Source organism: Zootoca vivipara, chromosome 1 (assembly GCF_963506605.1).
Source record: "Zootoca vivipara chromosome 1, rZooViv1.1, whole genome shotgun sequence".
Classification (NCBI taxonomy): Eukaryota; Metazoa; Chordata; class Lepidosauria; order Squamata; family Lacertidae; genus Zootoca; species Zootoca vivipara.
In genome coordinates, this window is record NC_083276.1 from 94,018,061 (window position 1) to 94,162,239 (window position 144,179).

Sequence of the window (144,179 nt, forward strand, 5' to 3'; positions counted from 1 at the left end):
CAAAATAGCTGATGCTGCTGTTTCCCAAGATGACAGTACCTGAGGTTACAACCCTCAAAGGGAAATCCATGTGTGAACAAGTCTTACATTTGTTATGTGTGTTGTTTTGCTTGCCTGTTTTCCTTTGAAATGTCAGGTATCAACTGTTGCCAGGTGCAAGAGATGTTTGGTGGATCTGGCAGAACAGTTCCTGCTACCTGCTTGGCTTACTAACAAGTAATTATTATTACCAAAGAGAACACAAGTCAGCATCATTGCAGAAGAGTGGGAGTTATTTTTATCATGCCTCTTCCATACACCAACAAGGAAACTGCTATCATGCTGCTGATTTTCCAATCAGAATTACAGGTGCTGCTGATAGCGAGAGCTGAGCCATGAAGCTGCAAGAACATGGCTCGATTCTCAGATACCGCGCTGAGTTCTGCTTCTGGTGTCGTTAGAAATAATCTTACAAAATGAGCAAATGTGAATATGGAGCATAACTATGGGAAGCAGAAATGATATTCAGCTGCTTTCAGATAAGGTTTTCAAAGCTGTTGGCACCCTAGTAGAAATTTCTGTACTGATAAAACTAAGCAACATTCTGATTGTGTTTGATTCCTTTCCCCACTTTCCTTTTGCATAGGAAAAATATTGGGTCTAAACCCTTGCAACAGTCCCATCCTATCAGTACAATCTTTTATATATTTACTCCAGAAAAAAAAAATCCCAATGTTGTCAATGGGTCCAGAGAAGAGTGTGTAGGATTGCAACTCAGCTACATTAGTAAAAATAAAATGTTATAAATGCGTTATAACACTGTGACGCCAGATGGCGTTGTAGAACTGAAATCAGAAATCTGTAAAAAAATTCCATTGTGAGCTTCAAAGCAGGTTTTTCCCCAAAGCATTTTCAGAGCGTTTTTTTTTACAGCTGTGTAGATGCAGCCTAATAATCTGATACTAATTCGGAGAATAAAACATCTTTATTTATTTCCTTCCTTCCTTTCTTTCCCAGTTTTATAATGTATGTAAGAACTTGCACTCAATATGACAATGCAGGTTTACTAACACCTGAAGCTTATTACCTCTCTTGTTGAAATCGTCACCAGCATGATTAGAATGTGGGGTACATATTGTCACCCCACTTCTTTCAATGTGGATGAAATGAAGGGGGGTCTCTCATTTTGACTCAAGAAAATCACAATTTTATAGTTCAAATTAGGAAAAAATACAGTAAATGGACAAAAGTACGATTCACAAAATGTTTAGGGGTATGCGTACTCCTGCCTACCCCCCAGAAAAAAAGCACTGGTTTTATGTGTTCTCCCTGCTGTGCCTCCACCCATTAAATTACCATTAAAATGCTAATTAGTGGGCTAATTGTTTATTATTTGAGAATCATCAATGTTGTTTGTTATTTATATTGTGTGTTGTTTTTTTATGTTAGGTTAGACAATATAGTGTGTGTGTGTGTGTGTTCCTCTAAGTGGCTTGGAGACCTTTGGGTGACAAGCGACTAACAAATTTAATAAACAAATTTAATAAACACCCATTAAATTACCATTAAAATGCTAATTAGTGGGCTAATTGTTTATTATTTGATAATCATCAATGTTGTTTGTTATTTATATTGTGTGTTGTTGTTGCTTTTATATTAGGTTAGACAATATAGTGTGTGTGTGTTCCTCTAAGTGGCTTGGAGACCTTTGGGTGACAAGCTACTAACAAATTTAATAAACAAATCCCTTCCAACGTTATCCAATGGACACATCTCAGCTTCACCGTGGTTTAACGTTTTCAAATGCAGTGCACGGAAGCATTATATGCCGCAATGCTTCTTGCTGAAATCAGGGGCATCTTCTCGCTGTGCAGTGACACCCGCAGAGCGCCATGCAAACGATCACTTCCCTAGAATGCTGAGCGGAGCTGCTCGGAGACCAGCCCCGCTCGGATGAACCGCGACGCCGCCAGCTTCGCGTCTTCCGTTCCAGGCAAGTCACATGAGTGGTCTGCGCTCACTCTCCCCCCCTATTCCCCCCTCCGTTTTTTTTAGAAAATGGAACGGTCCGCGTTATGCTGCCGTAGTACGAATGAGGGGCGGAGCTGGGCTGCTGGCGGAACAAACCAATGAGCGGGAAAGGGGAGAGGGCAACTTTGCGGAAGGAGAAACGCGTTTTGTAGCCTTTGCGCGCGGGGGGATATTAGCGAGCTGGGAGCCGAGAACCTGGCATGGACGCCGTCAGAGGGCAGGAGCACCAGCCTCCTCAGGAGGTAAGGCTGAACCCAGGGCGCCTGAAGCGGCGGGGCTCCGTTTTCCTAGCCTTTCCCTTGCAGGGGGCGGGGCGCTTCCCTGCCCCGCTTTTGTCTCAGCGGGGCGGAGAGCGGTCTATGGGCTGCTGTTCCCCATAGCGCTCTTTGGGGTGGGGGCTTTCCGGGCAGCGCTTGCTTTGCAATGCAAGCCCGCAAGTTCTGTTGTCTTGCAGGAAACGCGCCCCGAACAAGGTGCGCTTCTGGGGAAGGAAGCGTGTATATAGGATAAGCGCAGCCAGGGGCGCAGGCTTCTCCAGGAAACGTTAGTCCTGGGGCCGGCGGTGTTTGTGTGTATGAAGGGGAGGAGAACTCAGCGTGGTGATAAATTGCCGGGCCAATGTCACACTCTGCACATGCTCAAGGCGCTCATCGTTGCTATTGCCTCAGATGTCTTCCTGGGCGGGTGGTTAGTTCAGTAAGCCCACAATTTACGCGAGGGATCACGCCTAAGGTCAAAATCGCATATGGGTTCAGTGGAGGGTGGGATTACCAAAGTAAATTCCCCCCGAACGTCCCACCCACTTTGTGCCCTTTTTATTCATTTGTATATTTTTTACCACATGCATAAAGTGGAATGCCATGGTTCCCAACATGGGGCACACACCGCACAAAAATTCGATTTTTAAGGGGGGGCAATTCGATAATGAGTTACTAACAGCGATTTTTTTGCATTTCTTATGGTTCTAGGGGCCTCATAAAAAGGTAAAGGGACCCCTGACTATTAGGTCCAGTCATGACCAACTCTCGGGTTGTGGCGCTCATCTCGCTTTACTGGCCGAGCGAGCCGGCGTACAGCTTCCAGGTCATGTGGCCAGCATGACAAAGCCACTTCTGGCGAACCAGAGCAGCACATGGAAACGCCGTTTACCTTCCCGCTGTAGCGGTTCCTATTTATCTACCTGCACTTTGACGTGCTTTCGAACTGCTAGGTTGGCAGGAGCTGGGACAGAGCAATGGGAGCTCACCCCGTTGCGGGGATTCGAACCGCTGACCTTCTGATCGGCAAGCCCTAGGCTCAGTGGTTTAACCCACAGTGCCACCCACTTCCCTCATATGAGGGGCCTCATATACAGTATATAAATACATATTGTGACATACGCATTTTAAAAATTAAAATCAGAATGTACACGGCGGTCAGCTGGTGACAGTGGAGAGGTTATCTAAACAGAAAAGTTTATCTAAACAGAAAATAAACTGGGCGCATTCAGGGGGAGTAGCTCAGGATTTTAGAGATGCTTAGGTGGGGCATGGCCAAAAAAAGGTTGGGAACCAGTGGCGGAATGCAAGCAAGTTAAATGCATGTAAGTTGCGGGCTTACTGTATTGACAGGCAGTAAATGTTTGTCACATTTTCTATAGAGCAGTTATATGTCATACTATGAACGGACAGTCTACAATGTCGCACCACATCTAGGAGGCAAAAGTTGTTACTATAACAAATTTATCCGTACCCTGATGGGATTTGAGGCAGCTTACATATAAAATGAGAACTGATAAAAACATAGCAAAACATTAATTAAAAACAGTAAATCATTGTTAGAAGTAAAGTTCTGCTTTTTGTCTAGCAGAGCAATCCTATGCATGGTTTCTGAGAAATAAGGCCCACTGTGTTAGTTGCTTGTCACCCTTTTGAAGAACACCTCACAGGTTCTGGGTGATGTGGGGAGTGGCAGCAGAGAGAGAGACATTTTCTCTAGCAGTTTACTCCCATAATGTGCTTTAGTACCAACATACACATAATGTGGAGCTGTATACACATTTTTTTTAGCTCTGTATTGTATTAAAGGGGAGTCACTGTGGAGCTCTACAGATTTTCTTCCTCTTCTAAGACTACAGTTCCCATCATCCTTGACCATTGACTGTCCTGGCTGGGACTGATGGGACTCGTCATTTAGCAACATCTGGAGGGCCATCTGTTATGATATATAACTGGTAAGGTAAAGTTACAGGTAGGTAGCCGTGTTGGTCTGAGTCGAAGCAAAATAAAAAAATTCCTTCAGTAGCACCTTAAAGACCAACTAAGTTTATATTTTGGTATGAGCTTTCGTGTGCATGCACACTTCTTCAGATACACCAAGGTAAGGTAAAGGTAAAGGGACCCCTGACCATTAGGTCCAGTCGTGACCGACTCTGGGGTTGCGCGCTCATCTCGCATTATTGGCCGAGGGAGCCGGCGTATAGCTTCCAGGTCATGTGGCCAGCATGACAAAGCCACTTCTGGCAAACCAGAGCAGCACATGGAAACGCATATAACTGGTACTGGGGGGAATAGCATGGTTTTGTGACGTTTGCAAGCATCCAGCTTGTACACAAGTATAAACCAGCGTGCATGAACATGTAACATCAGCACCGGTCTGAAGTGGATATGATGTTTACTACATGCATTTTTTCTCTACTACTACTAATATTTATATGCCACCAATCTGACTTGGTTGCCCCAGCCACTCTGAGCGCATACCAACAGAAAATTAAAAACACAATAAAACTTCCATAAATTGCACAAAATTTTGTGTTTTAAGATGGTATTTCCTTCTGTCTCCAAATGACATGGCTGTTTTATCAGCCAAATACATCTGATCTTCATTAGTGCAAGAGCTTCTGTCAGAAGTGCCTCAAAACACAAGATAATAACAACTTTGGTGCAAACTTTACATTTCTCAGAGCTGGTGAGCTAGCAGAAGCTAGTGCAAGGACTCCTCTGTTAGTTCAGTGGAACTTTCCCTCAAGTGCCAAGATTCAGGACTCTGAAAAAATACCAAATAGGTCAAGAGGTATACAGTAGAACAGGGGTCCCCAAACTAAGGCCCGGGGGCTGGATGCGGCCCAATCGCCTTCTAAACCTCGCCCGCGGACAGTCCGGGAATCAGCATGTTTTTACAAGAGTAGAATGTGACCTTTTATTTAAAATGCATCTCTGGGTTATTTGTTGGGCATAGGAATTCATTCATTTTTTTTTTTAAAAAAATACAGTCCGGCCCCCCACAAGGTCTGAGAGACAGTGGACCGGCCCCCTGCTGAAATAGTTTGCTGACCCCTGCAGTAAAACATTGTAAACATCAGTAATGCCACACTGCATTGGGCTAAGCTGTAGAAGTTTTAGAATGCTTTATTAAAGAATCTGGGAACTTGTTTGTATTGTCTTTAGAAGTGACAAATGCGCCTGTTTTCCTTGAGTTGAGGAACACTGGTTACTTCATTATTCTTGTGTCTGACAGAATCAGAAATCTCGGCATATGCTAATGGAGCAAAAACCTGTGCAATAGTTGAACAGTTCTCATATGCCGGACTTCCACCATCTTGTTTTTGCAGGATTCTTTTGGGCTATGTGCATTAATATCTTTATAACCAGTTCCATGGGACGGAACCTGCTATAAAAGTATTAAAACTGTTTTACAATTTAATCAACAGTGTGTCTACTAAAAGGAAATATTTTGCAAGAAATTTGTAGTGTGTAAATTTAGAAGAACATTGTTTGTTTGTTTTTGAACATAGAATCAGTTTATTATCTCTTCTAGGTTGAAACCCGTGAAGATGAAGAGCAAAGTATTAAGCTGAGTGAAATCTTAGAGCTGCTGGTGGCAGCTGGATACTTCAGGGCAAGAATTAAAGGGCTGTCCCCCTTTGACAAGGTGAGAGTGTAACAAATTATGCACAAGGCATGCTTTAATTGGTATAAAAAAAATTATCAGCAAGGGCTAATTTGTACAGATGAGTACAAATGTTATCCAGATGGCTGTGAATTAAGAGTGCAATTTTAAAGGGTTAAAAAAATGAATCTCTTTTTATATGTGTCTCAATGCAATTTGTAAAGATACCATAAAAACAGCTATAATAGGTAGTTCAAAAACTGATGGAATGTGCAATCAGCATAAGCATTGTTGCTTGCCAGAGGAAACAAACCTCCCTCTCCTCCAGACGTTTACTGTTTTGGGGACCAGCCCAAGCTGATTTTGTGGGGTTCTGTGGGTGATGGAGGGGAATGCCCAGTGTGAGTGGAAGCCTTTATAAACTGCCCAAGAGCACTGCCAGGAACTGGTATTCAGAAGCAATACTACCTCCAACTGACTGTGGAGGCAGAGCAAAGCCATCGTGAAAATGTAACATTGGGGGGCTGTCTTTAGTGTTTCGTTTTTAAATAAATGCACAAGATGCTTCTGTGTAACTTCTGTGTTCTTCTACCAAACATCTGCGAGGGATAAAACAAGTGTCCTTGCCTGTTCTAGGTGGTAGGCGGCATGACGTGGTGCATCACTACATGCAGTTTCGACATTGATGTGGACTTGCTGTTTCAGGAAAACTCTACCATTGGCCAAAAAATGTAAGTGGGAGATTGCTAGAAATGGGTCCTTCTCTCCAGTTGTGCTATGTGTTCAGTACCAATCATATTTGTAATTGAAGGTCACCTGAGCCTTAAGAATGTTCTCTTCAAATTATTATTATTATTATTAATTGAATTTCTATATCGCCCTTCATCACAGGGTGGTTTACAATATAAAAACACAAAACTTGCATACCATTATAACTAACAATAAACTGCAATTTAAAAGGCCATTGTTTGTTTAATTAGCCAAAGGCCTGGTGCCTAAAGATATTCAATGAAGGAGCCAGCCAAAGGTCGCTGGGGAGAGCATTCCACAAATGGAGCCACTGCAGAAAAGGCCCGTTCTCATGTTACCACTCTCCTGACATCTCACGGAGGCACTCAGAAGATGCTTGCAGGGTCTGGTTTGGTTCATATGGGAAGAGGCGGTCCTTCAAATCTGTTGTGCTCTCTATTTTTTGGTTTTAACTCCCCTGATGTGCCCTGCCACTAATAAAATCTCTTCTCATCCTAAGCCTGAAAGCAGCCATGAAAGTAAAGTGAAATGTTTCAGTACAGCAGGAACATGTAGAAGCCCACACTTACCGTAGTTTCTGCTGCCTCCTCCTCCTTTTTGCACTATTTAAATGTTAGGACTTTTAAATAGTAAAAATTACAGTCGTACCTTGGAAGTAGAATGGAATCCGTTCCGGAAGTCCATTTGACTTCCAAAATGTTCGGAAACCAAAGCGCGGCTTCTGATTGGCTGCAGGAAGCTCCTGCGGCCAATCAAAAGCCGCGGAAGCCCCGCCGGATGTTCGGCTTCCAAAAATAGTTCGCCAACCGGAACAGTCACTTCCCGGTTTGCGGCGTTTGGGAGCCAAAACATTCGGGAACTAAGCTGTTCCAAAACCAAGGTACTGCTGTAGAGTGTTTCTATTAACACATGAATGTCTTAAGCTGTTGTTAATTTACCATGCGCTACCTTGGAAAGCTTGGAACTGATTAGATTTGTGTCCCATTGGTGCACTGGATCGAATTCACACTTGCTTAGCTTCATTCTAGAATAAGGTAATCACAGACCATTCCCTGGACTGAAACTGAAAACATTTTATGAAGTAAAGATTGATTGTTTGATAAGAAGCTTTTAACAACAGGTTTAAAAAAGAAACAAAAATCTTATATTTTATTTCAGCCACTAGAGGGCAGTTTCAGGCTAGTTAAGGCTTTGCTTCCACCCAGTTTCTCCTTAAGCTCTGTCATCCTTCACCTTCTTTCCAGTGCCCTGACTGAGAAAATTGTATCCGTCTTGCCGAGAATGAAATGCCCTCATCGCTTGGAGCCTCATCAAATACAGGGATTGGATTTCATCCACATATTTCCTGTTGTGCAGGTAGGTGCTCCTTGAAATATTGCTCCCACTCACACCTCCATATAGTAGGCCTGCTGATGAAAAACCATATTGTAACCCTCTTTCTCTCTCCCCCAAAACTGTTCATAGCCACTGGGGCATGGTTTTGATCAGGAAACAACCAAGTAGAATGTGTGTTCCTAATAATAAACAAATGGTTCCATTAATGTGGGTAGGAGACCCTTTAGATGCTGTGGGGCTCAAAACTCCCTTCAACCCTAGCTACCCTAGCTAGTGTAACCATTGGTCAGGAATGATGAGAGTTGTAAACCCATTTCCAAATTTAATTCAATTATTAGCAAGAATCTGAGTGTTCAAATGATTTCCTATTGCCTATGTAAATGGGAATACAGTTTCTTTATAATTTTATATGTGCTTACTTTTCTCTGTCCTGGAACGTCATTTGCAAACCAAGCCAGGAGGGTGTTTCTCTGGCAAGTGAACAGTGATGAGTTCCGGCTGCCTAAATAGAAAGCATGGGTTCCCGTTCCCCCCCCCCCCCACCAAAGCAGAGTAAAGCATTGAGAGCTGCAGGTGTAAGAGCAAGTCAGCAACTATTTTTGCCTGGTTGTCAGTTTGACAAAGTGGGGAGAAGTAGGTTGACGGCCAGAATCTCCCACCAGTGAGACCAGCACCTGCTACTCTTCCATGGCCCTTGTTTGTTTCTGCATTTTTCAACTAAGTGCAGCGACGACCTGGAGCTGAACTTAGCCCAAGATTGCTACTAGTTGCCGACTCCTGATCTACAATGATAACATGAGTTAAGATTTTCCTTTAGGTCACACGTCCCAAGCCTTGTGCCTGTGCACCAGTAGTGTGTTAATGCCCATTGGCATGCTAAGTCTTTGGGCAACCTGATATGCAAGTGATACATCTGATCTGGGCCTGCAGATTGTCATTCGTGACTACTCAGGTTTTGCTGCTATGCACCTTTGCGACATGGTCGTAGAAAAACAGGAATTGGGAGTTTCATACAGCCCAGTCCAGGTGTCTCCAGATGTTGCTGGACTACAACTCACATCATCCTAGAGTATTGACCATAATGGCTGGCAATGTTGGGAGTTGGAGTCCAACAGCATCAGAAGGACGGCATGTTGCCCACTCCTGCCTTTAGTCCCTATGAGGCAGAGTTGGCCTCATGAAGAAAAGATTAACTCACACTGTTCAGAGGAAAAGCACAGCAAAGGCTGCGTAAAACATGCCAGAAATATTTACAAGTGAGGAAAAACAAAGGCCTAACCTGTCTTCCATCGTATTTGTGTCCTTTCAACATTTTTAGCCTCCTAATAACCCTGTGAGGTAGGCTGAGTTGAACATCAGCCACAACAGCTGATCAGAAATTTAAATCCTGGGTTGGTATTCAACTGTTTTACTTGAAATAGACCTGTTGAAATTAATGGACCCAACATAACTATGTCCTTTAATTTCAGTGGTTTTATTCTGTGTAATGATTAGCTGAATACCACCCTGGTCTCTCTAGTCCCAGTCAGACACTCTAATCTTTTATGTCACGCTGAGACTCAGTGGGTTTTCTGTTTCTTGGTTCAGATGATGAACATGCACTGATGGCCATGTTCAGTGTCTAAATGTTTCAATATATGAAAGGTAAGTAGCTGTAATAAGTGTAACCCTTTGTTTTTAGAGTGTTGATTTCCCTTCTTTTTAATTCTCTTTTTGATATCAAAGTCTGTCAAGGCTTTAATGCCGATGTTTCCCCTTTTTCTTTTCTCCCAGTGGCTCGTGAAACGTGCAATAGAAACCCGTGAAGAAATGGGAGATTACATCCGCTCATATTCTATATCTCAGTTTCAGAAGACACACAGTCTGCCAGAGGTAAATGTTTGGCTGCGTCTTTTGTAATTCAGAGCTAGAAGTGATTCTTTTAACCGTCTCTAAAATGGATAGGATTGATGCGAACCTGCACCAGCTGATTTGGCTCATAGGTTTTAGGACATAAGCGGATAGATCACACGTTATGAGCTGGCATTGGAGCAGATAATATGAGTAGAGTAATTCAGTCCAACTCCTTAAGTATTAAATGCCCAGTTGCGCATCAAAAAAGGTAGATGAATTTGCAGTGCATCCAAGTGCATTCATCGGATGCTTTCGGAAGCTGTTCTTGAAGGCACTTTAAAGCTGTGCTCCTATTCAGTACTGAGTGACACAAGTCACTTTTTTCTTTTAAGGTCGTTTTCACAAAATTGTATTTGAATATGTTTGTGCAGTGGCAACACAAACCTACACTGTGCAAGCACCAAAATATTTCCCATTCTTAAAAATACATTGCCCACCTATTCTTAGTGCAGAATGAGTCATTCCTTGAGAAGGAAAGTCCAGGTGTGTTGTTTCTTTGTGATTAAAATGCAGTTGATAATGCTTTACCTTAACATGACAGCTGCCCACTGGAATAAAATAGTTCAGTTTTTTTTAAGGCTGTGTTTTGGGGGTTTTCACTCACAATTCAAAGTGTTGGTGCTGACCTTTAAATCCCTAAACATATTCGGCCCAGAATACCTGAAGGAGCATCTCCACCCCCAAGGTCCTCCTCCAAGGGTCTTCTGCTGGTTCCCTCACTGCAAGAAGTGAAGTTACAGGGAACCAGGCAGAGGGCCTTCACAGTAGTGGCACCCTCCCTGTGGAAAGTCCTCCCTTCAGATGTCAAGGAGATAAAGAATTACACAACTTTTAGAAGACATCTGAAGGCAGCCTTGTATTGGGAGGTTTTTAATGCTTGATGTTTTGTTATGTTTTTAGATATGCTGTAAGCCAACCAGATGGACAGGGTATAAATAAAATAATATTGATGATGATGATAATGTAAATATGTAAACAAATTAATACCCAGCTACCTGAAGGTGTGTGCCTCCTGATATATCCCCCCCTGTTATTTTAAGTTGGCCGGGTAAGCTCTTCCTGTTGTATGGTCATCAAACAAAGCCTTGAGTTCCCAGACTTGGAATAGGGCTTTGTCAGTGGTAGCCTCCTAGCTGTGTAACATGTGATTAGGCTGGAACCCACATTAGTCAGTTTTCTTCACCAGCTTAAAACATGTATATATATATTTTTTTAAAATCTATTGGGCCTTCTGAAGTGTGTACATGGCCCTGTACATCTGCTGAAGGATTGGTTGTAATTTTTGGTACGTTTTAACACCACAGCTTTGGACAAGTTGACACAACAACTGGCCAATCTTTGTTGACACTGTTGAGGTTAAATCTGTTGGTATGTTGGTATTTAAAGCTATCTAAATTGCTTTGCAGGATGATGACTTCATGCAAAGAAAAGAAAAGTCTGTCAAAGCAGTTAGTGAAATCTCTGTAAGTGTGACATTCAGCAGTGTGGGTTTTCAGAAAACTTACAAATAAATAATAATTGGATTTAGCGTTGTTTTGATTATGTATATCTTTTGGCTTTAATTTGCTCCCCCTTCCCTTTTAAAGATGCATAGACCATGTGTGTATGATATATCTGCATACCTGCTTCCTGGGGATAGTAACTTTTCTTCAAGTGAATTGCAGCTTCAAAAGTGCTCAGTTTTATCCATTGTGGTATCCATTCATTACATTCCTGATTAGTTTTTATAAAAAGAATGCATTTTTAGAAATTGATTCCCCACCCTGGGGTTCATGGCGGTGGGGAGGGGGCTAGAAAATGTTTCATCCCACATTATTGGTAACACACTAAATGAGTTTGTTGTGGAATGCCAACAACAATTACAGCACTTCTGCATATACAGCAGTCAAATGACTCTTTCTGCTAGGTTAGTACAAGTGGCAGCTAGATTCTGTATTTGAGTCAGGTGCAAGTTGAGTCAGAAACATAATATTTTAAACCTGCATTCCTGGACACATTAACTAGAGGATAAGCCCCATTGAATATATGCATATTTTTGTATAACTACGTGTGTTTATTTATGTAAAAAAACTGCCGGAATAATCAGGAACGCCATTAAACATTGCAACTCTACCGCATAAGAAAATGTGTACAGTGTTGTGCAATAAATCCTTTCCTTTCCTACCTGCAGTTTACTGTGACAGGATTTTATTTCTCTGTTCCTATAGGTTGCATTGCTCCATTATAATACCATATTAATTTTAGTTTGAGTTGGCATGTGGCTCTTGGAGGCTCGATAGATTGATATCCCATTGTGCTCATCTTTTGAATACCAGCTCTGTGTATTCCTTCCCTTGTCTTTCTTTGTCCGGTGCAATGTCACTTTTAAAACACCACACAAAACGGAACGTTGCGCTGCTGTGAATTCGGAAACGCGGGAGTTTGAATGGATTCCGTTGCATCTCAACTGATGTGCTATAGTTGAAAAAGATTTCCCACTTGCAAAACTGCCAACATTGATCAAAACATTTTTAAAAGAAAAAAGGAAGGAGGGTAAAAAGCTCTTGACATATCTTCCTCTGGCAGAGTCAACAGAGTAGAGAAGCCAAGTGGTGGAAACAATGATCTCGTTTGTCACTGTATCTCAGGGAGAGTAAACTGCCTTTGTCATTGTGTCTGGAAGAAAGTGTGGAATGTCATCTGAAGGCACTGCTTTTTCCGCGAGTTCTTCTTAACAAAGAGTGTCTGGCATTGTTGCTTCTTTCTTTTTAACTGTAGCCGTGAACTACTTGGCTGTATTGAAGCTTTTTAAAAAGGGAAAAAAGATTTCCTTGAACTTAGTTCAGCAACTTTTTTTTCTTGCACATTCTTACCACCGCCCCAACTATGTTAAATCGATTTTCCTTTCCTATGTGACTGGCTAAAGTAGCCATAATGAAGAAAGTAGTAATTAAGCGTAATTATTCAATAAGAGGCTAGAAGTGGAATGCATGAACACTAACTGCGGTAACTCGGAATTAATCATCTCTTTAATTATGCATGGCATTTTCCCTTTAAAATGTTTTGCAGATACGTCTGAGATAAATGTGTATGTTCTGGAGTAGCCATGTTCTTTAACAAAAAAAAGCAAGGAAAGTACAAAAGGGGTGGGGAGGGGTGAGACTAGATCAATGAGCAGCCAGTGAAGGATATTAGATTATGTTTGACTGTGCTGTGTTGTATTATGGAGCCACAAAAGCCCTGAGCAGGTCCAGGTAGGAGGTTTCTATGGAGAAAGAATCTTGACATTGGATTGCTTACTGACCCTTTGTAGTTCGACACATGTTTATGCTCATTTTGTTGTCTTTCAGGAAGTTTACAAGCCACAAAGGAAATACCAGCGACGAGCAGGAGCAGAAAAGTTAGTCGACGAGGAGTCTAAAGTTCATGCTACGCTTCTGGAATATGGCAGGTATATTCATTTTGTTAAAGAGCTAAGCAGCTCTTAATCTGTGTTTCAGGGAACCCAGGACTTCTTGGGGGCATCTGAAGGATTCCAATAATGCCAGACAAAAGATCCGAAAGACAGTATGCTGTGGCTCTCTCTTCCCTGTAGGCAGATGCAGAAGAACCTTAGATGTCTTCTAGGGGCCAACTAAGAAGGGATGTTAATAGTGTAGCTTTGCTGTTGCTGCTATTTCTTTTCTTTCTTTTTTTTACAAATTATTAGGCCAGGGGACCCATTCTGGAACTGTGCAGTGAGGGGTAGGGGAGCTTTTAACCTATCTGCAGTTTGCACCACCAGCAAAGGCCCCATTTGTTTAGATGGAGCCTTCATTGGTCATAGAGTTGCAGGGGCCCTGATCCAGATTGGGAAGCAAATGACTAAAGCGCTCTATGCTATAATAATAATAATAATAATAATAATAATAATAATAATAATAATAATAATAATAATGATAATAATAATTTATACCCCACCCACCCATCTGGCTGAGTTTCCCCAGCCACTCTGGGCGGCTCCCAATCAAGTGTTAAAAACAATACAGCATTAAATATTAAAAACTTCCCTAAACAGGGCTGCCTTCAGATGCCTTTTAAAAATAGGATAGCTGCTTATTTCCTTCTAGGTTCAAGATGGGGGTGGGGGTGCTAATCACGTATGCCATCTTGAGCTTAGAAGACAGGCAGGATGGTAATGTAATTAATAATGCAGTCTGCTCAAGTTCTTGGGGGGAAATGTTGCTCCACAACACATTTAAGTGTCAAAAGACTCTGGGTTAGTGACAGCAGATTTCCATAGCTGCTACTCCTGGAATAATCTAAGTGTGTACAGAGCACAAAAGTAATGTGTTGCTTGCCACAAATAACTGGTGAAATGGTTATAATATAAAATGTATTGACATTTTGATTCACTAGCTTTTCCACTGCAGTTCTTTAGTCACACAGGTGGTTTGCACACTACAATAAGCCAAAGTGTGCTTGAAACTTTGGACTAAGTGTGTCTTCTCCTCCCTATGGCAAGCCAGATCACTTTTTCCAGTTCTTCATCTTTTTGTTTTCCTATCCCTCTTCTTTAGTATCACTGGTTATTTCTTGTGAGTATTTTTCCTCCTGTGTATGTGTGGTGTGGCTCTTCCCCCCCCCCCCCCGGCCGCCCTTTCAGTTGGCTCTTTGCACTTGACTTTGCATCTTTCACGTTAACATATCTTCCACATTTGGTATTTAACAGCATTGTTAAATTAATGTTCGCGGGGACTGTCTTCTCAGCGCAAAAGCAAAAGTCACAGTTTTCTCTAGGGGCTAAGGGGTGAGAGAGAAGAGTGCATAGAAAAAAAATCCCAACTTCCACTCTTTTCACATACTCCCCGGGAAAATATGTTCCCAGCTGTTGCCTCCCTGATCTGCTGCTCCTTTGGCACCGATATGTAAATATTTTAAAGAACTCCTTTATCACGTGAACCCAGCTGATCTCAGATGGCAGTTATTAAACACAGCAGTATCGTGGAGCCTAGAGTGGTTTTACGTGGCTTTGTTAGTTACAACAAATATAGCAGCCATTGGTAGACAGTCTACAGAACATAAGGCTAATCCCCTTCAAAGCCACGAAAGTTGATAGCCACCGTTTATAACTGTGCACTGTGAAGAACATTCTGTAGTCTGTCCATCACTTAGCGTCAATGGACAACCTTGGGGTCTAATGTTATATGAGAGAGAGGGGAGCACCCACTCAATCACCCTGCCCACTTTTGCCACATTGTGCATGGTGTTCGAACCCTCATATCAGTTCCTGCCCTGCCCCTTACTTAGCTTTTTTCTTGATCTAAAAAGCTCCAAATGTTGTGAACTTTTCTCATGGGAGAGAAAATTGCTCCAGCCTGCCCCTTTTCCTGCAACTTTCCTTTTTGCTGGGAATGGCTGTTCAGGTTTACAGACTGGGTCCCCTGCACCAGATTCAACCTGGAAATGACCAGGACTGAACCTGGGACCTTATGGCATGCCTTCTTCAGTATTCTCTGCTTTATAGGTTGTGTAGCAGCATATTAAAACCTGGTTGCCTGAGTGTAGTGGAACTACTCCCTAGTGGGAAAGTGAAATACAGCTGCAGCAGAAGGAGATGTTTAAACTAGAACTTCGGTGGAAAGGGCATATACGGAGAAAGCAAATAAAGCTAGGGAGGGCTGGCAGATTAATGCCTTGGGGGGCAAAAGTGAAATGTTCTTGGAATTAAAACGGGCTTTCATTAGCAATTCAGCAACAAGCCTCTGAGCACCACTGTCATCAATGATAAGGCAACCCCCTCCTCCCCCCCCTTTCAGCCCCCTTGGAACCTGCTGTACTGCAGAGGTTTAGAATGCACTGGGAAGACTTTGATGATGAATTGTACTGTTGCAACAGGAAAAATGGTTTACTTGTTAATGGCAGACAAATTACAAAATGTACGCTCAAAATAAAATGGTGAATATAACTAACCCCAAACTGCTGCTGTGGCTGCTGTTGTGTTTCTAAAAAGCACTGAAAGCTGGTCTTGGCATGTTTGCAAAAGCACAGCTTATGAAATGAAAGTGAATCCAGCTGCAAATTCTGATTTGTTTCCCCCTCCCCTTTTACTTTTTCTAGGAGGTATGGGTTCAGCAAACAAGGGAAAATTGAGAAGGTAAGCTTGTTTCTTCATCTGGAATCCAGCTGAAAAAATATGTGTGTTGGACAAAATACCAGACACCAAAGCACGTTTATATATACATATAAAAGTGTGATGCAGCAATTGATTATTATTTTTCATAATACTGAAGACCACTTGTTTGCTTGTTCTTTCTAAGACACCCAATCTTACTGTGTTGTGGTCACTGCATAGGAATTGAAAGAAAGTTATTTTGCATCCTGCTGCTGCTGTATTCAACGCATTGTGAGGAGTGGGGAAACATTTCTATAATTTTTCATACTCCTTTTCACTGTGGGTTAAATTCAGAGCCAGTTTGACTTTTGTCACTGCCTGTTCCAGACAAAGAGACTTGGCATTCTTTATTTTTGTTTGTTTTTCTTTTTCAGTGTTTGTAATTAGCCCTGCATGCAAGGAGGATTCCAGGGTGGCACACAGTAAACATTAAAACCATTGCTAACAATAAAACTAAAATAAAATTAACTCTGCATAATGCAGTTTAGCACTTCACAGGCAACAGAAAACAAACAAACAAACCCCCTCCATTATTTTTATTTTCTTGGGAACTGCTAGCAAGCATGATGTAGCCAGTGGTGCCCTGCAAAGCAGTTTCAGATTGGCAGACTTTCAGCACACGCTGTTGGAAAGAAATGTTTCCTAGCATTTCAAGCTACACTCTGGTTGGTGGGGGATGTGAGTTAAATTAGTATTAGAGAATGAAGAGCACTTCACCCAAGAAAGTTGCCAATGAAGTTAATTAAGCCGATGGAGCTTATTTTCCACTTGCAGAAATGTACTTGCATTGCAATGTTGTAGAAGGCCCCAAAGTTCTATGCAGCAAGAGTGCCATTCCTAAAGCTGCATCTCCCTCCCTTTGTTGACTTCTACAAAATATGGCCACAACGCTTCATCACCTTGCATGCTTTTAGCCTAAGGTTGTCAAATGCTTTTGTTAAAAGTTAGCCACTGTGAGGGAGAGAAGGAGTATAGGTGGTCCCGTTCAGGATACCGTTTACACTGTGTGCTTCTTCTGGGTTTCATCTGATGCTATGCAAGAGGAGTTCTGCTCATGCGGCAAAACTTCATCCTCTCAGCTCCTGCACATGCCCAAAATCTGCTCTCAAGGTCCTCCAGCCCCCTGGAGCAGATTTTGAGGGGGCTGGAGGGGTTGCAGGGGAGAGGAGGTGGGAAGTTAAATTGCACAAGCAGAAGTCTACTGCATGAACAGAGCACCTGTGTTGGATACGTGCCTGTGTGTGAATTATTACTGTAGTGTGTTTTTAATGTGTCCGCGAAAGGCTCTCTGGAGTCTTTCCTTAATATATTCTGAAAGCATTTCCTCTTTTTTTCCTCCCCGCCTTGTGATTTTGTAGATGCACCTTTTCTTCTTAATGTTAGACAACATCCTTTTCTTCAACAGGTTGAAGACAAGAAAATGGTGCTGCCTGCTGGGCTTCTATCATCTGGGAAGGCTGATGCCTACACTGAAGATGACCTCCAAGCTGCAGAAGAGGTGGAATTCACTGATAATTTGTGACAAGGCTCAGTTCAGGGTTATTACTTCCTACTACACGAAATAAAACACAAAGCTGGTAGAATAGAGGTTTCCCCCACTTCCCTTTTTGTATCTGTAGATTTTGCATTCTCAGAACCAATATGCACTCTTATTTGAAATTGAGTTTGGTGCAGATGCATACCAATGCTACAAAATGCATGTGGTAGAGCTTTAGTGGTGCACTTGCCTTTCAGTGGATAGCTTTATTTTATGTATTGCATTTGTGTCCTGCTGTCCTGTAAATGTCTTATGGTGCCTTAAAATGGGATTATGGCGCCTTAAAAAGGGCCTTCTCAGTGGTGGCGTCCACCCTGTGGAACACCCTCCCATCAGATGTCAAAGAAAAAAACAGCTACCAGATTTTTAGAAGACATCTGAAGGCAGTCCTGTTTAGGGAGGCTTTTAATGTTTAATAGATTATTTTATTTCATTTTTCTGTTGTAAGCTGCTCAGAGTGGCTGGGGAAACCCAGCCAGATGGGTGGGGTATAAATAATAAATTATTATTATTATTGTCACAGTGGCCCCTGTCCCTCACAATTATTATTATTATTATTATTATTATTATTATTATTATTATTATTAACCCTGCATCGAATACGGAAACTCAGCCATTCAAATGTGTGAGTGCTATTGACAGCTGGTGCACCACATATATATAAACTTGGGTATATGCACCTGTTTTCAAATAAAGTAAAGTGTGACTGTTCCAAGAAGAATGATGCTGTGAGGGCCTAAAGAAAATGTTGCTTTCTTTTGCTTTGTGTTTGCCCAAAGAAGAGGAGCAGAGACTTCAGATTATTACACAGCATTTTGTGTTATGTTTGTTTGTGAATAAACGAGTGAACAAAAAGAGGGGGAGTGTATATACATTGCTGTTTTCTTCAGTAGAGGCAATGTACTAAGGAGCCATGTTTGCAGCAGCTCCCAGGCTGCCATCACAGTGTTGAGAAGGAGCTTTGTATGAAAAGGGGAGGGAAAGCGTGTGCATTTGTTTGGTTTTGCTAACCTCCAAGCCTTGTCACATTTTTTCTATTAAAAAAATTAAAGCATGTGCTACATGTTTAGAAACAACTGTTCTGATCTCAGCACTTTTATTTTTTATCAGCTTCGTATTAAAACATTGATGACTGAGATGGCTGCAATGGGAACAGAAGAGGTAAGCAGTTCTGTTTGTTAGTCATAGTTTTTTGGGGGGAAAACTTATTTCAACCACTACTCTGGTATTATTAACAGGGTTGTTGTTGTTTAGTCGTGTCCGACTCTTCGTGACCCCATGGACGAGAGCACGCCAGGCACTCCTGTCTTCCACTGCCTCCCGCAGTTTGCTCAAACTCATGTTGGTAGCTTCGAGAACACTGTCCAACCATCTCATCCTCGGTCGTCCCCTTCTCCTTGTGCTCTCAATCTTTCCCAGCATCAGGGTCTTTTCCAGGGAGTCTTCTCTTCTCATGAGGTGGCCAAAGTATTGGAGCCTCAGCTTCAGGATCTGTCCTTCCAGTGAGCACTCGGGGCTGATTTCCTTCACAATGGATAGGTTTGATCTTCTTGCAGTCCATGGGACTCTCAAGTGTCTCCTCCAGCACCCTAATCCAAAAGCATCAATTTTTCAGCGATCAGCCTTCTTTATGGTCCAGCTCTCACTTCCATAAAGGTATTCCATAAACAGGGTAGCACAGGCCAAAAAAAAATTCTTTCCAGATATCATTCCTACTTGATTTCTGATATCTGAAAGTTCCCTTCTTCATGGGGCTATGGATTGAAACTGGAGCAAACTGCAATTCAGTAGAGAAAGAAAGGAAAGGATGCATATTTCTCATTGCCTAGTTGTACTCTGTACCTATCAAGCAAATTCTGCAGTATATACAACTAAAGTTATTCACATCCCTGTTCTTTCCTCCTGCACCTGCAGATTGACTTGAAAGCTATCACGACCCATGAAATAGGGTTAAATGGAGTCAGGCTGCCAGAGGCATTACATTGCAGTGTAAATTGACACAAGGAAAAGACTACTAAGCTTGAAAGGTGGTATTTTTCAAAAGGTGTTTAGCCTTTGTTGGTTGTGTCCTTGCCTACAAAGTAAGGGACAAGGCCTTTGACAGCTCACTGCCTTTTCACTCCTCGCTTTGTGAAAAGAAGAAGCCAACCAGGAAACTTCCCTGTTCCCTATTTTGTCCAAACCACGAAACTATGGTTTAACAGTTTCTGAACAAACCAGGCTGTTAAGACATAACTTAATATCTTTGCTGAAGACTTTCTGATTCATTTGCTCACCAGCAGTAAGAGAAAAGTACTTCTTGCACATCTTTTCTGTCTCCCAAAACTGCCAAACCTTTGAATAGCCTTCTCATTTGGCTAGGTTCTAATGGACTCCGCTATCATCCTGTACACAATTTTTTTCCTGCTCCCCTACCCCACAGCACACATACCTCAGCAAAGCAAAGGTCTTTGTTCACTCATAGTAATGCTTATCACTTCTGTGCACGCATGCAAACTTTCTGCTGCTGCTACCCACATTCAGTGACCAGCAGATGTCTCTCAAATTCTCTTCCCAGCTGGCTCATGTGCATGGTGCCTCATCTACATACACAGCCCTTTCTTCCATTCTTGGGATATGAGTCCAAAATGCTCCTTATCTCTCGAATATACTTTAAGCGAGGAACCTTCATAGCAAAGCAGCAGCAGCAATTCCTGTGCTCTGACTTGATGTAACTGAGCCATTGCCATGGAAGCCTTGCTAAGGTAGCAAATGTTGTCCTGTTCCCATTCCTGTAGACGGGTTTTATGATGAGGAAAAAAGGCTTGCTAGCTGATGCCCACTCTTCCAAGTATCTCCCCACTGCCCCGGCCAGCTCTGCTTGCTTATTCTCCATCCAAGCCTTGCTGCTTTCATGGAGGACAGAGGTACTTCTTCATGGAAACAGACATTGCATTTACATCAATTCAAACTCCCCTGTTTTTTTCAAAAAGCTGTCTCATGTGTGCCTTCATAAGACTTGTGTTCTACTTTCAGGGCAGACTGACCGCAAGCACTGTAGGGCAGATAGTTGGACTTCAGTCTGATGAGATCAAGCAGATAGTATCTGAATATGCTGAAAAGGTAGGTGATTTTTTAAAATAACTGTTTTAAGAAAACCATACTTGAGCAATTGCCTATTAAGTCCTCAAATTTCGAAGCTTCAGCTCCTGTTTTTTTTTAAAAAAATAAATCTTTAGAACAATAACTACAATAACGATGCTAGTTGGTATGCCAATGCTTCTTTGTGAAGGCATACAAATCTGTGCGCTCGTCAATAAAAATCAGTTAGATTCCTGTGTCTCTGTGTCTTATAAACAAGTAGCTAAAAGTCGCATATGACTTTGTAGAGGAATAGTTTCTCCCACGTCTTGTGTGCCATGAAACAGTTTGTGAAGTTTTACAGCTGTGATATATGGAGCTTTTCAATGTCGTACTATTCAGTCAGACCAGATGGAGCAATTCTCCCTCTCCTTCCCCTCGCCAGGGAGCTGTTTTGGGGGTCCTCCTGACACATGCACACCCAGGCCAGTTGTGAGGGAGCAAAGAAGGATAAACCCCATTGCTCAACTGGAGGACCTTGCCTGGGCTTCCACTGATGGGGTGCATTATTTGAATTTCACCCATAGCTGGAGTCAAGCTGTGTTTTGTTTGCAAGAAGACAAACCCTCCCATCCTTATTTCTTCCTCGTTATCTATTTCCTCAACCCATTCCTCTTACCTTTCTGCTAGTTATAGTTTTTTTTTGAAAATCTGGCTTGGGCTTTTATAATAGATTTCGTGTCAGTGCACAATGAAGATTGCTTAAAGCAATGGTGTGTGTTTGTGTGCCCTTGAGTTTAGTGGTTACTATAGAGCAGTCATTTAATTACGTCTTAAATTCAGGAAGGTCAGTATTTCCTGGTTGTACTTGAATCTAAAGATGTGAGTGATGCATTTGGGAGGAAAAGGAGAACGATGCACATAGTCTTGCATGAATTGAGAGGGAATTTTGCAGTTGCAGTGTTTATGCTTAGAATCTGGAATCTGAGCCTGAATCAAGAGGCTCATAGGGGAAAGAATATACGGTAGTTTTTAACATTGGCAGCAGTTTTAAAATGTTCAAAGTGCTTTAGCTTTCTCATCTTGGTTATTTCCCCTGATTTAAATATACCGACTGCTTGGGGATTCCTTATGGGATTCTTATATAACTAATAAGTTAACAGTGTTGACTTTAACAGTGTTATGGGAATGGAAAGAGTTTCATGCATGGGCGTGTTGTTGAACAGTTGTGAGAGCAAATAAGGGCAGGGGGTCAAGTGCCTTGCACATAAAGTACCTTACAAATTGCAGAATCACCTGCTCCTGCAAAAATTAAATACTGTAGTCTTTTTTCCATTTTGGAAATAAATGTCCACCCTGAGATATTCAGATGAAGGGTGGTATATAAGTTTTAAAAATAAAATGCTTGAAAAGCTTATTTTTCTGAAATAGAGATAACTTTGTTTCTATTTTCTGGCACCTCATTGATCTGTTACTTTTTCTCTTCAGTTGACAAATGAATGGCAAGTTTAAAAGAACTTAGGTGGGTGTTTGTAGCAACTGCTGAATCTTTTGATTAACAAATTTAAAAACAAAAGCTACAATTTTGCCAAGTGAATTCCTGGGTTTTGCCATCCATCTGTGAATGCAATTTTGTAGTATGCAAGAGAATTTTCAACTAAATGTTTATGATCTGAAGATAACAGAATGTGTCGGCTCTCACTTAAAACAGCTACACGTCTAGTGTGGTTTTGAAAACAAATTACTTTAGTAGAAACCTTTGGACTTCAATTTCAAGCAAGAGCCAAGAAGCTTCAGTTGTGTTATAACATATGTCTTCCATAGCACTACTTGCTATACCTCATGTTTCAGTTCGTAAATAGCACAAATAGATGATATTGTTCAAAACTTTGTTTTAACAGGTCAGATGTTATATCCTTCTTTCAACAGAATGTTTTTTATGAGTACAAAGGAAAAATAAATCACGGAGCAGTGGCTTGCAGCAAAAACTGCAAAAAAGTTGTTATTTTTAAATGGATAACTGTTGTATTTTACTGACTGGACTTAACCATCCAGGGGTCCTTTACCTCTGGACTCCTGCGGGTGAAGGAGCATTACAGAAATAGTAATAATCAAAATAATCAAATGATCTTGATTGCTGCCTTCCACGTTTGTTGTATTTTTCTGTGAACACAGAATGAGTTAGCAGCTAAATACAGTAATTAAATTCTAGTCAGTTTGTGTGTGAGGGGAGAATTAGTCTTGCAGCATAGTCTATCTGTGTTTACTTTGAAGTCAGTCTAGTGGCAATCAGTGGCAGGGGAGATTCCTAGTGCCGGGCGAACACTGATACAAAGAGGGTGAGAGACAAAGAAGTAGGAAACTTGGCATGGTGCTCGGCGTCAGTAAAGTTAGCCCCATTGATTTCAATGGGACTTAAGTACACTAAGCATTGCAGTCCAGTCCTGGGAGGTTGGTGCTGAAATTCAAAGTAATGCTGTGAATTCTCACCCCATCCCCATATAATGATGTGCTGTTGAATTTTAACAGTATTCTCCATCTGCCCTTTGCTCCCAGCACCGTATCTCTTTCTAGGATGGAGGAAATGTGTTGCGGGTCAAAGTAGAACATGCCCAGTTCCGCTCACATTTCTGCCTTCAGAAGAGCTCTGCCAACTTCCACACTTGCTTACTCCCTGTAATGCAGGACATGCAAGCATCCAGACCTCGGCCTACTTGTATGAGGCTGTCCAGTGGTTTATGGAGCAGTCTTAATGCACAAGTAATAGGCAAGTAATGATTCCTGTGCATCTGGCAAAGTGCTGAGGGGGTGTTCCATTCATTGTGTCCTCTCCCCACCCCATCTTTTTCTAGCAATCAGGACTTTCTGCAGAGGAGCGTCCAGAGAGACTTGGAGCTGCCCAGCAGCACAGAAGGAAAGTGGCGTCTTTAAACAAACAGATATTACAGAAAACCAAGCAGCTGGATGAAGTATGTGGGTGTTGTGATTGTTGTTGTTGTTGTTGTTGTTGTTGTTCCCTTATTTTGAGGGTTTATAAACCACTTTGCCACTCTGCACTTATGGAGATTATAACTTCAACATCCATTTAGGAGAAGTATAATATGAGTAACCTGGGTCTTAATAAGCATTGGTTCAGTGGATTTATGCACCCTTTTTTGCACATAAGTTGTAGGGTTTGTAGGACGCGGGTGGCGCTGTGGTCTAAACTGTGGCACTGTGATTCGAATCCCTGCAACAGGGTGAGCTCCTGTCGCTCGGTCCCAGCTCCTGCCAACCTAGCAGTTCGAAAGCACGTCAAAGTGCAAGTAGATAAATAGGTACCGCTCCGGCGGAAAGGTAAACGGCGTTTCTGTGCGCTGCTCTGGTTCGCCAGAAGCAGCTTAGTCATGCTGGCCACATAACCTGGAAGCTCCTTCAGTCAGTAAAGCGAGATGAGCGCCGCAACCTCAGAGTCATCCGCGACTGGACTTAATGGTCAGGAGTCCCTTTACCTTTGTAGGGTTTGTACATAAGTTTGCACACTTTCCTTGATTGCCTCTACGGAAGCAACAGGTGCTTACTGGCTGCCAGCAATTCCAAATAAAGCTGTGAGCTGTGTTTATGTACAGGCAAAGGCAGCATTTAAATTCTCCACTGTCTGAATATCAAATGTTGAGGTCAGACAGGCCCCCTCCCTGTTGAACTCCCTGTGCTTACTAGGGATTCTTTATTCCAGCAGGTTTTTTAATTGAATTGAGATATTATAGTTTTAACTCATTTTAGACTTACTGCATTGTACTGGATCTCCTGCACACTGCTCAGAGACAACTGTAATTAAGTGTACTATAAATTGCTGAAAGAAAGAAAGAAAAAACAGTTGGCATTTAAAGTTGCACAGAATTGCATAGTTAACAGAATCTATCAAAGGAGTTGTGGTTCTTTTTTTCCCAAATGCTGGAAGGTCCTCAAATCATATAATCAAAAGAGTTGGAAGGGATCTTAGAGGATCCTCGGGATCCTAGAGGATCCTCAGGATCCTCTAGTCCAACCCCCTGCAATGCAGGAATATGCAGCTGTCCCATATGGGGATTGAACCTGAGACTTTGGTGGCACCATGCTTTTACCAACTGAGCTCTCCAGTCCTTAGCTCCTGTAAACATTACATTGGTGCTGACTTGGCTGCTGCTAAAATTATTGTTTTGCCTGTCAAAATCTTTGCGGATTCGCTGATTTAATTGCCTTCTGTTCCGTTCTATCTGCCATTCCTTCCCACCCCCGTTTGTACTTTAAGGAAGCCAAATGGAATACAATTTCCTAGAATCAACCTGTTTTTTCTAATATACGTGTTCTCCTGAGTTATATTTCCAGATGCTTTTCCAGTATTTGTACATCATGTCAGTGAATTTTATTTAAAGTTGAACTGCAGTGTCAGCTACGATCCAGTAAAGGCTCCCACCAGAGAGAGGGGGGGAGGTGATTTTCACTTGATTTCCACCAACTGTCCCAAGTGCCATACTGTTGGCGAGAGTCTCCTGAAGCCCAGAACAGTTTTTGGAGGGCACGGGCCTGTTGCAGGAAGTGAAAGCCAGAAAAAAGGCCTATCTCATGCACAAATTTCCTCCAGTGGAGCATTCTGTAAATATAGCCCCCCCCCACACAGTATAATTCATCTGCTGTTGTTCTTCTAAATCTAGATGTTTTGATCCAAAGAAAAGGGTATCCTGGAACTGCTACATTCCATTCTTGTTCAGCTGACAACTGTTAGCTGTCCAGAGAACTTTATTGATATATACATAAATACATGGGTGTAAACTTTATCTCTTACACATTACTTGCTTCTAAAACCTTCCAGACTCCCAAAGTGGAAATTTACTTTTTTAGACCTCAGGAGAATCAGTGCCTTGGTTTTTTTCTTTCTGTCCTTGGATAAGCAGCTGAAGGAAGCTATAGGAGACACTCTTCAATATTATACTGCAAGAGGAAATGGTTAGAATTATTGCCCTGTTCACGCTTAATGCTGAAACAGGAAACATTTCACCCATCTTGGAAGCACTGGCCCCTGACACCTTGTGGACACCAGCCCTGCCTTATTTATTCCAAATTTTCCTATGTTGAGTGGGGGAAGTCTGAAGGGAGCTTCTACCCATGTTTGCTTGAAACCTCCATGTGATCAGAAATTCTTGCAAAGCACTGCACTGTAGAGAAGAAAGAAGGACAGGAATAAATTTGCCAGTCCAGGGACAAGCAAATAACCTCAAAGGTGCCCAAAATTAAGATTGATTCAGCCCCAACATGTTTAGGTTTAAAGAAGTTGCCTGGGGCATTGTAAAACAAATGTTACCCACCTGCTGCATTGCTAATTGATTCCTCGGGACATAAAACATGAATCTGGGAAGTGGGCATGAAATGTTTTTGGTAAAGAGGTTGTAAAGTATTGTCCTTTTTTATTATGAATAGCTACAGTTCACCACACAGTGCATATGGTTTGCATAGACCTATTTCTCAGATGGGGTGTTTCATAAGCAAAAGCCTCGTTTCTGAGGTTTTTGACTGCTACTTTTATAAATCCAGCCTGAGCAATGCTTCTGTAGATATTAGAGGAACCATTAAGTATAATTCCAGCATGTTTCTTGATGTGCATGTGTGTGTATACGCATGCCATTGTTAGGAAATGTTGCTGCCTTTGATTAAAATACCAGATTGGTGATGACTTAACTTGACTTCCCCCTCTGTGTTCTTCTTTTGAAAACAGTTGCATGCAAAATGTGCTGACCTGCAAGCAGGATGTAGTGAGGCTAAGAAGAAATTAAATGAGGTAAGCTCGTTCTTCCCCTTGCCCTTCGACTTAGATTGGTCTCTGTCAACTCTGTGTTGGCCAGATAAGAAAGAGGACAAGGTCTCTGCACCTTTAATTGTTGTGTAGAAGAGGATTTTGGGATGTAACGCAAGCTACGCCTGCTGAAATTCATTCTTCTGCTCCTTTAATAGTTGCATAGGAGCCCTGTAACCTTCTCCATCTGACCACCTGGACTAAAGTGAACTGGAATAATTGTAACAATGTGCACCCTCACCTATGCAAATAAGAGTAAGAGGCAGCCCGGAACACCACAGTTTCCATTGTTGCTTGTTCGGGAAGGTTCTGCTACATTAGTAAAAAGCTGCCTTCTGCCGGTTATCCAAATCTGTCCCAGACAAGCACAATGCTATATTGACTTTCATCTTGTAATGATACTGCAGCAGTGGTCAAATAGGAAAGACGAAAGAAACGTGTGCACAAGTTGTACCAGTGTTTTATCCCTTGCACACACAAAAAGGGGGGAGAACGCCTTAACAAATGCTGTATAAGTTGGTATGAGAGAGGACCATGCACTATCCTGGGAGGCAACTCTGTGCAATCCAGTACAGTACTCACCTCTGTAGGCAGCTGGAGGAGGCAGTGCTGGTACAGCAGAAATGTACAGAGTCTAGGCTCACATCTCAACACTAATGCCAAGGGTGACATCCAATTGTGACAGTCAAGGCCCCTGTGCTAGTTCCTGTGAGCTACTCCTGGTGCCTTTTTGAGAAAAGCTGATCATGCTATATGAGAAAAAACTAGTAGAGCTTGCCAGAGTTTTAAATAGACCCCTATCAATCTTAGAGGGCTTTGCTTTTGGGGTTAAATTGGTTTTTATTACATTTTCACACCATGTGTTATTAATTCCAATCCTTTAGGTTAAGAATCACAGTGAAAAATTGGACAAGGAGCTGGCAGCCTTAGAAACAGTGGAATCCCAAGCAGATTCAAAGTATGTGACTAGTTCCTCTCCATTCTTCCCTATCCCCTTTGCAATGAATTGTGTTAATTCAGCAGTAGTGGGGTTTTTGTATCTACTCCAGCCTGTAGTTTATATTCTGTGTGTGTGTGTGTGTGTGTGTGTGTGTGTGTGTGTGCACATGCACACATTCTAGTCCAAATGTTTCCTTTCATGGCAGAATGTTATTTATGCTGGAAACTCTGTCAGCCTTCCACAGTTTGGTGACCCTGTATGGTTTTGGCTACAACTCTAATCTGCCCAAGGCAACAAGACTGATAGCCAGTGCTGATTGAAGTCTCATGTTAATTTTTGAAATAATAATAATAATAATAATAATAATAATAATAATAATAATAATTTATTATTTATACCCCGCCCATCTGGCCGGGTTCCCCCAGCCACTCTGGGCGGCTTCCAACAAAACAGAAATTCTAAAATACAGAAATCCATCAAACATTAAAATACAGAAATCCATCAAACATTAAAATACAGAAATCCATCAAACATTAAAAGCTTCCCTAAATAGGGCTGCCTTGAGATGCCTTCTAAAGGTCTGGTAATTGTTGTTCTCTTTGACCTCTAGTGGGAGGGCATTCCACATGGTACAGTCACTGCAAAATGAAGGTTAAACATCATTTTCAAATTAAGACTTGCATTGATTTTCAAGGATTAGGGGCTGGGAATAACACCTGGCATTTCTTGAGTGTTCAAAAACACCTAGCATCAAAAAGGTTATTTTAAGGATTACTGTTTGCCTCCTTAGACTTAAAATAACCCTATTAAGGAAAGTCAGTGTATTTTCTTCGTATTTTCTTACAGATGGGAGACTTAGCAGCACACTCCTGTGCAGGTCTACTTAGAAGTAAGCCTCATTAGGTTCAATAGACCTTACTCCCAGCAAAGTACTGGAAGAGAGAGGAGCAAGCAGCAATGCTTGCACCGACAGAACAATCTCCTTAGTGCAACACTGAAATCCACCTGTGTGTTTTATGGCTTTAACGTACTGGCTTTTATGTAGATTCTGTAATGACCTGGAATTTTTCATTATGAAGAGCAGTATAAAAATGTTTCTGCCTTTTAAATCAGTGGATCTAAAGTAATGTTTAAGTTTGATTGAATCCTGTCCATTGCATCCTTCCATGAAAAAGGTATATATTCAAACTGGAAGACCCTAAGATTTGCCTGTCTCTTTTTTCCCTTCAAAATTAACCCATGAGAAACGGGTGCACTCTATCGGATAATGGAGGCATCCAAACTGTGAGCAGCAATACAGGATAACGTTTCTTCTGTGAGATTCTACCTTTCTATTTTATTGAGTTCTGTTGCTGCCCTAAATTGCTTGTTTAAGATATTTTGTTTTCCCCCCACTCCCCAGTGTTTCATTTTTCTTAGAATAAATGTCTCTGAATGCTCAAGAATAAATAATGTGTTGTTGTTTTAACTTAGTGTATTGCAGAAGCTTCGGGCACTGGTGGCAATGAATGAGAACCTGAAAAGCCAAGAACAAGAATTTAGAGCACATTGCAGAGTAAGTTTTTTAAATGCTTCATTCCAAATCAGTGCCTGCACACAATTCCTTTTAAGGATCCAGATTGAGGATCCATATTCCAGATGTACTCCTGTGCTTCTTTGTATATGCAGCAGAATACATGTATGGGACCATGTTTACTAATTCCTGTTGCTGGGAGTGACGCTGTGGCTTGGGTGCCTCCAGGCTCCCTGCTGCCTGAAACGGCAGTGTGGGGCTGGCATCCACCACCTCTCCCTCAGGCTCAGCTGCCCTACAGCTGAGGCCCCAGCTCACCCTGCCCCCATATGATGCCCCAGACGTCTAGCTATGCCGCTGTTGGGCACCTTGTAGTAAAGCAGAATATAATCTTTTTCTTTCTTTTTTTTAAAAAAGCCATTTGCCTTGGTCATATGGCTGGTTCCCATTCCACAGTGCCCAGGTGGACGTGTGCAGTGGGAACCTATGAACAGTGCAGTGTCTTAACACTGGCATCTGTTAAGATTGCCGTGTGGAGCCCCCACCACTTAGGTGCCAAGGTAATATATGAACCGGACTTAAACCATAATCAGTGGTTGTTGCAAGGTACCTTGAAAAAGTGGTCAATATCAGGAGTTATAAAATGTGCAAATTGTATGAGAAAGGAGGCATACCCTCTGTGGCGTTTCACCTCTAGGGGTATAGAAAGAGTTAAGTTGCCAGGGAGGTAAACGGCCAATGGGAGCTCTCCAGGCAGAAGCAGGGGTATATAAGGAGAAGCAGGCAGACAGGAGGGGGAGATCAAGGAGATCAAGGAGTTGAGTTGAGGTGAGGTGAGGTGAGGTGGATTTGATTAGAGAGGTAGAGATGATTTTGAAATAGAGGGTTAGAGAAGCTAGAGAGGTGAGCGGTGGGGCAGAATCTATAAGAGTTAAGAAGAGAATTTCAGTCAGGGAGACCGGGGGAGAACTAAGACTAACGGTTAAGCTTAAAGTAAACATAACTGAGAAACCATTGATATGCTTGTAAGATCTGCACAATAAATAAACTTAATTGTTTTGTTCACTGTTCAACTGACTGAGTTCAAATCAATTGGGTACCAGTACACAGATATACTGGTTGGTGGCAGGAAAGGGAAGAAATAGGCGAGGGAGGTATTGGGTCAATAGACCGTCAAACGTCCAGGGACCCTCTACTGGTGTAACTCGCCACACCATCCAACTCCCAGCAAGAAAAATCCAGGATCAGCAGCGGTGCGGCACCAGAAGTTGCTTCTACCGCATGTCTGGACATGCGTAGAAGCGACTTCCGGTGCCGCTCTGCCCGATTCCCGGTGCCCAGACATGGGCAGAGCGGCACCGGAGGTCACTTCTACACATGTCCAGACATGCGCTGAAGGAGCCTCCCTGGCAGGTAGGAAATCAAGGAAGATTTACGGGATTTTTCTCTATTCGGGATAACAGCGGGAAACGGGTTTAAATATGGGGGTTTCCCATGAAAAATGGGAGACTGGGCAGCTATGGAAAGCAGGAAAGAAATGGAAAGGGGCAAGAATACAAATTGCATTTTAAACCCCTGTAACTTAATATTTTGGGATGGCTATTTTCATTATGGGATGCAGTGTGCTCTGTATTGCTTCTGCAAAAGCCCTTTCAAAATGGTTAGGGACAGTAGGGCTTGTGCAAGACGCTGTAGTCATGGTATTGTATTTTGTATTTTGATTTTTGTATTTTGATTTTTTTTAAAAAAAACTCTAACTTATTCCCTTGCCCTTCTGACTGGGTTCATTTGCATATGAGTCAGACTGTGTGTTTTCCCTCTTTTCCCCCACCCCCCTTGACAATAGTGTGCGCTACTTTACATAATGAAGAACATTCGCCTCCTCTGGAGCCCTAAGCACAGAATGTCTATACATTTTTGGGCTCCTTCTGATGCATATTTTACGAAAAGAAAAAAAACAGTCTCTGGCTTCTGTTTCCATAAAGAGCACCCGTTGATTGCTAATGAAAAGAAACAATTATTATTTTCTTCCTGTTCTAGGAAGAGATGGCACGCCTCCAGCAAAACATTGAAAGTTTGAAAACAGAAGCAGCTGAAAATGGAGAAGAGAAGGTAAACAAAAAATATTTAAGCATTCTTACTGAGCAGTCCTTTGAAATCTTCTTCCCGTATATATATTTTTAAAGAATTTTTAAATGCTTGCGGTCCCTTTGCTCCATTTAGAAGTGTTTGCCCTCATTTGGAATGCTGCCATTTACCTTCCCACCAGAGTGGTACCTATTTATCTACTTGCACTTTGGCATGCTTTCGAACTGCTAGGTTGGCAGGAGCTGGGACCGAGCAATGGGAGCTCACCCCATTGCGGGGATTTGAACCACCGACCTTCTGATCGGCAAGCCCTAGGCTCTGTGGTTTAGACCACAGCGCCACCTGAAGATAGAGGTCCCTAAAAATTGAGGGGAAGATAGAGGTCCCTAAAAATTGGGCAAAATGTCAGTATAGAATGTGGTTTGGCTCCATTTTCAGGAATCCCTCTTCTCCTTTCGCCTCTCCATGCTGCAAACCACTCTGTTCAGCACATTCCCTGGTTGTCAGAAGACATTTGGGACCAGGGGAAGGACATTTCAGGGAACTGTGAGAGGACGGGGCCACAAAAGTCAGATTTTACCCACCCCTTTCTACATGCGTTTCACTGGATCCAATCTATTATTATTATTTCAATGTATCCCAGAAATAGTTGGACAGTTCCCTTCCCTGATCATATACATTGACAAATGTAGGCACATAACTCACCCTGGTAAGAACTGTAATAGGTTGTTCTCCTGTTGTATTCTGAGTACAACTACCCATTCACTAGGATTGATTTGAGGAAAAACTGTAGAAAATGGGGAAACTGCAAAAAGCTAAATGTTTTTAACTTTAGTGCGGAACCAGTATAAGCCCTGGGGCCGGTATGAATAAGTGACCCTTTGTCATAATAGTATCGACTTAATTTGGTCAGCATGAAATCAGTTTTGGTTTATGTCTCAAATGTTAGGAACCTGCTAAAATTATAGACCAGCAGTACAAAACAGAGAGAGAGAAGCTGCAGAAGATCAGACTGCTTCTGGTGAGTTCTCCAAACCACAAGTCTCGCTGGGTTGGCAGATGTATTTGCTAAATGTGTTCCTGTCCTGTGCAATGTAAATTTCTGGTTCACGTTAGACTCCCGGATCCTTCTGTAATGGATGTTTTAAAAGTTGGAAATACCAGTTTGGGGGTAATTATTTGGAAAATACCACCTTTTACAGTGGAGCCGAGAAGGCAGGGGGTCCTCATGGCATCAATTGATTGCGTTATCAGGTTGTTTCTAAATGTCAGTTTGTTTTTTAGAAACCTAGTCACAGGGTTCTTTTGGTTTTTGTTTTGTATATTGTTTTCAACTCCCCTCAGGCCCGACGAAACAGAGAAATAGCCATTTTACAACGCAAGATTGATGAGGTTCCCAGCAGAGCTGAGTTAACACAGTACCAGAAAAGATTTATTGAACTTTACGGGCAGGGTACGTATATCAGGCAGAAATGCATTCCTCACAGCTAAGCACTATAAACCTATGGAGCATGGCAACCACTTATTGTTTAATGTTGTTGTATCACTGGCTGTTTGACATTCACATCATATGCCTTTGCAGACAAGCAGGGGTTTTCCAAAACATGGATTTTAAAATTCCCTCAGGGCCAAAGATTTGGTGCTTTGGGGGTAGGTTCTTGAATGTTCGTAGCTGGTTCTGCCACTTAGTTCCACAGTCTATATATTAAGGTACTGTTCCTTATGTCACTAGGCAGGGGGGGAAACAACAGCCACAACCAACCCACTACATGCAGTGGGTACATCAGGGCTGCCCTCCCCACTAATATGTGTGATGTGCAGCATTCATATTTGTTTCCAATCCCTACTGTTCTTCCATTTCAGAAACAATGTGGGAGGGGCTGTGCACACACACAAATAGGTGCACGCTCGTACATACGCATGCAGTGCAAAGTGAGGAAGCTTTCAGGCCCATGACCCCAGTGCACTTGTAACGTGGTTGCTGCAAAGTAGTCTTCATCTGCCTGTGTTGTGTTAGTGGCTGACTACTTCAGTGGAAACCCCTTCAGCAGCAACAGCTCCTCTGCTCACGGAGCACTGGCTAGGGGTTTAAGTAAGCCTAAGGAAGAAGAGGAGGAGGAGGAGTTTGGACGATATCCCACTTTATCACTACCCTAAGGAGTCTCAAAGTGGCTAACATTCTCCTTTCCCTTCCTCCCCACAACAAATACTCTGTGAGGTGACAGGTAGGTAGCCGTGTTGGTCTGAGTCGAAGCAAAATAAAAAAATTCCTTCAGTAGCACCTTAAAGACCAACTAAGTTTATATTTTGGTATGAGCTTTCGTGTGCATGCACACTTCTTCAGATATCTGTGAGGTGAGTGAGGCTGGGAGACTTCAGAGAAGTGTGACTAGCCCAAGGTCACCCAGCAGCTGCATGTGGAGGAGCGGGGAAGCGAACCCAGTTCCCCAGATTACGACTCCACCAACGAAAGCTTGCTTGTTTCCCAAATGCTCGTCCTTTGGTGAAATTCTTTGTTCCAGGAGAAATGGGGTGGGGTGTCCAAAAAATGGGGGGGGGGGAAATGTGACAGAAGAAGAAAATCAGAGGTACTGCCTTCCATAGGAACCTGTCATTTATAGTACCCAGAGGTAAACTCATCCTATTGTCCTTGGCCCTCATTTTCTGTCTGCCCCAGTTGTTCACTTAGTTTTTCCCACAAACCTCCCTTAATGGAACTCTCTACTCTGGATCCTCTATGTATGCCTGTCTGTCTGCCATTTCCAGAGATTGTGGGGAAGCTGTTCCTTTACACTAGATGAAATTGGCAGGGCAGGACATGAAGTGTCTACCTGCTGCACCTTTGGGGGGTAGGTTAAGGATAGTGGGGTGCACTGGTAAGCAAGCCCACATAGCCATTTGACACTTTGACTCAGACTGTAGATAATTCAAGGACTTGAATTTCTTACTGCCAGAGGTAGGCAACTTCTCGCCATATGGAACATGTTGTAATTGTTGTATCCCACCCACCTCCCCAAAAAACCATGGTAAGGAGAGGTTTTTAATTGTCTCTGTAAAAACAAATGTCTAGTTCTTATTGTTACAGTGATGTCAAATTTGTGCTCATCAAAATTAGCAATATGATATTTTATATTTCCGTGGCTACTTCTACTTCTGAAATTTTCCCGGAATAGGGTACTCATCTGCAATGTCATTTCTCATTGGCTTTTCTCCAAAACATCTGTGCATGCGCACTGAAGCTCTATCAGCAGCCAAAGCAAAATAATATATGGGTTTTACCACTCTGCCTCTTCAGGCTATTCAGTACCATTAATGGCTATAAAGAGTGTTCTGTGTCAGAAAGTACATTACCTCTCCTTAGACCGGAACCATCGTTGTATCACTGTCCCAGCCACACTTAATGTAGTGAATTGATGATTTAGGAGAATTCTACCTTTTGCCTGCCTGATCTATGCTAAATGAGCATTGCAAATCATTTAGAATAACCCTTTTTGCTTTACAAGCTGAAATACTGTCACTCCCAATAAATTTATGTGAGCTACAATTCACAGAATGTTGGTTTTATGTTAAGATATATTGCCAGCCTTTTATAGGTTGGCTGAGTACTTAGGAGTGTGTTCTTTCCCTCCTTGGATTTCTATGACAATGTTGGAAAGTTAAAAAGAATGTTTGCAAAATTGTATTTCCAGGTTTTGGCTGGGATCCAAATAGGCTCATGGAGGAGTCCTAAAGGGCTTCCTTACCCTTGGAGGATGTTTGAGACAGTTCCCCCCCCCCATGAAATGCCAGCTCAAAGGTTCCCCAGGGTTTTGGGGGTGGTTGTTCAGGAAGGGGAGTATGATGTGTAGGGAGGGGTGTGAGAAAGATACCGTGCATAAATGGAAGTCTTCTTATCCTTCCGTTAGCTTTCAGGCCTTTTCATTTCTTCCTACAGAGCTAATAGGAGCCATGGAGAGATTCAGCCTTACATATGACACCAGGTTCACCTTTTAACCTTTAACGTTGTACACCTTTAATGTTGTGCTCCATTAAGATGTACACCTTTTCTAAACTTATTTAAGTTAAAAATCATCATGAAAGCCAGCTTTCTCAGTCACCCAATTTTCAGTGCAGATGACACTGGGACTTCTTCTCCAGAAGCTTGTGTTTAGGAGTGCAGCCTAAGGTTGCAACTTTATACTCACTTTACCAGAGTAAGTCTTACTGGACTCTGTTGTCCTTACTTAAGGCATGTCTGGGATTACTTACACTATAAGAATCTTCCCTTTGTTTGCAGTTTCGGCAACACACAAAGAAACGAAGCAGTTCTTTACCCTCTACAACACACTGGATGATAAGAAGGTGTATTTGGAAAAAGAGGTAAGCTGCTGATCAGATGTTCTAACTGACCACAAAGCCCCACCTGCAATATAAGCCATTATTTTTGCAATAAAGGGAACTATGGTGAATATATTTGGGTTCCTGTTGAGGTTTTTTGTCTGTTCTGTAAAAGGGTTCTCCTTATTTTCCTTATTTAAGGCAGGAGTGGATAGGGAACCCTTGATGCTCCTTGTTGTTGCTGGACTACATGTCCCATCACCCCTGACCATTAGCCATGATGGCTGGGGCTGATGGGAATTGGAGTCCAACAACATCTGGAGGACAGCAGGTTCTTCCCCCACTCCTGCCTTATTGACATCACTTCACAGGATTATTATTTTTTAAGAACTGCACAATGCTTTTGTGTGCCGTATAGCGTTAATTAGTTATAACGTAACTCAGCGTGGGTAGAATGTCTCCTCCGTCTCCTCCACACAAGAGTTCTTGCCAAAAAGTCAAATGGCAAGGTGTAATTATATTACTCTCACCCTGGACTGATGAGAGCGAACCAGACATAAATTCAGGGATGCTTCTTAATGAGAGGCATTATTTCTATAACCGATGTGCAGTTAAAATATTCATTATCTTTTCCTTTCCTTGACATGATTATGACGGCGCTGAGAATATAGTTATTTTAAAACTCGTCTTTTAAAATGCTAAGTGTTAAATTGATAAATACTGCCTGGCTGTGTCTCAAGAGCTCAGTGGTATCGAGCATGTGCTCTGCATGCAGAAGATCACAGAATGCAGAAGCTCAGTCCCTCCTAACATCACCAGGAAGGGCTGAGAGAAAACCCTGCCTACAGTCCTAGAGAGCCCCCTGCCAGTTGGTGACCATACTGAGCTACATAGACCAATTGTCTGACGGTAATAGTCTGACTCTAAGGCAGCTTCCTCTGTCCCCAATGGTGAGTTGAGATGTCATGGAATTGCGGGCCAACTAGATTCTGCTAAATTTGCTTATTGACAGCTGATTACACAAAAAGTTGTGGTCTTCAAAGGCGAAAGCGAACATGGAGAAAAACAAGTGAATGGAAGAATGTGTGTGCTTTTGTGTGAATGCATAGACAAGGAAGCCATGTTCCTGTAACCCACTTACTTTTTCTTTTTGTTAAGTGGTGTACATAAATCTTGTCAAATAATAATAAAGAAACCCAGGTTGACTCCTGAATGGGATTCTCCTAGCCAAGGAGGATTTTCCCATCTCCTGCTTCAGCCCTCCAAGAAGGCCAGCAGATCCTAATTAATGGTATGGGATGTGCTGAGGAGAATTCAGTTGGGATGGAGGTCACAGAGATTGATTATAGGGGGCTGGTCTAAAGTGCATGGATTAAATCAAACAATGGATTCTAATGTGGGCCTCCTCAGGTAATCATGTCAGAATGCAACTGCTTCAAGGCTTTTGCTAAAAAGAGGTCAATACATTATGAACCTTCCTTCAAACTGACTTGAGACAATTGGTCCATCTTTCCTGATTTTGATTCTTCTGACAGGCAACAGTTCTCCAGGGTTTTGCTTTGAATAAAGTGAAGCATGTGATTGATTGCCCTGTTGAATTTGGCAATGTGTTGTCTCGTGTCATGTGTTCTTTATAAAGGGGCAGGGTGGAGGGGAAACCCATGGTTTCTTTAAAGACCTGCTGTGGTTTGCATTGTTATGCTGCGTAAATAGGAAACTGATTGTGTTCTTTCCCACAGCTAATGCAGGGCAAGAAAAAGGCTAGTGGAGCAAAAAAAATGTGCAAAAGCACTCTGAGGCAAGGGCACTTTTTGTCTACAGCTTAGTCCAGGGTTGTCACCCTTTTTTGAATAGCAGATGCCTTGGGGGGTGGGGGGTGGTGGCAAAACACAAAATCAAGAGTACGGTCATTGCTGCCCAGAATTCACTGGGGTTTTGTAACTCAGTGGTTGTATATCCCTTTGTACATGGTACTTCAATTTCTTATGAGATGGTTTTGTATATTTCCTACAAAATGTTTTGATAAATAAGATAGCAGCAGTCCAATATTTATCTGAACACATGTGCTAGCTCATAGGAGCACAAAATGTTGAATATATGCTCCTGAAAAGATAAAAGTGAATAGGTACACAATTTCTTAGGATATGTATAATTTGCTTAAAATCTTACAGTGTCATCCATTTTGGGGGTGTCATGCTTAGAACTGATTCAGTTAATGCCTGCCTGTTCTCTTTCAGTCTGCAGTCATCTAAATGACCTACCAACACATGTGTGTAATGCTCTGAATACTCTCACACTGTTGTATTTCAAGTACTGTTCTTAGGGTAACATATTACTGGTTCATTACTGGTTCATTACTTCATGTCTGAAAGTATGTATGAATACAATAAGAAATTCGTGGTAACCCAGTGAGTCCTCAGATACAATGTTTCACGCACACTAAACTGCAAATCAAGTAATTTGGTACAGCAAAGTCTGTATGATCATGAATTAGCCAAGCCGTATCATTTTCTGAACCGGCCCTGTTGATTAAAAATAGGGTTGCCAGACTCAATAGAGGACAGGACTTCTGTGCCTTTAATTGCCCTGCTCTCTTTTGAGTCTGGAAACCTTAAAGAAAAACCAGCAGACCCTTTGTTTAATTTCCAAGCAAAGGGTCTGCTGGTTTCTCTTTAAGGTTTCCATACTCAAAAGAGAGCAGGGCAATTAAAGGCACAGAAGTCCTGTCCTCTATTGAGTCTGGCAACCCTACTTAAAAGGCATTTGCTTTTTTACATGGAAAACTTTGCAATAAAAATGCATCCTTGTGTTTGTCTTTCCCAGGTTAACTTGTTGAATTCAATTCATGACAACTTCCAGCAGTAAGTAGTCCTTTCTTTTCTGTGGATACAGTCCTCACTAACACAGCTTGGCCATTTCACCTCCTTTACGATGACCAGCCCTTGATTTAAAGAAACAGTCACGTGTCTTTAAAATCTTTCCAAAAGTTTCAATGATCTATACCAGGCATCTCCAAACTGCGGCCCTCCAGATGTTTTGGCCTACAACTCCCATGATCCCTAGCTAACAGGGCCAGTGGTCGGGGAAGATGGGAATTGTAGTCCAAATCATCTGGAGGGCTGAAGTTTGGGGGTGCCTGGTCTATACTCTTAAGAAAAAAAATTAAAGTCACGTATCCCAATCAAGATATTATGCATGTCACATTATGCTCCTAAATGGTTCAGGTAATACTTGTTTCAGTGCCTTTTCTCTGAAACTATGACAGTATGCTGCTTCTTGTTTTTCAAGGGGAAATATAGAAAACAGTCCTACATTATTATTTCTTTTGTCAGACAAAGGCACACTTTAATAGGCTAGCCCTAAGAATTCTGTCGAACTCAGTGGGACTTGAATAAGCATCACTGGGATCCAAAGAGGCCAAGTTTGTCTTTTCTGTCAACTGCAAGCAAAGTTTGACTTCCATGATTTACCATTTAGGCTGCAGACATATTGTGTGGGCTCTCACTCTTTCCACAAGTGACCTTGGCACCCATTCTCCTTTGTCTAATGTGCTCATGCCATGTGTACCCCATTCTCATTTCAGAGCCATGGCTTCTTCTGGTGCTCGAGACCAGTTTCTGCGGCAAATGGAACAAATCGTAGAAGGAATTAAACAGAATCGAATGAAGGTGGGTTTATTACTTTCACATAAGTTTGGGTGGTGTTTCTTTTTAGACCTCAATATAACCTTTAGGATATGTGCAATGAAATGCAAACCTACAGAACATCTGGAATATGCTTTCATTCCTGCTCTGCTACATTATGCTCATTATTACCCTGTGAGCATACTGCAACATTCTAGCAATTGAAATAGAACCAGAGGTTGAAGATGCACCTCTATACCAAGCACAATGGAAATGATTTGGATTCATAGACTTGGCCCTGAAAGCAAATGCCTTGGAACATAATCAAGTGTGTGTTGTGTTCCTCCATCATGTAGCCTTATCTGGTGGTGGTTGTTTTTTAAGAGAGGAGGGGGGGAAAGCTGGAGGATTTCATTTTTGGTCTTGTGCGTTGCAAGGTACCATAATACTTTCCTCTTGTTACCAACAGATGGAAAAGAAGAAGCAAGAAAACAAAATGAGAAGGGACCAGCTAAATGATGAATATCTGGAGTTACTGGAGAAACAAAGACTCTACTTCAAAACGGTCAAAGAATTTAAAGAGGTAAATCGGACAGTGGTGGTTGGAGAGAGAGAGAGAGAGAACACACACACACAGAGCTACTTTGTCTCAAAAGCTCTGAACATGATGTGGTGCCTTAATAACACATACTTTGATTTAGCACTACTTTGTGATGCCAGAGTGTCCCGTTCCCCGCCGCCACCCCCAAATAATCATCTAGCGCTGTAAGTTTGGGGGCAGAATTTAGATTAGCTGTTCACAACCTGGTACCCTGCAGGTGTTTGGTGCTACAACTGTTAGCCATAGAGCTGAAGAGTTAGTCCTAAACACATAGGGCATGAGGTTCAGAAAGGCTGGTGTGAATGATTCTAGGTAATATAATTGGTAGCAGAAGGCTAAGAACAATCAGATGCATTAGTCTGGTTTTTTCAGATACTCTAGATGGACCAATCCCATCTAGCACCTTTTCACTTTTAACAGTAAATTCCACCTGCCTTGCCTTCCATATTATGTACAGCATGTGTTAAAAGCCAGACGGCTGATTTGGGCTGTCATCCTATATGCTTAGTTGGAAATAAGAACCATTGAATTTAATTACCCTTGCTCCTTTGTAGCCATGCAGGTTTGCACTGTTAGTATCGTCATTTAACTGACATGTCTTGTTTAATATTTCAAATCCTCCATCTGTTTGTTTATCAACAGGAATGCCGCAAAAATGAAATGCTTTTATCCAAGTTGAAAGACAAGTGTTCTTGAAGAACTTCAGGCAGCAATTCATTTATATGATTGAATTCATTCTCATTCTGATCCAGCCCAATGACTAGATGTATTCCTTTGAGATTTAATGCAGTATAACAGTTACCTTATTTGGTTACTTCATATGTGTTTGCATATATAAAAAGACATAAAGTGACACTGTTTTGTAAATGATTTACCTTTGCACTAGTTAATATTTCACGTGCACTAGAAAACATATGTGTTAAACAATAAATATGTATAATTCAAAAGCTCCAAATTTGTTTGGCTGACTAACTTGCCTTCTAAGCATTTTTCTTCTTCTGTTCATGATTTTAAAAAAGCACTTCTTTACTAACAGGGATGAGTGTAGATATTGATGTTTTGCCGATTTCTCTGACAAGCTACAACATTGGCATGTGAAATTCTGCACAGAGCATAGAAACCTTCAGCACAAATGACAGAATTTGATAGCTGTTTTAGAATTTTCTAAATCCTGAGTTCACTCTAGAAACATGTGTGCTAGCTGAAGACAGAAAGGGGTCCCAGGCTGCAGAGGTAAATGGGCTGAAAAAAGTGCAAATGCCTTGACTGAATCCAAGCGCCCGTACTTCAAAAGTTGGCAGTAGGGCTCCTTTTGCAATGGGGTGGTTGTGTATTTGGGGTTCCAAACAATACAAGCAGGAGAATCAGGCGTTCCCTCTGAACAAGCAGGTGGCACTTCTAGTCACACAATAGATCTCTGTGTTTCCTTGTATTCTTCATGCGATAGGGACACACCTGCCTGCAGTCCCCTATATTGCGTAATATGCCTTTTTGAAGGGTTGTCTGACCAACAAGTAGCTTAATATTGTGGGTATTGAGGATCTGCAGCAGGTAATGGTGGGGGGACTTGATATAGCCATAGTTTTCAAAGCAAGCTGATGCAGATGTTTCCTCCTGTACCAGTAAATTGATTTAAAACAAAACAAAAACCTTGCAGTCTCTGCTCCTGGACAATAGTTTAAAGCTTGAAAATTCAGTCTGCATTGATGTCACCAAAGTATATATTGCATGCTGTTGTTTTTTTAAAAATATATATTTGACAATTAAGTTATTTTATACAGACCAAGCTACCAGACTCATTTCAATGAGCCTGATGCCAACTTTGCATTGCTCTTAAAACTGAGGTAATAGCTGAACACGCAGCTGAGTAAAAGAGCTTTACAATATTTATCCCAGCTCATTGTAAAACATACGTGTGATGCTGCAAGAAAAGATTGCACTTATTTTTCATTAAATACACATTAGCATTTTTCTGGAAGAAAAGAACACCAAGAGTTTGCCAAAGTATGGTGGTAACCGCTAAATGACTCGGAAGGAAACCAGTTGATGCAATATGTTTTGCGCTCTTTGCAGAGTGATACGCTGTCCTCCCCATGTATCATTCAATGTTCAGAGTCATGATTTCCCCCATAAAATGTATTTAGCACTATGGTAACAGGGCTAAGACATAAAACACATGCTGGCGACATGTAGGCAAATCCAGTCCAGTTAATAGGGTCATTTGCAGCTACTAAAGGAAAGTTTCCACATATCTATATTTCCCCAAAAAAACAACTGATTTGAATGGAAGGCTCTGGACTTGCTAGCTGGGAAATGCTCCCCTGCTGTAGTCCTCAGAAAATTGCCTCCATCCTCTACTTAACAGAACACTTCTTTGTGCCATTTCACATGATTTTGCCCAGTTTTGCTGTGATTAAAGTTTTAAAAGTTCAGCCACCCAAGTTCAATGATTCTTGTATCTTAGCAGTCACTGATCTTTATTCTGATTAATATCTGAAGAATAACTAAAGCAAACAAATATGGTTAGGGATTTTATTTATTGCTGGCCCTTTACTTACCTCCAGGCTCTGTGTATTGTAGTGCCTTGTAACTCTTGGAATTCTTGTTTTTGGTGCCTTACTACACCCACCATAAATGTTTCATAGTAAAAGTTATTGGTGACACTAAAACTGGCCTCTGACAAAGGAGCAGAACAACTTTTAAAATACGGTCTAGCCTTTGCAAGGCACAGGCTTAATTGTGATCGAAGTGGGGTTCTGAAAATTATATGCTGCCTTTCATATAGGTAGCTGCAGCCAACTGGGCAGGAGGACTTTTGCAGTGGTTAGAGATTTCTTCTCTAGAAAACTGGGCTGCTTAATTCCTGTTCTTACTGCTTAATTTCCACAGTCAAGTGAAATATGCAAATGGAATTACCTAGCAAACAAAATTTGCATAAATGATCTTAGTACAATCTTAGTCTGGCAGCCATGCCCCCCCCAACCATTGCTCTTTTTACCTCTGCCTCACAAAAAGGTTCTTGAATGCATTGTTGTAGTTTTTGTTAAAAGCTGTATAAATCAGAGGATTGAAGAAGGAGTTGGAGTAACCAAGCCAGAGGAAGATGCTTTTCCAGACTGGTGCTATGGTGCAGGAGCAAAGGGGGCTTATTAGTTCTGTGACAAAGAAGGGAATCCAGCAAAGTACAAACACACCAATTAAAATGCCAACCATCATAGCCGCTCGCTTCTCTTTCTGTTCTCGCCATGTTTCTCCATCTGTCTGGAAAGTGACAGTCGCATGACGAGCTGTAAACACCATCTGCGGCTGATGAGAAGCTTCTTTCACCTTGACATAAAAGCAAACAGGAATTATTACCAAGACAGTATTGTTTAAGTAAAGGATTTATGCACACACAAACACACACACCCCTTCACTGCTTTTCAAATGACAGCTGTGTCCAAGCCCAAACTCTAGACTTCAACCTCTATATATGTATATTTATTTATATATACATGTATAGTTGCAGGGTTTTTGCTGGGGTGGAGGGAGGCAAGAAAAATGCAGATCAGGACAGAACTATGCTGCCCCGTTTTTCACTCCAGCAACATACAGCACAAACTACTGCTGCACTACCTCAAGTAAGTCGGACTCCAAAGGGTGGTGAGGTCTTGTGCATGGATTTCTGGCTTTCAAGCCATTCTGCCCTAAACCTATTCCCCTTGCTCTCAAGCAGTGCAAGGTAACACCTGACGCAGCACAATTAAAGCAAAAATGGCAATGTCCCCAGGTGAACATTGCACATAAATGGGCTTTTTTTTTATCCTAGTCAAACTATTTGGCACTTTTGTTATAGTGATCCAACATTTGGCTAGATGTGCGAGCCAAAGGAAAACTGGCTCTCCCTCCTCTAGCCTATAGAAATGTATCCCCCTGTCCAAAGCACACACACACACACACACCCCACAGGGTACTACAGCAGCATCAATAACTAATGGAATAAATCAGCAATGAATAAAATGGGTTCTATTCAGTTCTTCCACTGCTAGATGTCTTTCAACTGACCTTCATCACATGAGAGCCCAGGGTGGTTTGATCTAGCAGAGGCTAACGCCAACAGGAGAAACAGAAAGACTGTTTTTTTCATCAATTAACCCTTCCCTGTAGACCCTCTCCTCCCCCAAAAAAGAATACACCAGTCTGCCTCAAAACGTTGCACCCTCTGACATGAATCATACACACAACACTGGAATGACCCCATCTGTTTGCTCTCTGAATGGCTAATATTGCTGGGAAATATTGCTGGAAAACTAAAACAACCACCAGCAGCAGCAGCACTGCAGGACTTGCCTGGTACTGGTTGATGATGACTAGCAAACAGTATTGAGGAGAAGCTCTGAACCCAGGTCCAATTAAGGGCTTCCGGGTGACATCCAATGATTTCCACCTGGTTGTGCAACAGAAATCCACTCATGCAGTGGGGGCTTCTGGTCTCTCTCCCATTTCAGCTCCGCCAAATCAGCTTGAGATGCTTCCATGTAGGGGAAGCATCGGGGCAGTAGAGAGAAGCCTTTGCTGGATCTTACCCTTTGTATGAGGCTTTACTGACAAACAGCAGAGACCCAAAATGAGCTACAGCTCTTTTTGGGACTGCTCTGGCCTAAAGAATGCTCTGTCTGTCTGTCTGTCCTCAGCTTTATTCAGTAATCCAACTACAAAGGAATGGGCTAAACATAACCGTTATCACTGAAGTGAGAAATTAATAGGCATTTAATGTTGCTTTTCCTAACTCAGGGTTCCATCTGTAAGGGCCCGACTGTGTTTTGAACCTCTTTAGAATGAGAGGAGGGTAGCAGCCCCCAGAAAGGCTAAGTGTCAGCAAAAAGTCACCTACCAGTCATCAGGGTGGACAGTGCAGTCTTCGCCTACAGGTGAGAGGCATGACTCTGGAATGTAACAATACAGGAGAGAGTGCAGAGAGGCCTCTTTGAAACCTGCAAGTACATCGCCTATGCTAGGACATAGAAGGGCATTTATTTGCCTGTTCCTCCTCCTCCTCTGCATTGATATTCTCAACCAATAAATCAATGACTGCAGATCTTTCCCCTGGATCTATATTAGTAGCCTAAGCAAATGCTCCTCTGTTGAACTTGTACCGGGGCGGGGGGGGAGGGGGAGGGATGAAATTGCTATAGTAACAAAAATAGGTAAGTGGGGCTGGGAGTATACCTGCCAGTTTCACTTCAGACTTTACTGCCTCCAGGACATGCAGTAAATATAGTCTGCCTCACTGATTTGTTCTCCTTCCTGCTGCTTCAGGTGTTTCCTGTCATCCTGGACCCTTTTCTGCAGCCTCCTCTCCTTTGTATTTGCTTCTACCTGCATCAAAAGTCCTGGCAACCAGAACTGAGAACTGTGGTCTACTTTGATCCTAACATAAAAGGCTTGGCCCTGCAGGTGATTAATTGCCAGGAATGTTAGCAAACCTTATCCTGCTAGTAAGCTTACCTGTAGTGACCCCATTGATGGCATTAAAACAAACTTCTGTTTCAGTGTATCTGAAGAAGTGTATGAAAGCTCATACCAATGACAAACGTAGTTGGTCTCTAAGGTGCTACTGGAAGGATTTTTATTTTTATTTTGTTTCGATTACATTAAAACAAAATATACTATCCATTTTATGTCCTAATTCTGTTGCATGTGCAAGTCCCACTTAATTTAAGGGGGCCTTCTCTCCCCCCCAATTCCTCCATGCAGATATAGGTTTGAAGCCACAGTTACTAACAAACAAAAAACAGAATCGATTTTATGTGTGCAAAGATTAGGGACCCCTCCAGACAACCTGTTTATTGAGCCAAAATAAAAAAATCCTTCAGTAGCACCTTAAAGACCAACTAAGTTTTTTATTTTGGTATGAGCTTTCGTGTGCATGCACACTTGAGCATTCATCATGATTTGCTTGCACAATTCAGGAGATTAGATTATATCCTGTCTTTATTGAGCATTCATTCTGATTTGTTTGCTGCAATGTGCCTTTGTCCTGCATTCCTGATTTGCTGGCAGGTTTTTTATAAATCACCCCATTAATCAAGTGTTCATCTAACACTTTTCATTGTGTTTCCCTGTTACTTTCCTAACAGTAGAAAGTATGGGGATTATTATTTTTTAAGTGGATTTGTTGCACTAGGGCAATAGAATCCCTTAATCCGTTTAAAACGTGCAAGCCTAAAGTTCCTATGTGTGCTTGAGCCACTCCTGTGAAATAGTGATAGCTTGCAGGTACCCCAAGTCTTGTTAACTCTGCACAACACCTCTTCCTTCCCAAAAAGATAACATTGGCTCAATGTTCCTTATGCCTTGTCCATTCCTTCTTTGTTCTATTTCAATATTGAAACAAGGACACAGTAAATAAATAACTCCAACAAACATATTTGCAAAAAATATGCAGAATGTTGATAACCTATTTCTATCTGGAATGTGACTAATCAATCTCCTTCATAGATCGTATCAGAATACCAGGAAAATGAAGCACCCAACATTGCAGTCCTTGCCCAGGCAAATTTGATTACATTGGAAGAGAATGCAGTGACTCTGCTCACTTGAAGCATCAGTAGCACTAGTAGCTGGCATTGTTAGTTATAATTAAAACTGCTCCACTGTAAAGCCAAGCATGAAAAAAGGGTTTCAAGACAATGGTGTGCACACAATGAAATAAAAAGACAGGCTTAAAATAAAGAAATTCATTTTGGGTTGGGACTGTATATAAGGACCTTTTGCTTATCAAGAAAGGAAACAGGACTGGGGGTAGTGGAGCGCTTTCCTAATCAAGGATGCTAAGAGACTTGTGCTGTAATCCTATCCACATTTACATAGAAGAAAGGACCATTTAATTCAGCTGGGGTTACTTCGACATAAATGTGAGGAGGAACCTGCTGTTGCTTGCAACAACTAGATCTGTATGTGCACCCCCAAAATGTAACCGTTATATTCAGGTGCCAATTCACACATTCAGATAAATTGAAAGTTGCAAAACACACAACAATTTTACCATGATAATACACTAATCTAATAAAGGCAGCAGTATTATCTTTGCTGCACCTTCCCCTCCCACGTGGTGACATGATGAAGATCTAAGGGCCTTTGGGGTTTACGATCAACAATTCCCTGCACAATTTATTGATAACAATAAATTATTTTTCAAGTATTAAGTACTTGCCTTAAGAAATGAATATTTTTGTCCCACACATCAAGTTGCAGCTTACCAAGACATTGATAACGTGGTGCAATGTTATACATGTTTACGCAGAAGTAAGTCCCACTACTTTTCAATGGGGCTTAATCCCAAGGACTGCACCCTCAAATGTTCAGTATGTGTGTGTGCACACACATTCTCGTGTGTCTGTGACACCGTATTATACAAATTTCTTTTTTAATATCACAAAAAAATTATATTTATCGAAGTTCTTTCTCTGCCTACGAAAAAAAGCAAACGGTTGCAAACTTGAAAATTATGGAGCCAATAATATAGGAAATGCAATTTTTTTAAAAAAAAAAAAGTCAAAAGGTTAAGCTTTTGTGGACTACAGCCACGTTATCACATGAATGCAGTATTATTCTGGGGTACCCATGTGGTGGTGAGACTGTAATGCAGAAAAGTGCAATGAGAGTTTTGTAATTAACAATGGGAGTTTCCCAAAACTGTTCTTGATAACAACTGCATTGTTATACCAGTAAGCCAATTAATTTTTTATTTTTTAAAAAATCAGAATCTGATAAAAATCCTCTCGGTTTTACAGTCATCATCCCCCAGAAAGAAACAATTCCATCATCTTGTCCCCACAAACTACCATGTGTACATACCGGTATATAGCTGAAACTCAAGATAACACTTCATGCATCTTATGAAGTGGACTATAGTTACCAAAAGCTTCATGCAATGATACATTTGTTAGTCTTTAATTGTTCTATTTGCTGCAAGGAACTAACAGAGCTAACCCCCCCCCCCCCCGGAAATTGCTGCCATGGATTTTGGACACACTTGAATGAATTAAAGCTGGAATCTGTCACAATCATTCACATCAAGCCGTGCAAGGAAGCTATAGGGAAATCAACTAGGATCATTTATGAACTGAAACGACAGGCACTGAAGATCAAGCCCAGACAATGTAAACTTTTGTTGCTGACTTCAATGGTATGGAGACTGTAACCAGTATGAGAAATGGTAGTACATAGTAATATGGATAGCTCAGTCAGCAGAACATGAGATTCTTAATCCCAGAGCCATGGGTTCAAGCCTCACATCAGGTGAAAGATTTCTGCATTGCAGGGGGTGGTTGGACTGCATCCTTCATGCACCCTTGCAACTCTACGATTCTATCAACAGCAATTCCTTATGATAGCTAAATAGAATCTCCTTATTCAGAGACAGTGTGCCTTTGAATACCAGGCGCTTAGGGCATGCAGCGAAAGAGCCATGCAGCAAGTAGGCATTCCAGAAGCACTGGACATGCAAAGTTCATTCCTGTATATTCTACCTCCCCCACAATTCATCTTCACTTTCTGCACGACTGGCTACGAGTTAAGAAATGCACGCAGGTGGATAAGGTTATGTAGCTGCTGATGCATAGATGGACAGACAAATGATGACTCTAAAAAAAGACTTCATTTCCAAACTCTTTACCACAAACAAGCATGCATGACAGAATAATTCAATACATAGTTAAACCATTCTGTAACCAAAACAGTGCAGAGAGCTGGGAAGATGTGTGCATGCCAGCGATATTGATATGGTACCTCGGTTTAAGAACAGCCCTGTTTACGAACTATTCGGTTTACGAAATCCACAAAACCGGAAGTAGTCTCCTGGTTTGCAAACTTTACCTCGGTCTAAGAATGGAAGCTGAACAGTGGAAGGGCAATGGCGGCGGGAGACCTCATTAGGGAAAGCACGCCTTGGTTTAAGAATGATTTCGGTTTAAGAACAGACTTCCGGAACGGAATAAGTTCATAAACCGAGGTACCACTGTAATTCCCTTCCTACCAAATAATGAGTCCCAAGATGGTTTATAAAAAAAGGAACCCCTAAAAAAATAAAATAAATAAAAGACAGACACTATTAAAGACTCTTGAGTGTAACCCTAAACTCATAAATTTATTCCTACTGCCTTCAGTGGCACTGTGAGTGTGTTTAGGATTGCAGATGAAGACTACAGAAGACTCAATTTAATTGAACATGGTGTGGGTTTCCTTCTGTGTAAACATGTACATGATTGGGCTGCATTGGATAAATTAGCTCTTTTCCACTTTGGTTGTGCCAAAGGATAAAACAGTGGAAACCATTTATTATTTGGCTCATCTTAAAAGTACTGTAAAACCTTAGAAGCATTGCACACCAAATACTTGTATTTACAAAATGGTTTCTTTCTTCACACAATGAGCATCAGCTTTTGAGGCTGCACCAAAACAAAAAAGCAATGCATAAGACAAAAATAGATTTCAAACCAGCTGTGTAATTTTGCACTTCCCCATTCATCCTGCTACACTGGCTGTCTAATGCCTGCATTTGTCTACTTTCCATCTTAGATGTGCCACTCCACTCTTATCCTCCAGGTATTCCTAGCTGAACCTTTCTGTCCTGATGTTCACTTTTGCTGTTTCTAATACACCCAGAAGTCCCTACAGCTGTTCTAGAAACTCTTCCCAAGGTTAGAGCTAACCCCCAGAGCATAAATAACACTGAGTAACTTTCTCCAGACCCCCCCCCACACACCTGGGATTAGAGGTAGACTTCCCGCAGCAAAGAGCAGAACTTCCAAGCAGGCTTGGAAAACCTACACTTCACACTTAAGAAGCAAAGCAAAAGCTCTGCATAAATGCACTTCATCCCCTTTTCACTGTGGCCCCCTGAATTTCCAGCTTGCATCTTTCTGCTTGCAAGTTTCAAAACTTGATAAAGAAAGAAAGCAGCTTTCATTCAAGGCTGCATAAAAATTTTAGGCTGCTTGAAGCAATGTTTCCAAAGGGCGAATGAATGCCTCTCCTTCACAGCCTCAGTTGAAGATCTGAAATTCCGGAGCTATAAAACCAATGTTTGAACTGCACTGGTTCGAAATAACCCTGGCTTGCAGCAACTGCTGTCTACACCTGCTCAAGCGCCAAGTTCAACAATTGTTTGGATGCCTGCTGCATAGCTGCCAAGTTATCCCTTTTTTTAAAGGGATATTCCCTTATGCTGAATAGGCTTCCTCGTGAGAAAAGGGAAAACTTGGCAGCTATGGCCTGCTGGTGAAAGGCAGATTTAGATTCCGGTTTGTTAAACTTCTCCAACCCACCGTTCGCCCTATTGCTATACCACCCCAAGAACCGGGCCTTCTGTGTATGCTGCGCGCGACCCCCTGCTCCCCCACAGAACTTTAGAGTTGGAGGGTCATCTAGCCCACCCCCTGACAGATCCGAGGGTGGCGTTGCGGGGGAGCCAGATTCCAACGAAGCATCGCATATCACGTTCCCCCACCCGCTGTCCGCGCGAACTCCTCCCAAAAGTTGGGAGGGACCCCCAGGGATCATCTAGTCCAACCCCTGACAGATCAGAGTGGCGTTGCCGGGGAGCCGGATTCCAATGCAGCCTCACATATCACGTCGCACCCCGCACCCCCGTCCTCCCTGCGCACCAATCCCATCCCCCGCGGTGCTTTACCTGGCCCGTTTCTGGGAGGGGCCCGACGGCGTTCCTGCCTCCGACGCGGAACTTGGCCGCCTTGTAGATCTTCCAGTAGACGAAGAGCACGACGCCCAGGGGCAGGTAGAAAGCGCCCCCAGTGGAGAAGACGGCGTAGGCGGGCTCGGGGCTGACCTGGCAGCGCTGCTGCTCGGCGCTGTACGAGCTGCCTCCCCAGCCGAGCAGCAGCGGCAGCAGCGCGATGAGCGCGCCCAGCGCCCACGCCACGCCGATGAGGGCGCCCGAGGCTAGTCGGCGCGCGCGGGGGGTGTAGCGCAGGTGCCTGGAGACGGACCAGTAGCGGTCGAGGGCGATGGCGGCCACGCTCCAGATGCTGGCCGTGCAGCAGAGCACGTCGCAGCAGACCCACGCGTGGCACAGTGCCCGGCCCAGGCGCCAGCGCCGCCCGCCCGACAGCTCCTTGGCTAGGCTGAGGGGCATCACCAGCGCCGCTACCAGCGCGTCGGCCGCCGCCGTGGACGCCACCAGGTTGTGCGGCGCGCGGTGGAAAGCCCTCACGCGCACGATGGTGGCCAGCACCAGCAGGTTCCACACGAGCGTGGCCAGAGTCAGCAACGCCAGCAGGCTCAGCACCAGCAGGCGGAAGAGGGACAAGGGCTCGCCGTCGCCGCCTGCGCTGGGAGACGACGACGAGGTGCGGTTGGCTCCTCCGGCGCCTGAGGAGCCGTTCAGCGGCATGGTCGGCTTGGCGGGAAGAGGAGCCGCTCGCCGCCGCCGCCGGGGCGCGCATAGAGCTCGCGGCGCGCCAAACTGAGGGACAAGGGGAGCGGGCGGAGGAGGAGGAGGCGGGTACAATCAACGCACCTCGCCGCTCCTCCGAAGTGCTTGGGAAACTCACGCCGGCGGGCAGGTGGCCGGCAGCCTAGTCGCGCAAAGCGCAGCAGCTGCTCGCTCCGCCCCCTTCGGAAAGGCCGCTCCCGCAGCCATCGCCACGTGCTGCTGCTGCTGCTGCTGCTCCGCGCGCCTCGCTTTCCCTACCCTGGGCGTGCGTAGGAGCGGGCGAAAAGAGCAGCCTCCAGGCTGTACACTGCCTCTACGAGAGCTCTCCAAGGCCCCTGATAAAAGGTGGTTTTCCCAGCTGCTGGGGGTCGAACCTGCGACGCAAAGCACAGCCCTACACATCCGCCTCCACTATCTTACAGCAGTAACGTAAAGCACCTGACCTGGCCCCAGTGCCTAATCAGTGTGATAGGCAGGAAGAAATTCAACTGGTGCAGCCTTTTAGTGCTGCTAAAAATAATACTGTAAGTATTTATTATTTATACCCCACCAGGGCCAGATTTAGGTTTGATGAGGCCCTAAGCCACTGAAGGTAATGGGGCCCTTTATATGCCCAGCTGTCCTTTGTCAACAAGAATATGTCGCTGTTTTTTGTATTGAATATATAGTGGGACCTCGACTTAAGAGCTACTCAACATCCGACGTTTTCGAGTTACGAGCGGAAAAAGTGGCTGTGCACTTACGATTTTTTCGACATCCAAACGGAAAACCCATTCGCGGCTAGATGTGGTTTCCTCGACTTACGCATTTTTCCGTTTCCAATGCATTCCTATGGGAAACCGCTTTTCCTATGGGAAACTCGACTTACGAAGTTTTCGACCTATGAGTGTGCATTCAGAATGGATTAAATTCGTAAGTCGAGGTCCCACTGAATGCTATATGGTCATTTATGGACCTAATAGGTATCTAAAGCCATTTGCACGTGCAGAATGTAGGCACCCTATATACAGTATAGAAATGAGCAAATCAGTGATATTTTAGGGAGCAGGCTAGCAGGCAGGGCCCATTAGTTACATCATAGGAGCCTACACAACACAAAACACTGTTGCTGTGTGTAGGTTTTATTTTGTTTGTTTTTTATCTTATATTTTGGAAATGTACATCCAGGTGTTTTTTTTTCCTTTCCATTTTTTGGGGCCCCCCAAAAGAGTGGGGCCCTAAGCTATAGCTTGTTTAGCTTATATGTAAATCCGGCACTGTACCCCACCCATCTGGCTGGGTTTCCCCAGCCACTCTGGGCGGCTCCCAACAGAATATTAAAAACACGATAAAACATCAAACATTAAAATTTCCCTAAACAGGGCTGCCTTCAGATGCAAGAGAGACATCCAAAACCAAGAGAATGGTTTCCCTATTAGTTTAATCCTTCCTTTCTTCCATGGGCGTAGCCAAGTGGGGGGACGGACGGACGGACAACCAAATTTACTTGATTATATATCAAGTAAACCCATAAAAATACATAAATACATAAATCCCGCCTATACCTATGCTTCCTTCCTATCTAGATGGGCAAGGTATAAATAAAATTATAATTATAATCATTTATTTTCCAATGACATTTGAAAGGTCACAGGGTTTGTTTTTGTTTTTTTAAAAAACTGTCCTGTACTTCTGCATACCTCATGTTCACCTGAGAATGCTGATCCCTCCATCTTGTTTTTCAGTAGCCCTGTTTTGACACCAACTTGGTTGGCATTCAACTACCGGAGATGGTTATTAGAAAGACCGATAACAACAACACAGGCAAGAACAGTTTTAATAGGGCTGACTTTTAAGACAGGAACAACAGCACTAGTTGTAGTGAGTGGGATTAAGTAATTGCCTCTGTGGAAGAGTCACCTCTCCCTGTCTCCCGACTGGTTTTCTGCGTGAGAGGCCATCTCACAGGACACTGTTATTTTCTTCTTGATAAGAACTGTTTAAAGTCCTTTGAGAAAGTTGCCTTTATTGTCATAGATAATCATGCTGCAGTTGCTATGGCAACCGGCTTCAGCACCTCAGGAGCAAGGCTGTAATTTTGAGAGAGAGAAGACAGATCTAGATGAGGTCCAGATTTTCATAAATTATAAGTAATGGAAAAGCAAATTGGCTCACTTACTGGAAATGGAAGGAGGGGGAAATACAGAGAGGTGGGTCTTACTTCTTACACAAAGCAATTAAGAAAAAGAAGGGAGGAAATAAGTTGTTCACATTGTATTTGCAATTACTATTATGCAAAATGTTGCCTCTTATTAGGCACAGGAGAATTACAGTTTGAATTCGCTTTTTCTCTGCCGTGGCTGAAGCAATAATCTGCGGAACAGCCTCACTTCAATTTCCGGTCTGTCCAAAGGAGCCTGGTGCCTTGGCAGCTGATACAATCGACTTTTTCATTACTGTTTATCATTTCTTTTGTTGAAAGGCGGGAGTGTTAAAAATGATCAGTGAAGGCAAAAGAGCAGGAGCATGCCTTCTGCAGAACCCATGTTTCTCTAGATAATGGGGAGAGGCATGACAGAGATAGTATCAGTTCATGAGAAAAATATATATGAAAAATGGGTACCTTTTTTTTTTTTTAAAAAAAATCCTTTTGAGAGTTGGTACGTGTGAAAATGTAGTGCTAGGGCAAAGAAGGTAACATAGATACAAAATGCATTTAAGATGTTGGAAAGGCTGCGAACCGACTCATGAGATGTTCCCCCGTTTATTGAGATGCTGAGAAAGGTACTGAAGTAATATTAAAATAAGGAATCATTGGTTTGAGGTATTATTTGCCACATAGCTTGAAAACTTATGAGATTTCTCTTCTTTCCTCACTGAAATGAGTTGCCACTTTTCAGAACCCAACCTGCAAAGCTTTGTGGGGAAAATACTTCAAATCATAAAAATCATACAGTTCATCAACCAGGTCAATATTTTTCACTGGGGTTTTATCTTTGCCTTCTTAATCTCCTATTTCTGCCCTCTGAAGGTCATGACACTGACCTTCATGCACTAGAACAAGATCAGCAAATCTGTTGAAGATAACGCTTCACAGCAGCATTTTAATATTCTTTTCTCTATTTCATTTTTGCTATATAGGTATGTGGTTTCCCCCCCCCCCCCTAAATTACCACTTTGGAAACATTTGTTGGGAAGCAGTTTATAAACCCTCTAACAAATAACAAACAAGGGGCGAGGGGAGATAAGAGATGAGGTTACTGGTTTGTGGGTCTCATTTGTTCTTTTTTTTTATTATGCATTCTGTTTTCGTTTTTGTATCTAGTATTTCTATGTTGTGAACCAGCTCAAGATCTACAGATGAAGGGCGACGCATAAAATGAACGAACCAATGAACATTTCCTCCTTGTCACTTGCTTATTTTCCAGTTCAGCTATGGAAGAATGGGGAATGAATTAAATCTGTGATGGGGAGCCTGTGGCCCTTCAGGTGCTGTTGGATTACAACTCCCATCATGCATCAGCGTCAGCCATGTTGGCTGGGGCTGAGACCTGGAGTGACCCATAAAGCTCACCGGGTGACCTTGGACCTACCTCATGGAATTTTTGTGAGGATTAAATGAAGAGGGGCCGAACCATGTACAATACACCAGGCTTCCTCAACCTCGGCCCTCCGGATGCTTTTGGAACTACAACTCCCATGATCCCTAGCTAGCAGGACCAGTGGTCAGGGATGATGGGAATTGCAGTCTCAAAACATCTGGAGGGCCAAGGTTGAGGAAGCCTGATGTACACCATCCTGAGCTCCTGGGTGGGAAATGTTTATAAATGTAATATATTTTGTTTTTATTCATGTCCTGCCTTTCTTCCCCCATGGTGCCCAAAATGGCACACATGTGGTTCCTTGCAATAACTAGCTCAGTTTCAGCAAGGTGGTAGCTTCAAGAGCCTACACACTATGCCTTTAAAATATGTTTGAAACACTACCACCCACTCAAGAGTTCTGGGTACTTCAGTTTGTTAAAGGTTGCTGGGCACTGTAACTCTGAGGGGTAAATTACAGTGCCCAGAATTCTGTGGGGGTGGAATGTGCTTTAAAGGTATAGTGTACAGTACATACAACCAGAAAACTTACCCTTTTATAGGTAGTGTAAAACTTTTCAGCATGGTGAGAGAATGGGAATATAAATTTGAGGGAGGGCGGAATAGCTTTCTTCGTGAGCTAAGGCTTTCTCTTGGTGCCCATTCACTTAAGTGGAATTTGGTAGAGTTTAAGGATACAATTAGGGACCCAGGTGGCGCTGTGGTTAAACCACTGAGCCTAGGGCTTGCTGATCAGAAGGTTGGCGGTTCGAATCCCTGTGAGCTCCCGTTGCTTGGTCCCAGCTCCTGCCAACCTAGCAGTTCGAAAGCACGTTAAAATGCAAGTAGATAAATAGGAACCGTTTCAGCGGGAAGGTAAACGGCGTTTCCATGTGCTGCTCTGGTTTGCCAGAAGCGGCTTTGTCATGCTGGCCACATGACCTGGAAGCTATACGCCGGCTCCCTCGGCCAATAATGCGAGATGAGCGTGCAACCCTAGAGTCGGTCACGACTGGACCTAATGGTCAGGGGTCCCTTTACCTTTAAGGATACAATTAAGCAGCCCATTTACTGCTGTTGAGGCCAGAAACAAGGGTTTGTTAAAAAATTCCCCCAGGGAATTTTCTTTAAAAAGCCATCAGTGCACAACATGCTATTCTCATCAAACTGATGACTCTGCAGAGCTCTGTTTGCTTCTAATCACAGAAAGTTTTGCTAATGCTATCGTTCTGGACAGAGAGCACATTCAAGCTGATCAGCCATGTAATATCTCAGGAGTGTATGTACACAATTCCTCAGCATTATAGATGGATTTGGGGGGATGCAAGAGGAGACTGTGATGAGCACTATTTAAATGTTGTTAGCCCCTTAAGCAAGGGACATGAGTGGCGCTGTGGTCTAAACCAGAGCCTAGGGCTTGCTGATCAGAAGGTCGGCGGTTCAAATCCCCACGACGGGGTGAGCTCCTGTTGCTCGGTCCCAGCTCCTGCCAACCTAGCAGTTCGAAAGCATGTCAAAGTGCAAGTAGATAAACAGGTACCGCTCCCTTGGGGTCGCTTCCAACTTCACAATTCTATGATTCAATAGAATTTCCCAACTCTACAATTCTAATAACATGCCTCTTTTTCCACATGAAAGTGTAAGTAGAATAGAAGGACGAATTTCACATTACAAAATATGCTGAAAACTGCACTAACCCAACAAGATCTTTTCAAATTCTTTTTTGGATGCATCCATAAGGAGTACATTTCAACAGGGTTTTTTTTTTTTGGGGGGGGGGTTAAAATGTTTCAGATGGTGCAAGCCATCTACATAATCAAACCTCCCAATATGGCAACTTAGCTCATTTGGAAAAGTGAACTATCAATCTGTGTGTCATGCTAATCTGCAATGGCCTTAAAGCCCCCCCTCCCCCCAGTTATTATTGTGAAACCATAAAGAGGCATAGAGTATCCAACTTGATAAACTCTGGCTGCATGGTCAATAAATCTGCCATCTGTATTATCTCGAATGATTTTGAAAGTAATTGCTATTCTATATCTGCACAAAGCAGCACAGGACTGTAGCATTCCTATAAGATGAGCCTGCATCATGCCTGGCTTATTCATCCCTATTATGGGAAGCTTCAGCAAAGCAACTGTGTTTTCTTTTATGGGTCTATAGTGGGGTTGTTTTTAAAATCTCCCCACAGCCATTTTGATAACCTCCCTTACGAAGTCCAATTTCCTCGTCAAGGTTCTCCGAGTGGGAGGCAATTCCTCAAGAAATACAGTATTAGTGCTCAAGCCATCAGTCACCTTTATGAGACAAGCCTTGAGTGCAAGATGGCCGAGGTCTATTAAATACCCATAAGATTGATTATGGGGAAAGTGCACAGGAAACCTTACATTTCCAGTCCATTTTATAGTATTTTACAGCTTCCTGTGATACTACTCATATGAGCTCAACAGACTAAGCTGTTATCCTATTTGCAAGCTACTGTATATATACATTAAGTGGGATTCAAAGAGCTGCTTAAGGCTTACATTTGCCCAGTGGACCCTTTCCTTTTCAGCCCATTTGTTTGAGTAACTGCAAAACTGCTCTGCTAGTTTGCCTGGAGATACTCCCAAGTTTTCTTACCTGGAACAAGCTCTCTGAGCAGCCATACATCATCTGTTGCTATTCCAGCCATCTCCCACACAGGTAGCTATGGTTGTATTGGACCTCTAACAACTGAGCATCCCTCAGAAGACTCAGCGGTCTTCTGAGTTTTGACAAAATTCAAAAATAGCATCATAAGCCAACTGGCTCCAGGAGGGCAGGTATCAACTATGCCGTGTGACTGGAACGAGGTTCGCTTACTCAGCAAGACTCTCCCCCCACCCCAACTTAAAACTGGGTTGGGGGAGCCACCAGAATAGGTTTCAGGGCACAGGAGGGAAGAGAAGGTGGAAGTCTTGTTGCATGACCAAACCTTGTTCCTCCACTTAGTGCTTTGTTGAATTCCATCCCAAGGGTGGAATTCAACATAGCTCTACAGCAAATGTCCTCTCAGTCCAAGGATTTCTCCTTGCACAATGGAATGTTCGCCCCAACTCCAGATCAGGGGTTCTCACAACCCTCTGGAGCATTGGGGTGAGCCTTCAAAACTGACATTGCAGTTGTGAGTCTCTGGTTAGGACAACTCCCACTTGCTTGTTCCAACACAACATATATTACTATATAAGCAACTCAACAGTAGGAAGCCTGGCTTCCAATGTTACTGCAAACACAACCACGTGGATTCACAAGTACCTTGCTGCTTCTAATGTTGTTCTCCTGCTACCATATGAAAAAGGCAGTTCATGCAGTTAAAATGCACAAGTTGGATGCCCTAATGGAACACGGCTGCAGGGCCTGAAGTCTATTCCAAAAGGGACAAAAAGGAAAGAATCCGCTTTGGTGGCAGAACCATTAGCCTGAGAAGTGTGCTATGTGCCCAGAACTCTAAAGGCATTTTATTCATGTGACATGATGATATATAATTTTGTTTGACCTTTTGAGTTCTAACCATTTAAACTCAATTCAAAAATTCATACTGAGCACAACACCCCTAAACTTCTTCAAAGCTTTCAATTCAAGGTAAGGTATCCCTTTATATACGTCTTGGATAAAGGTTCTCTCTTCTTCAAACATCCTTTATACTTCCAAAAGTTACAAAAAAGCTTTTGAAGCTTTGGAGGAAAAAGGAATTGCCACTTGGGACTGGGTTGGGGGGGGGGAGGAATAATCACCTACAATTTCTAAATATGGCCCCAATGGGCTGTCAAACCTCTAAAAAGCTTCTGAACAGCCATGTAGCATAGCAAGGAGACAACCTACGTTTACTTTGTAAGAAAACACAAGGAAGAGTCTCTGAGTACAAAAACTTAAGAGTACATAAAAAAGAATTGTATTAATCACCTTTTGCAAAATCAGTGTACATACAGCCTAAAAATTCCGAGAGATGCCAAATCACTTGGGAGTCCATGGAAGAAAATGGAGCACTTTTAAAAGTGCCACATGGTATCACTGTGGATAGAGACTTGCGCTCCAGTCCATTGTAGCCATAGCGTTAGCTCCAGGAGGACCCCCAAAGGGTCAGCCAAGCCGTATATCAAGAATACTAATATCCTGTACTGCAGAGGGGAATAGGGGACACAGGAAGAGGCATTCTATTTTCCTGGGTAAGAGAACTGCAGCCAATTCAGGTGAGCATAGGCTGGAAGAAGTGGGAAAAGCTAAATAGGAATCTTCCATGCATAGGTACAATGATCAGAGCCCTAAGAGTGTGTGCTTTAAAGTCTACACCAAATTCTATACTGAATGCACCTTGCTTTGCAGAGAACAGAGTAATTAAGTTAAGGATCACTTTCAAAAGCCATTTCTGTGAACATGGAACGAGCATCTCAGCGGGAAAATTGCCTGCTATCTGATTGTTTCTTGTTAATGTGCTTGAAGATTTTGGATTTCTGGACGTTCTTTGATTTCTGATAGCCAAACCCTCCACCGCCACCTCTCTTTTGCAATCTCTTCCCGTGGCTGCTGTTTACATCTGAGAAAATGGTGTCAAGGAACGCAAGTTCATAAATATGTAATTAGCTTAAGCTATTAAAATTCTAAGGATGGCACCAAGGTCTTTTTTTGGGGAGAGGGGGGTGGAATCATAGCATTAGCAGTACATTTTCAAAACTAGATTGCAAGTGTGGCAAGGGAGAAGAAAACACCTGTAGAAATTTACCTAGTGATTGCCATCACTCAGTTTTCCAATTAGGTTTTTCTACGGAGAGCAAAGCTAGCCTTCTATTAGATACCATTATTATGTCAAGCTTGTGACTGAAGCAGTCGTGTTCCAAAGGATAGAATAACTAGTCCATTTAAACACAAAGCCAATGGGCATTTTAGGATGCAAAGAAGATGGAATGAAACAACAAAAGCAGACCATAATCATTTGCCCTGGCAGGCCCTTCTTAAGAGTAGTGCCATCGCTACACACTGAAAGTGAAAGCAGGTGCCTCAAGCTCATGCCCTCCACCTTCTTTTACACATGAAAAAGTCATGTTTAAAATCTACACCTGCACTTCTGAATTTCCAAAACTGCCATTGAACCTGATCTACTACCAGCCCACAAACTGGTTTACTGAAAAAGCAAACAGTTGACTCCAACACTTCTGAATCTTAGAAAGGGGAAGAAATTAATACTTTGCAACAAAAGGATACTAAGGTCCACAAATGGCGGGACTTTGAAGCCAAAAGAGAGCGCAACCTTGAGCAGATCCAAGTTATTGACGTTGTAGATCTGTTTCAGAGAATGGGAATCATAAGCCCTTATATAGGCTTTGTAAGCTTCTTGGGCAGATTTGTGAAGAAAGTAGTTCTTCTCGATCAATTTTTCCAGCTGAAAATTACAAAGGCAGAAGGAACATTCAATTATACAGTCACCTAATAAATGAGGAAATGGAACATTTTGCAGGTAACTGACACTGACATTTATCATTTGGAAGAATAGGGCAATACATTTGGATTAGCACACACATTTATCAAAGTGTAATTTTCAAAGTTAACAATGCAAGCTCATTATCAAGAAATACTGTTCTGTTTTGTTTTACAAAAATATGTGGCTATAGAATTTGAAAATTAGGTATAAATTTCCTTTGTAGAACTAAGTGTGAAAACTCCACATTCTACAGTGGGACTTTTTACCAGGTCTCTGAAAAAAATAATAATATCCTGGTCTTCATCTTACCTACTGCCTAAAATATACACAGCATGTTGCCACTTCCAAGTTTTTATAAAATACACAATGCCATAGAGGAAGGGCTTCTAAAATCGTGCCCCGACGTCAACCTCTCTGATGTCAACATCTTGCAGTCAGCTCAGTTTACACTCACATGCTGTCATTTTATCCTTCGGAGTGAAATTCTTGTGGGAGGAAGTCCAAAATGACATCAGGGTCTGTTCCAGCTATGGCCCATTCCTCCACCTGCCCTGAGTCCCTCAGGTCATATACTGTCAACTGCCTTGTGGGAACTGTTATTATTTTACTCTCTTTCTATTACAAACCCTTCCATGAGGACGTATAAATATTCTGAAAGGCTACAAATAAACACTAATAAGAAAGACCATAAGGGTACTGCTCAGGTGCCTCAACATACGTAAGACACACACAGTTTTATAAGTAGGTTGCTACGGTTACTCTAAATGTAGCAGGATTAAAATTAATCCAAATATGGTTTCACTCGCACCTCACAATACCTTCAAAAATTGGTGCATTATTATTATTTATTCATTAGATTGCCATTTGTATTTATTTATTTTTAGTTACCTAGATATATGGGGTACAATTCCCCCCCAAAGAAATAGGTGAAGCAAGCTCAAGAATGCAAGCGGCAGAAACTCTTTTGTTTTTATTTTACCTGAGATTGGATGTCAGAAATTTTGGACCAAGAAAATTCAAATTCATTTAATGGTACCTAAAAGAATAATTAAGAAAATTGTTACGTTATATGCGGAAGATACTGAAATGGGCAGGTGGTGCTCAAACATCAGTTCTTAACAGAGAGAACTGTCACTAAAAACAAACATTCAGCTGTCTAGAACATATGGAGGCTCACCCCAAATCCCATTCTTCTCCACTTGCTAAATTAGTGTAAATAAAGCAGGTTTTTTCTTTTTTCTTTTTGGTGATGACCGAAATCCAGAGAGTGATTTCAACAGAAGAATGTTTCAAAGAGGAATGGAAGCTCATACACAGCATGAGCAGCTGTTTTGTAATCGCATTCTGAAACACCCTCATAACCAAAGACATTTCACATTTCTATACCCAACAGGGGACAATTATTCTGATGCATTCCTGTGCAAATGCACCGTGGAAGTTTCCGTATTTGCATAATTCCTGCAAAAGATGTGTTCGTGAGTCATTTTATGGCGGGAAAACAAGCTTATATGAACCCCCCCCCCCCGCCGGCTACCACCAATATATGCAGCAGCACTGCACAGCCATCTTCACGGTGGTATTGCCACCATCAAAGCCCTCACCATTCTATACAAAACAAACAATTCTACTGACAACTTATGACCATCCTTGGCATCATGGGTATTAGAAGCTGATTCTGTTTGCTCTGATACTGGTAGATATGTGATGGGACCAAGAGCCAGGGTATCAAAGCAGTCCATCCATAGCGTGTGTTAAATTTTCTCTACTCCCTTAAACTCCACATGCATAATATGATGGAAAGCTTCTAAATTATGCAGTTTCATTACAGCAGCCACTCTGCAATTCTACTAAGGTTATTTAGTTAAACACTCTTTAGGCAATTAAGGCAGGTAGAAATTATTTGATTAATCATTAAAGCTCAGCTGCAGTGCTCCACACCGACTTACCCTGGCTTGCTTTAGGTAACGCAAGAAACCCAGTTCTTCTGGACGTAAAATCAGCAGAGCATGTCCTCTTCCGTTTATACCCCGGGCAGTCCTACCAACACGGTGAATGTATTCCTTTTTAGAAAGAAACAAAGCGAGAGTTACTAACATTCTTTACAATAAACAGAGGCACAGCAAAGGGCGCTCATACATAAACAGATCTGCAACTAAACTTACTTAAAAGCCCCCTATTCCCCAAATGAAATTATTACTTACTTCCGTTATGGATTTAGCTTTGACAAAATAAATTAGTAAAAAAGAAAAGAAAAGCATGGACACTTTGGAAAAGTATACACAATGGGAAAAATAAAGAAGCATTTTTTTTGGGGGGGGGAAGAGTTTGGCAGCTTGACTCTCCACAGCCACAGCCAAGACTGCAAGTCAGCATTTTCTGGCAGCTGCTAAGCTTCCAACACTGGCCAGGAGCTTGATTCTTTGCTGCTCCTCATTACTGTCACCATTTGCATGCTCAGGCAGCCAGCAGCGCATTAACCAGCTCTTTCTTTCTGGGCTCCCAATGGCTCACCTAAATGCCACTCTCACTTCCTCTTAAGCATCGCTGGAGTCAGCTATGATTCTAATACTCTCGCCTTATTCAGGCATTCCATGCCCACCATTATAGAACTGTCTGTGTGAGGACAGGAACATGCTAGCTAGATCTGCCCCCACCCTGGCCATGCCCATGTTACTGGCCTCCACATACTGGAGGGCAAACACCTGCCGCATGGATCTTGCGCCAATCCTGAAAGCTACATGCATGTTTCAGTAAACTGATCATGAAGCAACAAGCCATTTAACTGGAAGGCAGCATGAAAGTCTGGCCCCACTCTTCCTTGGATGGTGCTGTTTCTGCGCTGATACAAGCCACCCTGCATGCCAATAACTATTGGTACTAGGCGTTGTGACTTTTGCTACTTAAACAGGTCTTTGGTTCAGCATAGGGATTTGACGATGGAGGGAAGGAAAAGAAAAGATTTTCCAGTTCCTTTATCCTCCCCCCCCCCCCGTTTCCTTAGAAGAGTAATCTTGTGCAAAAAAAATTCCCCCAAAAGGGGAAAAAAAGACAAAACATTCTGAAGGGTCTCAGGAAACAGTCTGAACATACAGGCTACAGCAACCCTGCAGAACCAAAACGAAACTGGGTATAATCACTGTATGGGACAGAAACGTATGCATGCCACCTTGCGCTCCTTGGAGGAAATGTAATGGATAAAATTTAAATGTTAAACTGTGAAGTCAAGCTTAGCAGGGATTTTACTGATGTATTTATGGATGCTTTATTTTTATTCTTATATGGCGTATGCCACCTTGCTATATTATAAGTGCGTGCTATAAATATGCATAAATAAATATATTAGGATTTGCGCTCTCATTTAGTTTCAGGAACACTGGGGAATTTCTTAGGCGGGTTAAATCCACAGCGCCTCTGAAAACACACATCTTTCATGAAATCGTACTACCTTTGGATCATCTGGTGGGTCATACTGAACTATCCAGTCAACCTCCGGAATGTCCAGTCCTCGAGCAGCTACATCTGTGCACAAGAGTATTCCAGAATCTGCATTGCAGAACTGGAAAAAGGTGGTTGTGCGCTTCGTTTGCTTCTGCTTGCCCTAGAAGAAAGTGAGATGTTCAAGATGAGGTTCATAAGCAACTATGGGATTCTTCGAAGAGAGCCTGAAAGCCAACACATCCCTATAATGTACATGCATTGCACTGCACGAATAGTAGCCTGGCTACAAATATATCAGAATTATGTCAAAAATTACACTGCCAAACAAACCCCAAATCCGTTACAAAGCCATAACTAGGTGTGAACAAGTGTCAGAACCACCACTGTGTTGGACGTAATCTGCGATATATTATGCATGGCCGAATAAATAGTGCTTGTTAAATCTTACAAGAATCCTGTAAAGAAAGATCTGCATTACTATCCCCATTTTGCAGCAAGCATGCTAAGGCTCTGCAGTTTGCATAAAACCACTTCAGCAAATCCATGCCTAAGGCAAGACTTAGATCAGAGAACTGCTGGCTGTCAGTTTATACTTTCAGCCACCACATAAAGTCAGAAGAAATGTCCAGCATGGAAAAAGGCAGCAATCACTGCTTTTTATGAGAAAATGCAAAAAGAGCAGCCTACAGCAAGATTGTGAGAGAGACCTGAGTGCAACAGTACTTTCCTCACTTGCTATTCCCAGGAACTGGCATTCAGAGACACACTCCAACATGGGAGGCAGAGCATAGCCATCAAGAGTAGCAGTTCAAGACTGATTTATTATGTTGCATATCACACTTTCTACTTCAGTGGGAAAATAACTCAAAAAGTATTGAACTATAAAAATATCCAGATAGATGGTTAGAGACGTTGTCCAATAACTCATGGTTAACTCTGCATTCTCTTCTCCCCGACACCACAGAAATCTATGGTGAACCCATTTTGGTGAACACCTGTTGCTATGTTTGGGGTGTAAAGGAAACCAGCAGCTGCTCATACAATAAAACATCCTTCACCAACCTAGCGCCCTCCAAATTTTTTAGACTACGATTCCCATTAGCCTCAGCCAGCATGGTATGCTGATGGGAGTTGTGTTCCAGAAAGGTTATAGTAAAACCCGTACACAGGAATGAGTTCTACAAAAACAACAACACAAAACAACAACAACAACAACTCTGCCATGGAATGGTTGTTAAATTGTTGCACAAATCTGCTCTTTAGTTCTTTGTTGCAATGACACATTTAACTGGAAATACTCAGGGCCTTCCAAGTTAGGTAAACTGGCAGAATATAAACTGCATTAGTTGTAAACATAAACAAACAGGTTACGGGAGAGAATGGAATTTCTTTTTCTTTCTAAAAAGTGCACAGTATTGCAATTCATTTAGTAAATTCTACCTGAATAGTCATTTTTGTGATAATTTAAGAAGAAATAAAGGATGCTTTGCTTCTTTCCACAGTATGGGCACGGGGGGGGGGGGGGGATCACTTTACTACATTAATGCAGCCACACTTAAAATGGTTAACTGTCAGCTAACAACATTCTAACAAACAACTTCAACCTTGCTGACAAAACAGAGTTCTTCAGATAAGCATTTTAAAGGCAGGTTTAAGAGAAAGGTTCCGCTGATGACATTTAAAGGTTAATTTATGACTCCGTTGCTGAAATCTTGCTGAGATGCTGACATTCCTGTTATGCACTCTTGGGCTTCATAAAAGGCCACCTGCAATTTACAATAACTTCAAAGCTACATGCATTATTCAAGCTTGAAAGTCGGCTCAAAACACCCAGCTGTAGATGCAAAAGGGGTCTCATGATAGCATAGAGCAGGGTAAATTTCTTGCCAAAAAGGGGGGCTGTAGAAATTATTAACAGTGTGCCCTAGAAGTCCCAAAAGTCTGAGATCAGCTGTCATTTAAAGATGGCACTTAGCTGGCCAAAAATATACTTTGTAAGTGTACTGGTTGAACATTGTCAAAATACTTATAACATTGATCACATCATAATGACCGCTAAGCTATTGGTTTGCTTAAAACAGGGTTCATTTAACTGAACACCAGCACCTTCCTTTAGTTGAGCAGGGAAACAAACTATGGAGCAGCTGGCTTAGCGTTGCTTAAACCAGCCCTCTTGGTTTGTTTCTTTCAAAGAAACCATGAATGAGCAGGGAAGCCAAGAATGAACCTTGGCATTAGATTGTGGGAGTACTCAAGCGGCATATATCAGCATGCATCTCGTGGATAGTTAAACAAATAATACTTCACAGCTTAGCATTACCTCGGAACGCAGCCCGTGAAAAGGAAGCACGCAATAACTCACAAGTGATGGATAACTGCTAGATTCTGGTTTATCAGATTATCAGCTTTATGTATATTAACCCAAAATAAATCATGGGTGATCAAAACAGTCATTGATAAACACTGCCAGTTTCAAAGTAGACTGTCATTTCCAAAACATATACTTACGTGAATGGCCAGGACCGGGAGATCAATGTAGTTAAGAAGTTCATAATGGTACTTCACAGACATACACGAAGAGAAGAACACCATCAGCTTTTTCTTCCGATTCTTCTTGAGGAAAGTGAAAAGCAGGAGGAACCTCTTTTCTGAAGGGCACACTACATAACCCTAAAAATGATTGGGAAAATGGTTTTATGTATAGTGCTCTTTCTAGCAACTTCCAAACGGAAGCGTTCAAAAACACACTGTACTGAAATGCACCCAAAGAATCGTGTTCTGATAACTCATTTCCTAGTCTCTTACTTGTGAAAAACAAAATTTTGACCAGAAGTGAAGGTGTGTGGTTGACTCCCGTCGACTAAAGGAAAGGGATCAAAAAGGGTTTTTTAAAACAAACAAACCCGATTCCAATGCTATTCATCTGCCAGTAGAAAAGGCACCACTGGCAAAATTGGTTTCCCTTCCTTCTGCAACCCCCCTCTCCCCGCCCACTGTGATGGCAAAATCTTCTCCGGAGGGTTGGATAACCCTCTGTAGAAGACTGGGGGCTACAGGAAGAAAGACATCCCATCATAAAAAAGTTACATTTTCTTACAGTTCCATCCTATGCACATTTACAAGCAATTCAACTAAATTCAGTGGGATTTTCCAGTGAACATGTTAAAAAATTATGGCCTTAGAAAATGTCAGACTACCTGAATAAAGATTTCAGTGAAATGTGGGTTTTACTTTAAATTCTATTTTCCTTACAAACAAGGACTATAAAGAGAATCTGCATGAGTATAATTAAAGTTTACCCAAACTAATGTTCATATATTCCTGCAGTTTTTGTAAGAATGACTTTTTAAGGCTAGTCACCACCAACTTTGGCATCCTTTTGGCGCCAGGCAAAGATGTTTTTGTTTTCCCGATTGCTTGTGCAGCATCGATGATACGATATTGTACTGCTATATCTGTCTTTAACGTTAATGTGTTTTTTATCTTTATTGCAAATTGTTTTGAGACTTTAGTAGGAAGCAATACACAAATTTAATAACCCTAAGCCCAATCTAAATCTGGTATAAGACCATTCCAAGTGAGATAGTAGACAATTAATATCTTCAGGCAGCAGCATGGAGTCCACACTGTTTCAAAGCTGCACTTAGTTGTAATTATGCCACTGCAGGTGCATAGGAATCAGGGTTGTTATGGAAGATACATGGATATTTGAAAAAAGTGATCAGCTGTAAGCCAAAATTAGAAAAGTTACCGTATGTACACTGTCTGTACCTGAACTTGGATGCAGATCTCAATGTCTGGGTTTGCACGTAGCACTTATTTATTAAGATCCTAGGGCAGGCTACAGCAATATAATATACAATTCTATATGCTACAGTACAATTAAAAAAAACACAAGCAAAACCATTATAACCAGAGCAGAACAATACCAATTCAGCTGGATCCCACAAAACAAAAAGTATTAACTGTTCAAAGTCCAGAGTGAAGTTACAGCTTCATCATATGGTGAAAGCAATACAATGAAGATGCTAGATCAGGCATGGGCAAACTTGGCCCTCCAGATGTTTTGGGACTACAATTCCCATCATCCCTGACCACTGGTCCTGTTAGCTAGGGATGATGGGAGTTGTAGTCCCAAAGCATCTGGAGGGCCAAGTTTGCCTATGCCTGTGCTAGATGCATGTCTGTGGAACTATATGTGGTCAACAATTAAAGCTTATGAATCAACAAGAAGCCATAGTTTAAAAGTGTGGTTTGGTCATGGTGAATAAACGCTGGTTAAGACACTGAGCTGGGTGGGGACAATTGAATTAAACCATAGCTTAAGAGTTACATGAGAACCAGGACAATATGAAAAACAAAGGGCACCTGGAGAAAGGGAAATCTGATCAAAGTAGAGAAATGAGCATCCAGGACAGCAGTAAAAATGAAACAAATTTTGCTAACAAGCTAATGTATCTTTCTTCCATCATCCCCATCACCATCATCATTACCTGTTCAAGCCCATCTACAGTTGCTGTCTCTTTATTGTCATCAACCCCAACATACAATGGCTCCTTTTTTAGAGAAATCTTGGCCAGGTCTTCAACTTTACGGGTTTGTGTAGCAGAGAACAGCATGGTCTGCCTGCGCTCTGGGAGGGGGAAAAATAGGAAGCAACTTCAACTGAATGGATTACAGCAACAGACCTTGAATGAAATTAAACACACTAATGCTATGAGAAACGCACTTGCTCTTTGTATAACCTGGATATTTCTAAAATTAGCAGGTCACAGGTTTTTTTTTTTCCAACTAAGAGCCAAATAGTTTCATAGCAGTCCAGTTTTGAAGTAGAAGCACACAAAAAATGTTATGGGATTACACTGCAAATGTTACTATTTAGCCCACTGTAAGGAAGGCACATCCATTTACAATTCTGTACAGTGCTAAAAAGGAAAACGCAAGAGACACTGAAAAAGTGAGCAAGAACTGCAAAACATAAAAAATGAAGTGTTTTGAGACCAGTGCTCTCCCTGCCATCTCAAGAAAGAAAGAATGAGGAAAATTTTGAATGTTTGGCTTACTTGGTAGGAGCTTAATGATCTGTTTCATTTCTTCCTCAAATCCCACTTCTAAAATTCTATCTGCCTCATCGATCACCAGGCACTGCAGGTTCTTGAACATAAACCCTGGAGTATTCTGCAAGGCATTTAAACAGTGTCACCAGCTATCACAAGGCACACAAAGTAAGTCCTGATCTACACACTCCTCTTCCTACCTGCATATGGTCCAGAAGCCTGCCTGGAGTTGCCACAATGATGTTAATGCCATTTGCAAGTTTTTGCGCCTCGGCAGATCTATTACTGCCTCCCATTATCAGGCCGTAAGTGTGGACGTGGTGGGTCATCAATTCTTTGAGGACACCATAAGTCTGCATGGCAAGTTCCCGAGTAGGAGATAGGATGAGGACGCCCGTTCCTGGAAGGGGGCAGAGGGAAAGATGCAGAAAGGAGACCATAATGGCAAACAATTATCCCCAAATTTATATTCAGACTTTCAAGTGAGAAGGCAATGCAGAAAATCTTACCATTCCTGGGCATGAATTTTAACTTGTAGATGAGTTCTATGGCTGGAATAAGAAATGCCAGTGTTTTGCCACTGCCAGTTTTTGCAGCTGCTAGAATATCTCTGCAGATAGATTAAGTATGAAGAACTGAATTTAGGAGCAGGAAAGCTGAAACAATTTAAAATCAAATAAGAAGAGCTTTTAAGGTAAATGTTATAAATAAGCCCAGTTTCTGTTTTTGTGTGCCTAGGCAAAAGTAAGTCCCACTGAGCTTATTTCTAGGTATAGGATTGCAACCTAAACTACGTATTACCTATGACATAGAAAATCATTTTCCAAAATACGTAAGTGGGACTACTTTCAGCTGTCACTATTTTAATTTTCCAGCACAACCTTAACTGATATTAATGTAGCATGCTTTAATACAATGCTCACAACCCAGCAATGAGATAGAAAGTAACGCAGTCTGATCATATAAGCAATTATTCAAATTAAGTCCCATTGGGTGATATCCAATTGTGATGCCCTATTTGTTTTTTTGTGCAAACAGGCCCTGCTCTTCCTCTCCTTTCCCTTGCAGCCCCTACATGACTAAAAAAAAAATCTCTTCCAGATGGTGTGTTGGGAGTTTCATGCTAAATATTACCCCTGTATTCAATGGGCTCTTATCAGGCTGGTATGCACAAGATGGCAACCGCAGTAACAGCACGTGGAGTGGGGAGGAGAGGAGAAATCATTCTGTGTCTATCCAAGAGCTATCTCCTTAGTTGCCAAGAGCCCTGTCGGATCAGGCCAATGGGCCATCTAGTCCAGCATTCTGTTCTCAGTGGCCAACCAGATGCCTCAGGGAAATGCTCAAGCAGAATCCGAGCACACAATCACTCTCCTCTCCTGTGATCTCCAGCAACTGGGGCTCAGAAGCATTGCTGCGTCCAGTTGTGGAGGCAGAACACAGCTATCGTGGCTATTTGCCATTGATACGACAATTAAAAAAAAGAGTCCATACAAAAGACACCAGCCTTCCACAAGTCATTTCTTACCTGCCTTCCACAAGTGGTTTAATACTTTTATGTTGAATTTCTGTCATGTGCGTAAAGCCCATGTCAGCTATTCCTTTCAACGTGTTCTCACTGACAAGGCCATTCAGGGAAGCAAACGACGTATCCTCAAAAGCACCTGAAGGCAGAAATGATCTTGCTCAGTTTCCATCGACAACATGTCAAAATAAATAGCAACAAACCCTTATTAAAGTAGAACAAAGCTGGCCTTTCAGTATCAAATTTCCCGTTTCTGCACACCACGGAAAATTCTGATGACAGCTAACTTATCCAGCTAACTTTATCCTAAGCACTCCCAGCCTCAGTACACACAACTTTCTCTGGAATCATCTGACCACCAAATAAGCTTAGTGTATTGCTGAGGTGGTTTCGTTTTTCCACATATGAAAGCCACATTGCAGCAATGCCTGAAGGAGTTACACATCTGCGAGTTGGATACACAGCCCACTGCAGGGGTCAGCAAACTTTTTCAGTAGGGGGCCGGTCCACTGTCCCTCAGACCTTGTGAGGGGCCAGACTATATTCTTGGGGGGGGAGGGGATGAACAAACTCCTATGCCCCATGAATAACCCAGAGATTCATTTGAAATAAAAGCACATTCTACTCATGTAAAAACACGCTGATTCCTGGACCGTCCACGGGCCAGATTTAGAAGGCAATTGGGCTAGAACCGGCCCCTGGGCTTTAGTTTGCCTGCTCATGGCCTACTGCATGTATAGCATTTGCTTGCCAATATCTCTTGGCTTGAGTTGTGCAGATTGACATGGGAAAGTTTCTCATGTCTGGGCAATTTAAGGCTACAATGCTACAATACACAGCCTGGGAACTGGCACCGTAAAGGGACATTCCTCCCGCCCACCCCACCTTCCACTCTAACCAACGTGAATGCTGGAGCCGCAGACCTAGCGTGGGCTGCACTGCTCCATCAAGCCTTGCCACTGCTGACCAGGGGTTAGTGCTGCAGCCGGATACCAAAGCAAGGCTAACTTGATCTCCAAGATCAATAGAAATCAAAATCCAGAGCCCTGGAGCCCAGTCCAATGAATCTCAGAGTTCAATGACATTTACTCCCAATGGTCAGCCCACAGACAATAAGTGAAGCTACCAATTGACTTAACATTCACTTTAAAAAAAGAGAAAACCCAGTACCGCCTGAACATTTTGATAGACAAAATCTCACTAAACAAGAAACAGAACAAAGAAGTGGGGGGTGGGATGGGGGGAGCTTGCCTGTTAGTCCTAGGGGCAAAGCAGGTCCATCAGCATCTTCAGACACTTCTTTCTCATCCAAACTTTCCCTACTTTCTTCTTTGGGCTCCCCATTTAAGGTGTCTTCTTCCTCAGTGCATTCTTCTTCCATTTTTGCTTTCTTAGTTTCTGTGTATACACAATGCACTGAATTCAATTAATGCCAACACCCGACATGTACGTATGAACTAGCAGTCTGCAGCAAGAATTTATATGACAGTCAGTGTAGTTGGTACATTCATTGAAAGGGCCAGGGGGAGAATTCCACGCTGTTGATCTCTGGTTTTAGCATTTAAGCTATGGACAAAAATGTACTTATGCCACATTTAAACTACCACCAAAGTTTCTGCATCTAAGCTGCAAAAAGAGGGGAAAGCTAGTTCTGCACTATGTGGAGTAGTCACCTAGAAAGCAGAAGAGAATGAAGAAGAAAAGAGAGAAGTCAGAATCAATCAGATGAAAAGCCAGTTTATCTACTGCTCTTCCAATATGGGCTAACTAAGAAGTCCCAGAAAGTAACAAGACAGCACTGTAGTATTAGCCACTGGCCACATTCACACATCATGGGGAACCAGCTTTAGCCTACGAGGCCTCCCCATTTGGCTTGTGAGGCTGTTTTGGGGAAGCCATGCCCATCTGCCCTACACATGACATCATATGTGACATCACCGGTAGGCCAGGTAAGGCTGTGCCTTCAAAGGAACAATCAGATCTTAAAATGGGCTTGATTGTTTTGCTGGGGCAAGGTGCATTCCCAACTACCCATCAGCTGATGAGTGTGTGCCTTGCTCTAGGACAGGCACCCCCAAACTGCAGCCCTCCAGATGTTTTGGCCTACAACTCCCATGATCCCTAGCTAACAGGACCAGTGGTCAGGGAAGATGGGAATTGTAGTCCAAAACATCTGGAGGACCAAAGTTTGGGGATGCCTGCTCTAGGTGGAAGAAAAGGTTTCCATTCAACAGAAGCTGCTTCTCCCTCCCAGTGCTGCTCTTGGAAGAGGCTTCACACTTGCAAGGCACATGTGCTACTTCTTTAAACTTTGAAACTTCCAAGGTAAACTTTGAAATTGCACAAGGCAGCTTACAAAGAATAGGACTGGCAATCCCCCTTGCACAGTCATTCCCAAGCACCTAATAGGCAACTGTTGGGCACCTGAGGTACCCCACACAAGGCATTTTAACAACTGGTTAAAAATAAGAGATATAATACCATTTTCTGTATCAGCCACAATTTTTCTTTTCTTCTTTTTCTTCTTTTTCAACTCAGGCTGTGTGTTTCCAGCCTCACCATTTTTTGGTGTTACTTTAGTCTGCTCCACAGCTTCTGTTTTTTGTTCTTCAGCTGCTGCTTCTGAGATGCTGGAAAAGTCCTTCGCAATGCCCTCAACTGTTGCTCCTAATGAGACAAACAATAATAAAACAAAGCAATATCTGATACCATTTAAGAAACAACAACAACTTCACACATGAATTTTAAGGGCCAGATCACATTCATAGCTCCTCCAGTTAATTACTCCTGGTACATATACTCTCTCTATTGAACCCAGTGGACCCAATGCTCACAATAAGTAAGTGTGCACATGTTTTAGAAAGAAAGGATATTGTAGAGCTGGAAAAGATGCAGAGAAGGCCAACCAAATACAATCAAGGGGATGGAATGACTCCTCTACAAGGGTTGCAGCACTTGTGCCTTTTTAGTTTAGAGAAAATGTGAGTAAATGACGCGGCATGAGTTTATAAAATTACAGTTGGCATGGAGGAAGTGCATAGTTTCTTTCCCTCTCTAGAACTCTTAGAACTTGGGGAAGCGTTACAGCTCAGTGGTAGAGTAACTATCTGCATTGAAAGCAGAAGGCCCTGCGTTCAATTCCCAATACCATCTCCAGGTAGGGTTGGTAGAGACTCTAGCCTGAAACCCCAGACAGCCGCTGCCAGTCAGTGTAGACAATACTGAGCAAGCTGGACCAATGGTCTGGCTCGATATAAGGCAGTTTTCCTAAGTTCTTATGACCTGAAACTGAATGTTGGAAGATTTAAGGTAGGCAAAAGAAAGCACTTCCTCATGTAGTGCATAGTTAAAACTATGGAACTCACTCCCACAGGAGGAAGCGGTGGCCACCAACACATGTCTTTAAAAGAGGATTAGACAAATTCCTGGAGGAATCTGCTTGGCCATGATGGCTATGCTCTGCCTCCGTGGTCAGAGGCAGTCAAACTTCTGAATACCAGTTTCCCAAAACCACAGGAGAGCCCTCTTGTGTTTGAATCTTGCTTCCTCACAGCCCCCTTGAGAACAGGATGCTGAACTTACCTGGGCCATTGGCCTTATCCAGCGGGCTATTCTTACGTTCATAAATACAAATACACAGACTGTTGTCCCCTGTGCCTTATCGGGGCACAATAAATGTGTGTGGGAGGAAGCCACGTACTGTATCATCTTTTGGCGCCAGGCAAATACATTCCTCTTCCCCCAGGCCTTTGGCTAAATCAATATACTACAGTATTACCCTTTTAAACTGTGTGTGTGTAGTGGGGAGGGTGTTGTTTTTGCTCGTTACGATGTTATGTGATTTTTTGCCTCTTTATACTGCCACCCGCCCTGTGAGCCTCGGATGAAGGGCAGCGTAGAAATCCAATAAACCAACGACCAAATCAATCAATCAAACAAACAAAAAAGACCGTCCCTGGTCTCCCCTCCAGCTTCTCTTCGCGGCGCCCGTGTCCCTGTCTCCCCACCGGCCGCCGTCTTACCGGAGGGCCCGAGGCCCACTGCGTCATCTGCCGCCCCCGCCGCTTGCCGGGCCAAGTTGCGCTGGCGAATCTTGAGGTTCCGCTTGTGGAGCTTCTTGCGCAGCAGCCGCATCGGCAGGTTCCCCGTATTGGCCGCCATGGCTGCGGAGACCGAACGCCACCGCCGACCCCACGTGCGCAGAGGGAAAGGGAAGCAGGGAAAGGAAGGAGCAGCCGGAAACACGAGAGCTTCCGGTACCCATTCGCCAAAAAAAAAAGGAACCGGTTGTAGCGGCCTCTAGAGGCTCGGAGGAAGAAGCACGTACAGCTGGTAGGTGAAAGCGCGTAGGATTCCCTCCGCTTCTCCGCCTCCGAGCTCCGAGCAAGGCAAGAAAGGAATAATTCTGGCTTTCTAAGGAGGCAAAAACCCCTAAAAAAATAAATCATGGCCCTTTGCTATCTTTGCAAAAATAGTGTTGCTTCCATCACACTTAATGAGAGCTTTGTCGCTGACTTGGATGGAGCCAAGTTTTGAGAGTATCAGAGCCCATTGCCCAGAGGAAAGGATGCCTCATCTCAGGTGGTCCGAGCGGCTATAGCCTCTGGCCTCAGCCCCGGGATGCTATCTTCTCCCAATATCCCACTGGGTGACTGGACAAGCTGGTTCCCATGCTCTCCGCACATTCCAATAAATCTCCCCCTCCCAGCCTACAAGGGGCAGCAAAGGGACGGATGACACAGCCTGTTTTTTAAGGCTGCCTCGACACCTTTTCCAAATTGGCATGTGGGGCATGGGGTGGCTACTGAAGAAACAGGTGCACTCCTGGCCACGTGTGCCAGGCCAGGATCTAGCCCATGAGTGGAAAAGGCAAAGGAAATAGAAGTAAAGATTCTTAGCAAGCCCGGGTGAAAATAAGGTCCAGGGGAACGGCAAGAACAGGCATCCCCAAACTTCGGCCCTCCAGATGTTTTGGACTACAGTCCCCATCATCCCTGACCACTGGTCCTGTTAGTTAGGGATTATGGGAGTTGTAGGCCAAAACATCTGAAGGGCCGCAGTTTGGGGATGCCTGGGCAAGAACGTTTAGCGAAAGCTACAAAGGATCTAAGGAGCTACAAGGCAGCAGACAGGGAGACGTTTTTAGAGAGGCACAACCTGGGGACAGGTGAGACACAGCGGAGTCGCAGCCCAGAGGATCCGATGCACCAGGCATGGTGTGGACGAGGGGGCTCCACAGAGGCGGTGGGCTCAGACGAGTGGGCTGTGGAGGGCATCGCCCCCCAGCTCAGCCATACTCACTCGGAGCCCAAAGAGTCCTCATCCACTGTGCCAGTCTTTATGCTCATAGTGATGGGCGTAAGGCCATTGAGCTGCTCCTGTAGCGTCTGTCAGGGGCGCGGGGGGCCTCCCCCACAGCTGCCGTCGTCGCTCCCCGAAGAGCCGTGCGATGACACCTCACCATCCCTGAGCGGCAGCTGGAGAGCTTGTTGTGGATGCGCTGGATGCTGTTCTTCTCGCTGGTGGGCGGCAAGCACTTCTTCTTTAGGATGCCGGAGGAGGGCACAAGGTCCTGGGGTCAAGGGGGAAACGTCCTCACCAGATAGCAAGGTTGCCAATATGGAACGGGGAATTGGCCAGTCCTGGCTTTCTGGAGCCAGGTATGGGCAATGGGGGGCGGGGGCGGAGAATCGATGTTGCGGGAGAACAGTCCCCATCATTCCTGACCATTGGCCACATCAACAGGGGCTGGAGGGAGTTGGAGTTGTAGAATCACAGACCCGTAGAGATGGAAGGCATCCTGAGGCGCAACGCAGTAAATCTCAGCACCTGGTTCCCCTATCCAACTTGAAACCATACCAGAGCCTGCTTAGCTTGCAAACGTGCTAGCAGTTTTATTGCTGCACCATTAGCTGACACGCAGAGAATCTCAGGATACACGTTGATCTTCTCAAACTTAGTTGTTACCTCTGAGAAACGCAGGAAATAATGTGGTGAACTGTCTCTTTAAGAAGTATTTCCAGATTTGAAAGCAAAACTCATTAGAGTGTGATTTATGAATCTCCAAAACAGAGGAAATGCAGCACAATAAAAGGGGACCAAAATTTCCATTAAAAGTGCATATATACATTTTCAGTTCATGAATACAGAATCAAATTTAGAAATAACTACTGTAATGTAAATAGAAGGGACCCAGGTGGCGCTGTGGGTTAAACCACTGAGCCTAGGGCTTGCTGATCAGAAGGTCGGCGGTTCAAATCCCTGTGACGGGGTGAGCTCCCGTTGCTTGGTCCCAGCTCCTGCCAACCTAGCAGTTCGAAAGCACATCAAAATGCAAGTAGATAAATAGGAACCGCTATAGCGGGAAGGTAAACGGCGTTTCCGTGTGCTGCTCTGGTTTGCCAGAAGTGGCTTTGTCATGCTGGCCACATGACCTGGAAGCTATACGCCGGCTCCCTCGGCCAATAATGCGAGATGAGCGCGCAACCCCAGAGTCAGTCATGACTGGACCTATGGTCAGGGGTCCCTTTACCTTTACCTTTACCTAATGTAAATAGAAGCAGACTATATCACACCACAATTGTCTAGGGACTAAGCATTGATAGGCAAATCCAGGGTTCCTGCTCTCCCTTCTTAGGGGTTTCCCTTCTTTTTCCTTTTTGAAAAAAAATATTCTATTTAAACCAGTCTTTCAAACAGAGGGCTGCCCTCTAAAGCTCATGGATACATGGAAATAGCAGAGTGGAAGTTGGAAGAGAACAGCACAGAGGGATTCTGGGCAGAGAGGTGAGTCACTTAGAAAAGTGGCCACAAAAAGGCCACAAAATATAGGCATGCATGCTGTGGATATGAGAAACACATCTTTATTATAGCAAATATGGGCAAATGGCGCGTGCAGGGACACTGCAGACTCAGAGGTGGATTTAGGGGAGCACGACTGGTTTGCCTGCTCTGGGCACCAAGCCAAGAGGGCACTGCAGTGTGTGCTGAAACAATGACGAACAACCAAAGGCAAGAGAGGCGGGGGCACAGAATTTTGGTATAGTACAGGGCATTGCTGAAATTTTAGAGCCTCAAGTCTGCCACTGGCAGACACTAGTGTTACCTAAATACTGACCCAGTTGTTTGGCTGCTATCAAGTGATGTCATGGGTTTGATTCAACTCAATGTTATTGAGAGGTGTGGGCTGGCAGTGGTGGTCATGCATTTCAGGTACATGTCTTGCTTTGGCCTTCAGTAGCGCAGAAGATTGTGTGGAAAACTGCCTGTAGCTGCAAAACATTCACTAATCATGGCCCTGTGGTAGAGGTGCCTCACTGCAGTATTTTTGATAGAGGGCCGATCTGTTTCACTGTCAGTCCCTAGTGGTAGACAGACCTCCTGTAACACGAGCTTTTCAGCTTTGAATCGGATTATCAATTTAGGAGTTCTGGCTGCATTCCTGGGATGAGAGTTGAGTAGCTACTTTTCACTTGGTCAAGTAACTGAATTTTCCAGCTGCTCTTTCTGCAGTTGGTAGTGGGTGACCTTTTGTTCTAATGTCACTTCTTTTTAGTTCCCTCCAGTCCTATCAAGCCAATATGTTCCACATACTTTTTTGGACAGTAGGTGGTGCAAACAGAACAGTTATTCTGTAATACTTTCACTGTCACTAGCCAACAGCAGTGATGTGTTCTTAGAAATCGGAATAATTTATTGCTATCTTTTATATATTACCATTTCTCAATGCAGAAAGACAGTGGTTTTAATGTACAGGAATGGGGGGGGGGAACAGGTTCTTTTTAATGAAACCCAAGTACATGTTTATTTTTCTTCCCACACATTCTGATTTCTGTTTGGGAGAGTGTATAAGACTGATTAAAATATATTAATGCTTTAAAAACTGTTTTAAACATGCATCAAGTCCTTGGAGTTTATAGATTGCTTAAGAAAAACATAACAAATGTTTGGGGAGACTTCAGAAAAGTTTGGGACGACTGGAATGAGTAAGGCCTGTTAGGTGACAACTTTGTAAGAGTAACCTTGGGAATGTATTTCAAGTTGTCACTGAAGGTAAGAAGCCGCTAATTGGAGGTGCAAATCCTTCATGCAGGCTTCATTCTATCTGGCTTAGAGAGACATTTCAAGCACCACTTGTCACAATTTGTGATTCTAAATCTTGACAGTTTGCTGAAGCATCCTTTCCCAAAGGAACACAGGAGGATGTCAAGAAATTTAACCTTGCCTGCCTTACAGCAGTGACTCTCTTCTATTTGGAGGGCTTGGGAAGCCCATTCACTAAACCTTGTCGACTTGAAGAAATTGACCCTTCTGTAATGTCTAACCCTCCAGACCACTTATTAAAACACATGCAGAAAACCCCCAACAACTACACTATGTCTTCATATTTTTTCTAAACCTGAAGGAGTGTCTCCACCCCCATTGTTCTGCCCGGACACTGAGGTCCAGTGCCGAGGGCCTTCTGGCGGTTCCCTCGTTGCGAGAAGCCAAGTTGCAGGGAACCAGGCAGAGGGCCTTCTCGGTAGTGGCGCCCGCCCTGTGGAACGCCCTCCCATCAGATGTCAAAGAGAAAAACAGCTACCAGATTTTTAGAAGACATCTGAAGGCAGCCCTGTTTAAGATAAGATATCTTTATTGTCATTATCCCCTTGGGGGAACAACAAAATTACTCGGTTGCTACATCCACTCAGGATGTAGGGAGGCTTTTAATGTTTAATAGATTATTTTATTTCATTTTTCTGTTGGAAGTCGCCCAGAGTGGCTGGGGAAACCCAGCCAGATGGACGGGGTTGCGGCGCTCATCTTGCATTATTGGCTGAGGGAGCCAGTGTACAGCTTCCAGGTCATGTGGCCTGCATGACAAAGCCGCTTCTGGCGAACCAGAGCAACACACGGAAATGCCGTTTACCTTCCCACTGTAGTGGTACCTATTTATCTGCTTGCACTTTGACGTGCTTTCGAACTGCTAGGTTGGCAGGAGCTGGGACCAAGCAACGGGAGCTCACCCCGTCGTGGGGATTCGAACCGCCAACCTTCTGATCGGCAAGCTCTAGACTATGTGGTTTAACCCACAGCTCCACCTGCGTCAACATGCTAAATCCAGGTTGAGGGAGTGCAGCTGGCTTAAGATTTCAGTCCAACTCTAAGGCCAATTGCAGTTTTCGTCCAGAAAAAGGTGAACCCCACCCCAGAAGGGCCACCTAACTTTTGTGACTATATTGTTGTGTTGCTTTCATTGCTGTTGAACAAGCTCGCGTGAATAGTTTGCTGCAAGAATTTAGCACAGTAAGGTCAAGCTTATAAAGTGATCATTTTTTTGCTTCTGCCTTACTGCAGAGATAGCCAATGGGATGCCTTCAAGATGCTGTTAGATTCCAGCTCCCACCAGCATGGCCAGTGATAGGTGATGATCGTAGTTATAGTCCAGCAACATGTGGAGGGAGTAGCAGTGGGGTGGGGTGTGGCAGCACTCACCTGACCTCCGGTTGTTTGCATCACTGCAGCATATTGGGATGGACAATTGGAAGGGGCAAGGTTGGTGCAGTGTAGATGCCAATCTGGCACTCCTGCTTGTGCAACACACCAGCCTTGCCGCCAGTGGCCCTCCAGCAAAGCTGCAAGACAAGCTGCTAGAAAGTTTCAGAGATTGCCTCTCAATAGCACCATCAGCGCACATCCCCTGTAGAGAAGCTTCCCCTGTGGCTGTCAACACATCAAGAATTTCTGTGGAAACTCGCCAGCGGCCAAGGATGATATTTTGGAAGATCTTATCTAAGTTGACACATGTCAGTGATTTCTGTTAGATGGTGAGTTTTATCCCCTTGGTATTTTTTTGAGCCTGTTTTGTTAATTTGTCCAGCTTGCCGGTGCTTCAAGATTCAAGTGCGTTAAAAACAGGATAAAATCAACAAGTATTTAACACTATTTATATGCTGCTCAATCAACAAAAACTTCTAAGAGGTTTATAAAGAAATATAAAATATATGTAAGAGATTATCAATAAAATCAAACTTTTAAAACAAACACACACGGGGGGGGGGGGAGAGAGAGAGAGAGAGAGAGAGAGAGAGAGAGAGAGAGAGAGAGAGAGAGACACGGACCAGAGGGGGAGGGGAGAGAATAATACCGTACATAACTTAAAAGTCTCAAAATGATCTGAAGACCTGGAACATTTCTGTGCCATTTTTTTTTTTGGGGGGGGGAATTTCCTCTTACTTAAGTAGTAGTGAGTTCTTTGCCTGTATCAATATGTGAAATCTGAACTTTATGATTTATAAAAATGGTTCTCCTCTTGCTCAGTGGGCAACAGTTTTTCTTTGATGTACACCCCCTAATTGTGTTCGTTATGCCCTTTTAATTTCTGTTATTATATAATTAATTATAACAAACCAACCCCCCCCTAGCAATTTTAAAACAAATACACACAATAAAATTACATGTCTGGGCAGACTTGCTTAAACAGAACAGTTTCTAGCAGATGTCTAACACAATGCATTGAACGCCTGCCTAATGGCAATGTGTAGGGAATTTCAGGGAGCAGATGCTGCTACATTTTAAGATTGATTTCTTGCAAGTGCAGAATGAACATTATGTGGCACTTGTAAAAGTGCCAGTTCTGCACATCAAAGTGGTCAAGTGGGCAACTATGGGGTAAGGTGATCCTTCAGGTCTGCTGGTGGTCTACTTAGTTAACTGCACATGATAAACTTGGGGAATGAATATGTTGAAGTCAAGACAGGGACATGGTATACTTTTGTGGAAAGCTTACTTAAATTTCTGTTCTAAATGTTTTTCCAATGCAGTTGTCATTCTGGCTCACTGCAAACCGTCACTTGCTGATTGGCCACCCCTGAAATGTGTATATTCCTGGTCTCTCCAGCACAAATGTCTTCCCCTCCCCTGTTTACCTGAATTTATGATTTAGTGTTGCATGTAAATTCTAATTCCATGTTAACACTAAACAGGTTAATAATTCATAATCAGGATTTGTTTCAAATTCTGGTTATGGGAGCAACCCTGGTTTGTCAGCGAGAGAATAAACATACCAAAATTTGGCCCCTTCAGGCCACCAGGAGGAAAGTGCCAGTGTCTGGAGGGATGGAACTTTATCTGACTTTCCTTCCATGACCTGATTTTTCTAGCTTATTGGAAATGTGCCAGTTAATAATCCAATCAAGAGCAATTTATCAAATCGGAACTGATGAGTTTGATTTCCAATGTTTATCCCTTTCAGAAATCTTTCCGGAGATATTTTCTCTTCTATAACTGGATAGAATAATGAATCTTGGAAATTATACTTGCTGATAAGGTAGAAAGGTTGCTACTAAACTCTATTTAAATATATTGTTTGAAATTCAGATTTAAGGTTGCCAGACACCCAATGTTTTAATACACATTTGCTTTTGCAATTCCGCGATTATTTACAGTGATGTTCAGGGACGCCCATACCTTATTTACATGGCTAATGCAGACATATAAACTGTTCGAAATGGAAGCATACGCAAGACAGAGAACATTTATTGGTTTTCCTATGAGAATTCTAGAATCAAGTGTACTTACTCTTAAGCCCTTTCTTATAAGCCTTTTTCAGTCATTCATTTCATGTAGAATGAATGCACATGGGACCAGCTGCAACCAAGAACATTGATTAGAACATCTATAGGAAACCCCATCTGTGCAGCTGTATACAGGGAGAGCTCTCTACACACACACAAACCTGGAAATATTTGTTAAGTATAATTCTTTAATTCACACTGAAATGGAGAATACCTGAATGTGTTTAACATAGGGATTTTTCCATGGGCTGTATTAAGCTCTCTAAGCACCTACGGTATATGGGTTGATTATTAACTATAGTTGTTCTCTGCTAGGTCTGACTTGGTGTTTAACCTTAGATCAGGTGGTTAAGGTATTGAATTGCAAACACTCCACTTTGAAGGAGTGTTTCCTTTGTTTCCAGTCAAAGTGGGAATAAGATGTGATAATGGAGCTGACTCCAGGAGCCTCAGGCTGGAATGGGGAAGAGACAGAGTTTGGATCTCAATCCTGTTTGAAGTTATTTCTAAGATTCTGAGCATGCGCTGGACATGCACATGATCTTATGGAATTGTTTGGATTTACTGTTATGAAACTGTTTAGATTTACTGTTTTTTGTACTGTTTTGAAGAAAGTTCTGCAAGTCAAGTTTTAAATCAAACTTAATGGGCCTGGACAATGTTTCCCGCAAAAAGGAATAAGTTTTTATGCATCCAATTGCTTCATGCTGCACAATTTTAATACCGTATTAGCCTGAATATAAGCCTCACTCCCCCCCCCCAATTCCAACCGTGAAAAGTTAAAGTATAGCTTATATTTGCGACCTTATGGTATGCAGCCAGGAGCATGGGGCAAACAGTGCCGGGTGTCCCCTGTCCTCTCCCCCAAGGCTGGGAAGGGAGAGGGCAAGGAAGGGGAAAGGCCACCAGCAATGCAATGCGGCTCCCCCCACCCCTCTCAGTATGCAGCCAGGAACAGCGGGGAATGGAGCAGCTTAAATTCGGGTATATTTTTTTCCCTCCCCCCCTTCCAATTTTAAAGGTGTGGCTTATATTCTGGTGTGGCTTATATTCGGGTCAATATGGTATCTGCAATAATCCTACCATGAGAAGGCTGTACAGTAAAAGGAGCCTGGCCCTACAAGGCAGATAAATCCTGCAAAGCCATTGCACTAATAATGAATGACTGAAAAGGGGTTGCGTAAAAGGGAGTAGCGAGGGCGAACTTATGTCAGCCTGAGGGCTGCATTCCATTCTCGACAATCTTTGGGGTGAGGGGGTGGGCCCATGCCAGCAGTGGGCAGCGGCAGAAGCAATGGATGCTAATCTTGTCTTTGTATAGTAGGTTTGTTTCTACACTCTCTCTCTCTCCTCCATCCAGGGAAGCAAGAAGCATTGTCAGAGTTCAAGGGCACATTTCAGCCAGGCAGAAATACACAACGAGGGTGCAAAGCAGGGCTGGTAAGGGGTGTGGCCTGGGGGTGAGGGGTGTGGCTTGGAAGTGACGTTGCCTGGGCCTTGTTCTGAGTGCCAGATAGAGAGGCCTGGAGTGCTTCATTCACTCCCAGGGCCCCAGGTTCCCCATCACTGGCTAAAGTACGAGTGCACCTCATTCTAGTTAGGAAAATCAATAGACATTATAACCTGCTGCGCCCCTGTATGCATATGCAAAGGATTCACAATGGAGCTTCATTTCCTTTGATTGAACAGCAGCTTCCTTACACTTCTGGGGAGTTTAAACAGCAGCTCAGAATGTAGCAAGAGATAAAGTTAATCAGAGCCCCAACCACTGCCTTAAGGATTCTGCCCTTCATTTCTTTGGATCAGATTTCAGAATCTGTGTTGCAACAGCCAGCGGCTTTTAAGTATGCTTCTTTTGCAGGCTTTTAAAATTACTAGGATATGCAGTATAGGATATTGAGGTCTATTATATGAACACACACACACACACACACACACACACACACACCTGGTAATAAATGCTATGAATTATAATCATTAGGAAATTAGGTTACCCATTTATTCTGAATGATAAACATCTCCAGTGACAGCTCTGGCTGGCATTATGCTGGGGGAAGCCCTCTGTGTTGATAACTGCTATCATTCTTAGGGCATGCACATGCCAGATTTATTTAAAATGTTGGACTCATTCATTGCAGCCAAGGGGCCTATAGTACACATACTTAGCGCACTTTCAGCTCAATACTGAAATATCAAATGGAGATCAAGGGCAAGCCCTGTGAGCCTCCAGCTCCATTTATCACTTTTGTATTCTGCCTTCCTAATAATCTGTGTTGCCAGTGCATACCATTATATTTAATTCTATCCAGTTTTGGGAGTGGGGAGCCTTTGAAGACTGCCCCCAGGGCAGCATTTGGGCACCTGAGGAGAACCACAGGGAAGAAGGGGTGAGTGAAGATCTACATCAGGAATCAAATCAACCTTTCCCGACAATGGGAATCAAATACAGCCGTCTCTGCACGGAAGCAGCGCTTTGGGGGGGGGGAACTGCTGAGGAGGCAGCAGGTCTGGCCTCCAAGGATCGCACCACAGCCGTTGCTGCCAGTGTGGGAGCAGCAGGTGATGCTCTTGTGGATCCTGCCACCTGGGGCCACCACCTCACCTTGCCTCATGGGTGAACCAGCCTGGCTGCCCCCATGCCAGAACGGGAAGAGGGGAAGTTTGCAATCTTTAGCCAGTGAGAGCCAATGATATGTGCCCTTGGACTCCAGTTCCCATTAGTTCCCATTAGTGCCAGCCAGCTTGACAAATGATCATGGATGATGAGAGTTTGAGTCCAAGCACATCTGGAGGGTACTATGTTGGCTACTCCTGCCTTAGATATCGGACCTGCAGCTTGGCTCATGCATTCCTCAAACCAGATTCTGTTTGCAATGTATTCTTAAATTGTCTCTGTGAAGCCTCTCCTTCTTCCACTGTGTGTAAAGAGCTAAACACCCCCATATTAGGATACCACCCCTAGTGCAGACTGTGCTGTTGCAGTTGGGTCAAGTGAATAATAAGAGGGTTAATCAAAAGCTGCAGAATCGGCAACCAACTCATAATTTACAGTTCTGGCAGGTACATGATCCTTAATAATACAACTGTCTTTGGGGTAAAAGGCTTTCCTTGAATGTGGTGCCTGTACTCATTTCCAAATCTCCTAATGAAAGAATTACAGTTCTTTGTTCCAACAAAACTGTACTAATTTTGCCAATTTGTGGCGTATATCTATCTATTCATCTACAGAAGCTTTTTTCTAATGTTCAAAGGCTAGACCCAGTGCGGGCTTAGTCAGCACAATAGCTTTCCCCCCTTTGTTTGAGACTTAAAAGCACTGTGTTTTTCAAGACTGATGGCATTTGATTACTCATAAGTCTTTGATTGCATGCAAGTATATTTCCCTGGGCTCATAAGTTTCTCCCTCATTGCAAAGGCAAGCAAGCTGTTTCTCACCCCATGGGGGCGTTGGGGAAATGTGCAGGGACTTTTTACGGTGTGCTGTTTTTTAGCAGTGTTCATATGCCACCCTAATAAAGATTTCAGGGCAGCTCATAACAAGAGCTGCATGCAAACTTTAGTCTCATAGAACTTGATAGGGTCCGACTTGTTTCAGCTAACATACAGACTGGTATTAAAAAACATTGGATTGTGTTGCGTTACAGAGAGCGTGCACATGAGTGCACATATTGCAGGTTTATGGGATGTCACAGAACATGGGCAAGGTGGGTAAGTTACATGGGGACAAAAATGTTTCTGCTGTTCCTTTTAGTAGTTATGAACAGTGGGTGAAGCATTTTATGAAGGAGTGTTGCACTAACAACTGTACAGCTGATAAACTGGAGTTCCTGCTACACAGTAATTGACCCAGAGAGCCTACAAGCATGGGGGTAGCTTTCAGAACTCACAACTAAAGCCACCAGGCATCCTGTCTTCCCTTGAGTTGGGGACCTGGGTGTGTGTGCTGAAAATGTAGAGTTTGGAGAAATCCATGGTCTAAGTGAGGTTGTTGGGCCTTGAAGAGCAGGCACCAAGTGAGGCGAGTCTAGAAATCCCGTTTGAGCAGTGCAGTGCAAAATACCACTGAGTAGCACCTTGGAGAGCACCCTCTAGCTAAGAATGGGTGCTACGAACTCTCCAAGAGTGAGCTGCTGTCTCAGCAACCTTCTCAGGCCTTATGAAGACTGATTGACCCAATAGTTCCTTTTAGTTCTGGCCCCCAAGGAGCTGTTGTTTAAAAGGTCATTACCTTTTGTAATTTTGTAACCACTGACCTGAGGCGGCAAGGGCTGCCAAGTGTCTGTGTCTGTGTGTGCGTGTGTGTGTATACACAAAATTTCCAGACACTTTGAAGTCATGATAAAAGCCACTCAAGGGGCCTGCTTCCATTCCCACTTCCCTCCTCTTCTTTATACAAATAGACACAGTTACAGGAAAAGTGCAACTTAACAGCCTTCATTAAGCATTACATCAAACTCTAAATATTCTGGTCTATGCCTGCAGTCCCCCTCAAGAGCTCCACTGCAAGGAATTAAGCATAGTCCTTATTTTATTTGCTTTGGGAAGGCAGTTCCTTTCCTGGTAGTGCAACTGTTTTCTGGGGCAGGTAGGAAGGAGGGAAAAAACCCTTGTCCAGCTCCCTTCCATGATTTTTCCATGCTTCCTGGTAAGCAGACATTGAAGTAAAAGGGTCCACTGATTTAGATTTGTTTCCCAGTCTGCACTTATTTTTTCCAGGGATTCAGAGTGGTACCATTGTTTGGAGAAGAGTCTTCCTGGATCATTTTTGATCGTGTGTGTGTTCCCTTGGGCTTGTAGGGCTCTATATTTTCTTTAACCGCAGCTCTGTCTTCACTCATTGGCTAAAAGCATTGAAAGGTAGGGACAGGATCATATCTCATATTGCTCTGAATGGTGCCCACACATTTTGTTCCAGAACTTTAATTCTAACAGCTCAGAGTCAGGCCCCACTAGGCTCTTTGGACCCAAGTACACCAGTATCCTTTGTGTCCCCTTCTCACTGGCCCTGGAAACACCTAAGAGGTACTTTAATATAGCAGCTTCAGAGACAATTTAGAGTACTGGTAGGTAAATATGTGGAAAGAAAAGATTAAGCACCCGGCCCCCTAACAGCTTGTTCCGAGTGTTCAAAGTAGTGAGTGGGGCTAGGGTTTTATTTAGGATTAAAAAAAACTTTAAACCACTTCAAACCATGCTTTATCCAGGCTCTATCTAGTTTAGCTTTGATTCTCTCGGCAAACTCATCCCAGATTCTTTCTCTGGTTCTTCCAACTTAATGGGTGTCAACTTCCAAAGCCTAGGTCCAGAAAGGAACAGAGGACGGCTCTTTTTATCAACCCCCCCCCCCCCGAGCTCATCTAAGCGAAACCATGATGCTCATCTAAGCAGAACCACAGTGATAGTGTAGACCCATTCAAAATAATCAAGAGAACCAAGGCTCATGACACCATATAGTAACAGTGAATATTGTGTTGGCAGCAGGGAACGAGTCTTTCATAATTTAGCTGTTCAGTTAATGTTTCTGCCCTTTCTGTTAAGCTCCCCCTGTTCTCTAAATTAATTTTTGACTCTTATGTTGGGTAATGTTGCTGCTCAGTCACTTATGTAACTCTCACCTAACCGTGTCTTCAGTTTGTCAAAACCGTCCAGAGCAGAGCTATGACTATAATAACATTGCTCTTAAACTTAACCTATGTAGTACAACAATAATAAATCTGCCCATGTACTTTCAGCAGCGCACTGCTTTATTATCAATGGCATTTTCCTGTAAAAGTTCAGAGCAAGCTTAACTTTCAAGATCAAACACATTCATTAACTGAAGTGGCACCTCTTTCTGACAGAAAGGTGCTTTAATGACAAAACCAGAAGATGGCACTGTTTTTTAATAGATGAGAGCAATATATATTATATATTTTTTATATATAAAAAAAATCAGGATGGAGAGACAGGCAGGTCTGGGAATACAACCTGAAGCTTTAACTTGTTCAGTAATTCTTGTTCTGGTGGGTAACTCTGCAGAATTTGAAGGGATAACAGGCTTGAGAAAAGATGTGCAAGACAGAGTAAAAAGCTAGCCAGCCAGAAATTAAATCATACGAATACTATGTCGGAAGGAAGCTCATGAACTGTCTAGTTCAGTTCAGTAGGAAAGGACACTTCTATTACGTATTACACGCTGCCACAACAATTTCCCTGTGTGTGTGTGTGTGTGTGTGTGTGTGTGTGTGTGTGTACACCCTCACCCCCCCACCACCATAAGAATTAATATTTCCAGCTTCTCTGATTCGGAAGGGTGGGCTGTTTGTTGCACAGGCAGCTTTCTGAGATGCAAGCTAGTGGAGCCATTCATGTGGGCTGCATAGCCCACTTTGATTTCATAGCTGCAGATGTTAGCCATATGGAGAACCTGCCCAACTGGAAGAGCTGAAACAGAAGACGCAGCCCCTAAATTCAGAACCATCTGGACCAGGCGTCCCCAAACTTCGGCCCTCCAGATGTTTTGGACTACCCATCTTCCCCGACCACTGGTCCTCTTAGCTAGGGATCATGGGAGTTGTAGGCCAAAACATCTGGAGGGCCACAGTTTGGGGATGCCTGATCTGGACAGTCCCCTTAAAACAGTAATTTTCAATGGCTTCAGAACTTCTATGGAAGAATAGGTTTCTGAGGAGCCATGAATCTTATAGAGGCAAAGAAGAAAAAAATCAGTAATGAGGGACAACTTCCCATTAACTACAAATGGACTATCACAACCTTCTCCCACAATGTGCAGTCTGAGGAGAGCATTGAATCTGTTCTGTAGTTCCTCGCTCAGTAGCTGTTGCATCATGGGTGAGGCCCTGACCAGCACCCCACGTCTGTCAATCCTTTTGACTCCATTAATCCTCTCCTGGCCACCTAGCCTTGAAACTCCGTTCTTGTGTTATATGGACAAATGTGGATGCAAGGGGGAAAGGGAGCAGGAGGAGAATGGTGGAGGTGAAATTGTAACAGCTGCAGTGTGTGTGCGTGCAGGTGTACTTGCTTAATAGGTTTTTAATAGGAACAAAGGAGAAGGGAACAAATAAATGAATACATATTGAAGGGAGATAGGGGGAGAGAGCAGAGCATATGGTGCAGAGGTTTATCACATCGTTCTCCCAAAAGGGAGCTCTTCCCAGCAGGACCAGGTCACCCATGAGGCAAGGTGAGATGAATACCTCAGGTGGCGGAATTCACGGGGCAGCAATTCTGACCTCCAAGGAATGGTTGCAGCACACTCCATGGAAGCTAGATCTACCATCTCCTTGGCAGCACCCTCCTATGCCACTCTACAGCAGCCCCTTGGCAAATAGGAGGTGCTGCTGTTCTCTTCCCACCCTTGTTACTGATGCAGATCTTCATTCACCCCTTCTTCCCTAGCGGAGGGGAGGCACCATTTTGTGGTTTGTCTCAGGTGCCAAAATATACTGGGCTGGCTCTTCTCTCCAGTGTGGCTAGAAGGCTTGGATAAAAATGATGATGATGATAATAATAATAATAATAATTTATCATTTGTACCCTGCCCATTTGGCTGAGTTCTCCCCAGCCACTCTGGGCAGCTCCCAATCGAATATTAAAACAATACAGCATTAAATATTAAAAACTTCACTAAACAGGGCTGCCTTCGGATGTCTTTTAAAAAATAGGATAGCTGCTTATTTCCTTTTCATTTGTTGGAAGGGTGTTCCACCTGGCAGGTGCCACTACTGAGAAGGCCCTCTGTCTGGTTCCCTGTAACCTCACTTCTCGCAATGAGGGAACTGCCAGAAGCCCCTTGACTCTGGATCTCAGTGTCCGGGTTGAACAGTGGGGGTGGAGACACTCCTTCAGGCATACAGGACTGAGGCCGTTTAGGGCTTTAAAGGTCAACACCAACACTTTGAATTGTGCTCGGAAACGTACTGGGAGCCAATGTAGATCTCTTAGGACCAGTGTTATGTGGTCCCAGCAGCCGATCCCAGTCACCAGTCTAGGTGCCGCATTCTGGATTAATTGCAGTTTCCGGGTCACCTTCAAAGGTAGCCCCACATAGAGTGCATTGCAGTAGTCCAAGCGGTAGATAACCAGAGCATGCACCACTCTGGCGAGACAGTCTGCAGGCAGGTAGGGTCTCAGCCTGCGTACCAGATGGAGCTGGTAGACAGCCGCCCTGGACACAGAATTGACCTGCGCCTCCATGGACAGCTGTGAGTCCAAAATGACTCCCAGGCTGTGTACCCGATCCTTCAGGGGCACAATTACCCCATTCGGGACCAGGGAGTCCCCCACACCTGCCCACCCCCTGTCCCCCCAAAGCAGTACTTCTGTCTTGTCAGGATTCAACCTCAATCTGTTAGCTGCCATCTATCCTCCAACCCCCTCCAGACACTCACACACTGACATGGGGACACCTTACTTCACATGCTATAAGAATCAAGCTCCCCGCACCTGTGATTATTGAAGTGGGGAAAGCAAGGTAAGTGGCTGCATGCCATGTGAACCTTGAGTTTGACCCCAAGAACGTTGGATCAGTCTTTGGCTGTGCATATCTGTCAACAGTGGCTGGGGCAGAAACACTCAGTTCAAGCTGTCAGATTGATGATCATCTGCAGAGGTGAGTTAAACAGACTGGAAGAGGCTGGACAGGGCAGCTCTGCTGGAGAAGAAGATATGCTGAATGAGCCAGAGGCCAAAAGGATGGAGAATAGCGCATTTGGACGGAGTTTCAAGCATGAAGGGAGTTAGGACAGAGAAGGACTGGCAGGTAAAGAAAAGAGCAATGAAGCCATGGGCAAGCCTTCCTGCCGCAATTTAGGATGTAGTAATTTTGGGGCTAGCCATCGCAGTTGCAAGTCAATGAGGGGAAGGGTTACCTTAAGGAAAGCAGAGGCTGCTGATACATCTGGTGATACAGGGATTAATGGGGTTGCAAACTGCTTTACAAAACCCACCAGATTTCAGAAGGTCTCTGAACTCATTCAAATGAAGACCTTGCCAAGGTCTTCATAAGGAAAGAGAATCCTCAGAACTTTGAAGAAAGACCCCTTGGATCCATAGTGAGACCGTGGAAGCTCTCACAATGTCTCTGAACATGCTATTGATAGATATGAAATTTGAGGAGGAGGTTTTCGAGATACACTTTATGCTACATACACAATAATAATAGGTGGAGAATTACTATCAAAGACACATCCTTTGTAGTGTACTACAGCAAAAGAAATGGCATGTCAACTGTACTAGAACTGTACACCAGTATAAAGTGACAGGATTGGGTCCCCCTTGTGCTAACATAGTGGTTTCTCTCAGTGCAAAGAAATGAAAAGTTATAATGGTAATAACAATTCAAAGGATCCACTGCTTCAATTTCCACCCACTGACAAAGCTCTCATTATACACAATTATACCCCACCTTTCCTTCAAGAAGTTCAGGATAGCATACATAGGTTCTTCTATTTTATTCTTACAACAACTCTGTGAAGTATGTTAACTAGGTTAATCTAAGATCTGCTTTATAGGTAAGCGAAGACTTGAACCCAACTACGTGCAGTTGAACATACTAACCACTACATTGGCTGTTGCAGTGGGTTAAACAAACCACATTCCTATACAAATCAGGGCTTTCTAAATATTTAAATCCATTTCTGAAAGGAACCTTCCAGATATCTATACATAATATGCCATGAGCAGCAGTCCTGAGGGAGATTTTCCTAGCATTAAGTAGCAGCAAGCCTTCAGGAAATATATATATATATATATATATATATATATATATATATATATATATATATATATATATATATATATATATATATAGCTGGTCCCTTAAAAAAAAAGCCAGGCATATTCCCACTTGAACATTGTTGAGAGAAAACCAGTGTGGGATTTGAACCCAGGTTCTTTGTTCCAGTGCATTAAGCAGAAGTCCTGATCTCCACAGCAATGGTGTGCCCAATACTCATACAATTCTTCATAAATGTGCATTAACCAGAAGGGTGATGTAAAAGATTGCTGGTAATTATTACATAATTTCTTGATGGAATTCACTTTTTGGGAGGTTTGGGGAAGGCAACAGACATCTTATACTTCCCTCCAGGACTCACTGAGTCTTTGAGACCTTAATAACAGCAAGCTAGAAATGGAGGCAGCTGATATGCCCTGGAAAACCTCAAGACATTAAATAAAACAAAATTAAGTGAGATCCAAACCTGCACACATCTTCTCAACGGCAACAGAATAAATATTTTATAGCACGCCGAGAGGCAGAAAGTCCAAAAAGAACCTAGCATTTCAATTGGTGAGATGACAACTTATTAAAGAAAAAATAATAATCCTGAGCTTGGAATAACGTGAGTCAAGAGAAATAAATCCATGACAGAGATTGCAAGGATGAAGGAAGTTATTTCAGACGTGTCGCGTTACGGATGAAATTGAGGCATATGGCGTTTCTCATTGCAAGTGCCCCAAGATAACCTGATCAACCTGGTCCATCTAATTTGTGGAGATGTTGCACAATTTCAGTGTCCGCTGATTCAGCAAGAGCCTCTCAGTTCACGAATTTAAAGCCAACAGGGACTATTCTGTGCCTGGGATTTGGTTTCTAGGTTTCTCAAACCCTCACAGAGAGCCTGAGCAGAAGGTTTAGTACTAAAGCCTGAGGCGTATGCATACCTAAAATCCAAAATAAGCACCCAGGAGAGGTTTCTCTTGTGTCAAGATTACAGTGTTTTACCCTGCCAGGCTAAGACTTATTTATTTGCTCAGGCTGTGGTCTGCTTGGGGATTTTAGCTGTTGTTGCTTTAATTTTTCTTGTCATACGAACGGAATGTGTTTTGTTTTTATTATATGTTGTTGCAGATTGCCATGAGATCCGTCCGGATGAAGAGTGGTTCGGAAACTTTAAGATTAAATAAACCAATAAGCAATACTAAATCTGTAACAAAAAGGGGTCACCAGCCTTTTGGGGCCAGTGGGCACATTTGGATTTTCGAGAAAGTGCCATAGGCATCAGTCACAAAATGTCTGCCATGGGGTATGTGGCTTTGCACAAAATGGCTGCCACATCTAAAAGAGCAGAAAAAGATACAGGATCGCAACGGGAACAGACATGCCCATTCCTCAAAGCAGGTCCCCCATCAAGAGACACACCTACACCCACCACCACTGTGCTTGCTTGCTCACAGACAAAAGTGATTTGCATCTCTCCTCTTTTCAGAGCCCTCACATTCAGTGAAATGTGGTCATGTTTAAGGGGCTGTGTACAATGTAGAAGTCAAGCAAGCACAGCCAAGAATTGGGAAGAAAGAGCAAACTGTCCCCTATGTATTGTGGGTTACTGAGACCTTTTGCAGGCACTATAAAAGGCAGTGGCAAGTACTTTGGTGTCTGTGGGTGCTGCATTGGTGACCCCTGTCTATGAGCATTTAACAGATGGAAAATGAGCATCAGGGCCTGGAAGTTAATTTGTGAGATTTGAATCGGATACCTCCAAAAATGTTTGATTTTTTTTAATTAAAAAAAACATTGCTTACCTCTGTTAGATAATGAAACTCTCTTTCTCAACCTATTGTTTCTCACCTGCAGCCAATGAGCGTAATTCCAGGCCACTCTTAACTGTAATTATGTACCATTGATTTCTGTGGGATTTAAGCACATTGAACTGTATGGTGGATTGAACCAAGAGTGATTGTTCCCTTATTAACACTAAAGCCAAACTATACTTGAGATTCAGGCATATTTCAGAGGTGCTCATTTATTAACGAGAAACAGGACAGTTTGTTGGGGTGATGTGAAAGATGAAGATTTGACTGAATTAGTGAAATGAAAAAGACCTTCTGAGTACGGTATTTTAGGAAATAAATGTGACAAGAAGCCAATCTTTTTCCTTAAAAAAAATACAGAGCAGGTCCACTTATGTGCATTAAGGAACTTGTGCAATTTAAAGAATTTTGCCCCAAAAGTTATGGAGGAAGAATAATTACTTCTAAGTCAATTTCCTGTTCATTTATTCAGCCTGGATTTTTTCTCCCCCAAGTCCATTTTCAGATCGGCATGCAGAAGTATATGCACATCCCTCGTTATCACTAATGGGAACTTCAAAGCAGCATATAATTTTACTGGGCTATTTTGTCTAACTTGTATTACACCTGTCAATCCGATTTCCTTCTGCTATTTCATTAATATTTAAATGCTAATATTTAAAGGTCAAGCTTAGCTTGCAGTAATATTTAAAATACCATTCTTTCCTGGTTTCTAGAAAGACCATGTGGGAAAATATTCATCAGGAGATAGATATGTGTAACATGAAGCGAGGAAATGAAATCAGTGCTGCATTTTATGTCTTCCCATCCTCCACTTCCTCACGACGTCTTCATCTCTGCCAACTATGCAACTATGCACTCTTCTTCAGATCAGATTAGCCTTCCCTCTCCTCCCCCCCATCCATTTAGAATGCATATTTGGCATTTAAGCAGCTAATTTCAACCAAGAAACATCAGCTCTTGACATTTGTGTCCTTCACCACCTTTTCTGGTGGTTCCTTTGGTTTTCCATATGGCAAGTCCATATTTATCAAAATGTTTATGACATATCATTCAGTTTGTTTATGACATTTCCGAATTGCTCCTCCTACCAGAGGAGCCCAGGGCAATGTACATGCACATTAGGATATAAAAACAAAAGACACATCCCACAAAATGAAATGATGAGCAAAATAACAGTAAAACCAGAACCATTAATAACAACCCCCCCCCCCAAATCTGCAGTCTTCACTAAAGAGGCAATATATTTAAACAGCCTACCCTGAGTTTGTAAAAGCTGACTTAAACAAAAATATTTTCAACCGCTGTCTAAATATATATTCCAAATTGCGATGCCACCCAGGACCCATGAGGAAGAGTGAAGCAGCTGCAGAATTCCAAGGGGCGAGGTCTTGCCCCACCCCTTTCTTTGCATAGGATGGGCACTTCGAATTACTGCAGAGACTTCCAGCCTGGCCCTTCTGTTCTCAGGATCTGTATTGGAATCTGGCTATAAATCTCAAGGCCTTACATATCCACGGCACATTAAAGTCATACCTTAAGAGACCACTGCTTCTGTTCAATATTTCACACTCACTCTAGAGGTCGGGGAAAGCTGTGGCCCTCCAGATATAATTGGACTGCAATTCCCTCACTCCTGATCAATTCACTTCACAGCATGGACCTCATTGGGTTTGTTTATTTTGGTTGAGGTTACAGGTAGGTAGCCGTGTTGGTCTGGATCGAAGTAAAATAAAAAAATTCCTTCAGTAGCACCTTAAAGACCAACTAAGTTTTTATTTTGGTATGAGCTTTCGTGTGCATGCACACTTCTTCAGATACAGTGAAATGGAAGTTTCCAGGCACTTATGTAGAGAAGGGGTGGGGAGGGGTGGGGATGGGGAGGGGGGATCCCCACCCCTCCCCACCCCTTCTCTACATAAGTGCCTGGAAACTTCCATTTCACTGTATCTGAAGAAGTGTGCATGCACACGAAAGCTCATACCAAAATAAAAACTTAGTTGGTCTTTAAGGTGCTACTGAAGGAATTTTTTTATTTTGGTTGAATTATTCTGATTGCAGGAAGTACGCTCTAGGAGGCTAAGGCAAGCAAGGACCCACAGCCCAGGTGGGGCTCACTAGTGTGATTCCTCAGCTGGAGTAGGCTCAGGACGGGTCACAGATGCTGCAATGAACATGCAAGATATAAAAGGAAACATGTCCTGGCTGGTGTCATGGCCAGGCTTCAAAGCCTCAGAGCTCAGCAGGAAAGGCTAGTAGCTCGGCGGTAGAGCACATGTTTTTGCATACAGAAAACCCCATGTTCAATCCCTGGCATTTCCAGGGCCGCCAGTCAGTGCAGACAATATGGAGCTGGAAGTGCCAGCAGCATGACTCAGCATAAGACAGCTTCCTACGTTCCACCTACACAGCCCTGTGTCATTGCTGATATGGGTTGATTTCAGCTATGCAGGCAAAGGATAAGGCTTCACCTGTCGCCATTGTGATCTCCATTGATTGACAGATGGGCAGCCCCCACCTACCTGTCAAACTGGCCCATGGGCTTAGGTGACTTAAGGATCTGGCCTACCAGCTAGAAAGGATTCCCCTACACATGAGGTATCAGGAGTGCTCCACATTTGCATTGCATAAATAAGCTTCCCCGAAGATTCGCTGGAGCGCTACTTCGAAAGTGGCAGAAGACTTTCCCCTGTGTTGTCAGACGGAGATGAGCAATTTGCAGTTGATTCACTTTCGTTTACGTTATTTATAGCAAAATGTGTTACCTGCCCTGAGCCTCCAAGGGAGGGCCAGATATAAACTCAATTAACTAAATACATTTCCTGGCATCTTCAGTCACTTGTGGCTTTTGATCTGCAATATTTAGATTTTGAACAGTGATTACAAGTTGTTTTAGCCTTGAGTCTCCATTCAGTGGAAATGTATTCACAACTACGACATCGTACATGTCTGCTCAATGTGTAGCCCTTACTGAATTCTGTTGTCAGACTCAAAAAAGGAGAATCTAAAAGGCTCATAATTTTGAACGCTGGAGATGATGATCAACGACACAGCTGTTTATTCTAAATGTAATCTCATTCCTGCAAATCTAAAGGAAGGGTTGATGGCAAATCATGACTAATTTTCTTGCTCTTTCCATTTCTCCTCACTTAATATTGTTAATTAAATTAGGTTCTCCCTTCCAGCTGTTTATAAGACAACAACCAGATGCCTGCCTTCATTCCACAAATGGTAAAAGTCTCAACTAGAAATGGAATGAAAATGTGGGGAGAGGGAAAGAAAAAAAAAACACATTTGGATGTGTCTTCTTTTATAGTCAAATTATATACAGTATTGCAGTATATAAATGCCTGATATTGTATCATTTCTGGCATAGCATAAGAAAACAAAATATTTCATGGAATAAGTGATTGTTCTTAAGTGCAGCAGTTTCTTTGAATAACAGTAGTAATAATAAAAATAAAAACATTCACATTTTCTGCTGCCATAGAAACCATTTTGGGAAACTAGCAGATTGGAAACAGACATGGGCCTCTGGCTTTACATTTATATTACATTTCCGTTCCCTTTTTAAATATGACAAACGATCCCTTGTTTCTCTTTGATTCACAGTTTATTGATCACATTTCTAGATTTAGGTTTGTGGTGTTTTAAGAAATGCTTTCGGATTTAAGAGACAAGAATTGCACTGAATCAACAAGTAGTGTGTATACTGAGCAGCTGCCCCCATACACAGTTTAGGGCAGGCCACAGGTGGTTAAAATGGATGAGGTGATTAAAATAAATGAGAAGTGATCACTTATCAAAAGGTGCTTTGTTAATATGGGCCATATTTCACATTATTATGGTGAGCTAGACGATGAGCCCCTGTTACAAACAACGTCCATTGCACCAACTGCCTGCAATACATCACTGTCACCATGTTAGTTCTGACTCTAGTGAAGCAAACATCCAACACTCCAGAGAGGACCACATGCAGAACTCATTCAGTGGATCTTCTACTGCATCTCCATCCAAGTTTGATGCTTGTTCACCAGGACTGAGATTCAGTAGCGCCAACATCTTTTGTGCATCCTGCAAAAAAGCACAATGATCTACCATCAATTCCTCTATGGGAAGGCTTCTAGGAGAGAGGGGAGCAGGTGAAGACCCCTTCAGGGCCTGTTCCAGCAGAACAATCCTCTTCCTCCACACCCACCCCTGCATCGGATGTGTTGATATTATTATTATTATTAAAAATGCAATTATTATTATTGTTGTTAAAAATGCAATTTATTACCTCCTAGAGGCCAGATGCCCAATATTTTTGGGGGTATGGGTGTGTTGAACAGGACACTGTAGTGGAATGCAGCAACTGCAAATTCACTAAAAAGTCTTTTTTTTCAAGGAATCTCCTTGACTTTAAAACACCTTTGTGAAATGTCAAATGTTGTCTTCCTCAACCTTGAAGAGAAGTGTAAAACACACACATACCCAAGTGACTTTCCCAAGGTCACACAAAGAACTGGAAAGCGGAGCTGAAGCCCAAGGCTCTCCCGCTAGCCGCTTCAAAGCGGTGCTGAAATTTTCAATTTAAAAGTGCAGCAAAGTCAGCTCTGGTAATTTTAGTGCTTTCTCCGCTTTATCTAATGGAATCCAAGTATGCTATTTCCCATTGTGAACCTGCTTGAACTTTTTGTCTTTATTGATAACTCTGACGCATGCAACTATAATAGAAACCCTTCTGCCAGCTTGTAATATTTGCAGGGACTCTAAAATTACATCTCAAAACATTTGGCCCCCAAATGCACGTCACTGGTGCATCTGCTCTTTGATGTAATAGGAGATTGCACATTGCAGCCCAGAACTTCCATGACCTTCTTAGTCTTGAAATATTAATGACTTTCTGGGCAGATAAGAACAGACAATTGGAATTGGAATACAGCTCTGGAAGAGGAAGGGCGACCCTTTTCGGCTCACTGAAGCTGCCATTTTCTTGCAGCGGCCGACTTCCCCACTGCTTTCCTGTGCAAAATTGATGCTGGTATATAATGCAGCACCATGGACTAAAATAAAAACCAACCCCTGATTACAAAGCTCTGGGAGGGGCAGGAAAAACACAACTCTTGGTAAAGAGTTTATCCTAATGTTCGACACTCCTTGTGACATATTCAGGCACAGTGAATTATCTCTCCGCTTCCCTTAAGTGCAGCACAGCTTCCAACCTTCCTTTTCCTTCTCCTCCCTTGGCCTAAGACAGGGATGGGGATCCTAGGACTCTTCAGACCTTGTTGGACTGCAACTCCCATCAATTGTGGGAATGCTGATGGTGTTGACTAGAGCTGGACTCCAGTAACATCTGGTTCCCCATTCCTGGTTTAAGGGGCTCTTTGCCAGAGAGCTGTATATAAGCCACTTATGTGGAACACTCTCCCTCGGCAGGTTGTGGACTCTCCTTCCTTGGAGGTTTTAAAGCAGAGGTTGAATGGCCATCCATCATGGATGCTTTAGATGAGATTCCTGCATTGCAGGGGGTTGCACAAGATCAGTGGTGGCCAAACTCCCATCGTCCCTAGCTAACAGGACCAGTGGTCAGGGATGATGGGAATTGTAGTCCCCAAACAGCTGGAGGACCAGGTTTGGCCACCACTGCACTAAATGATCCTTGGGACTCCTTCCAACTCTATGTTTCTAAGTTACAAACACATGTGTTGAATCGCATCCTTCAATGAGTCATCAACAATTTTGGCCAATAGACTAGCCAACTATTCCCCACTGGTTTCTTTGATCAGTCATGATGGACAAAGGTCTAAATTTTTGTGCTGAGGGATGTGCCTATGATCCTTGAACTACTTTTACCAGTAGGAGATCTGTTCCAGGAAATGAGCTTCTGCAAATGCTTCTAGCAGCCTGTAAGCTCAAAGGGGAGAGAATATACGAGCCTAGCAAATTCCCTGCATGCATATTAATAATATTTTTAATTTGTTTTTAAAAAACAAGAGCAATATTATTGCTAAGAATTTTTCCTCTGCCCATACAATGCAGGGGTTATTGCCGAGCTCCTGCCTTTGATTTTGTGCTTTTCTTCAGCTTGTGTACCAACCAATTCTTGTTAAATATTTATGGACAAGATTAAAGACTTTATAAAACTTTGCAGCTGGCAGCCGTCCTCGCCTAAAGGATAACACACTGAGTTTTCATTTTAATTGGATAACTATGTGACCGAAATATACAAACCCCAAGGGATATGCAGACATTAAAATATGTAATGCGGTTCATTTTTTAAAAAACTGAAAAGGGATCCTTTTCCATTTCATCCTTTCCTTTCCTTTCCCCTTTGGTAGCTGTTACAAATGCAGACTGATTATTTCACCTTTGCGCATTTGTGGTTCTCTGCTGCCGTTAAATTTCTGAAGGGGCATTTCATTTATGTTGCACAGTGAAAGAATTAACTATAACTTCATTTCCCTCCATTCAACCCTCTGCCACCATTCTTTCTCTCGATTTCATTGACATTATTAGACTCTTCAGACCTTCTTCAGACTCTTCTAATAATATATTTTTTATATATATATATATATATATATATATATATATATATATATATATATATATAATTATTTATTATTATATATATATATTATATTATTATATATTATATAATATATATTATTAGACTCTTCAGACCTATTAGAAACACTCACTTCCAAGTCAGTCTCTTCTTAAGGTGGACTCTGCCACCACTGAGCCAGGGTACAATGCTATGGAGTACCCAAGCAAGCTCTCTTAGAGGTTTTTAACACACAATCTTCACCCCAGTTGCTGCAGGCAGCACTTCCACCATTATCTATGGCAGCTGTGGGGAACCTTTGGCCTGCCAAATGTTGCTGAACTTCAACTCCCATCATCTCTGGCCATTCAGCATGCTTGCTAGGGCTGATGGGGGGAGTTCTTCTTCTTTGGCGATCACTCATAGCCAAGTAAGATTGTCTTCCATAAACACAGTTTTAACAATAAATGACTGTGGAGGCCAATTCTGGATCCACACGCCCTTCCACTGTGGGGACATAGGTTTCTGGGCAGGAGTTGATCATGGTGAGGGTTTGCCAAGCGTGCCTTCCTCTTAGCGCATTTCTCCCTTTCATCCTGAGTTCAAGCGTCTTCAAACCTATGACACCTTTGGTAAAGGCTGTTCTCCAATTGGAGCGCTCGCAGGCCAGTGCTAGTGTGACCAGGCGGAGGCCCCCCCCCCCCAGCCCCTGGGACCACCAGAATGAATAATGTCTCCTAACAACGTGTTATGGCATTAAAATTCACCCACAACTTTATGAAACTTTCAAATGTAGGAAGACCTTGGCTTAGCCATCGGACGTTCTTTTGGTGGTGGCGGCAGGGGACACAAACACCATGTTGTTGTTGTTGTTATTTACTAGATTTATATACCACCCTTTGCCCAAAGATCTCAGGGCAGTTCATGAGATAAAAATGCAAGATAAAAGCACAAATATATAGTTAAAACAGAAACAGCAAAACAATAACCTCCCTCCCACAAACCCTTAATACCAATGACAAACTTCTACTGGAAGGATTTTTTTTTATTTTTTTGTTTCGACTACATCAGACCAACACGGCTACCTACCTGTAACCATTTAAAAGGGTATAGGATGCTAAGAAGTCAAAGGCCTGCTTTCAACAGCACCCAAGTGGCTATGCTATGAATAAGCTAGAACATTTTTTTAAAAAAATTCCTCCCAGTAGCACCTTAGAGACCAACTAAGTTTGTCATTGGTATGAGCTTTCGTGTGCATAAGAGTTGGTCTCTAAGGTGCTACTGGAAGGAATTTTTTTATTTTGTTTCGATTACGTCAGACCAACACGGCTACCTACAAAATGTAACTAGAACATTTTGTAACCAAAGAAATGTACCACTGCTAGGCTGCCTCCAGCCACTGTAGTTTGTGGTCTTACACCTGCTTAAAATCCTCCTAGGTCGCATCATATGTGAAGGTGGATGAGGCAAGAGGGATCAGGAGGGGTAAGGATGATTGATTCAGGTAGGAGAAAGCGTATTTTGCTGTCCCAGGATACTTAAGATTAACTGTCGCCCTAATTCAGGGTCCTTAAAAAAGAAAAGAAAAAAAGACGTCTCCTTTGAAGGTCTGCAATATGCTATTTAGAATTAATGGAGTAATTGCGTAAATGCTAGGCGATCAATTAATATATTTAATGGCTGAGCATAAAGGTTGCCATCATGCTTTATATATTGTAGAGGAGGCATCATAATAGACCTGAAGAATTATCCGTCAGGGGTAATTTAATAAGGGTTGCTTAGGGAAGAGACTGAAATGTGGCTACTTTTCTGTTCCATTAATTAGGCTGCAGTGGGTGGCTTTACAAGAGATTTCCGCATGCAGATTTACACAGCCGTTGGGAATAAGTCCTGGGGGAAGAGCAGGAGAGAAGCGAACAGCGAAGAACTCTGTTCTTAGCAGCTGACGTCCCCACTCTTTGCATTACATTGGTTGCCTGTGGTTCACTACAGAACACACACACACACCCCAGGTGCTGCCACCCTTGTTTGTTCCATTCACCAACCCCTCCTAGCCCGTTACCCACTAGAGGCTGTTGTCCTTGCTCACTCTGCTCATGAACTCTGTCTACTCCTTTGCCAACCGCCCTCCCCACCACCTGACAATTTCCCTCCCTTCCCTCCTTTCCCCTCCCCCAAATAGTTCATCCAAAGTCCCGCCCCTCGCAGCTCACCCAACACATTTTAAAGGGGAGGGGAGGCACAGCTAGTTGCTGTGTGAAGAACCTCCCTACCCCATTAAACATGGATGCAGCAAGGCTTAACCAGGAGAGTGCAGGGTGGGGATGTGGAAATGTGATGTGGAAAGGCAAAGAGCTGCTTTGGCCCTAGATGCACATTTCGGCAAAGCAATTTCCCACAATGCCATGCATTTTTAATGTTCTTTTCACCACTATATGCATTTTTATGCTCAGTTTGCCCTAGCAGTATGCTAACGGATAGCTCAGTTGGTTGGAGCGTGGTGCTGATAACACCAAGGTTGCAGGTTCGGTCCGCATGTGGGACAGCTTCATATTCCTGCCATTGCAGGGGGTTGGACTAGATGATCCTCAGGATCCCTTCCAGCTCTGTAAAGTTCTATGATTCTATGCATTTCCGTACATGCTATTTGGTTGGGGATCTACACTGCAAAAATGCACAATAAGTGTGCATTTCAAAGGATGGCTGGGCTGAGTGCTTGCACTAGCTGAAAACTGAGAGGAAGCGGTATGGAACACAGCAATTCTTTCCTGTGTTTTTTCTTTCTTTTGTCATTCATATTTTGGCACAGGCATTCACACCCCCCCTTGTCCTCACTTCATTGTGAATCTGGAGGTGTGAGTGAAACCCAGCACCTGCTCTTCCCCCCACTAAGCCTGCCCCTGCTTCAGGCTTGAATTAACTGCAGTAGTGACAATGCTGTCTGATGCGCCTTGCCAAGCCTTTGCCACTAAGAGTCCTCTGGGGGTTTAAGCAGCCTTGACAAAAACCCTGCCAGAAAGTGATTACTTTCCCCTTCTGGCCCTCCTGCATCTCCTTGCCCTGAAATTCCAGCAGGTCTCAGCCACTAAACATTCGGCTAGGAGGGAGAGGAACAGCACACACACACACACACACACACACACAAAGAAATTAGAGGGAAATATAGTGTGTTCTCTCAGGTCATTGCAACCTTCTTTATCTCGAGGCTTTGAATCCGAGGCTTAGAAGTCTAACCTGACTCCTCGAGAGTCTGCATGCAGAGTGGCTCTGAAAAGCGGGTTTTAAGCAAGTGGGGAAAGAAATAGTTCTAGGAGGAAAGCAGCGATTACAAAAGAATCTCCCGAGGCATTAGTTTTATCATCAGCTGCCTTGAAAACCAAACACAGAATGGAACAACTAGCCGCTCAGAGAGGGGCTTGCAACGGTTTAAATGATATTGTATGGATTTAAATCAACACTTCCTCTTTTGGGTAGTTAGGATTCATGACCGGAGGGGGAACTGTGTTGCCGTCACCTGCAGCTTGCGGAAAAACAGTGTTTTATCATTATTGAATATTTTGCTCTTTTAAGCGTGCGGGAGCCCAGAGTCCTTTGCAAATGAGCAGAGCCTTTGTCACGAAAAGGTCGCAAAAGAAGAACCCAGGCAAATAATTTGATTCCCTGGTGTTGCTGCTGAGTTTGCAGCACAACAGAATCCATTCGGAAGAGAAGGAGCAGTGGTGTAGCTAGCTACTTGGGTGCCCAGGGCGGCGTGCAGCCTCCCCCTCAGTTGTAGGGTGGCTGAGGCAATGGGCAGATGCAGAGCTTGCAGGCTTGTCCTCCTCCTCCTCAGGAGAGATGCGTGGCTCAGGCATGCAGCAGGCCCCGTGGTGTGATGCCCAGTGCCCCCCCCACCTCCCTTAATTACGTCTCTGCCTTCATGCTCACCTAAGTGTGGATCTCCAAACTCTCCCCCCTCAATTCCCTGAGCCCTCCCCCCATTGCTCTTGCTCCCTATAATAGGAGCCTGTGGCTGGACGGATGCTGATAGTGGCGAGAGGAATGCAGCCTGCTTATGGAGAGGGGAAGAAATGGGGCCGGATGGTGGGTTTCTGGCTTATTGCAGAGATTCAAAAGCCACTTTTTAAGGCAACGAACCTCCAAAGGCAGCTTCCACCATGCAGTCATAAAACCCAGAGCAACCCAGACGCAGCAAAAAGTATTAACTCTCTTCCACACCGTCCCCACCAATACCAGAAAAGCAGCCCTCATGGAAACCTGTGCCAAGCAGCCTCAGCCCATTTCAACCCGCTCAAGCCTTGGAAGCCTTCCAGGTGGCTGAAACCTGGCAGGAAGGTCCCCACCACCCCTCCTGGCCTCCAGGGGGAGCCTTGCTATCCGCCCCGCTGGCCACGCTGGGACTCTCCCAGTTCCTGCAGAGGGAAGCGGTTTTCCTCCGTGGAGACTTACTGTGCCAAAGCGAGCAGGCGAGGAAGACGGAAAGGAGGAGCAATGCTTCTGGTTTCTGGAAATCACTCAAGGGGAGAGTGCTCCTACCATGGCATAAGGAAGGGGTGTGCGGTGGGTGGGAGTTATTTTTTGTCACCCTCCCCAGTGATGACACCCAGGGCAACCCGCACCCCCCGCACCCGCCTTCCTACGCCACTGAGAAGGGGACAACGTTAGGACAGGTACCAGGTTATACTGTCGGGATTAAGCACAGCACCTAGGAATGCATCCCAGGGTGGGAATGCTGAGAGCGTGCTAGGATATGAAAAGAGTTTTTACTCTGGTTGAAACGGGTAGGGAAGGACGTTGAATAGAAAAAGCACATGCCTGGGGTACTGGTACAGCCTGAGGAGAAAGGTCTCATCCATTGTGTGTGAGCATTTCCCTCCTCCTCTCATAATGCAGCAACCTGGGGCCTCCCAAGAAAGCTGAATGCTGGAAGCTTTAAGGCAGACAAAAGGGAGGTGCTTCCATACCCTCCAACATTTCTCTAATGAAAATAAGGTCTTCCCATTCCATAATGATAATTTTACTATTTATACCCCACACATCTTACTGGGTTGCCCCACCTACTCTGGGCAGCTTCTAACATATAAAAAAACATAATAAAACATTAAATATTGAAAAACAACTTCCCTATATAGGATTGCCTTCAGGCGGTTTGGGGGGGGGGGTCGGATAACTCCATACTCTCCAACATTTGTCCAATAAAAATAGGGACATCCTAAGGAAATCCCAGTAACTGGGATGACCCTCTAAATCAGGGATGTCCCTGGAAAATAGGGACACTTGGATTTCTTCACGCAGTGCTTAGTTCAAACCATGGAACTCGCTCCCACAATGCGTAGCATTGGCTTGGAGGGCTGTAAAAGAGGATTAAACATGGAGAATAAGTCCATCAATGGACTAGCTACATGGGCTGTTCTACACCCACTGTTGAAGGCAGCAAGTATCTGAATATCAGTTGCTGGGAAGTGCAAATGGGAGGAGTTGCTGCAGGGCTTAGGCCCATTGTGTTGACTTCCCATATGCCTCTGGTTGGCGACTGTGAGTGTTGAACTAGCTGGACCGTTTGGCTTGATCTAGCAGGACTCTTCTGATGCTCTTATATCTGGCTTTGATTTGTAGGAATTGTTAGGTAAGATACCTTCAGTGAGCCCCACCTCCTCCAACCTGCCATCACCCATTCACTTTGGACCTGGACCTGGCTCCCACCACACTGGCTGGAGGAAAAGGAAAGTGAGTGAATAAGCAGAACCAGCTGCTCCTTCTTCTTGCGCCCTTTGTGTTCTCCCTTTAGGCCACAGCAAGCGAGCAGGCAACAATGGCAAGAGGAGGAGAGGCGGCGGCTCTGGAACTGAGCTCTATAGCTTTTGACAGGTACCCAACCACCATGACACTGGCCATGTCTGGCTTTCATATGATGCTGGGTCAAGCAAACAATCAAGACATAGGATAATTGAGTGGAATATTGGGATTCAGGAACTGGCAAAGAATGCAGGTGAAGGGGCCCATTGTGCAAGACTTGGACAGCTGCTAGCCCTATGACATTGCTGTTGCTGCTGCTGCTGCTAGTTTGGACTCTGAAAGTTAAAGTGGTGCATCCCATAAGGTCTCTATGCTTTGATTTCACACAAATTGCATCCCCAAACTGCGGCCCTCCAGATGTTTTGGCCTACAACTCCCATGATCCCTAGCTAACAGGACCAGTGGTCAGGGATGATGGGAATTGTAGTCCAAAACATCTGGAGGGCCGAAGTTTGGGGGTGCCTGGTCTAGAGCATCAGTCTTCGACTGAATCACTCTAATAACACAAACACCATTTGCTTTTCTAATTAGGATACTACTACTACTACTATTAGCAGAGATTGTAAGAGAAAATGAGAGAAACAGTAATAGACACATCTATTCAAAAGTATTATGTTCATCCATATTCATGTCATACAGTATTTATATTTCATAAATTCAACAAGTGGTTTCCATTTATCATTACAAAAATCTGTTCTATGGATGTTAGAGTTTTAAAGTTATAAGGAAGGGCAGAATCGGAAAGAAAGAAAGAAAGAAAGAAAGAAAGAAGAATTGACCCTCATAATGATTGGATTATGACACGTAGACTGCAATTCTATACACACACGTATCTGGAAGTGAGGCCCATTGAACTCAATGGGACAGGTTTAAGAGTAAACATACCGTACTTGAGTTTGAACGGCTATGCTCTTTGTCCCTGGCACACCTTAACACCAGAGACAGAGCTGCGTGAACAGCAAGAAGGTCAGTGCTTTGAGTGCAACCCAAGTACTAGCAAACATATGAGCCTTCTGTCTGCCACTTAGCAGAGCGAAGCAAAGTTTGCCAAGCAGCCTGGGAAACATATGATGCCTTGGCACTATCAGAACATACTCCTGCGCTTTATTCTGAGCTACACACCTCCCTGATGAGAACCAAGCTATTGATACACTCCCAATTTTGACTTATTGCCTGCATTTGTGACTTTTCTTTAAGTATTTGTCCATCCACGTCATACCAGTTGGAATTACTGTGGTGATCCTCTCACCACCTCTGCCACCTGCAGTCCCTCATCCTGCTAGAAGAGAGGAACTACAATTTCTGTTAGCCTTGGCATCAAGTCCAATCCATCATCTTTATTTCAGTGATAAGGACACTAATAATCATGGAAATCGTTTGCTTGTTTGTATTAAATGAGCTCGATGTTCCAGTTCCCAAAGTAGCATTAAAATAGAATTTCAGGTTTATTTTTAATCCTGCAATTTTCTAAATTGTTGAGGTTCTCTTTCCCTAATGTAGTTTTCCCTCTCAACTGGATAAACTTCAACCATTTTCTAATTACTGAGTTGTATATTGGAATATGTTGCCATCTGTTTGGCAAAACACCAAGAGCTTACAGTTCCCACAGCATGAAAATTAGGGGCAATTCACAGGGTCAGTTTAATTGAGAGGACTGACTGTTTTCCACATGGCAAATCACAGATCATGTACTGACTTCTTTGCATGAAGCTATTATCATGAAATCTGCTAAAAGGATTGGTCATCTTATGGCTTTGGTGGGCCTTCCCATGTGAGTTGAAATGATTATTTTATTATTTATTAAATTTGTATACTGCCCTTCATCCGAAGATCCCAGGGTGATTCACAACAGAAAAATACAAAATGAGAATACAAAATACATAATTAACAACAACAAACCAATAATCTGCCTCCCACAAACATATTACAAAAGAATTTCAGAAATAGACTGGAAAGAGAAGTTGCTGAATTGCAACTTACTATCAAACTTAAAACCATAGAGAGACCTGGTCTGAATAGAGACATTGGATTCTTATCTCATTATATAACGATAAAGCTATCTTTAGCCATCTTACTCCTTGCTTTTTCCTGTAAGACCAATTGCAGTCGTTAACAGTTGTCAACAGGTTTACCACATCTATCAGCCAATCACCCATTCCCACCACCCTTCTGAGTAATACCCCTCCCCACCCTCTGACTATACATAAGGGTCTGGTGACTTCTGTTTCAGTGTACCTGAAGAAGTGTGCATGCACACGAAAGCTCATATCAATGACAAACTTAGCTGGTGCTACTGGAAGGATTTTTGTTTGTTTGTTTCAAAATCGAACAAATTCATTGTATGATCTATTAGTTTTATCAATGCAAAAGGAAATAATAGAAGCTCCCCCTCCATCACATTATACAAGTAATTCCAAAGGTCCTGTTTCCTTTGTTTGTTTGTTTTAATCCCATATGGCTTTATCTTCACTTTCTTTTTATTGGATTTTTTGTGTGTCACCCATGTACACCACTGCTGCTTGTCTTCTGAGCTGTATAGATTCCTGATTCCTTTTTTAAAAGATTACTGGGGGTTTTCTTCTTTTTTGTAGAGTTGTTTGTTTTCTCTGTTTTTAATGTGTATTCGTGGTATTTGTTTGGATAGACAAAGTAAAGTGAAAATCAATAAAGACTAAATATTTTTTTCCTTTCAAAAATGAGAAAAGATAATGACACACAAGATTCAATGAAAGACTTATTTTCCATGGCTACCAACCTTCCCCTACAATGTGTGAGTTCAGGGTGTTGGATGTGTTTTCATGAGATGCAGTATTGGTTTTTAAAAGAGATGCAGGGTTGCCAGATGCAGAAGACGACAGGCAGGATAGAAAAAATTTGCATGGCAAACTACAGCTGCTGAAATCCTTTTTTCTATATGATTATTGAATTCCCAGAAAGGTGGGTGCACTATTCTGTTCTAACAAAACCTACAATGCGTATATAAAACCTTATAGACGAACACATTTATTTTGGCATAAGCTTTCATGGACTACGGTCTTTTTCAAGTTTTATACTTAGTTACAGCACACATACACAGAGGTAGAGAGATATTGTAAACAGTGAGGTTGGACAGATAAGTGGACAAGTACTGACAGTGAAAACAATGCTGTCATTATAATCACCATTCACAAAACCCCTGACTTCCTGGAATTGGTAGGTCAAGTAACAAACGTAGTGTTGATAAAATTCCTTTGTCTCAATTCAGATTACAGTTCTCAGACACCTTGGTACTCAAATGCCTTGGTTCTCAAACGATGAAAACCCGGAAGTAAGTGTTCTGGTTTTCAAATGTTTTTTGGAAGCTGAACGTCCGATGCGGCTGTCGGCTATTGTTTCCGGGGCATCTGCACCAATCAGAATCTGTGCCTTGGTTTTTAAACATTTTGGAGGTCAAACAGACTTCCGGAATGGATTAAGTTTGGTGCTTTTGTTTTTGCTACTTATTTTGCATTTTTGTTTTTGAGGCTTTTTCGGTTAATTTGTTTTTGTGACTGTGTGGAACCCAGTTCAGCTATTGATTGACTGATTGTGTGACTGTGGAAATGGATAAAAGCTTCCCATCCAAACAATGACTATCAGTGCAGGTAAGAAATAATAATAATTTTAATTTTTATCATCTACAATACTGCCTTATTTATTTTAGGGGTACAGTACATTGATTATTGCTTTCAATTTATGGATCAATGGTCTCATTAGATAGTGAAATTCATGTTAAATTGCTGTTTTAGGGGTTGGTTTTAAAAGTCTGGAACGGATTAATCTATTTTGCATCACTTTCTATGGGAAAATGCGCCTTGGTTTTGGAACACTTTGGTTTTGGAATGGACTTCCAGAACTAATTAAGTTTGAGAACCAAGGTACCCCTGTACAAGTTATAACCCTGAACCTCTTGATGAACTGTAACTCCATGATTTCACACTGCAGTCTCCCTCGGAAGTTCCTTGTTCCAGTATGGCCACTTTACGGTCAGTTATAGAGTATTCTGGGAGGCCAAAATGTTCTCCCATTAGTTGAGATTGCCATTTCTGATGTCAGATTTGTGTCCTTTTGAGTAGAGACTGGGCTGGTTGTCCTGTGTAGAATGCAGAAGGGCACTCTTGGCATATGAGAACATACATCCCATTAGAAAATGATCAGGTGAAAGTACCCCTGGGGATGGATTCAAGTACTCAGTTCCATTAGCGGAAACCAGTTCAAGGAATCTGGGTAGTGCAACATGGTTTCCACTTCTCTCCTTCCCCCATGGCTCTGATGTTGTAGATGAGATTATTGGGCCTTGTAATAGTTTTGCCAGAACAGACGTGGAAGCAGAGGTGGCATCACCAGTTAAAGAGTGTTGTACTCTTTTACATCTAGTTATCCTAGAGCCAACAGCCCTGGCCACTGTCCTGCAATAACTCTCTAGAGCAGTGGTTCCCAATGGTGTCTTTTGGCACCATTCACATAACAAAAACTACCAAAGAGGTATCCAAATTTTCAAAAGTAGGGAGTTCATGGCTTCGCTTTTGAAAAACAAGGGGTCCACAGTACTTAGTTAATTAGGAACCACTGCTAGTCTAGAGCATAAACGAATTGTTTCTAGAGCACAGATATTCCTCAGCAGACAGGCTAGAGTCCCTCAACATGGAAAGTCTGAATGAGCCTGCTGAAGTTTATCATCTACCGTAACTGGCTATAATAAATGTATAAACTAATACAGAATGAGTACAAAAATTCTTATTATATACACAAAAGCAAACTATGTCAAAGGCGAGGGTACAGTCCCAAAACTTAAAGTGTTAATAGAGATTGCAGTCCAAACAAATAAGATATTGGAGGAGTACCCAAAGAAAAGAGGCGCAGCAGGCGCAGACCAGACGCTCGTGGATTCACTAGCAGGAGGGCGTGGTGGGCCCAAGTCCAAGAAATGGTAGCGAATGTGTCCACCGGTGCCAGGCTCAGCACACAGGTACCGTCCATAGGAAAAGGAAAAGAAAATGAACTTGGTTTCCTGTTGCATGAGTCTCTTTTGGGCCAATTCCCCAGGACCTGAATAAACCCATATAACAAAAAAGGCCAAATCCTGATCTGAATGTGATGCCTCCATGAAATGGCCTTTTTTTGCCCCTGCCACCAGGAGCTCCCCGCGCGCAGAGGGCCGACAAGAGGTCCAGAACCCCCAACCGTCCCTTCAATCATTCATCTTACCAAATTCTCTTTTTTGATACTTCTAAATAACTCCTAAATCTTATTTCTAACTTGTCAATTTTCCTTTTTTTTCCCATGCCCCGATTTCTCCCCCAGAACTCCCATAATTTTAAAAACCTTTTTACATTCCCAATTCTAGATTTTGTCTTTATCCTCAATTCTTTCCTCTCTATCCCCTTATCCCGGCCTTCCCCTTCCAGTCCAGCAAGTCCAAAGTCCTTGATCCAGTTTTCAGTCCTTTTTTATCCATCCTATTAAACAACAAATATTCCTCCTTCATCCCACCCCCTTCCTGACCAATTTTTCAATCCAATCTTCTCTGTTCTCTCCCCCCCATAAGTCCCTTCTTCTTTGCATGATGCTTTTCTTGTGGGTTTTTTGTCTCTTAAAAAATTCTTGCTTGTTCCCCTCCTGAGGAGGGTTAATTCCACTCTCAACTAAGTCTTTATTCGTTGGCAAGTCCTGTATTTCATCATCATTTACTTCAATTGTGTTGTAAATCGGTTCATCTGTCTGTTTATCCTCATGCACCATTTCATCCTCCTGTAAATCTTGATCTTGGTTTGTTCCTTCCACTTGTTGTTGAGTCTTATACATATTAATTCTCATTTCCCACAAGAGTTTCAAAACTTTCTCCTGGAAGCCAGGTGTGTAATCTTCTGTTGGCATTTTTCTAGCTTTTCAAGGGCAGAGCGAGACTTGGAAAACAGGAAGTGGTTACAAGTTGCAGTTCTTCCACATAGCCCAAACTGGATACAGTATGTTCTCAAATATCGAACCAAAAGTTTTAAAATGTCAATTCCTTCCTTTCACTCACCCCATTATATTCCACTCGCTGTTCTGTTCGGGGTGCCGAATTTCAGGGTACAGAGGGGGGTCTCTTCTTCAGCTAAATATGTTTGCAGGGATTCTTATTGTCTATAACAGTTCTCCCCCCCTAACCCTGCCTCAGGAGGAGAGTCTTTAGTCAGTCCTTGGAGATATTCAAACAATAAAGTTTTTAGCCCCCGGCACTGGGATTCCTCCTTAAGCTGCTTTCCTTTTTAGATCAGTAAGGGGGAGATCGGCTTCCGTTTTTTAAATCTCACCCCCATTCCAAATCTCAAATCCAATTTTAAATCTTTGAATCCTTTTTACTCACGGTCTCTCAATTTCCTGACTTCTTCTTTGGAAAAATCCAGCGCTCTCCGCCTCCGGCACGGAGCTTCTCCCTGCGAGGGTAGCGATGGCGCTCCAAAATGGCCCCCGCGACTGCGACCCTTCTCGCTCCGGAGCTCTTATTAGAGCCTACCGGAGAGTTGGGGAGTCGGGATTGGGGCGCTGCTTGGCTATTTCTGCCCCCAGAACGCCGATCTGGGGTTCTTTGGGGTGCAGCGGCGCTCCCGCTGCTTCCCCCTCCCTTGCAGAGACGGGTCGCCTCGGAGCTCGAGACGGACCCCGCCGGACGGCGCTGGCGCTGAACCGGAAGCCAAGGTTGCAGTCTTCTAAAGTCTGTAAAATGCAGCAAGTGCAAGAGAGGGTCAGAGCCGTGGCTGAAGTCAGTTTGAATCTAAGGTTGCAGCTATGGGAGAATGCTATGAAGCCCTCCTTTGTAGGCTCAGGTTGCATATACAGTATGTGTAAATAAACCATATGTAATAAAGATACAACAGTGCTGTGCTGCATTTCCAAAAGGAAACAGACACTGCTCAGAACCCCTGGAATCTCACACCATTTGGAGATTAGGGGGACGTGCAACAATAGATAATTGTTATTTTGTCCTTACTCTCCCTTTCCCCACTTTCCATGTTTAAAGATTCCTATTCTGTTTCATTTTTCTCTACCCTAAATATGCTTATTTCCTTCAAACATTGTTGATATCGCATGCAGCCCAAATTCCATGGCTGGAATACCAAGCTCCTAGTCCTAAGAAAGAGGTATGATATTATACTGAATGTTGTATCATCTTTGGTTTCCTAACTTTACAAATGTATCAGCCACCTTCTAAGACCGAGTTCTGAGATTTGATCGTATAGCTCTTTTCGTATAGTTCTTGCCTCTTATACTTGTTGTCCTGAGGTCTGTGTGTTGAGATGGCGGCCTACGAGTAAGGATGTGTAATAGCATGGGTTGGAACCAGAAAAGAATCATGGGAGAGCAAAACAGATAACCGGAGGTGTAATCTGACAAAAGGGAAGGAGTGTCAAAGTGTTTTCAAATTCAATGTAGCAAGCTGTGAAAGATGAGCTCATTAAGCAGGCAATCTAGAAATCTTGAAATAAGAAAGGAGAACGTCTGAGAATTGCTACATTATGTACGAGTCTACACAGATACTTCTAATCGATACTGAAAATAAAGCATTGGGTATAATTTGTATGAAATGGAACATGAATAAAAAGGCACTTAAGGAGTAATTAAAGAGCAAAAGTAATGAAACAAAGTTATAACAAATGCAGGAAGCATGAAGAGAGGAGACAGAATGAGAGAAACTTCTCTACCACTTGGCTTATGAAGAAATATGTTTGATTGATTGCTGGACTTTGGAAACAGTGAACCACCACAGCAAGCTCCTCTGTGAGTCTGCATTTTTAACAGTGGTGTCTTCAGGTTTCGATGGGCTGCTTGATGACATCTGGTGGATTAATTTCTTCTCTGTTGGGATCATGGGTGTGCTGGGTACAGTTGCATTTGAGGGCTGGAGGATTCATACGAATGGAGAAGAGAACTCATCAGCAGAGAACTCCTGCCTGTGCAAAAGGGGGGAAAAAGCTGGAACGGGGAAATTTGATTCAAGGTTATAGGAAGGTTGTGTATATTCTACTACTGCTACTGCTACTACTGTGTATATTCTACTACTGTATTTGAGTTTTTAAGGTGCATAGTGGTATGTAAATAAATAAATGCTGCCTAATCCCATGGTAGCTTCTAAAACAGAGGTGAGTTCTCTGCTGGATGTGGCAAAAGTTAGACTGAAGAGAAGAAAGAAGCTGGTGATGCTGGTGGGAATGGGAAGCTGCCCTTGTGCTTTGGTTCTAGGATGGGTTGGAAAGCCACACAAGGAACAGAAGTATCTGGCAACAGCACCAAGCATCACCTGCCAGTTGCCAGGGCCTGAGTCCCCCTCCCTGCAGGCCCCACTCTTGATGCAGCCATGGCTCTCCCCTTTATTATTATTTTTCTGGCCCACCACTTGTAGGAGTTGGTGCCAGGTGGCTGGATCTAGGATTGTGCTGAAACATTATAGGGGAGCTAGAGAGCTCCCTCCCACTTGCACTACTTGGGACTGTTGCCACCACAGCCAAAGAAGCCTGCCAGAGCCGAAGGACAGCAGCATGCAAAGTGACTCCAGGTGTCTGGTGCTGGTATAGTGCATGTGTGAGCCTTCTGCAGTTCAGGAATGCACACTCATTGGCAACGCTGTTTGAAAAGGATGGGTGGTAAGTAACATGCATAAGACCATTAATTTCAATGGGTCTGCTCTGAGTAAAACTTAGTTGAATGCCATGCTATGGCTTCCCCAAACAGCATTATGGACCACCCCACCACCACCACCCACACTCCATTAAGAACAAAATCCAGTAGAACTCTAAAGCATTGGTTTTCTAAAGGTAATATCTGATTGTTATTGAGACTGTGCTGGGACGCGGGCGGCGCTGTGGGTTAAACCACAGAGCCTAGGGCTTGCCGATCAGAAGGTCGGCAGTTCGAATCCCCACGACGGGGTGAGCTCCCGTTGCTCGGTCCTTGCTCCTGCCCACCTAGCAGTTCGAAAGCATGTCAAAGTGCAAGTAGATAAATAGGTACTGCTCTGGCAGGAAGGTAAATGGCATTTTCGTGCGCTGCTGAAGCAGCTTAGTCATTCTGGCCACATGACCCGGAAGCTGTAGCCCGGCTCCCTCGGCCAGTAAAGCGAGATGAGCGCCACAACCCCGGAGTCATCCGTGACTGGACCTAATGGCCAGGGGTCCCTTTACCTTTACCTTTATTGAGACTATACAGAGCAATATCCCCTTTATATGCCACTTCCACAGCAGCAAAGAGAAAGCACCTGGGAGTTTAGAATCATATGAATCACTTATACACCTTTTTATGATAATAAGGTGGGCTTTCTTTCTTTCTTTCTTTCTTTCTTTCTTTCTTTCTTTCTGTGACCAGGCAACGTGTTATGGAATTAAAATTAGGCCACAATTTATTAAACTTCCGAATGCAGGAAGACCTTGGCTTTGGCCTTGGGGCGTGTATCCCTTCCAGCCCCCCAGCCGGGGGAACTGGGGCACATCAGGGTAAATGGGATATGGGGGTGCACTGTGAGACATATGTGTATGTAGGCAGCCCACCCCGTATCCCCGCATGCAGGGGAGTTCACTGACAACCTTTCAGTGTATGGCCAGTGACACCCATTTACAACCCCTTTAAGAGGGGATCCTGGAATCGCCGTGCAGGGGGTGAGTCACCACTTCATGTCCCCACCCCCATTATAGGGAAGAAAAGACTAAAGGATTCCACCCAAGGTCATAAACCACCAAAGAATTGCTACAGGGAAGACAAAACCTGTTAATGCAGGAAAATTTCTTCCTGGTCCTTCAACAGCAACCAGTCAAAGACCGTAGCAGTGTCCGCTAAACAGGAAGAAAAAGTTAACCTGCAAACAAGAAAATGTTAAACTAAGGGAGGGTAGGGTGGGTAAATGTCGGCTCCACCCCCCCTATATAAATGGGACTGGCCCCACCCCCCAGCAATGAAACTAGACTACTGAGGCTGGGCGCGAACCTCCAAATAATAACACTGAGAGGCAGACCTGTCCCTGTTTGCCAGTAAGTTCCCTGGGAACTGTAGAGCCGCACGCGGTCCTGCAAAATAAAGTGTGAGTGCTCTTTCTTTCTTTCTTTCTTTCTTTCTTTCTTTCTTTCATTGGGATAATATTGACAGGGCAGCCAGGGAGCCCTTTGGCAATAGGAAAGCTAATTACTTGCCTTGAGGAAAAGAGAACGTGTCATTTGGTGGTTCTGTAACCTCTAAGTTCACTAGATCACTGTAATAAATAATATCCAAAGGAACTACCATGCTGTTTTGAGTCAATATGTGATGGGAATGGACAGTGTAGAATGTGTGCTGCTACTGAAATGAATGCGTTTGAGAGAAAAAAGCCAGGGTTTAGTAGATTACCAATAAAATAAATAAAATAAAAATCATTTAAATAAACAGTGTTCAAATAAGAAAAAATGAAGTGTGTCAATATTTATGTGAAATATATCCAAACAGTGCCACCTTTAGGATCTGGATTCTAGTAGTTAATCACAAAAAATGTCAACAAGTGAGCAACAAACATCTCTCAGATTTTTAGTTTAAGTATTTTAGCTTCTGCTTTTGTCAGTATCACAGCTGGATGTCAAACCAAGTGCCAGAAGCCAAGGTTGTTGACAGTTCTATGAGCACTGCTGCGGATGGAGCATATTCTTTTCATATTATGGATGAGTGCATGCAAGGTTTCGAAAATAATCAGATGCATGGCAAAGTCCATGGAGTGTTCTGTTGTTATTATAGCCCTGTGTTGAGGGATATAATCATATTATGCCATTATAATGGGAAATTGGTGTGTGCTTGTAGGTTCTACAGCTCATAGTTAGCAAATGGTTCAACAGACTGATTTGCAAGAAATAGAAGTTTGAGGATGGTCCATGCTGAATTTAGAGACTTTGGGCTGAATGCTAAATGTCTTTAGTTAGGCAGAATCCAATGCCTTGCTTATACAAGGCGGAATAGACCACCTCTCCCCATTCTACTCCCACCCTCCACATTCCAGTCCAGAAATCTTGCCTCTTTGGACAAGCTCAACTGAGGGAGCATGGTGATGTGACTGTCAGGGTTGTGCCAGATGAGCAGAAGTGGTGGCAAGCCCCCCTAGGCGAAGTAGCAACCACAGAAGAGTCTGGGGAAATGGAGGAATTCATGCCTGGGGAAGACTGGTGGTGACACTCCTCAGAAGAGGAAGAATCAGATAGGGAAGAGGGAAGACCAGAACAGGAGGAGGAAGGAGTCGAATCAGAATCAGGCCCTTGTGAGGAGAGGAGCTGGCAGGCCCCCTCCCCTCCTCCCTTCATAGCTGTAGAGCGTAGAGCTGAGAAACGTAGGGAACAATTGGAGGCAGCTGCAGCTCGTAAGAGGCTACTTAAGGAAGGCTGGCTGCTCCCCTCGCCAGGCCTTGCAACTGCTGTGCGGAAGTGCGTGGTTGTCCTTGCTCGTCCTGTCTCTGACTCTGACTCTAATCTCTGAAATTCACAGAGATCTTGGTGGGACCTTTACCACTAGGATGTGGAACCCTATGTCATCAGTGGACCCCCTCTGTTTAGCTCATTTTTCTCTACCCACACTTCTTGCTATTCTCTGTAGCTGGTGGTTCCCATCCCCCACCCTTCTCTCTTTTCTTTCTGCCTTACCACCAGGTTTACCAATCCAGAATTAGTTTCTTACTCTTCCTTCCTTCACTGGCTTCCCTTGCCACCTCTCTTCTTTCTCTGCCACCTTCTCTCCCCCTAGAGTCTCAACTGCAGAGTCTCAACTGTAAATGTTTTCTCCTTTGGTCTCTTTGTGTGCCTGTGTGGCCTCTTCATAAAACATTCTGGGACCTCTCCTGGACCCACCAGAGTCTTGCCTTTTCTGCAACTGCTGCAATTTGCATTTGCAAAACTCCCCAGCTGTGCCCATCCCATTGCATCATTCCCTGCTTGCTTTGTTTGAGTAAGCTGGGAGAAGATGCATGGGAGGCGGCAGCCCTATTTGCATCCTCCCAACAATGTGTCTTGGATGGCAGGAATTGCCGTTTCAGTAACTATATCGTCCTCATGTTACTGCCATATTTGCTTAAATGTTCTGAAGCTCAGAGCAAACAATCAGATCACTGCAGCTAAATTATTCTTCTACTTCTTTTGAGAATTGTCCTGGGGGGTAAGAAAAATCTCTAAATTAGCTCTCTGGAAAGCAGAAGATCTGACACATCTGTTTGTTGCTTCTTGTATGTGTGTGCATGTGGGACATCTCTGCAGGCATCTTGGACTGTGTTGGATGAAGGGTGGTGTGAAAATCCAATAGTAATAAAATTAAGTGCTGAACAGGGAGCATAGGGAGGTTTCTAATGGGAAGATGTAACGGGAATATGAATGGGTCCTATGTCCCCTAATAACTATCCTGGTGGGGACCTGAGCATACTGACTCTTCTATTAACCAACCAGGTGAGTGCTGGGATGCTTTTAGAGCAGGGGTGTCTAACCTGTGAACCTTCAGGTGTTGCTATCATCCCTGGTCATTGGTCATGATGGAAGTTGCAGTTCAGCACCACCTGGAGGTGGACAGCACCCCTGTTCTAGACAGCTGATTTCCTGCAGATTGGAACACTGAGCAGAAAATAGTGGAGGAAAGAATTCAAATAAAATATACCAGTTGCTACAGGGGGTTTAGTGCTACCATCTCTGTTTAGATTAGCAGCTTCTCCACTCACACAGTTCCTGCCCAGCCCATTTAGACTCAGGGCCATCGTGAGGAATATATGTGCCAGTGGCACAGATTTAGGATGTCTGTCACCCACAAAAGAGCTATTGTTGTATCTCAGAGCAATTCTCTGGAAACAGCAAGAAGAACAATTTCCCTCGATTTCACCATCTGTAATACTGGCATGAATTTTATTTACTTCAAAAACAAAACAAAACATTTGAACATTTACAGATGAAAAGCACTAGGTGGCAGTGTGTTTGCTTCTTAAGGTTGATGGAACTCTTAGAAGAATGTCAGAGCCCAGGACTAAGAGACTGGTCAAAATGATTATATTTCACTAGATCTTAAGGATATGTGGTGGTGCCAGAAGCGTGATCATTGTCTTTGTCATGTACTGACTGAATGCAGAGGAATAGTGGAAGAAGCTGAAGAGGTGACAGGGCTTAATGAGCAGGAAGACACTGGGGCAGAGAGCAGTTCAGAATCAGGGGCAGAAATGGAGGCTGAAGAGGAGGGAGGCCAAGAGGCAGAATTGAGACAGGTCTCCCCCTCCTGCTGTGACCAGTTCCCCTCCACTCTGGTCTCCCAGGACCGGAAAATGTATAAAGAGGGTGGAGCAGAAACAGATGTATCGCTAGAGTCTCAGGTTCCTCAGGAAGGATCTGGAGGAGGAGGAGGCTTCGACAACTGTGGGTAGGTGGGGACCTTAAGTCCTCACAACTGACTCATTGGCTCAAGATCGAAGAGGAAGAGTTGCTGTACTCACTAGGCCTGGCCTCGTGTGTGTGTGTGTGTGTGTGATAGTACAATGCCTCCTTCCCCAGCCCCACTCCCAGCTGTATGATTAATTAGGTTTTTATTTTTGAAAAAGTATCTCAAGTAAACAGAAACCCTGCCCGCACACTACTTCAGAACTGGATCTAGGGTGGGGTGAGTGGTCCCTGTCAGAATGTTCTGCTCTCGAGTAGAACCTTAGCAGAGACATATGCCCGACTGGCATGTTCTCTCCCTCCTGGTAGATCATTCAGGAGCTTCATAAGCTTTCTCCAGCCTGAACATCACAGCGATTGATGCCTTGGAGACATCAGCACACATATGGGATCCGCAAAGGTTTGCGCAGTTGCATAACAGAACTCAGTAGCACAGCATTTGGCTAATCTACTTTACATAGAAACACACACGGATCACTGCAACGTGGCTCCCTCTCTCTCTAGCATCAGGCAGCAAAGAGAAAGAACAAAGGACAACAGTCCCACTTCAGGAACACACAGTAAGACAAACACCCTGTCCCATTTCTGTGGAAACAACATACTGTCATGTGACAAACCCATGACTGCACCCGGGGAATGAATCTCCAACAGTTCCCAGGTCAGACCAGGACTGGTCACCCTTATCCGGGATCCCTGGGTTGCGGCCATGGGGCAGATGGAGGGGGCTGTGCGTAGCCCTAATTGCTACATCATCTCCAGTATTGTTATTTCTTTCTTTCTTCTATCAAATTTATATACCACTTGGTTGAAAAATAACAACCACCGCTTCAAATGTGCTTCTGGTAGCAGTTTCTGGGGAACATGAGTGAAGTAAGTACAGCTGCCCATCGGTCCTGCTTGTGAGCTTTCCATAGGCATCTCTTTGGCCACTGAGAGGACAATGCTGGACTAGATGGTCTAATTTGGCAGGTCTCACCTTACATTCTTATAGCAAGCGACAAAGCTAACCTTGCCACATATTTCAATGATCCTTTTGATGATGGTATTTTCTTGCCTTACATTTGGTTGACTTAGCAGATTATGGATTTGTGGTAGTCAGGGGCCAAACCCAGGCAAATGAAAGCCAATGAAGGACACCATCTGCAAAGCTGGATATTATCTATACACACACCACAGATAGATGTTGCTGACCTGGAAAGAAAACAGTTAAAAGCGGCTGGGCAAATGGATTCCCAGGTACACAACAACTGACCCTAGCCAGACATAACCAGGTTGCTGCTCTGGGCTGAGGGCTGGCATATGGAAATTCTATCTCTTCCTTTATTTGCCATTATTAGTTACATTTTCTTATTCCAAACCTTCTCATTTGAAGGAAAACACTCTCTGGCCTGTTTTTTTTGTGTTTTTGCTAAATCACTGGCATAAATCCCTAATTAAAACATGTGATTTATGATCACAGATGAGTAGTAAATATCAGAAACACAACACCTTGTTTGCTTCTGGCTTCAGATTTGTAATGCAAAAATACCTTGTCAGGTTTTCTTTCCTCTCTCTTGTCAATCAGCTGGATTTAATTCCCTCGGAATGATAATTATACATTTTTTAAAAAAAGGATATAGATAGCTTATTGACAACATTCTGCAAAAACAGGAAACTTGATTAGACTGAGCCCTCTTCTGCACTTTCGTTTCTAATAGTACAGTTATGAGGACTTGGCTACATAATTATTTTCTAATCAGAAGGATACCAAGAAGTTCTGGGCCAGAAGTTGCCTCTTTAATAACTTGGAGCACATTGTGCAATAGACACACACTGATTATGCAGCAGATCCTATCTCTGACCTCTACGATTGAGCAGGTCTTGTGAACAGAACCTCTGCACATGCAAACTGTAATATAGCCAACAACAACAATACATTTGTACAGCTTTTAAGGTCTCTAAACAGTACATACATAAGAGAAAGTTGTGCTGCTGATTACCACTGACGTCACAGACACTAACCAATAGGTACCCATAGCATATGTATGACTACATTTCACAGAATGCAATAGAGCATTCTGGTGATGAGCGGAAAGGGAAATGCTAACACATTTCCCCAGCAACATAATATTGCATGCTTGGAGTTCTTAGAAAAATGGAATTGTGAGGCACAATTGGGAAAAGGTATTTAGAATAACCTCAACAGAAGAAAACTGAAACTATGCAAGTGGGGCAACCCTTTTAATAGACTCAACCTCAAAGAAAAGCTTATATAAAATATTGGGTAAGTCAGGGGTGGCTAATCCTCTGTTTGGAGGCCTGGTGTCTTCCTCCTTGTGTCACAAGACCCAGCCAAATTTGGTAGTGCTAGCAAAACGGTGTGTGTAGGTAGATAGATAAACAGGCAGGCAGACACACACACAGACACAGTTCTGGGGGTGCATGGAGAGGTTTAAATCTAACATGCTGATGGGCAGGCACACTAACTCTAGGTGGCCAAATTGTTTCTGAACCCCTCGATATTTTTTGGAAGGGGGCCAGGCCCCCTCAATGCCTTTTCTCATGGCACAAGAGGTAACAGGGCAGAAGATAAAATGGTTGCTTAGCATTTGCAATGTGAAGGAGGAAGATGCAGGAAGTTACCATGGCAGTGGTCTGTATACATTGGGGGGGGGGGTGTGCCGGAAAGGGAAGAAGTAGTCATGATGAATGTAAAAGCGGGTGCAATGTCAGGCTATTGAATGGAAGAGAGAAGTTTCATCAATAATAGGGTTGGGAAGTTGAAATGAGTGCTTAGTGCAGGGGTAGGCAACCTAAGCCCTGTGGGCCGGATGCGGCCCAATCGCCTTCTAAATCTGGCCCACGGACGGTCCGGGAATCAGCATGTTTTTACATGAGTAAAATGTGTCCTTTTATTTAAAATGCATCTCTGGGTTATTTGTGGGGCCTGCCTAGTGTTTTTACACGAGTAGAATGCGTGCTTTTATTTAAAATGCATCTCTGGGTTACTTGTGGGGCATAGGAATTTGTTCATTTACCCCCTCCAAATCTAGTCCAGCCCATCACATGATCTGAGGGACGGTGGACCGGCCCACACTGAAAAAGGTTGCTGACCCCTGGCTTAGTGGTTGTGCCGGGTGGGAAGAGAACGCTCTAGGGAGTTAATATGAGGGCATGGTAGGGGTTGGTGGGTGATGTGAGCAAAGGTGCACCCCCTAGACACATATCTATCTATATTTATCTTTATATCTCTCACTGCTGTTTTGGTTGCTGTGATTTGGTGATTGCTTTGGTTTTAGTATGCTGTTATATTATTTAATTGGCTGGTATGTCTGTTGTTTTGCATTTAGACTAATGTAAATCATGCACCGTTTCCTCAGAAGTAAGTCCCATTATATCAGTGTAGCCTTCCCCCTAGTAAGTATGTTTAAGACTGCAGCCTTAATTTATATTCAGTCTAGATTTCCTAGCAAGAATAGCATTAGCTGAGAACAACAATGGCTCTTTGAAGGTGGAGCAAAACAAGAAAAATCTTAAGTTAACAGTGATTATATTTCCCAAACAATTATAAGATACAGAACATTGCGCTCAAGATTTCTTCGAAGCTTCTGCTAACAGACAACGGAGAGGTTTTAACTGAAAACCAAGGATCTTAATTATTAACACACCTATCTAACTTCCACCAGGCAGATATTCAATTAACCTCCCTTTGGGATCTTCCGACACATCAGATCAATGGAAAGACTTCCCCTGACCTTAGCAGGAGAGAGGAAGCTTCTGTTCTTAATTTGAATCAATGGGAACTTTTTAAACAAAAGCCTTTACTGTAAATAGGAATCATCAGGAGATTCTCAGTCAGGGACACCTTCCTTACTGTCACTGGTAAGAGCCACTAGTTCTAGTGTGAGAGACCCAGTGTGATCAGCTGCAAAGACAGTCAAGACCAGGCATAGGCAAACTCGGCCCTCCAGATGTTTTGGGACTACAACTCCCATCATCCCTGACCACTTGTCCTGTTAGCTAGGGGTGATGGGAGTTGTAGTCCCAAAACATCTGGAGGGATGAGTTTTCCTAAGCCTGGCCAAGACCTTTCAGCTGCAAAGGCAGACAACACAGTCCACAGCTGCATAGAAGAGGGAACCCTGCAAGGAGCCGCTTCTACTCTTGCTGAATTTTATCTTCTGTACTTTCCCAAGAGAGATAAGCAGCCATGTATGACTTATCTGGCTGAATAAACATTTTCTGGAGAGTCTTCCAAATGCTCAGTTCCTTAATACAGTAGTATTCTTTGCTGACATGATTGGCAGCTGGGCTCGCTCGAGTGTTGCTTTGTCCTTGTGCACAATTGGTGTGTGGATTCGGCATAGAGGATCTGCGTTGGCCTGGTAGGTAGGGAGCCATCCATGTCTCATAAGCATGTGAAACAGCAGCGTATTTTCAATTCACAGAGTGTTTCCTTAGATTCACTTCTTTACCCTGACACTAAATTTGGTCCTCAGAGGGTTGGGCACTGCATCTTCAAGCTCAGTAGGGATCAGTTAGTGCAAGGATCCAGTTGCGTGATTTTTGGCCCTGTGAAGATCCATAGCCTGGTCTGTCTACCCAGCTGCTCAAAGACCCGGTCCACCATGTGAGTTTCCTCCCTCATTGCCTCTTTGTTGAGATGCCAGCTTGCAAACATCCACCCCTCCCAGGCTGGGCCAGTGTATATTGTCCTTAACTGGGTAACCCTGGATGGTGCTGACTTTATTAGAGAGTCTCATCACCCTACGAGACTCAAAGAATGTAGCAACATTTGCTTTGAAACACTGGTGAATGAAGTGACTACTGAGACTATTGAATCTGGCCACCCGCAATTTAAGCAATAAAACATCCAAGTAAAATGATTTGGATAGGTAAACTGGAAATGGGCTTAAAAGGATTTTTCAAAAAAATAAATCAGTGCAGTGAGCTGTCTAACTACATGTTATTTCCTTTTAGACATCACCTAGATAGCACTAAGGAGGGAAAAGATGGTTAGTGCTTGCCTAGGTATATAGTCAGAGGAACTAAACACAGTGTCCTTCATTATATGACAATTTTGGTAGCGTTCCAGAAGGAAATGTTCTTTAGCAGAGCTCTCAGACATCATGGAGTCAAATGCAACACAATAACATTGATGGCTCAGTTAGCAGATCTTAAACTTAGTGCCATCTGATAAAGTCAATAAAGCGAGGTGATTTGAGTTTAGCTGAAGGAAACTACAGTAAATGACTGTGCTGAAAGGCAAAAAAGCTTTACGGAGGGAAGAAAATGGGACTGTAGATCTGCTTTTGCTGTACAAACAATAACTAAATGCAGTTGCTGGGTGAAGCTATCCATCTATTTAGTTGATTTTTTTTTCTCCGGCATTCGAAATTACTTACAGATTTTCTGCTGTGGGGAAAGAATAGTAAAGAAACCGTATTCCATACAAAATGGAAGAACGAGAAAAAGCTATTGGGCTTAATTTATTTCTGATTCAATACCTTCCAACTGCTTTTGGAAATCAACCACAAATGTACTCCGCTGGCACAGCTTCAGTATTTTTCTAAATCAGACCTCCTACCTAAGTAAATGTTGAAGATTACTTTTCTTTAGCATAGTGCTGGTAAGGCCGAGGTCAGCTACATATTCCTGCATTACATGACTAGATGATCCTCAGGGTCTTTCCCAAGTCTACAAGTCTATGATTCTAGTATTCTTTCCAATCAGTCAATTAGCCAGCTAAGCACAGGGCCACCTTGATCAGCTGACTTGATCAGCCTTACGTGAAAGAGCAGATCACCTGCTGGATTCTGAAGGTAGCAGAGGTTTTGCCACACTGGAATGAGTTATCTAGGAATGCTAAACACAGTCAGATAAACACCTGGCTGCTATGATCAGCAAATGATGAATATATCCTTGGCACAAGAAGATTCAGGCACACGAGGACCCTTGATAGCACTGGCTCCAGATTTCCATATGTTACATCGCAAGGTCAAAAGGTGGGTAAATGTTGACAATCTCAGATGAATTTTGTGAGCATCCAAAAAATACGGAATATCATTGGTGAACATGAACAGCCACCTAAATATAATGGTCGCAGCTCAACATTCATATCTGTGTGCCAAAGAGAGAAGGAATGTTTATATATTTTTGGACATACTCCAAAGTTGACATTCACTGTAATGTCATACCATAGATGCACAGAAAAGCGGTACTTGCAACAGAACTAAAAGGTCGAGAACGCAGTTTCAATAGAGGTTCTATATCACTTGATGTTTACAGACATAAATAAGATTACTTACAAGAAATTTTTCATTAGAGCATTTTTTAAAAAGAAAAAAACACACCTTTTATAATAAAACCACTTAACAGAGAAGACATATCTTTCCTTTTATAAATGCACAGATGTGCGCATGTTTTTATATTTTAAAACTCTTCAAAATGAACTTTTTTTTATTAGCACCAACCTAAAATGTTGCAAAATAGTGTGAAAGCTTTCAAGTTCTCTACAGCTCTTGTGAGCTGCATTGCTGCACTTTGGTTGGCCCTAATAAAGGCATTGACTAACTGGGCGTTTCTGAGGCTTTCCCACCTTTATGGACCAACATGGTTGCCTTTGCTTTTGTTTTATGACTGCCATTCATGTTTTCTAGTGGGTAAGCAAGGGGTAGGTACCTCACTGTGAAAACTGTGGTATACCATGCCTCTCCTGAACTAGTGCTTGCGGACCCTGGCCTAAAGCTTCCAGTAAACCAATCAATAGTACTCCTGTGAAATTAATTCAGAGTAAATGCCAGGGCTTAGCCTTTAGAAATGTGAGGGGATAAAGAACGGGGTGCTTCTGAGTTTCTGTACAGGTATAGTGCTTTTCCTCCACTGTCAAGTAATTCCAGGCAGACTCTGAACCCTTGGGAATAGGTTACATTGTTCCCCCATCTGGGGACGACTTTTCTAATTGTAGAAACTAAGAAAATGTAAAACCAGCAAGGTTTAGGATCTCTATTTGTAATCTTGTAACTGTTCATTGTTGTTGTTGTTTTAAAAAATGCTATTTTATATTCTTCTTTTAAGAAGAAGAAGAAGAAGAGGAAGAAGAAGAAGAAGAAGAAGAGGATGAGGATGAGGAGGAAGCTAAGAAGATCCAGTGTCCAGGATAGAGATCCCTTTCATTATAGCAAATTGTGGCAGTTAAATCTCTAGTGCTAGTTAAATGGATTCCAGGTGAAAGCACCACACATAATCTACTGAACAATACTTTCTCTGGAGATATCCAATACTGGGAATTTTACATTAAGAATGTCTCACTAGGTTTTTTTGTTTGTTTTGTTTTTGTCTTCCAAAGGCTATACTCAGGCAACATAATGTGGTTTCAATTTTGTCTAACTGTCCTTCAGTTTATCATCTTCGAGGTTAATGGCAGAAAATAGCTACAACTCCAGCTGATGCCTTGGTTCCTGCTGAATGAAACCAGCCCTGTTTGTTACTTCCTATACCAGCTTTGGTTATGTGATGGTAGACTTGGTAATGCAGTCACAGCTTGATAAACCACTAATTTGTTTCAGATGAGAGGTAGCAGTAATGCGAAATCAGAATCAATTATCTAGGAAAGGAAAGATTTACATCCCAGAGTTATTTGGATTGGGTGACTCAGGAGATAGATAATATGTTTCAAAATGAGCAATTTTCTACACTGTTGTGCTTGATATAAAGTGCTGGACTGGCACATTTTTGTAGTATCAGTGCTGGCACCCAATAAGCAACTTGAGATTGCAATCTTAAATTTGTTTTATCCTCATTAAAGTGTTTGGCACTGGAAAGGATGCATGCTTCGTCTTTTCTGTTCTCATTACCATTTCAAACTTGTCCCTGGCCATATTACTTTTGTTTCAACTACAATTTCATTCTACCTTCGTTGAAAAAAAGAAGAGAGAAAGAGGCTAGCATCTGAATCAGACCCTTGTTTTCATTATTTTTAAACAAAACACCTGCCCTCTGCAGAAAATAACACTAAGCATCCATTTGGTCTTTCTTTCTTGACAATGCTGTTTATCAAAATGATTTCAAAAAATTTCTCACAATATCGTTGTTGAAATGTTCATTGTGCTAAACATCTTTCTAAACATCAAAGGGGGAAGGGAGCCAATAACTTAGTTCTACCCTTCACCCCCAGACAAGTTCCTCCACTATTTTATTGCTCATTGGAAAAATGATCTCCAAATCCCACCTTAAGTTTCATATGCAACAACCCATCTCATTGCCCACAACCCATGCCAATAGGTCACAATGACATCGTGGATGCCTTGTCTCGCTTCCAGATGGAATGTTTTCGTGACTTGGCATCTGAGGCTGCCCAGCTACCAGATCTCTTCCTGGAAGAACTTTGGGAAATTGGACAAGAGCAGTGACAGAGGGAGTATTATAGGCACTTGCACCCACCACATTGCGGGCCTATACAAGAGCGTGGTCATCTTCTGAAGGCTTTAGAGCCACACATTGTTGCTCTCCTAGGCACTTCGCTGATGAACCTGATGTTCTAAAATACCTGGTTTTCCTCAAGAGGAAAGACTTGACCATTAAGACCACGAGCCTCCACAGGGCAGCTGTCTCCTACTTTAGCAAATACTTTCCATGTTAAGAAGCTAATTGTGGGATGGCGCCGCTGCAGGCACCCAGCAGTGCCAGACAGCAGAAAAGCCTATTACTCTCGAAACCCTGCGGCTGATTGGGGACAAGTTGTGCAGTGCATGTTGGTCCTCCTTGGAGGTAAAGTTATTCTGAGCCGCTTATTCAATAGCATTTTGGGGGGCGCTGGGCATCATTGCCCCATGCAAGTCTGTGGTTTAAGGATCTAATGTTCCATGAAGGCCTCTTGGAACTTAGAATATATTCTTCCAAAACCGCTCAGTTACGGAGAGGCACCATCCTGACCCTGGCCCCCTCCCCACACAGTGTCTGTGATACCCATAGGTTCCTAAGGGTCAGGCCTGACCTTGGCAGCCCCCTCCTTATTCACAACAATTTCAGACCTCTGACCAGGTGTCAATTCATGGGTTGTTTTGCGGAAAGTTATCTTGGTTTGTGGGAGCAATCCAAGCCACTCCTCAGGGTACTCAATCCATATTGGGGCTGCCACATCCGCTGCAGCTTGGGGCTTGGACCATGGGCTTCTGGCATTCCAAAGCATACAAGGGTTACATCCACCCTGGTCGGTAATCACTTATGAGTTCCCTGTAACTCTTCCTGGAACTCTTCTCCAGCAAGTGTGTATGGCTCATTGGCCCCAGTGTTGTGCATTAGGCAGGTGTCCATGCTGCTGCATTGGGGCAAGCACCTGAGCATTCACTCCACAGTCCGCTTACTCTGAATGGGACAAGGAGGGATGTGCTGGGATGCCCTCATGCCAAAGTTGCAACGTGAAATCTCTTCGCACTGTCCCCCTGACACCTTGCTGATTCCCCTGGGCGATAATGACCTGGTTGCACAAAAAGAGCATCAATCTAATCATGGCAGCAATTGCGAACATTGAAATAATCCAGACAATGTGCCCGGATGCCACCATCTTTTGGTCTGAGCTCCTTCTGCGACTGCAATGGAGAGGGGCTTTCAAGCCTTCTCACCTCAACTACGCCCTAGTAAAAATCAACAGGGCTTTACGCAATGCGCCCCTGCATCTTGGTGGTTGAGTGATTAAACATCTGGACATTAAAACTGACAAATTGGACCTTTTCAGACCTGACAGAGTGCACTACGTCCCTATAGGGAATGAACACTGGTTGAGAGCTGTGAAGCAGGGCCTTGAGGATTGGTTTCAGCTGTAGGTAGTTGTGGCGATCACACAGAGTCCCCGAATGTTTAACTGTCTATTGATCCCTGTGCCACCGCAGTACTCGCTGCCACCAACCAGGTACTCCCTGATAAATCACTGAGTCCAGTCAGGGTATAGAATGTGAACACAAAACTCCAATTTATTTCTCACAGATTACAAGCTTATGGTTACTCAGGTAGTTTTCTGTGAATATCTTATCTTTAGTTCCTATACCTTCCTATACCTTCCACCCTCAAGTTCACAATCCAACCAACCTCCTCCCAGTTCCCAACCAAACTGTCTAGGTTCTCATCTGATTCTCTCAGACACTGACTCTGACTCAGACTTGCTTTCTCTCTCACAGACTAAACCAACCCACAGACTCCATTCTCTCAACTCAACTAACTCCTAAAACTCCCCCAGTGCTTTTCTTATACCCTAGCTGACTCCGCCCCCTAGGTTCTCATTGGGCAGACATTTAACTCTTTCACTCTCATACTGGGATTACATCACTAGCATCATAGGGCAAACGCCACAGTAGTCTTGGTGGCAAGACTGCAATTTCGCAGTCTTGGGTGGTGGTTTTAGGCCTTGGTCTAATAACTGATGAAGAGGTGAGGTGGTGACTCATCCCCTCCTGTGGTGGTGATAACAGGGTACCCTGTTAGAGGGGTCTTGGGGGGAGTCTCTGTCCACAAGCACACAACAGGTGGACCATAGAACTCCCTCCCCCAGCATCATTGGAGAAAGCCAGCTGCGTAAATGCATGTTTTGCAGTGGCCCCATATTCCCATATGACCCTGTCATGCCTCAGACCCCCAGCAGGGAGCTGAGAGGAATACACAGCCAGTACCTATGCCAAGGTTTCCAACGTCTAAAAATTTAAAATAAAGTTGTGGCCAATTTAATCTAAAAAATATGTTGTTGTGTCTTCTCCTTTTATATTGAGGTCTGGCTTCCAGGGGAAGAGAGGGAACTGCGCCTGGGTGGGCACGTAAACTTTAAAAAATGGTACCAGAGAGAGAAATTGGATGGGGTAGGATTTTGGGGTTGAGGACTAAAATGTGTGACACAGCCTCCCTTTTCCAGTGGTTCATAATTACCAATTTATTATCAATATCCTATAAACCAATATATGCAATATATGGTTGGTCTCAGGCCTTCTATGTCTATCAAGGATAATCACTAAATGTTACCTAACCATATGGACATCTCTATGTTGACCTACCTGATTTTAACTGAAACTTAGAAATAGACTAAAACTTTATTTTCTGTTCTTCAATTTAGACCCAAGATGTGTTAGCCACAAACGTTGGCCATGCATGTCAAGAGGACTTCCATATTTTTGCTTACTGGAAAATGCCATGTTCTGTTCTCTTCCTCGGTTCTCCCAAGATGCTTAAAAATTCATATAAGCTACTTAATCAGACCAATCAAAGCATATTGTTGATCTAAAAAAGGCAATTATTAAGGACTTATGGAATTCCCGCAAGGAACCCTGGCATAAGAGAGGGACCCTGGCAGGGGATGTGGGAGCAGTGGGTGTTTCATGTCTCTTAGTCCATGAGTCCACTGAAAATATGGGAATATGCAGGGCATGGAACTCCTATAGCTAAATTCCCCCTTTTTATTTCGCAATATTGAGTTGGGTTAGAGACTTTACAGGGTGCATCCATAGACAAATTATTACAGAAAGCATTTCCTGGGAGTAGATTTGAAAAACACTGATCTAAGGGATCAGTTTGCAATGTATTTGACCCCTTCATTCAATCATAGTGATGTTCAAAGTGAGACTTATCATCTTAGTTGTCTTATTGGAATCCTCTGAGTTTCAAAGGTTTGTGTAGTTTACTTAACTCCTTCAAGCAGAACTCAGATGTGCTTTGGGCTTATATAGACAGAAACCCCATCCATCACAAACAAAAAGAAGAAGCGTGATTCTTTCAGAAAGTTTGTAGCTACCAGGTCTCCTGCTGGTTATTGATGCAGAGGGATTACAGGGTATTGGTTTATAGACAGTGGAATCAGTAAATTTAATAAGTCTCTCCTGTAGTTAATCAAAGTAATTAACGCAAGGGTTCAGAGGGGAGCGGGAAGCAGTGCAGTTTGGCTGTAAAAAGCTGTCTGGAAGAGAACTCATCAGCACATGATAAACTAGTTAATCATTAGCAGAACTTCAAAGCCATAAGTATTTATTTACATTTATTTTCTGGCTGCTTCAAGCTACATCACATGATATAAATGTGCTTCCCTAAGGACAGGGATGAACATGTGTTATCATTTGGGACTGTGGTGGGATTCTACATGAGAACCTTCCAGCCATGGAAGTGTCTTCTTGCTTGTAAACCTGACAATGAAATGGATCAGTTCAGCTAAATGCAGGCTGAATGGAAAGCTTTGAGCTCACATACATGGCCTAACTACCCCAGGTGAAATTGGTTGTCTGTACAATTCTTTGAAGAGTTAGAAAAATTTCACCACACATACTGTGCTATTTACCAAAGGGAAATCTTGTGAAGGGTATGGCTGGAGAGTTGGAGGAAAGTGTGCTCTAAAAGAAATGACCACTGTTCAGAATATGTGGGAAAATCTGAAAACACCTTTAAGGAAAAGTCTGCAAACCTTAGGGGAATTTAATTGGATTTGGGCTGCCTCTCCTTGAAGACCTCAAGGTGTTTAAGCCATCACATCACAATTCCAGTGAACAGACAAACCTTGGACTTTTGGCCCATCATTTCCCCATTGCTCCAAGGCAGTGGTGAAGCTGGAACAAAGCACCATTGCCTAAATATCTCATATGTTAAGGGCATGGCCATTAACAGCGGTAGTTTTTGACTTTTTGTAGCTTGAGTAAACATGGAAACTACTTATGGTAGCTTGTTAAACTGAAAGTAGTCTTTTAAAAGATGGATATATTCTCAGGTTGGATCCTTCTGTTTGCAGAGGGAATTGAGAACTAATAGAAGCTCCCTGCTGGAGGTAGGTGACGGGACAGCAGTTTTAGTCCATTTCCACTTTTCTCTGCAACTGCCAGGGCTACCTCCCATGCATTTCTGGAGGATCTTCCAGAAGCAAATCCCAGGGCAAAGTAGAAACTGGTGAAAATCACCACCTCACCCATCTGGGTATAACACTGTATGGTTTTTCTGGAGTTACACAGCACTGGTAGAGCATTCTATAAAATGTTATCTATATCTATATCATCTATATCTATATCTATATATCTAACCTATCATCTATCTATCTATATATCAGTTCCATATTTTATGTTGATGTTACATTACTTGATATCTGTTGATAACTGACATGGTTGTATGTAGTATTAAGTATCTGACAGCATTTGCTAGGTGATATGCAGTAGGTTTCACTATTTGACAACTGAAGTGATAGCATTTGGTACTAATAGGTGACACGCTGTAGTGTCAGTATCTGCCATCTAATATGTCACTGTGTGGTGTAAAAACGTCTTTTTGTATCTATTTGACACGAAACACAAATTGAACAGTTACATATGGAATGCTGAGATCAAATTTTGATTCTGAGTTCCGAGGCCCCTGATTGAATTCAAAATCCAAATTTTGAGTTATGTTTTTTAATTATATAAATATACACACAACAACAACAACAACAACAACAACAACAACGACCATATGTTCCCATTTTATATACAGTGGTACCTTGGTTCTTAAAATTAATCTGTTCCTGGGGTCCGTTTGAATCCCGAAGCTGCATTGGATGTTCAGCTTCCAAAAAATCTCTTCCGCCATAGGAGGAGGAGATGTTGTGGGCCCACGAGGCCTTCACGTGTGGGGGGGAATGGTTGCCATCCCCCCCAGCCCATTGGTCGGCTCCCTGCTGCGGTGCGCCCTTGGCGCTTCCAATTAGGAGGCACCAGGGGGGCATGGCTCACTGATTTAAGCGAGCACGCAGCAGGGAATCTGCCTCGCTTCTCTCGGACCCCCAGCTGCTTCGTTTTCCCACCCACCTCCCCCTTTTAGGCAGGGTTCAACTCTGACATTGCTGTGGACCTCGGTTGGTCGCCGTTGAGGGGCCTGGTAGGAATTTTCCCACTTGGCAAATTGGCTCAGGCCTGGTGGTTTTCGCCTACCTCATAGCAACTCGTCACAACTTGGGTTTTGGCGGTAGGCATTGGATTATCTCATGAAGGTACAGGTGTGTGGGGGAGGTTGCTGCCATCACCTCCCCCAAAATACGGGAGGGTACTCCCTTAAGGAGTCCAGGGGTGTTGCCAAGTCCGAAGCCGTGGTAGGTGAGGGCCAGACGGCACGCCCCCTAGTGGTGGCCCCAGGATGAGCTCCTAGTTGATATTAACCCTCCAACGGTGGTTAACCCTTCACAGACTGCCAGCAGAGCGGGCTGGAGTCGGATATAGTCGGTTAGATCCAATGCCTAGGCCAATACCTTTTACGCCCATTAACCTTATGCAATGTGTCCTGTGTCTTTATTTCTCCCGGGGAGGCATCGGGGTATCGCCACACAAACATTCGCAAACCGGAACACTTACTTCCTGGTTTGCAGCGTTCAGGATCCGATTTGTTTGACAACTAAGCCGTTCAAGAACCAAGGTACCACTGTATTTTGCTTCATCATTCTAATAATATTATTAGGTATGTTATGCTACTTACACCATAAGTGAATGAAGGCATTATAATTGGGAGGATTACACTTGTCGTATTTCACTTTTAAACCCTTCTGAAATGGGACGGAGAATTTGAGACTTGTTTGAGCCCACTTAATGAACCCTCAGTTGGGCTTCAGACATTGATCTCCTATGCTCAAATCCAATACTTCACTACTCAGGCTGTAAAAACAGCACAGTTAAGAAGAAGAGTTTAATCTCAAGCACCCAGTACATTTGATAGACCCTTGTGCTCAGGGCTTGCGAATTTACACACAGGAGCACTCACTTTCACGTACATAACATGTATTTTTTTCTTTCTTCAAAAAACTACAGTAGAGGTGGCACATCTGGCTTTTCTTAGTTTAAAAACTTTCTTTCTAGAAAGCAATATTCATTATTAAAGTGTATCATCATTTATTGAAGCCAGCAGGGAGACATATTTTGAAGACAAACTATGCAGGTTGTAGTATTATTTACTATGCAGGTTGTAGTATTATTTAAGATGCAGGGTTGAGATCCACACTGGGAATGAACAACTTCAGAAGCCTTCCAAATGATTGAGCTACCATATATAACAGAATTTCCATCTCTTTGTAACTACTAGAGATATGTCAGATCTTCTTAAAAGTAATAATAACAAAGTTGATAACGGAACATCTTAACTTTTGACATAATGGGTTAGGAAGCCAGGAGTGCTAGCTCGTTAACAGAAGCATGGAACTGAATTTCAGGAGCCTTTCCTCCACTAGAGTTGAGTATGTAGGATTGTAGTGCACTTTTGTGAGAAGAGTTTTCAAACTCAAGGAAACAAGCAAAAGCATATTAGCAGAAACCTTTTTTTGTTAGACTTCTCCACTCGGCCAATCTCCCATTCTTCAAGCAACAAAGGAATAGCTTCTTATTAGAATTTCACAGCACCATTCCACTGGTTGTTGGAATAAATCAAACACAGACTTAAAGGAAAGCCTTATAAAATGTGTACCAGGTCTCCTGTATCATAGTCCTAATTGGGATTTGCCAAGCTTTCTGCTGCACCTCCTACAATAAGCTTGATTCTTCAGGAGTGAGAAGGAGAGGAAGGGGAGGTTAGGAAGACTCAATTTTAGTGTCACCCAGAGCTCATGTAATTTAAGAGGCAAGAATGATGTCTTTATAATGTATTGTTATATTTGACATAGAAGATCCATGCAAATAGATGGAACATTTATCCTAGGCACTAAAGAAGCAGCCAGGGACCAACTGTATCACTTAAAAGAAAAGAAAAGGATTTGGCATAATGCGTATCAAAAAGAAAGCAAAGAAAAAAGAGGTATCTTAAGATAAACTATGAAGGTGCTGCTTTGCTGTGTTTGCGTCTTTCTTGTCCACACTCGCCAACAAAGAAATGAATTGATAAAGAAATAATGAGAGAGAAACTAAAATGCACTAAGTATTTACAGTATTTAAGCAGCCCAACGTGTTTCTAACACAATTTGTTTCAACAGAAATGAAACTCTTATGTTACCTGCGGCTCCAGGTAACACTTCATGTATCTTTTATAAAGTGGGCTATAGTTGACTATATTTGCTATAATAAATATGTCAGTCTTTCAGATCCTACATGAATCTTCACTATAAATCAGTGCAACACAACTCTTCTTTTTAGCGATGTGCATTGACCACAAGATTCAGCTTCTGGGTCCAAATCCAATTCTGCTTCAGAAAAATGAGGCATTGTGCCTCCTCTATTCACCATTATCGTCCCCTTTGATAGAATTGGATGAAATTAGCACTGGCAGCAGCATATGGATGAATGAAAACAAAGAGCAGCGAGCAGTTGTGTGCTCTGGAATTCAAGGCTGTGGCTATGGGAGAAGCAAGACTATCTTGAGGTGTTAATGCTGTGAACCCCTCCATCGTAGACTCAGACTGTATATATGGGTAAATAGACCATATATCACAAAGACACCACAGTTTCCACACCATGCATCATTCCCAAGGAAACACAAACCCTGGGTAAGTACCTGGAACCCCTCGAATCTCGTACTGCTCAGAGATTGTGGTGGTACGCAATGATACCTAGGGAAAATATTTGCTTTGTGTCTACAGCTGGAGGCAGTAATGTTAGTTGCTGGAAACCACGGGTGGGGTGGGGTTAGTGCTCTGGATTAGTGCTCTGGGTTTTGGATCTTGCTTGTAGCTTTCCCACAGGCACCTGATTGGCTCTTCTTATGCTGTTATTAAACATTCAGAGAGTCCTTTGCAAAGCACCATGCCATACTCAAGGTCTCTCTTCCTCTCTCGCCAATTCACTTCCTACTTTCAGAATTCTTAGGATAATTCAAATTTTCTAATGAATAAAAAGCAAAGGATGGACAATGCAGGTCTACACTCTTGTTCTCATGATTTACTATCCAACTGTAATGGTAGAAGCCTCTTCTCCCCATCCAACCTCATAATTAGGCCTGGCAGTACACTGGAAGCTGTGAATAACTAATTCCCTTTTGTAGCCAACTGAAAAACATACCCTGAGGTAAGGCTCTTTACTAATTACATACTGTGCTGACCATGTGAGTTGCTGACTATCCTGTGGCAGAATTGTAGAATTCCTACTGCTTTCCTATTTAACTGGAATAGGAAATGGAGAGGCTTATACCCTTTGTATGGTAGAATCACGAACAGTTTCCCATAGGCTGTGCAGTAATTCTAGAAGAAAGACAGGGCCGTTTAAATTGGTTTGATGGCTTGTTGCTTTGCTTTTGTAAAACAATTTAATGAGTGCCAAGACTTTGTTCTCTGCGAGCTGATGGTGTCAGTGAGCCATATGATCATTTTTATTTTTAAAAAAAATATTTATTATTTATACAATGCTATCAGTGTGCTTGACATTTCCCAAGGTCCCTGTCAAAGAGTTACAAACTAAAATTCAATATCGGGTAAACAGCAAAGGGAGGGAAATGAAGGCTTGGGTAACCAGGGAAGCAATATATGTGGTTGTTTCAGTTGCTTATGCTTAGGCTTAGTTACAGTCACCCATATTTATCCTTTCATACGTGACTTTCCGGAAGCAAGATGGGTGGGAATTGTCAACAAAAGAATGCTTTGCTGATGAACTGCCATCTTGAATATGCATATAGAAAACAGAATATGCGACACCCTAAGACTGCATAGCATGAGAGTTAATTTACTGGATTTCTGCAGAAGTCACATTCATGCAATAAGGAAAAAGGAATAAATATTGCATTTCATTCAAGCATATAGATTTGTAATCAGGTTATTTCCCCATGAATATCCCCCTGCAAGCATTTAATCATGGAGGAATACTTGTGTTGAATTACTTCTCTGTGTTTTGCAGCTCCTCTTACACATTTCCTTATTTGGCCATGCAATGCACGGACTCATGTGGTCATGACCTACAGATCGTCTTGTGTAGGTCTTGTGTAGCTGCCCAGAGTGGCTGGGGAAAGCCAGCCGGATGGCTGGGGTATAAATAATAAATAATAAATGGTTGTTGTTGTTGTTGTTGTTGTTGTTGTTGTTGTTATAGTGTTGCATTACCAAGGATCTCTCCTGGTGGACAGATGATGAATGCTGCTGGCGGCTCAGAGTGCGTTGACGTTTAATCTAGCTCAGCATTATCTACACTGACTGACAACTTCTAGCTCAAAACACAATGACAGCAGCTCTTCATTGACGGTAGGGAAAAGAACTTTATTCAGGCTAATGAATACAGGCTTAGCAGTAAGCTACAAGGCATCAAACTGTAGGCAATGCTCTCCAATGCCATGCCACTTCTTCTTCCTCTTCTTCTTCTTCTTCTTCTTCTTCTTCTTCTTCTTCTTCTTCTTCTTCTTCTTCTTCTTCTTCTATCACTTCGTAGCTGAGTAAGATTGTCTTCCATAAACACGATTTTAACAATGGGTCCATGAGTGACTGTGGAGGCCAATTCTGGATCCACACGTCCTTCCACAGTGGGGACATTGGTTTCCAGGCGGGAGTTGATCATGGTGTGGATTTGCCAAGCATGCCTTCCTCTTAGCACATTTCTCCCTTGCGTCTTGAGATCAAGTTTCTTCATGACACCTTTGATAAAGGCTGTTCTCCAACTGGAGCGCTCACAGGTCAGTGTTTCCCAGTTGTCAGTGTTTATACTACATTTTTCAAGATTTGCCTTGAGACAGTCTTTAAACCTCTTTTGTTGACCACCAGCATTATGCTTTCCATTTTTAAGTTTGGAATAGAGTAGTTGCTTTGGAAAACGATCATCAGGCATCCACACAACATGACCAGTTCAGCGAAGTTGATGTTGAAGAATCATTGCTTCAACAATGGTGATCTTTGCTTCTTCCAGTACACTGATATTAGTTTGCCTGTTTTCCCAAGTGATGTGTAAAATTTTTCGGAGACACCGTTGATGGAATCTTTCAAGGAGTTGGAGATGGCGTTTATAAGTGGTCCATGTTTCACAAGCATATAGTAAGGTTGGTAGTACAATAGCTTTGTAAACAAGCACTTTGGTTTCCCTGCGAATGTCTCGGTCCTCAAACACTCTGCACTTCAATCGGGAAAGCCGCACTCGCAGAGCTCACGCGCTGCTGGATTTCGGCATCAATGTTGGCCCTTGTGGAAAGCTAACTGCTTAGGTAGGAGAAGTGATCAACATTTTCCAATGTTACACCACTGAGTTGGATTTGTGGCGCTGCAGAGGGGTTATTTTGTACTTGTTGGTGCAGCACTTTGGTTTTGGGGATGTTGAGTTATAGGTCAAGCTTTTCGTAAGCTTCTGCAAAGATATTTAGGATGGTTTGGAGGTCATCCTCTGAGCGTGTGCACAATACATTGTCATCAGCATACTGAAGCTCTATGATGGAAGTTGCAGTAACCTTACTTTTTGCTTTCAGCCTGTTCAGATTGAAGAGCTTTCCATCTGTTTGAAATATGATTTCTACTCCGGTGGGGAGTTTCCCATCGACAAGGTGTAGGATCATGGCAATGAAAATAATGAATAGAGTTGGGGCAATAACACAACCCTGTTTAACACCTGATCCCACTGTGAATGGTTCACTTTGATAGCCATTGTTATGTGCGATTGTTTCTGTCATATTATCATGGAGGAGCCGAATGATGTTTACAAATTTATCTGGGCAGCCAACTTTCAGGAGGACAGTCCACAGGGCATTGCAATTTACAGCGTTGAAAGCCTTAGTCAGGTTAATAAACACCATATACAGGGGTTGGTTTTGCTCTCTGCATTTTTCTTGAAGCTGTCGAGTGGTGAAAATCATGTCCACTGTCCCCCTAGAAGGCCGAAAACCATTTTGGGATTCAGGAAGGGTCACCTCGGATATTGTTACCATATGGTTTGCCAAGATCCTTGCAAGAATTTTGCCGGCCGCAGCTAATAGAGAGATGCTTCAATAGTTTCCACAATCAGCTCTGTCACCTTTTTAAAAGAGATTGATAATTTTGGCAGCTCTAAAGTCTGCTGGGATTTCTTCTCTTTCCCAGATTTTTTCGATGAGCTTGTGAATTCTGCCCACTTTGAAGATTTCGGCAGGTATCCCATCAGATCCACTGGCTTTGTTGTTTTTTATTTGGTTAATAGCTGTACACAACTCTCCCAGATTTGGAGATATTGCAAGTTCATCTCTAACTTGTTTTTGCGGAATTTGTGAAAGGACCTCAGCAGCTACAGGGGGAGTTGTGGTTAAGGAGATGTTGGTAATGTTCTTTCCAGCGCAGTGCAATAGCTTCTTTATCTTTTAGAAGTGTGTTACCGTCTCCTGAGTGTAGGGGGCATATGCCATGATTTATTGGCCCGTAGATGGTCTTTGTGGCTTGAAAGAAACTCTGTGCACCATGAGTGTCGGCTAAGTGCTGAATCTCTTGAGCTTTTTTTATCCACTAGGTGTTTTTTAGTTTTTTGGTTCTTCTTTGAACCTCAGCCTTAGCGTTGGCATAGGTTTTTTTTCTTAGTGGCACAGTTTCTATCTCTTTGCCAGATCTGAAAGGCCTTCCTTTTCTTGTCAATCATGTGTTCAATCTCACTGCCATTCTCATCAAACCAGTCCTGGTGTTTCTTGGTTTGGTATCCAATAGTTTGTTCACAGGCTGCAATAATGGAAGTTTTTTAGCTTGGTCCAGTGTTCCTCAATGTTATCAGGGAATTCTGTAAGCAGATGGTCCTTAAGAGTCATTTGGAAGCAATCCTGCTTAAAGGGGTCTTGAAGGGCTTGAGTGTTCATTTTGTGCTTTGGTTTCTTTCCTTGAAACCTACGTTGAGTTATAATCTTGATAGCCATCATGGAGCATATTAGTCGGTGATCTGTCCAGCAGTTGTCAACGCTAGTCATAGCTCTGGTAAGGAGCACCTCACGGTGATCTTTAGCATGGACAATACAGAATGAATGGCTAAGTTCCATTTGCTGTAGCCCTGCAGCAAGTAGGGAAGCAAATGTGTGTGTGATGAGACCAATGGGGAAATGCACTGGGAACTTCAACAGTTTCATTCTCTCTTGCAACACCAGAGCATTTTCAGGTATAAGTGCCATCTCTCGGTGAGGACCTCGTGGCAACCCTACAGGAATAAATTAACTTACACTGTGTTCATCAGTTACTATAAATCTGTGCCAGATGAATTTCATTTCTTATTTTACCTGTATTGGAGTACTTTCTCTCTCCCTCCCCCTCGCTCTCAAAACTTTTTGTTTTGTTTTGTTTTTTTACTATTAAGTATTTCAGGTTTCTGAACAAAAGTGAGCGTTACTCTGTTTATGAGCACAACTAATTATAAAACGAATGACACTTTAAGTGCTGCAATTATCCCATACACAAAAGAAGAAATCTAGCATAGTTTCACAATTTTTTTACTGTTGTTTTTATTTTTCCCTACTACCCATTTATTTTCTTTTTTATTATATCTGTTTCTTTTCTTTAAAAAAAAATGTTATAAAAGGTTTTGATCTACTGAGAAATACATTGGAATATTTGTGATTCTGGTAACAACAGAGTTGGAGATGAACAAATTGTATGCCTTTAGGGGAAACTAGACAATAGAGCCAAGCTTGTGTCTGCTCCTTCAATCTTGCAGTTCAGAACTGGAATGGAGCCTTAGGGAGAGAGAATGGATCAGAGTAAAATAAAATACTTGGAATGCAACAAACATGAATACTGTGCCCCATGTTTTTCTAACTACTGTTAGCATGTAATTAAGTTTAAATTAAAAAAACGTAAGTGACTCATGTGACAAACAGCCTTCTGTATGTTACGGTTTTGCCTGTTTTGTTTCCACCATTATTTCAACAGCAAAGCTCTAATTTCTTTATCAGGTTTTGAATCCCTAGCTCCTTGTCCCTTCCCAAATGTGACATTCTGGCTTCAAGGAATTAGAGCAAGTTCTGTGTGTTTTGAGGGCGATGTGAGGAAAAGGAGTGTGTCTGCTCCTCTCAGAGCTGAGACAGGTAGTAGTCGTGTTTGTCACACAAACCCTGAAACTAACACATGGAAGATTGCATGAAATGGTTGTCACAGATGGAGTTCTCGCTTGGAGAGACCTTTCTTATCAAGTGAGTGAATTACTTGTCAGGATGGCTTATCAGGTGACAAGTTCATAGCTCCTCATCAATCACACCCTCAGTCTGTCCTTGTGCTCACAGAATTGTCTTTCCCTTCACTTCCACTTACATAATCGAAACCCTTCCTCAGGACAAATACTGCTGACTTTTGTAGGACTCTTTTTTCAGTGCAGGTGATTTGGAAATTATAGAATTATAAAGGACTGCTTTAGATCTTACTGTTCCTCAGTGGCATCATTATCTATGCACTACGTGCAAATGACTCTCCATGGTATGCACATCTTAAAAGAAACACAAAAAAAGATCAGGCCTTCATAAACTGGAAAGAGATGCAAGTCTGAGCCAAGGTAAACAATCTCCCATCCGCTTTGGATAGTCCACCATTCAGACAAAGAATTATTTGCAGGCTTAGCAAAAAAGGGATACAACGACAGAGCTAAAATCTAAGACACACAGTGGCAAAATACAATAAAATACTGAATCACAACACTGAGCAGCATATGTTGTGAATCTGAAAAATGCTTTAATAATCAGGGGAAGTCTGAGTAAACGAATAAGGTTTGGCACTATAACGAAACCTCATTTCTGTGATGTCACAAGATGGCAATCCGCTTCCCAGCAGCGCCTCCCCCAGTGATCACAGGGGTCAACTGAGTCTATATAGGGGAAAGTGGTCCAGTAGATAGCCTCGTCCCAATCTGTTTCGAGCATTATGACAATAATATGACCTGGTTGCTCTGAGAGAGAATGCTTTCTAAAGAGGATCTCTCAAGCTAGCTTCTTTTCTCCATTCACAGTGGTCTGCAGACTGGCACAGATTAAGGAGTCAATAATTATATTCCAGTTGTGACAAGTGACTGTGATGTGGAGAGCCAACCTCCAGGGCTGCAATCGTTAACAGTTGTTTGCTTTACATCACAATAAATAGCCAAAGACAAAACAACAGCAACCATCCTTTGGTCAGGAACTGTTCTCAGTTGGGTACCTAGTTTAAACCAGAGAACTGAAAAGAAAACAGAGACCTGTTGGCATGACTTTTTGCATCCTTCGAACAACAGTAGATTACTCCCTACAGCATATTAACATTAATTCTTTTGTATTAATATTTATGCTGTAATATCTTTTGCCAGTTTTAAAGTTGTTTGCACAGCAGTAAAAGGACCCCAGTAGAAGGCAATTTGCAGTATGAAATAATAATGAAAAACAATTAATTCTGCTGCTTAAAGATTTTGTTGCAATTTAATGATTGAGTTGAAACCAAAAGTTGAATGATTTGTATTACGGTACGCCAAGAGATTCAAAGAGGTTCAAAGTCCCATTAGCTAAGACATGATGTAAGTTTTCATTGTCCTAGACACTATAGCAACTCATTCTGAAGGTTTTTTTAAAATTACACTTGAAATGAAATAAAAAAGGAAGTTTTTGAAGGTAAGGAGCTTGAGAGTGTTACGATGTGCATGCTGTTGTTGTTGTTGTTTAGTTGTTTAGTCGTGTCCGACTCTTCGTGACCCCATGGACCATAGCACGCCAGGCACTCCTGTCTCGCACTGCCTCCCGCAGTTTGGTCAAACTCATGTTCGTAGCTTCGAGAACACTGTCCAACCATCTTGTCCTCTGTCGTCCCCTTCTCCTAGTGCCCTCAATCTTTCCCAACATCAGGGTCTTTTCCAAGGATTCTTCTCTTCTCATGAGGTTGCCAAAGTATTGGAGCCTCAGCTTCACGATCTGTCCTTCCAGGGAGCACTCAGGGCTGATTTCCTTAAGAATGGATAGGTTTGATCTTCTTGCAGTCCATGGGACTCTCAAGAGTCTCCTCCAGCACCATAATTCAAAAGCATCAATTCTTCGGCGATCAGCCTTCTTTATGGTCCAACTCTCACTTCCATACATCACTACTGGGAAAACCATAGCTTTAACTATACGGACCTTTGTCGGCAAGGTGATGTCTCTGCTTTTTAAGATGCTGTCTAGGTTTGTCATTGCTTTTCTCCCAAGAAGCAGGCGTCTTTTAATTTCGTGACTGCTGTCACCATCTGCAGTGATCAAGGAGCCCAAGAAAGTAAAATCTCTCACTGCCTCCATTTCTTCCCCTTCTATTTGCCAGGAGGTGATGGGACCAGTGGCCATGATCTTGGTTTTTTTGATGTTGAGCTTCAGACCATATTTTGCGCTCTCCTCTTTCACCCTCATTAAAAGGTTCTTTAATTCCTCCTCGCTTTCTGCCATCAAGGTTGTGTCATCTGCATATCTGAGGTTGTTGATATTTCTTCCAGCAATCTTAATTCCGGCTTGGGATTCATTTAGTCCAGCCTTTCGCATTATGAATTCTGCATATAAGTTAAATAAGCAGGGAGACAATATACAACCTTGTCGTACTCCTTTCCCAATTTTGAACCAATCAGTTGTTCCATATCCAGTTCTAACTGTAGCTTCTTGTCCCACATAGAGATTTCTCAGGAGACAGATGAGGTGATCAGGCACTCCCATTTCTTTAAGAACTTGCCATAGTTTGCTGTGGTCGACACAGTCAAAGGCTTTTGCATAGTCAATGAAGCAGAAGTAGACGTTTTTCTGGAACTCTCTAGCTTTCTCCATAATCCAGCGCATGTTTGCTATTTGGTCTCTGGTTCCTCTGCCCCTTCGAAATCCAGCTTGCACTTCTGGGAGTTCTCGGTCCACATACTGCCTAAGCCTGCCTTGTATAATTTTAAGCATAACCTTGCTAGCGTGTGAAATGAGCGCAACTGTGCGGTAGTTGGAGCATTCTTTGGCACTGCCCTTCTTTGGAATCGGGATGTAGACTGATCTTCTCCAATCCTCTGGCCATTGCTGAGTTTTCCAAACTTGCTGGCATATTGGGTGTAGCACCTTAACAGCATCATCTTTTAAAATTTTAAACAGTTCAGCTGGAATATCATCACTTCCACTGGCCTTGTTATTAGCAATGCTTTCTAAGGCCCATTTGACTTCACTCTCCAAGATGTCTGGCTCAAGGCCAGCAACCACACTACCTGAGGTGTACGAGACCTCCATATCTTTCTGGTATAATTCCTCTGTGTATTCTTGCCACCTCTTCTTGATGTCTTCTGCTTCTGTTAGGTCCTTACCACTTTTGTCCTTGATTATGGTAATCTTTGTACGAAATGTTCCTTTCATATCTCCAATTTTCTTGAACAGATCTCTGGTTTTCCCCATTCTATTGTTTTCCTCTATTTCTTTGCATTGCTCATTTAAGAAGACCCTCTTGTCTCTCCTTGCTGTTTTTTGGAAATCTGCATTCAGTTTCCTGTATCTTTCCCTATCTCCCTTGCATTTTGCTTGCCTCCTCTCCTCCGCTATTTGTAAGGCCTCGTTGGACAGCCGTTTTGCTTTCTTGCATTTCCTTTTCCTTGGGATGGTTTTCATTGCTGCCTCCTGTATAATGTTACGAGCCTCCATCCATAG

At 42.9% G+C, this 144,179-nt stretch overlaps 3 protein-coding genes across 4 annotated transcripts; 1 reads left to right on the plus strand and 2 right to left on the minus strand.

Annotated features, from left to right (window-relative positions):
• The first annotated feature begins 2,107 nt into the window (after positions 1–2,107).
• CCDC93 (coiled-coil domain containing 93) lies at positions 2,108–40,780 on the plus strand. Of its 2 annotated transcripts, XM_060279189.1 has the most exons (24): positions 2,108–2,252; positions 5,806–5,919; positions 6,514–6,608; positions 7,872–7,983; positions 9,736–9,834; positions 11,262–11,318; positions 13,185–13,285; positions 14,394–14,411; positions 15,934–15,970; positions 17,394–17,486; positions 18,636–18,686; positions 20,541–20,627; positions 23,438–23,554; positions 26,317–26,379; positions 27,279–27,352; positions 28,808–28,889; positions 30,888–30,959; positions 31,885–31,956; positions 32,280–32,388; positions 35,212–35,294; positions 38,076–38,113; positions 38,836–38,920; positions 39,345–39,458; positions 40,119–40,780. In XM_060279189.1, the coding sequence occupies exons 1-24, from the start codon at positions 2,211–2,213 to the stop codon at positions 40,170–40,172; spliced, it is 1,869 nt and encodes a 622-aa protein (XP_060135172.1). In that variant the 5' UTR covers positions 2,108–2,210; the 3' UTR covers positions 40,173–40,780. The 2 variants fall into 2 exon arrangements, with proteins under 2 accessions (XP_060135172.1, XP_060135175.1); XM_060279192.1 differs by lacking the exon at positions 14,394–14,411 and having other exon boundaries at positions 2,109–2,252; positions 40,119–40,778.
• Positions 40,781–40,894: 114 nt separating this feature from the next.
• Positions 40,895–50,871, minus strand: LOC118083014 (5-hydroxytryptamine receptor 5B-like). The gene is made up of 2 exons (XM_035111010.2): positions 50,152–50,871; positions 40,895–42,803 (listed from the first exon to the last, which is right to left on the minus strand). Exons 1-2 carry the CDS (start codon positions 50,869–50,871, stop codon positions 42,471–42,473), a joined length of 1,053 nt encoding a protein of 350 aa, XP_034966901.1. The 3' UTR covers positions 40,895–42,470.
• Positions 50,872–58,231: 7,360 nt separating this feature from the next.
• Positions 58,232–74,160, minus strand: DDX18 (DEAD-box helicase 18). The gene is made up of 14 exons (XM_035130076.2): positions 73,953–74,160; positions 72,412–72,597; positions 71,182–71,328; positions 69,934–70,069; positions 68,915–69,015; positions 68,606–68,805; positions 68,412–68,526; positions 67,842–67,981; positions 65,857–66,018; positions 63,356–63,508; positions 61,857–61,970; positions 60,890–60,946; positions 59,694–59,871; positions 58,232–59,028 (listed from the first exon to the last, which is right to left on the minus strand). The coding sequence occupies exons 1-14, from the start codon at positions 74,089–74,091 to the stop codon at positions 58,883–58,885; spliced, it is 1,974 nt and encodes a 657-aa protein (XP_034985967.2). The 5' UTR covers positions 74,092–74,160; the 3' UTR covers positions 58,232–58,882.
• Between the last annotated feature and the right edge of the window lie 70,019 nt (positions 74,161–144,179).

What these genes read in the sequence shown, in the direction of transcription:
- CCDC93 (XM_060279189.1), top strand. Translation starts at nt 2,211, where the DNA reads ATGGACGCCGTCAGAGGGCAGGAGCACCAGCCTCCTCAGGAG. An exon ending in AACAAGGGAAAATTGAGAAG is followed by an intron (nt 15,971 to 17,393) that starts GTAAGCTTGTTT and finishes TTTCTTCAACAG; the next exon opens with GTTGAAGACAAGAAAATGGT. An exon ending in GAATCCCAAGCAGATTCAAA is followed by an intron (nt 27,353 to 28,807) that starts GTATGTGACTAG and finishes GTTTTAACTTAG; the next exon opens with TGTATTGCAGAAGCTTCGGG.
- LOC118083014 (XM_035111010.2), bottom strand. Translation starts at nt 50,871, where the DNA reads ATGCCGCTGAACGGCTCCTCAGGCGCCGGAGGAGCCAACCGCACCTCG. An exon ending in CCCTCCCAGAAACGGGCCAG is followed by an intron (nt 42,804 to 50,151) that starts GTAAAGCACCGC and finishes TTTTATGTCAAG; the next exon opens with GTGAAAGAAGCTTCTCATCA.
- DDX18 (XM_035130076.2), bottom strand. Translation starts at nt 74,091, where the DNA reads ATGGCGGCCAATACGGGGAACCTGCCGATGCGGCTGCTGCGCAAGAAG. An exon ending in TGTGGCTGATACAGAAAATG is followed by an intron (nt 71,329 to 72,411) that starts GTATTATATCTC and finishes GTGTATACACAG; the next exon opens with AAACTAAGAAAGCAAAAATG. An exon ending in TTTCTGACATCCAATCTCAG is followed by an intron (nt 59,872 to 60,889) that starts GTAAAATAAAAA and finishes TGTAATTTTCAG; the next exon opens with CTGGAAAAATTGATCGAGAA.